The 144,179-nt window shown below is 44.2% G+C and overlaps 2 protein-coding genes and 1 non-coding gene across 6 annotated transcripts; 1 reads left to right on the top strand and 2 right to left on the bottom strand.

The window, feature by feature from the left end:
• The first annotated feature begins 10,478 nt into the window (after nt 1-10,478).
• LOC147642079 (feruloyl CoA ortho-hydroxylase 2-like) lies at nt 10,479-12,386 on the top strand. Its single transcript, XM_086802660.1, has 3 exons — nt 10,479-11,069; nt 11,180-11,510; nt 11,773-12,386. Exons 1-3 carry the CDS (start codon nt 10,537-10,539, stop codon nt 12,019-12,021), a joined length of 1,113 nt encoding a protein of 370 aa, XP_086658786.1. The 5' UTR covers nt 10,479-10,536; the 3' UTR covers nt 12,022-12,386.
• Nucleotides 12,387-31,395: 19,009 nt separating this feature from the next.
• TRNAE-UUC (transfer RNA glutamic acid (anticodon UUC)) lies at nt 31,396-31,468 on the bottom strand. The gene has a single exon. It is a non-coding gene; the product is annotated as a tRNA-Glu (tRNA).
• A 7,987-nt stretch (nt 31,469-39,455) lies between these two features.
• On the bottom strand, nt 39,456-116,764 carry LOC147642081 (transmembrane and coiled-coil domain-containing protein STS1-like). Of its 4 annotated transcripts, none has more exons than XM_086802701.1 (16): nt 116,670-116,764; nt 96,922-97,151; nt 96,665-96,746; nt 95,854-96,531; nt 95,595-95,763; nt 95,357-95,509; nt 93,138-93,235; nt 92,882-92,973; nt 92,046-92,116; nt 74,257-74,392; nt 54,689-54,748; nt 54,519-54,601; nt 41,117-41,193; nt 40,610-40,680; nt 40,425-40,482; nt 39,456-40,331 (listed from the first exon to the last, which is right to left on the bottom strand). In XM_086802701.1, the coding sequence occupies exons 2-16, from the start codon at nt 97,131-97,133 to the stop codon at nt 40,179-40,181; spliced, it is 2,193 nt and encodes a 730-aa protein (XP_086658827.1). In that variant the 5' UTR covers nt 97,134-97,151; nt 116,670-116,764; the 3' UTR covers nt 39,456-40,178. The 4 variants fall into 4 exon arrangements, with proteins under 4 accessions (XP_086658827.1, XP_086658811.1, XP_086658835.1 ...); XM_086802685.1 differs by having other exon boundaries at nt 96,665-96,760; nt 116,670-116,758; XM_086802709.1 differs by having other exon boundaries at nt 116,656-116,715.
• Nucleotides 116,765-144,179: the final 27,415 nt, after the last annotated feature.

Consider the following 144,179-nt stretch of genomic DNA (forward strand, 5'->3'; position numbering starts at 1 on the left):
AAGAAGAAGTTCGTGGCTCCAATGTGCTTAGACCCAATGAAAAATGTCTACTTGGATGTGGTCCATTGTGACGAACAAATGTAGTCCGTAGAGACACTTTTGCAAGCACAGTCTTGCCATAGTCATGACTTCTAAAATTGGTCAATGGCATTTAAGATAGCTGGGATTGAGGTCGCGTTTATCGATTACCTGCTAGTAGCCTTGATCACATGACCCCATTGGCAACGTACTCTCTAGACAAGACTAGTGTTAGACTCTGGGAACTAGCCTCGCCAGATTTCAATTTCCACTTTTGCGAGCGTCGTCTTGCTAAAGTTAAATTTTTGTTCGGACAAATTTGTGTTTGTTTTGTAGTGACAAAACAATAGTCTTGAGATGTAATGCTCAATGCCCTTATACAATTTGATCGAAGAGAACTGTTCTTAAACATACAAGCATGGTTTTCTCTTCTTTTTATTGCCATGCGTCGACATCCCACTGCTCGAGAGTTTGTGGTGATCTTTCGAGGGGGGAAAGAGCCTTTTTATATGTCACATCAATTGGTTTGGTGGTAATTTGATGGTATGGGACATCAATTCTCACGGAATCGATTGTAGTCTTGGTGGAATGGGACGCCAAGGCTTGTGCATGTAACTTGACTCTTTGGCAGGTCTGTATGTACACTTGTCCGTAGTGATAAAGTGTGCAAGATAAAATTTGAACTTTGAAAATTACAAATATAGCCATGAGTTGGGATAAAACCCAGTTACAGAGTTCGGAGAAGCTCTAGGTAGCAAGACCATGATGGTGTACTAGTGCTAACAGAGTGATTTAGTTCCGGAGTGATCTAAATCTAGAGGTTAGCAGTAAGACTAGCTTGGTTGGACAGTTTCATGCATGGGGGACGCCCTATAGCATTTTGCAAGCGTAGTCTTGCCTATGTTCAACATAAGTGTGCGATTGTGTGAGCACATTTTAGTTGCTACCATATGAATTTGGGAAATATATTACTTTCCTACATAAGCAATTGTAATATTGCATGACAGGCTATTTTGCTTACAAAGTTCATGTGCGTGTAAACCCTATGAGTCGTATGACCCCTAAGGAATGAGTGGAGCATTTCTAGGATTTAATAAGGTTTTACATGGCAATAGTGAGTAGTATCTCACTCCAGATGAGCCTGATTGTTGTTAGTATCGGATCCGACATTAAAGTGTACATAAACTCGGGCTGAGTTAGGATAGAAGGCTAAGCCGGAGAGCTTAGTGGTAAATCCTACTGTATCTGGTGAGTTTTGACTTAACCGGAGTGTTAAAAAGTAAACTCAAAGTCTGGGGCTGAACCGAAGTGTTCGGAGGCAGACATATCTTTTGTTAAATCGGAGAATTTAGCAAAAGAAGAGCTTGGGGTGACCATGGTACCCAGGAAAAAAGCTCTTCACACTAAAATAGTGCACAATGATTTTAGGGTGATAAATATCCATCGCAGGAATGTTTTACAACTTTCCATAGATGATAAATGGAGACCATGTACTTTACGGAGTTAAAGTACATAGGTGGTGACTTCGGCGCCACATTTTTTGTAGAAAGTCACCAGTGGTGTGGATAGGTCAGCCGAGACTCCACAAGACCTATGCACTAGTTTTTAAGTTGACCTCTATGATAAGGACGTCCAAAATTCGTGTTGTAATACCAGAAATTGTACTGCAATGTGCAATGGAGGAGTAATTTGTGTAGTCACTTCTTAGCAACAAGTGACTTAAGCATCTTGTTATAGATGGCTTTATATGGTACTCCCACTCGGGGGAGGTACGCCATTGGGTACGGAGTTACTCACAGACTAGTATGTAGCTACTAGTGTGATGATAGTGGGTACGTAGTTACTCACTAGTGTGATGATGGTGGGTACGTAGTTACTCACTACTAATACATTGCTGCTAATAAAATTAAGATCTTCGAGTGAAAGATACTCTAAATCAACATTTTAAATTACCGAACCACAATCCATGAGTATCGAGGTACTCATAAATATGTTGACGTTGCTCAAATCGCGAGGGACCGATTTGTTCGGTCGATGGTATGGAATAAGCAAGGGAGTGGAGTAACTTAAAAGTTACACATCACTAGTCCTAGTGAGTTGTCAAGGTCATCCGTAGTTTGATGATCCCCTCTACCTATCAGATAACATTCAATTTTACAAGCCCTGGCATTTAATCCGTAGTGATTATGAGTTTGGTGTGAGATATGCTTATGAAGTTCTTACAAAAGTACTCGTTTATTTGCTTGTCATTGGTTATAGCTTGGTAGAGATTGCCACCTGTGATGGGTAGGTAGCTTTGCCGCTATAATGAGGAGGCAGCAAATAATGTTCTCATATTTATACTTCATACCAACACCAAACAGGGATAGGATGAAATTCCTAAGTTCATCATCACGAAGTACTGTGATGTTTGCATTTATATTGAATGTACGATGGAATGGGACATTGGACTTGTGTAATTACCATCAATTATCTAGCAACCTATGGCTTCGCAGCAAGCTCAGTCATTATCTGTGGATTGATAATGTGGTTATTAGTAGTTTGTATTTTCTTGATAGATGGTACAACCCACCCAAATGATTCATAAGTGTGTAACCGCTTATGAAGGGTAATAATATGCAACAATGAAGCACTTTGTTACAAGTGTGAAACCACTGATCTGTTGCAAAGCAATTTATAAATAGTACCACCATATGTGCGTAGACACTATACCACATCTTCGTTCAAGATGTTTAAAAGTTTCTTGGAAGGACTCAAGAATAAAATATATTAAACATGGTCTAGATTTGTTCTTGGACCCATGACACTAGCGCGTAGTCCGCTTGAAAGTAAAGTTTTTGAGGATAAAAACCTTTCTTGAGGGAAAGGAGGGATATCCTCAAATATCACATAAACTCGAATAGTTTTGTGAGTCCAGACAATACTTGAAGGGATATGTCTGGTAATAGCAACAAAGAGTTGTAAGTGAATGGATGTAATTCCAGACACCCGTAGTGGTGTAAGAATCTTTATCAAACATCTCCACATACTATATGGTCTACTCGCATATATAGTATGGCATAAGAGATAGGAAGTTTGATTGTTACATTTGAATGGAAATTTTCAAAACTTACATTTACTCTGAGTCGGAGTGGAGTTTAACCGTCCATAGATTGATGGTAGTTAGAAACTCAACAAAATTCTAGAGCATATGCTTGTGCAAAGATGTTACTCTAAGAGAAAAGTATCTCTCAGCTTTGGAACTAATCCTTGTGATGCATGATTAGATTGGCTGTAGAGCTTTCCAACGAGAAATTTTAACAAGTTGGTAATACAACATGGTAGCGTAGTCTACAAATATCTAGTAGTATAGTCTAAGAACTTGCGCTACTAGAGTGCTCTCCAGTACATTAGCTTCTGTGCTAATGACATGATGCAAAATCAAGGCATGAAATTTGCCTTGGGGTTTTGGTTGAAATACCAAATCATGGCTTGTGTGAGCATGATCCTGTCTTTACAGAGGTCTGGCGCGCTGTACGCGTACGCACTTTGTCACAGCCGCGCCCACCTTCCTCGCCGGCACGTAATGCTAGTCCGGAGAGACTGGCCGTAGGTGCGGCGGGTAGCGAGGCGAGAGTTAGTCCGGAGAGGCTAGCCGAGTCTTCGGGGTATAGTTTTAATAGTCCAAGTGCGGGTCACCCTGGGATTCAGAAGACCTATGCACTAGTAAAAAGACAGTTTTATTGGCCTAGTTTGTTTAAGAACGTCCAGACTTATGTGCTGAAATGCAGTAAGTGCCAGGTCAATAAACATGAACGTCTTAAGGTTGGAGGACTACTCCATCTGTTGGAGATTCCTCAAGGGAAATGGGAAGCATTTCCATGGATTTCATTACCGGTTTACCCAAGACGAGTCGAAGGAATGACTCGGTGTGGGTGGTAGTGGACAGGTGAATTAAACTGGCAAAGTTTATTACCACGAGAAAATGCCAGAGTTAGCAAAACTCTTTATTGAACACCTCTACAAGCTATATGGCCTGCCCGCAGATATAGTGTCGGATAGAGATAGAAAGTTCAACAGTCATTTTTGGAGGGAAGTCTTCAAAAAGCTGGATACTACTCTGAGTATGAGTACGGCAGATCATCCGGAGTCTGATGGTCAAACTGAAAGAGTTAACCAAATTCTAGAGGATATGTTGCGTTCTTATGTTAGTAAGAAGCAATCTAATTGGGAAGAGTACTTACCCTTACTGGAGTTTGCCTATAACAACTACAAACTCTCAGCGACTGGATTTACACCATTCATGTTAATGTATGGATTCCAGCCGAGATCTCCGATGGCTGTAGGCCTGGAAAGGAGAAGATTCAATCTGTCAAGGAGTTCCTTGATAAATGAATGATATGCTCAAAGCTGCACGCGAGAGCATCCGTAGCGCACAGAAAGGCGCTAAAACATTTGCCTATAAAGGACGCAGACAAGTGACCTTTGCAGAAGGTGACTTTGTATTTTTAAAGGTTCCTGCGCAGTCAGCAACCATGAAAATGGGAAAGTGTGATAAACTTTCTCCTAGATATTGCGGTCCTTTCAAGGTCCTTAAGAAGATTGGGGACGTAGCCTACAAACTTGAGTTACCGGAGAGTTCTCAAGTTCATCCTGTCTTCCATGTCAGTAAACTGAAGAAATCAGTTCACGGGTTAGAGAACGCAGTTTCTCCAAAGATTTTGGTGGAATTGATCACTCCACTAAAGATACCACATGAACCGGAAAGGATTCTTGGGTATCGAGACAGACAAACCCGACATAAAGTGTACCAGGAGGTACTTGTTAAATGGACAGATAGGGATGAGGAGTAGCAACCTGGGAACGCCGTAGTGCAATTTCCAAAAGGTTTCCCCAGTTTGTTTTCGAGGACGAAAACTCTTCTTAAGGGGGGGGTAATGTCACGTAGGCTGTAATGCCTGTGACCGACGGCAGACCGGATGGCCATGTCCGGGGTTCAGTGGGAGAGGACGCCCATGCGGAGTCATGGGCGGCCAGGCTAGTGTGGACGGCAGGCCACACACTATATAGCCTGGGGGATGAGGGGCAATCCTCATTCTTCCTCTATGGCTGGGTGGTGAGCCAGAGGCCGTCCCCTCTTGTGGTAATGCCCGTAGCGGCGTTACGGGAATGTAACATATATTCTATATAAATAAATCTTTTATTTAAAACAAAACAATCCTAATCTTTATCAAACATTAATCAAAAGTCGTCAGTCTTTGACTTTTTAGGAACGTTTTGAATTGATGTTTATATTACGTTGAATCATTAATTTTAAAACAATTCATTACAACATGCATGTTCCCCATGTAGAGGACACATTGTTTGAACAACATGCATGTTCCCCATGTAGAGGACACATACTGTGCCAACTTTCATAAAGGAATCTGTTCTTGAAGGCGTGTATATCAATAATTCGAGCATAAGAGGTATGAGGGGCAATGCAATGCAGAAGGGATTTGGTCCCATGGGCTTCTCAGGTATCACAACAAAAACCAAGACAGTGATCGATCGTTTCCTTCTGCCATGGCGAAGGGGCTGCCGTTGGCCACACCGTTGACATCAAGCCGTTCATGTGAATAGCCTCCTCTCCCATCCATGAATGTTCAAGGTATAGATAAATATATATAATACATTTTGTTTGAAATCTTTAGGTAGTCCTCTATATATATATATATATTCTATATAAATAAATATTTTATTTAAAACAAAACAATCCAAATCTTTATCAAACATTAATCAAAAGTCATCAGTCTTTGACTTTTTAGGAAGGTTTTGAATTGATGTTTATATTAGGTTGAATCATTATTTATAAAACAATTCATTACAACACTCATGTATACAATTGCATCGAGTTCAAGGTAGCAGCGCAGTACCAGTTCTGGTTTACACTTGGAGGAGGCAAAGGCGGTCGAGGAGCTCGAGGAGGCGAAGGCACGACCACGTGGAGCTCAAAGGTAGCAAACTGAGGTGCCTGGCATACATAGAATAACCAAAATTTTTAAAAATTTGAAGACTAGCCAAAATGCAACCACTTTTTCTCAATCATTTTTTAATTAAAAAACCCAAATTATTCTACACACACACACACTCTCTCTCTCTCTATATATATATATATATGTGTGTGTGTGTGTGTGTGTGTGTGTGTAACAAAACACGTGGAGGGAGGGCCAGTCTCCCTTAAGCTTCTCAATGAAAATTTATCCTTAAGAAAATATATCATTTTAATATTTAAATATCCATTTTTAAGTTTTACATTCTTACTCTACAAAGAGGAAAAATATTTAATAGGCTATTCACTTCAAAAATGTAATCTAGAATATTAAAAATATTTAATAGACTATTCACTTATAAATGAAAAATTATGCTTAAGAAAATATATAATTTTAATATTTAAATATCCATTTTTAAGTTTTACATTCTTACTCTACAAAGAGGAAAAGTTTAGTAAAGTTCCACAACAACAAAAATGTCAAATCTTGGCTGGCTTATATATTAGAAACATTCTATCTTTATCAAACATTAATCAAAAGTCATCAGTCTTTGACTTTTTAGGAAGGTTTTGAATTGATGTTTATATTAGGTTGAATCATTAATTATAAAACAATTCATTACAACACTCATGTATACAATTGCATCGAGTTCAAGGTAGCAGCGCAGTACCAGTTCTGGTTTGCACTTGGAGGAGGCAAAGGCGGTCGAGGAGCTGGAGGAGGCGAAGGCACGACCACGTGGAGCTCAAAGCTAGCAAACTGAGGTGCCTGGCATACATAGAATAACCAAAATTTTTAAAAATTTGAAGGCTAGCCAAAATGCAACCACTTTTTCTCAATCATTCTACACTTTCTCTCTCTCTCTCTCTCTCTCTCTCTATATATATATATATATATATATATATATATGTGTGTGTGTGTGTGTGTGTGTGTGTGTGTGTGTGTGTATAACAAAACACGTGGAGGGAGGGCCAGTCTCCCTTAAGCTTCTAAATGAAAATTTATGCTTAAGAAAATATATAATTTTAATATTTAAATATCCATTTTTAAGTTTTACATTCTTACTCTACAAAGAGGAAAAATATTTAATAGACTATTCACTTCAAAAATGTAATCTAGAATATTAAAAATATTTAATAGACTATTCACTTATAAATGAAAAATTATGCTTAAGAAAATATATAATTTTAATATTTAAATATCCATTTTTAAGTTTTACATTCTTACTCTACAAAGGCGGTCGAGGAGCTCGAGGAGGCGAAGGCACAACCACGTGGAGCTCAAAGCTAGCAAACTGAGGTGCCTAGCATACATAGAATAACCAAAATTTTTAAAAATTTGAAGGCTAGCAAAAATGTAACCACTTTTTCTCAATCATTTTTTAATTAAAAAACCCAAATTATTCTACACTTTCTCTCTCTCTCTCTCTCTCTCTCTCTCTCTCTCTCTATATATATATATATATATATATATATATATATATATATATATATATATATATTTGTGTGTGTGTGTGTGTGTGTGTGTGTATAACAAAACACGTGGAGGGAGGGCCAGTCTCCCTTAAGCTTCTAAATGAAAATTTATGCTCAAGAAAATATATAATTTTAATATTTAAATATTCATTTTCAAGTTTTACATTCTTACTCTACAAAGAGGAAAAATATTTAATAGACTATTCACTTCAAAAATGTAATCTAGAATATTAAAAATATGTAATAGACTATTCACTTATAAATGAAAAATTATGCTTAAGAAAATATATAATTTTAATATTTAAATATCCATTTGTAAGTTTTACATTCTTACTCTACAAAGAGGAAAAGTTCAGTAAAGTTCCACAACAACAAAAATATCAAATCTGGCTGGCTTATATATTAGTAACATTCTATCGTACAATAAGTTTCTTCAAATTATTCGATTAAATTTTTACTGAAAACATACGATTCTTTCGAATAAAATGTATAATTCAAATCTCTCTCTCTCTCTCTCTCTCTATATATATATATATATAAGTTTCTAAATGTCCACCACCATGCATTGACGTAGAGGCGGCAGAGAGAGAGAGAGAGAGAGAGAGAGAGAGAGAGAGAGAGAGAGAGAGAGAGAGAGAGTAAAATGATTTTGGATTTTCAAAATAAAAAGTGATTTATTTTGTTGTGTATATATATATAATATATATATACAAACGGCTCCTTCTCTCTCTCTCTCCCTCTCTCTCTCTCTTTCTCGAGAGAGTAAAATGATTTTGGATTTTCAAAATAAAAAGTGATTTATTTTGTTGTATATATATTGACGTAGAGGCCGTAGAGAGAGAGAGAGAGAGAGAGAGAGAGAGAGAGAGATAAATCACTTTTTATTTTAAATCATTTTACTCTCTCTCTCTCTACCACGTCAACGCGTGGGGATTGACGTAGAGGCGGCAGAGAGAGAGAGAGAGAAAGAGAGAGAGATAAATCACTTTTTATTTTAAATCATTTTACTCTCTCTCTCTCTACCACGTCAATGCGTGGGGATGCATGCATGCATCATCTCCCCCCCCCTCTCTCTCTCTCTCTCTCTCTCTCTCTCTACCGCCTCTACGCCACGTGGAGAAACATGCCATGCATGCATCATCTCCCTGCCTCCCTCCCTCCCTCTCCCTCCCCCTCTCTCTCTCTCTTTCGCCTTTACGCAGAGGCTTGGAGTCGGCTTCTTGCACAGAGGCTTGGAGTCGGCTTCTTGCACGTAAACGCAGAGAGCTTCTCAGCGTTTCTGGGCAAAGCTCTCAGCGTTTCTGGGCTACGTCGAGGCTTGGAGGCGGCTTGCAGCTTCTCAGTGTTTCTGGGCGTGTTGGTGGAATCTACGTCCAGGCTGGCTGCAGGCTTGGAGTCGGTTTGCAGAGAGCTTCTCACTGTTTCTGGGCGCCGCGGTGGACATGCATGCATCATCTCCCTCCCTCTCTCTCTCTCTCTCTCTCTCTCTCTCTCTCTCTCTCTGTGCCGCCTCTACGTCCAGGCTTGAAGTCGGCTTGTGTTTCTGGTTTTGTGTTTTGTCTTTGAGGACTTGGTCTTTGAGTCAGTCCAGAAAGCTAGCTCTCAGCTCTCTGGACTCACTCAAAGACCAAGTCCTCATAGAGAATGTCTCTTTCAACCTTTTTCTCTTCTCTCCTCCATAGCAGCGCCCCTCCCTGCCTCCCTACCTGCCCTTCGTGCCTCCCCACTCTCATGTAAGCACCTTCACAATCACCACCTTCACAATCTGTTTGCATGCAACACAGAGGAGCTGTTGTTGCATGCAAACAGAGGAGTTGTTTTTGTTGTTGGAAGAGGCCATGGGGGCTGTGGGCGGCTCCGTCTTCCATCTCATCAACGCCATGAAGAACTCGCCCAGATGCGGGCTATGGACATGTGCTGCAACCCGACGCTGCACCATTACGACACCCTTACGACGTGGGCGACAGGCGTATCATCGATGGGGTCCAGGTAGAGCAAACACGACGCCAACATGCCAGTGTTTGCTCTCTTTCCTCTCTCTCTGTGTTGCATGTATATTCTAGGGCGTTTTTGACGCTATGAGGAATCCTCTTGCGTATTTTGACCTAATTGTGGCTTGCTGTCACTTGCAGATTGCCTAGTTGTTGCTGCAGGTTGCAGATTTTTGACGTAATTGTCCTTTTACCCATGCAGATTGCAGCTCAACATAGTTGTGCTTGGTAGATCTTGGTGTCTCTTTGCTCCTCCGGTTCCATCCCCTGTTTCAGTGGTGCAACATAGGAGTCAGCTGTCAAAAGCGTTCTCCATGGCCATGCGAGGAGGAGGGGGAGGTCCAAACCGACAGGGTGGAAGAGGCAGAGGCGGTGGCGGGAGAGGAGGCGGCCGAGGTGGTGAAGGAGGGAGAGGAGGTGGCCAACAGAGATGGTGGGATCCAGAATGGCGAGCAGAAAAGCTGAAACAAATTCGTGCAGATGTAGGTCATCTTGTTTTTTTATCAGTCCCTCTCATCTTTGTATTTTTGCCTTCCCTCATGTGCATACACTATACATATGAATGGCTATACTTGTCGATGGCCTTACACAGAACTGCATGTGACCTCTCCATCCTCACTAACACCACTTACGTTTCTCTGTATCGCAGTCCCGACATGAAAGACGTCTTGGAGTAAAAGCAGACAATGCACGTGGAGGGAACCTTAGAAACATACCTGCACCGTGTGGAGGTCGAGGCGAACAGTAGACGTGGAACAGCAGGCGACTGGAATTGATTGGACCCGGGTATTTTCAAATGCAAGCGTGACGTGAGTGGGTATTTTCAAATGCAAGCGTGAACGTCACAAGGAGGAGGGAGTATTTTGAAATAGGCCCCCCTCCTTTGCCCACGTGGAGGGAGAGCCACTCTCCCTTAATCCTGTATAGATAATTGAACATTTCTTTCTGTCGTTCAATAAATAAATATTATTCAACATTTCTCAGGCTCAATTATTGCTCATCCACATTCGAAGTACGAAGCACTGCAGTGCACAACACAGTATGGCGGTGGAAACGGAGTCTCTGGCGGCGTTCCTACAAGGCCACCTCTCCTTGAAGGATTTCGAGTGGGAGCCAAATTTAAGGCCCTGTGTGCCCTTTAATCGCTTCGACAACAGCGATCTAATCCCGGAAATCGATCTGCAATCCCTGATCTCCTCTCCTAATCATCACACAGCTGGTGATGATAATCTCAACAACGACCGTTTGGTCCATAGCCTCTCTCAAGCTGCTGCAAGTTGTGGCTTCTTCCAAGTCTTCAACCATGGCATCTCCCTCTCTGCTTTAGAAACTCTCTATTCATATGGTCGGAGGTTCTTCTCTCTCCCCTTAGAGCGTAAACTTGAAATGTCCAAGTCTTTGGGTTCATTAATGAGTGGGTTTAGCTTCTCCTCCGGCTACATGTGTGGAAGCCCTCGTGATAGCCCCAACAAATGCTGGTTTGAGGCTCTCAGAGTGGCCTCTAGTAGTAAGCTAAACATACAGGCCGTCGCCAATTGCTTGTGGGCTGAGGAGCAAGATCAACAAGATTTCAGGTGATCATTGTCTATGGGTTTATCAGGATATCATAGGTTAACAATCACTATTTAATGAGGTTTTCTCTATATCATTTTCCTGTAATTTGATGTGATTAGCCTGTGTTTAGTGATGCTTTGGAGGAGTGCTCAACTGGCTTCACTAAGCTAGCAGAACAGTTGACGGTATTTCTGCTGCAAGGCCTGGGCCTTCTTAATGTGGATGAGGTGCTGGAAGAGTATGTGAAGGGTGAGGATACTGCTGGGGTAAAGTTGAACCATTATCCCATGTGCCCCCAACCTAATATGACCCTTGGCCTTCCTCTTCATTCTGATGTGAGCTTGTTGACCCTGCTATGGCAAGATGAGGTTGGGGGTCTGCAGGTGAAACGAGATGGTACGTACATTGCAGTCAAGCCTAGACGTGATGCTCTCGTTGTCAACCTTGGTGACATTTTCCAGGTACTCCTAATGCTCTACTACTACTACTATTCATTAACCTAATCGGTAAGCTTAGTCTAAGCTGCAATTAGTTTTGAACATCATATGTATGTATGTATGTATGTGTAATAAATGATGTGTGCATATGTATGTATGTATGTATGTGTAATAAATGATGTGTGCAATTAGTTTTGAACATCATATGTATGTATGTATGTATGTATGTGTAATAAATGATGTGTGTGCATGTGCACCTGTGTGCATAATCATGTTTTGGTCTCAGGTTTGGAGCAATGACCGTTACCAAAGTGGGGTGCACTATGTTGTGCTTAATGAGACCCAGTCCCGCTACTCAATTGGCTACTTCTACAACCCAAGTAGGGATTCCATGTTGGCTCCCCTCCCACAGCTCTTAAAGATGACAAGGGAGCCTCCCAAGTTTAGGAGCTTGCTCACCTCTGAGTATCGACGCTACGCTTTTTCACACATCTTCAAAGGTGACTCGCAAGGTGTAGAATATCTCAGGTGTTGAAGGGCCCAAACTCCTTTGTAAGAGTTCTAAGTAGGTAAGTATATATTGTGGTGGAATGTCAGCTAGTCCATGTGGCTTTTTATTAGTTTAGTGGTGCCATTCTCTGTGCTATTACTTGTATTTTCCAGCTCTTTCAAGCCAACAACTCGTATTTACAAAATGTATTCAAGCACTATAGCACACTTGTACTATTTGCTTGGTCGTATAGACCCTTTGGGCCTTTTGTAGAGATTAATAAACCCTTGGAGTTGTTGGCTCCCATCTACAAAATGTATTCAAGCCCTACAACACACTTATACTATTGTGTGGTCTTATAGACCGTTGGTCTTATAGACCGTTTTGGTCTTTTGTAGATATTAATAAAATGTGTGTGTATGTCTCTCTCTCTCTCTCTCTCTCTCTCTCTCTCTCTCTCTCTCTCTTCTTGGGGAAGAGAGAGAGAGAGAGAGAGAGGGCTGGATGGAAGGTGATGGGAGGGATGACTTGGAGGAGAATAGAGGATGGCTAAGGAGGTGAGAGTGGGTGGGGAATGGTTGGTTGCCAATGTAAAATTCTCTCTTTCGGAAAAGAGCCTTCTATTAAGTATGAAAAAAATTTACAAGAAGGGAGATTTTAGATCAAGTAGGGGGGAAATCCCAACCGATTTGGTGCGTTGTGCTACCAGCTAGGTACCATATGAGAGGTAGTGAAAAAGATTACATGATCCTACTATCTCATGAACTAGCCACGTTTCCAGTTTGCAACCCTTGAGGATCCTTGAATTTTGGCCAAAGTGGCTATGAGCATGTTGGGTAATGTCACACCAAATCCTACAAATGCATAGTGTATCATAAACCAAAGTACCATCCATGGCCTAGGTGCATCTAAGCTTCTAAATGTGCTAGGTCGTGATGCTAGCAGTGGTCTCCCATGCGGTGTCCAATCTCTGTGTTAGTGATACATAGCTTGATTCTAGCATGTATTGAAGACGGCATTGCCGAACCATTGCCTGGGTAATCCTCGTGATCATATGTTTGTTGTTCCCTTCAAACCTGAGTGTGTTAACCAAGCAATAGCACCAAAACAAATGTAGGTATCCCTTCTCATCCTTGTGCTATTGCAATCCAAATCCTCTATGTAGCAATGGTAGACTATCTCTAAATCTCTTGCATATCTTGGATAAGTTTGGCTAGCACTAATGACTGATCTCCATTGGTTGGTGGCAAGACCACCATGTAGAGAAATCCAAACAAAAGAGGAAATCTTTGTTTCCTTGCTCAAGTGCCAGAAAGCTCCGTAGAAATTTCTTTGAATGTCAAGGGTGATCCCATAAGCCTCCCAATGAAGTCTAAAAGTAGGGACCCTTTGGATTTGTCGTAGAACCAAGTCTAGTGTTTCGCAGAGTGTAACTAAAGAAGGGCATTCTTTTCATGGGGTTAAAATATCCCTCCCTACTCACCATTCTCACCGGTTGGACCATTGGATCCTCAACGATATTATGCCTAAGACTTCTTTCCAAGAGCGATCTATCTTGAATGGAGTAAAAAACCAATACATCGTTCTCGCTCGAAGTGGAAAGGCACATGACCTAAAGAGGTACCCTTGTCCCTAAAATCACACCAAACCATAAGTGATGAGGCCTTTCTATGAAATTTTGTGTGATCCAATGGTTGGGTATGTTTACATTCATTCGCATAAACCTCTGACTAGTGCCTCTCAAGTGCTTTGTGCAAAGCATTCTCTCATCCCTCCAAGCCTCTTCAAATCCAACACCACTGAGGGGAGAAGAGTCGCCCAAGAAACCCACTAGATATGCTCAAGGTCTACCATATTCATTCAAAATCAAGTCATTCCACACAATGGGTCGCCTATTAGCCTCTTCAACTGACCTTGGAGGAATATGAATTAAGAAGCTCCTCGTGCAATCCTAGCCTCTCAGAAGAGATCTTACCAAGGACGAAGAAGGTGGTTGGTGCTTTGCATCTAAAAAGATACAACATGGGTTGTAAATCCAATCGCCTCCCCTAATCACAGTGCACCTTGTAATATGCTACAAAAGAAAGTCTTTCAAGGCTTAGTGCTAGGAAGAAATCCTTTAACAACCAGTTTACAAAGTAAGGCCTTACACTGCATCTCAAGGTCAATAATGTTCAATCCTCCCTCTTGCTTAGGCATAATGATGGTATCCCAAGCTACTCTTGCCTTGGTGTGTACAGTGCCATGTAATCCTAACCAAAGGAAGTTTCAAATAAGCTGACAAGTTAACCAATGCATCCCTTATGAAAAACTTAGCACGACGTGATAAACCAAGTAGTCGCCAACAACATTTGGTTAGCTACCTGTCCCATGCGAAAGCTCTAATGGATGCAGTCATGCGGAAGAGAGATGGAGAGGAGAGAGAGAAAAACGTAAAGTTTTCACCTAATCTACAATATTCTTATATTATCAAAAGTGTATGACTAGACAAATTTTGCGGCTTGAAGCACACCTAAAAGGAGTCCTAACTATGAAAAGTCCTATATCTATGCTAGTCTATGATGTATATGTCATGTGCAAGGCATGTGCATGCTCATTCCTAGGACTATTTCTTGAAGGGTAGCAGATAAAGAACCAATTTTGAAACTAGATTCTTGAGCTACAACAGCTAGGCACGGGCAGGAAGACTGTGGGAATACCCAGTAGGCTGTTGGCCAGCTTTCAAGAAGAGACATCTGTGTTGGTTGTAGCAAGTTGGGGGCTTTGTCTAGGGGACCTGGTTATAGCACGTCGGCCAGCCCACAAGTGTCTTCAAGGCCTAGCCAAGCCTATAAATAGGCTTGTCTAGGCTCCTTGACATTCATTCACTTCTCTAGGGAGTAGAATCACTAGACTAGGACTCTTTTGGGTCAGATAACCTTTTCATGATGGTAGCCAAAGTCTTGCCAAGACATTTACACCTTTTTGTACTATATGAATATACTAAAACTCAGCTAACTCTCTCTCTTCTCTCCATCTCTTTCTTGCGTTTTGCATCAGGTTGTTCCAGGATGGTGTTTAGGGCTGAAAGAAGACTCCCAGAGCTTTCGCATGTGACATTGGTATTAGAGCATCAACCTTAAACTCTGATTCAGTTGTAGATGAAGGTGCAGAGTCCAAGGAGAGTAACACAAGACATGGAAGAAGCTCCCACGTTGGTTGGTGGTGCTCCACAAGACCCAAGGGGAATGGCAGTCTTGTGAGTCGGATGTCACTTGGGCATACCAGAAAGGCTTTTGAATAGTTCCAAGGAAGGGTGATCCTCCAAGGGGTGGAGTGAGAGTGCCAGACTCAATACTCACGAAAAGAAGACGAGAGAAAGTGTTTAGCAACAAGGCGTGAAGGGAAAGGGACAAGATGGAATAGATGCATAGATCTTCATCAAATTTGGAGTGGATTTGGAGATCGGGCAAGGTTTTTAGTGAAAAGGTTGACAGGAAGGGAAGTATGGCAAGTTTGGGAATCCAGGAAGAGACGAAGGGATGATGATAGTCATCCAAGAAGAGAAGATGGACTCCTGCCATCAAGATTAGCAGAGGGAGATGTCATGTGCAAGACATCTGCATACTCATTCCAAGGGTTATTTCTTGAAGGGCAACAGACAAAGAACTAGTTTTGGAACTAGATTTTAGAGCTATAACAGCTAGGCATGGGCATGAAGACTAGGGGAATACCCTGGAGGCTATCGGTCAGCTTTCAAGAAGAGACATTTGTGTCTGTTGCAACAGCAAGTTGGGGGCTTTGGCTAGGGGACTTGGTTGGCTAGCCCCCACAAGTGTCTTTAAGGTCTATAAATAGGCTTGGCTAGGCTCCTTGTTGACATTCATTCACTCCTCTAGGGAGTAGAATCACTACACTAGGACTCTTTTGGGTCAGATAAACTTTTGATGATGGCAGCCAAAAGGCTTGCCAAGACATGTGCGCCTTTTTGTACTATATGAATATGCTAAAACTCAGCTATCTTTCTCTCTTCACTCCCATCTCTCTTGCTTACGTTTTGCATTAGGTTGTTCCGTGAAAGTGTTTAGGGCTGAAAGAAGACTCCTTGAGCTTCTGCATGTGACACTATCCCAAAAGGGAAACTAGATAGATAATACAACTCCATGCCTCACCCTAGAGCAGGTCGACTTACTGTCGTGGCCAGTTAAAAGACAATAAATAATCATTAACAAGCACTTACCACATGTGTGGCCTGTCCTCTTGGATGATTGTTGTCCAGCCCTTTAGACTTGCTCTTGTGCCCTCTTGAACCTGCAAAAGCCATAATAAATCTACTAATCAGCTGTGCCAAAGTCTAGGGTTAGTCATGTCCATGTGGCATGCACATGACATCCCCTCCTAGCACATGCTAAACTTGATGATGAGCTTCCAACTTCTAACCTTGAACCGTCATCATCCCTCGTCTCCTCATGGACTCCCATTGTCATCCTTCAAATCATGGAAACCTTCCTATATTGAAAACTTTGCAATCCTCTGATTCCACTCTACAATTTGGTGTAGATTTGTGCATCAACTCCATTTTGTCCCCTGTCCTTCATGCATGTCCCTGAACACTTCCATGATCTTCTGTCTTGAGATTGATCCTTGGAACTGTTACTTTGAAAGCCTTTCTTTGTATGCCCAAAGTGGATGATCATCAGCCCTTGGAACCATGGATGATCATCATCCCCTGGAACCATTACTCTTAAAGCCTTTCTTGGTATGACCAAGTGGCATCCGATTGGTGGCAGGTCTTCCATTCTTGTGGGTTATGCTATACAAATTGACCAACCTCATGGTTTTCTTCCATGTTGGTGTTACTTCCATTGGGCCACCTTGTTCCTCTGCACTTTCCTATACCTTGGATCCGTGCACCTTCATTCGGGACACTTTAGTACTTAGCATTGCTAAAACCTGCTCTGATACAATGTTGCCTGGTCACCACAACACCAAAAGATCAAGACACATGCTATGTTTTCATCCATGCATGAGGGAGGGAGGGAGTCAGGGACATGGAGAGCAACAATCTCTCAGAATCAGCTTGAAGCTTGATACCAATGTCACATGAGGAAGCTCGTCATGCAGAAGAGAGATGGAGAGAAGAGAGAGAAAAATGCAGAGTTTTGACCTAATCTATGATATCCATATGTTATTAAAAGTGTATGTATGACTGCACAAATATGGTGGCTTGAAGCACACCTAATAGGAGTCATGACTATTAAAAATCCCTTTTCTATGCTAGTTTATGATCTATCCCAAAAGGGGAACTTGATAAATAATACAACACCATGCTTTGCCTTATATATGCTCACTTGTCACCCTCAAGCAGGCTGCCAACCTATTGTGTCAAGATGAACAAAAAGAAGGGCAAACTGTTGTGGGGGGCGAGCTATCAATGCCAACCTAACAACCAAGGTATGTGGCACTGCATCCTCTCTCAATCCAAGTAAATCCCACATCAAAACCTATTGTGGGGGCGACTTGTCAATGCGGACCTAACAACCAAGGTATGCGGCATTGCATCCTCTCTCAATCCAAGTAAATCCCACATCAAAACCTCGATCTGTATGTGGAGAATTGCTAATCCAAAATCCCCCTATTTGTAATAGTTGATGGTGGTGCATATAGCCAAACAAAACATCTCCAAGGTAATGTGGAAAGCATAGAGTTATGCATGTGAGGCCTCCAAAAAAATAGCAGTAGCATCTTCCTCTATGCAAAGAGGCAGCCTAAGGCCTGAAACCCTTGGGGTAACCCTAAGAAACTTGCTCATAGCCCCTTCGCTACTATAAGCTAAAGTAGTGGAGCTAAGGGGTATACATGCCTCACAGAATGAGAGATTTGGAAGTGCTCACCACACCCCCCTCGCAAACCAAAACTGTGCTATGGGACTCCCTATACATGCAAGAGACCCCTCTGATCCACTCCTGGGAGAAACCCATCCGTGCCATTGTGCCTTCCAAGAAGTCCTAATCCACTTTGTCATATGCCTTTTCAAAGTCCAGCAAGAGAATGGAAAGGGGTTGTTGGCTAGATTTAGCCCACTCCATAGCTTCCCAGAATGAGAAGATATTATCGAAAATACTCCTTCCTTGGAGGAAACCATTATGTGTATCATGAATAACCCTCTAGGATAAAGCCTCATACTCACTTCCTTTGTTAAGAATTTGTAAGCAGATCCAAGTAAAGTGATGGGTCTCCACTGTCTAATATTGGTCTTGTCCCCACTCTGGGACAAGGTGGATAAGACCCTCCGTGAGAAAAGGAGGCATCATATCAGTACACTACATCTCCTGTAGAGTAGTAGTAACATCATCACCAATGTAATCCCAAAACTGCAAAAATAAGGATGGAGAGATACCATCATCCCTTGGGCATTTGCCTTTCAAGAGGGCCTTCAAAGCATGCCTCAACTCATGCTTCAAAAGGGGGCATCCAAAGAGGCTCACATATCATGTGTAATAAGCTTGGGCATGTGTTCCCAAACTTTATGTTGTGCAAACATCTCTATCCAAAGAAAGGGCTCTCTGTAGCGAGCAAGATTTTATAACAATCTGAGGCAATACTCCTCACCTTATCTAGATCAATGTGAAATTCTTGAAGGAATCCTGCAAGCATCTCAAACTATCCCTACTGTGCATAGGTCCATGCTTGAGAAAAGTGGTTTGTTGCATGTGCCACCCATCTATGTCCAAAATACCTGATTAGCATGAAATGCAAACTCAGCCCACCTATCCATGGCCACCTGTAACTTAGCTCAATAGTGAACAAGAGATCTGGGATCCAAGGGGACTTGGGAAGCTTCTCGTGTTCCCCTGTGAAGCGCATCCAACTTGTATCTGATAACTCGCTCCTTGTCCAAGGCCTCTTCTTTCTTGGTGGCCAAAGCAACAAAGTGGTAGTGTTGGCTAGTCCTCTCCAAGGCCAAGGCAAGTCTCTACCAGGGGTCAGGATCATCACAAAGCCCCCAAATCTCTCTAACCTTTAGTGAGGTCTTTGCATCCTGATAGAGAGATTCTAGGATACAAACACGTGTACATTGTGTCTTTGGGAGTGGCATAATCTTGTGCCCTAGCATTCCCATGTGGAGGGCAACCATGAGAGACGACCCGCCACTTCTGGCAAAAGACTGGCCGAGGTGGAGAACTAGGTTGTGTTGCTTGAGGAGCACGTTTGTGCTGCCTCACGACTCGTATCCCTAGGGCAATTTTGCTCAAAGTGGCCCATCTGGTGACAGACCTAATCCACAAAGGACTCACTACTATCACGAGCCAACACCATAACCTAGGAACAACATGAGGTAGTGACTACCCAGGCAACAGAAGTGGGAAAAGCAGGGACCAGCCCAAAGGCTGTCCTCTTGATTCTAGAGAGTTTCATCGCAAAAAATTCTTGCTTTTTGAGAAATCTCGAAGACTTAGCAAGTGCAAATTTTGTGGGTGTGTGGGACAATGTTCTCACAAATTCAGTTTCTCTCTTTGATTGGAAATCATATGTACTTGGAAAATTCTAGTACGACGCACCCGCATCATTTGTTTGGAAGATTACTTCATGACGAATAGAGAATTTCAATCGAAGGGGGGGATGGCCATTCTGGTCCCAGTGTGCTATGCATATGATTTTATTTTCCAGCATATGTGACTATGCTTAATGGTTGTGGCCAGTCTTTAAATGTTTAAGTTCATATTGAGGGTCATATAAAAGTGTGTCAAAGACCTTAGTCCCCCAGGTGCGGAATGATTTTGGTTACAAATCTAGCTCATGCAGGATCAAATGGTTATACTTTTGAGAGTGGTGATTGGTGGAGCAGCTCATGCGGGACCAATAGAAGTAGCTTCTTCATTCGCACCCGAGGCTTCTACGGGTGAGAAAAAGGAGAGGACCTCGGAGGTGGTTGACTCTTGGCTCAACCACTGGAATGTACCCTGAGTCTCACTCGTTCTTAGAAGCTCGGAAGATTCAAATGATTCGGGGTCTCCTGAAGGGGAAAGCCTTGACATGGTGGAGAGAACTCAGGAATAAACCGAGTACTTGGACATAGTTTGAGACAATGTTTCGTGATAAGTTCCTTTAGGTGTATGATGAGTTTGATATAGTAGACTTGGACATGAAGAACTTGTATTTTGATACATATTTGTAGAGATTTAGAGAGTTACATTCCCGAGCGGCACACATGCATGCCACAATGTTGTATAGGTTTTTTATCCATGGATTGACACATAAACACATGATTCAGGTAAAGAATAATCATAGTAAGACACTGGAGGATGCCATTCGGTATGCTAGGATTTATGAGGAGACGATGGCCAGCCAGACTCTGAAGAATGTCTCTGAAAAACCTTTAACCACAGAAACCTTTAAGCAGGCTTCCAGGCATAAATGAAAGTTAAGTCTTAGAAAGCTCCACAAGACCAAACCCAGTCTTCGAGTGAACCCAAACTGAAGAAGGATGGAAGCATTAACAAATTCTCCAGAACATTAGGGAGCACAAGTGTTTTTCTTATGGTCAGAAGGGCCATATGAAGGTAAGTTATTCAGAGGCCAAGGCCAAGGCATCTCATTTGATCAAAGTAACAGGTAACCCTTAAGTTCTTCTAGTTTTAGGTCAGAGTGCTTGCATGGAAAGTGTTTTCTGCATGGTAGTCTTTGATCCTAAATGACTTGATACATATGTATGAGTCGGTGTTAGGGACAATTGTGCACATCTTTTTTTTACCGTGGTAGCACTCACAACTTGCAAAATTTGTGCAGAAGCTGGGAGTGAAGATGCACTCGAGTGATCACGTGTATCGTGAAACTTGGTGTGACTCGAACAGATCTAGTACCGACATGTCTTAGTGACTAATATATATTCAGACTTATGCTCTGTAGATTGAAAAGGTCATGTTTTGTCCTTTGTAATAATGGAAGATGCTCCAATATTTTAAAGGGTGATTTTGTGGTCCCAACCTCTATTTTTATAACTCAGTAGGACTTCGTAATATAATTTATATTTGTTATGAAGTCTTTAAATGTGTTGTATCCTTTCATCTGATGTTAATTATGGTTTATAACTTAAGTTAGATAATTGGGGAACACTGGACTAGACATCAATGTGGAGTCTTGCAGATGTTTTCTCTGATGTGTTAGGATTGTGGTTTTCTTACTGGACGGTTGGTTGATCGCAGGATTGTTTGATCCCAAGGTTTGAGCCTTTGAGGATGAGCTAGCTAGGGGAGGAGGAGATTGCTTGACAATAACTTAGGATTGGGATAGAATGTATGGTATATTTTCGTGTGGGAGTTCCATTAGGGACGAGAGTTGTGTACGTGTGTGAATTATTTCACCATTATTCTAATGGATTATTTGTAGGGTGGACCATGACATGGGGTGGAGGTGTAGTGCACCAAGTCGTAGCTGGGAGGATCACCTTGACTCGGCTTTAAAAGTCTCAAGGAAACTTTATATGGTGTATATCCTAGTGGCATGGGATGCTAGGAACTACATGTAGAGTTTTTCAAGTCAATAGTAAGTTGGTGATTCTTCTTTTTACTTATTTTATGGTTTTTATAGCTTTAAATGGTTTTTATGCTTTATGTCTTTTCTAAAAATGTTATGCTTCATTACAAAAAAGCATTCACCTCTCTTCTCTAACAAAACCAACCATTCTCTATTCTAGGTGAATGGTTATTTGATTAATGTCAAGTTTTTATAATAATTATTTGTATGCATAAAAGATGAATATTTTATTATAAAAGTGTTACTTTTAGCATAATTGAATTTCATGCATAGAGGTATGCATAAAAGATGAATATTTTATTATAAAAGTATTACTTTTAGCATATTGAATTTCATAGAGGTATGAAAAAAATGATTATTTTATTATAAAACTATAAAGAAAAAAAATGATTATTTTATTATAAAAATGTTACTTTTATCATATTGAATTTCATGCATAGAGGTATGGAAAATTTTTTTATTATTTTATTATAAAAATGTTACAAAAAATGATTATTTTATTGTAAAAGTGTTACTTTTATCACATTTGAATTTCATGCATAGAGGTATGCATAAAAGATGATTATTATATTATAAAAATGTTACTTTTATCATAATTGGATTTCATGCATAGAGGTATGCATAAGAGAAATTCTTTTATTCTAAAAGTGTAATTCGTACTAAATTGAATTTATGCATAAGAAGATGCATTAATGATTGATTTAATTCAAAAGTGTCATTCTCATCTAAATTGAATTTATGCATAAGAAGACGCATAAAAGATTGAATTTTAATTCAAAGTGTCATTCTCATTTAAAATGAATTTATGCATAAGAAGATGCATAAAAGATTGATTTTTAATTCAAAAGTATCATTCTCATCTAAATTGAATTTATGCATAAGATGTATAAAAGATTGAATTTTAATTCAAAGTGTCATTCTCATTTAAAATGAATTTATGCATAAGAAGATGCATAAAAGATTGATTTTTAATTCAAAAGTATCATTCTCATCTAAATTGAATTTATGCATAGGAAGATGCATAAAAGATTGAATTTTAATTCAAAGTGTCATTCTCATTTAAAATGAATTTATGCATAGGAAGATACATAAAAGATTGATTTTTATTTCGGAAGTGTTAGTCTCCTTAAACGAAATTTATGCATAAATAGATGCGTAAAGAAATCTTATATCAAATATAAGAATTCTCTTGTATTCTATAAATAGATATGAAAAATGATAGGATATGATAAGATGCATATGAGATGTGATAGGATGTGATAAGATGTGTATGAGATGTGATAGGATGTGATAAGAGGTGTATGAGATGTGATAGGATGTGATAAGATGTGTATGAGATGTGATAGGATGTGATAAGAGGTGTATGAGATGCATATGAGATGTGATAGGATGTGATAAGATGTGTATAAGATGTGATAGGATGTGATAAGAGGTATATGAGTTGTGATAAGAGGTGATAAGATGCATATGAGATGTGATAGGATGTGATAAGAGGTGTATTTGATGTGATAAGATGTGATAAGATGCATATGAGATGAGTTAGGATGTGATAAGATGAGTTAAGATATGATAAGATGTGTATGGGATGAGGTAAGAAGTGTATGTGATGGGATAAGATGTATATGGGTTGTGATAAGGCGAGAATGGATGTGATGTAAAAGAATAGATGTAAAGGCGTATGTGATTATATGAATGGGAATGTGGAAATGAAAGTATAAATGTGAATGTGGATGTAGAGGTAGATGTATGGATGTGAATGAGAATGTGGATGCGGATGTATACATGTAGATGTAGAGAATCAGACTTTTAAATTCTCTCCATTGTGTATCTATTGCATTGTCTATTGTGCTTTGTCTTGCTATCTCTTTCCGTTGTGCCATATTCTTATGAACACTTGAAGTGGTAGGGTTCTAATAATTAGGCACTGGATTATGTGCTGGTTTAAGAAGAATTTGGTATGGGCAGCCGGGCCAGTGGTTTCTTTGGCATCGAGCATAGGTTGTGGTGCCGGGTTTTCCTACCAATATTACTAGCCTTAAGCAACTATGTACTTAAAAATAGTTCGACCTCTATTACTATTCTTAAACAAATATTTACTTAAAAATGATTTGATCTCTATTACTAGTCTTAAGCAACTACGTACGTAAAAATGATTTGATCTCTATTACTAGTCATAAGTAACTATGTACACTAAGTGCATAGAATTTTCCTATTTGACATTAATCTCATGGTAAGGCTTCTTTATATATTTTAGCGTCGTCTTACAAAAGTTAAGTGTTAGTTTATATGGGTAAGATAGAAAAACATCTTACGGTAGGTTGGGCAGATGTTAACGAACGGAGTGATTAACAATTCTAAATTTATAACTTTTATTTTTAAACATTGTTGTGTCGGTGCATGTGTGTGTTTAAAGTCATTTTTTTCAAAGGATTAGGAAAATTAAAGGTCTTGTGATAATTTTCAAACTAATAAATGAGGAAAAGAATAATCATTTAAAATGAAAATGATCAACCACCTGGAGATAAGAGTGTCCCATTTTGCACCATTTATTATTTTTAACAATAATTTGGAGAGAAATAAAGTCTTGTAAGTCAATCTTAGGGATAAGGTGATTACTTATGAAGTGATTGAAGGGAAAGCAAGGATTTTGGCATGGTTCCCACTCAAGATTCTTAAAGAAGTGGCCTTATAAGAAGATTTCCACGAAATCACTCTTTATTACATCTACATTGGTAATTTGAGAGCTCTTAAAAAGTTTACAAAGAAGTAAAACTTAACTATGGTGAATTTATTTATTTAGACTCACAAAATTAAAGCCCAAGCCTATTCCTAGGTGCTAGATATGAGAATTGTGATTGTTTCAAGGAGAGATTGTTTGGTTTTGGCATATTGCTACCTCCTTGAACAACTTATCATTACAAACATAAGGTGCATGGTGTTGCTATCTCGAACAACTTACTTGCGTATCATTCTAGTAAACGTAAAATTGAAAATTGAGTCCAAAGATCAATTTTGAATTCCATCATTACAAAGAAAGGTATCCACGTAAATACCATCATCTTCTCATAATATACTTTTGTAAAATACCAGTCCTTTAATAATTCTTTTTTTCTTACTATGTCTTTGAAGCAACAAATATAATCTCTTGAAGTTAAATTATTATTTTTGTCCACTCTAATGTCTTGTACAATACGAAAGATGAAAGTGGAGGTTAAAATGTCATAAAATAATTAGAGGGTACTTGGGTTTTTCTTTCAAATAAGAAGAGAAAGAGGAATAGTGGCAATGTATTTATTGACAGCAATTAGTATGTTAGAGTGCTTCAAGCTATGGCATACCAAATGAAGAGTGGTACAACTAAATATATTTGGTTTTATTTTTAAGCTGTTTATATATACATTTTAACTAGATATTTCTTTCTTGAGTTGGAGCTTGCACATTTAATATTTATGTTTTTGATGTGATCCATGGAAGAATTTGAAAGCTTTAATATGCTACATAATCTACATAATCACTAGGTTCCTCTTCCTCTTCGTCTTCATCTTCCTTTTCCACCATTTGGAGATAAATCTTGGCCATTTGGGAGATAAGGTTTCTGAAGGATTCGAACTAGGTTCCTCTTCCACCATTTGGAGATAAGTCTTGGCCATTGTTGGATAGCATAATTAAAAAAATGTTTTAGGCGGATAATGTTTATTGATATTCATAGTTGCATAATACCTAGAATTAGAGCTCAATAAGCAAGGCCTTCTTAGTTAGAATATGCCATTGTCAGTATTCATGTACTTCGTTGCAAGAGAAAATGTGATGCAAACTATATTTTTAATTATTTATAGTTCTATGTTAAAAAACATGCTTGACATTTTTTAAAGGATGGGATATTTAGTTTAGTGATTCTAAAAAGTGTAGGAATGAATGAAGTATATGTATTATATTTATACATCTTTGAAAAAAAGAGTTTATATATGGTTTTTAATTATATAAGATGTCATAAAGTGAATGTGAGATTTGTACCGATAGATCAAGATGTTAAAAAGAAAAATATTTTAAAGTAATGAATAGTAAGTTGTACTCTGTCACGTAGCTTGTAATAGCATGTGGAAGCTCGACCGGATACAGAGTCCGTATGCTGGAGTGCGGATGACGGGTGCATCTGGGGTCTTAGGGTGAGGGCGCCCAAGTGGGTGACCGGGAAGGCCTATGGGCGGGCAAGCCCCTATAAGTTCCCGGGAGTGTGGTGGTATCCACATTCTCTTCTATGGCTGGGTGGTGACTAGAGCTCCTTGCCCTCTTTGGGTATAGCAGTGGTTACGGTGTTGTAACATTGGTTTTAGAGCCAATGTAGTTCTGTCTTGATTATTTGAGTGTGCGAACAAGCTCCCAAAAAAAGATAAGATAATCTTTATTTTCTTTGCAATGGGTAAATTTAATGTTCTTGTTCTTGCTTTCCTTGTGCACAGTGTGTGAATAAGAAGCTGTGAAAGAGAAAATTGCATTTTCTTTGTCTTATCTCTGCATCAACATAAGGCCGACAAGACCAAAACAAAAAAAAGTGATGCGCTGGGCTGCGACCAGCGCTGCGCTGACGTGCAGCACATTCAACCACCTGCATTCAAAGTAGGATGCTGGCCAGCATTCTACTCACATGAGGCCCTCGAGACAGAGGTTGGAGAAAGGCAGTGCATCCATTTGGTGTCATGTTTCACACTCTTACCTCTCGTGTTCATGCGTACGGGCATCCGGGAGGATACAAGCAAGCTCGAGCTCGAGCTCGAGGACGATTCTGGCAAAGTTTGGAGTGCCATCTTCTTCGAGACAATGATGCAGGACGTCACCGGCTTCAAGCTTCCACCAACCGGGACATATCGGGGTATGAGGGAGCCTAATTTGACATTTTTGGCCACACATAATATTATCTATGAGAAGGATTCTCATAGAATTTTGAATGGCCGCAGTTGCCATAAAATTGGTGCCATCGTCGTCCAAAGCTATGACCAAACAAATGTGTATAGTTATGAAATGACTGTGCGAGAATGCACATCAGTCATTTTTCTGCTTGTACAATCCAATTGCCAAGTATATATGGATGATGCTCATGCTTGTAGATACATGTTTGCACATCACCTTGTGGGTAGCCGCAATGCTGCTAATAAACATATGTGCACATGCTCAGATTGGATTTATGGCCGTAGTTGCCATAAACCTTAGTGTCCATAGTGGTCTTGTGCTTGTTAGATATCTTATTTTGGTAGGCGTGAAGATTATGCTTAGTCTCCACACATGCAAGTGCTCGTGCAGAGATCAACTGTTCTAAGATTTGTGGTGATCTTAGAGTGAGGTCCATAGTGATCTTTCAATTCAGAGTTTATCGAAACATAGATGTTGATGTTGTTCATTGTCCAGTTGTTTGACGTGACTTGTAATAGAGTATGGAACTACTCTACCCACCTTTGGAGTATGTCATTGCTCCTTTTGTTTAATAGGATGGGAGTGTCCATGAGAGGTCTCTAAAAGTACCTTGTGACTAGTCTTTAGACCTTCCCTTGTTACTTCATAGACACGCTTGATCAGTAGTTTATATAGTGGGCCATTGGGACGTTGTCGGATTGTTCTCATAAATACTCTAGATTGAGTATCTGAGACTATGGAACTTGACATAGGTCCTTAAATTATAGCCATGTTAGACTTTGAAAAACTTGTGCACATATAAGATGTTGCATAGTTGGTCTAATTGCAAACACCCTTGGTTTGGATGCATAGTCATCCATATGCTAGAGATTTTGTAGCTATTTCTCAAGGAGAGGAAAAGAGTCCACTTGTGTGTCATAATGAGCTTCATGCTCACTTGATGGTATGGGATATAAAGGTCATTGTGGCCTTGGTGGTATGGGACACCAAGGCTCATACACAGAGGTTGACCCTTTGATTGTGGTGGTTGTATGCTTGTTCCGTAGTGATTAAGTGTAACTTTGGACAAGATTGAGTTTGAGACTCAGTTATAGCCTTTTGTTGGCAACGATAGAGTTCGGAGAAGCTTTGTGTAGCGTAGTCGTGAACCATTGGTGAATAGGACGACTAGTATAGTTAGATGGTTTTGATATGTGGGGAACGCCCTCAAGGAGTGTCATCTTGCCTATATCCAACACTGGTGTTCACTTTTTAGCACATGTTTGCTACTATTCAAATTATGGAAGTATGGAATTATTTTCATAAATTAAAAAAGTAAATTCTTAGTTTGCTTGGGCTATTTAGTGTTGCAAAGTTCATGTCCTTATAGAACCTACCACTTGCAAGGCACTGGAAAATGAGTGGATCATTACCAATATGTGATGGGGTTACTACTTGGTTAAAGTGAGAAGTACTTCATTCTAGACTGTAATTGGATCCAACATAGTTTTATAAACCATGACTGTGTCTTATTAGAAAGAATTCTAAGAGCTTAGCGGAGTATTCTAACATGTCTGGCAAGTTTAGGACTGAACATGGTGGTTTAGAAGGAAACTCAAGGATTGAAGCTAATCCGAAGAGATTAGAGGAAAACCACACTAGATCTAGCACGTTAATCCGGAGTGATTACACAAATCTTGATCTTGATGCTAGCACGGAGTGCTTAGCAATTATCTTGATCATTTGTTATACTTAGGCATGATGTTGTATGCGTTAATCTGGAGTGATAACACAAATCTTGATCTTGATAATAGCATGGAGTGCTTAGCAATTATCTTGAACATTTGTTATACTTAGGCATGATGTTGTTGTATGTGTACACAATTTCTAGCAATAATCACCTTCCTCGTAAAAGCAAGAATTGTAGGATGCAATACCCTCCCAGGAGTATGCAGAAATTCTAAGAGGCCTATAAAGACAGAGATGAGGCCAAATCACACGCAGAAGAGTATAAGGAAAAACTAGAGAAGAGCACAAAATTTGAAATGGATATAATCAGAGAACTGAACGCTCTAGAATTAGAAATGCAACAGTGTCTAGAAAACGAGGATCAGCTCAGAAGAGCTTTAAAGGCCCGAAGACTGGAAAGAATACAAGACAGGTCTGCCAATGGCGGAAAAGATACATCTGACCTAGAAAACAAGATTGCAGTGGAAACTAGAGTTGAGAGAAGAAAAAGAAAAAGTCACAAGGCTACAAGCTGAAATTACCAAGGTGAAAGCTGATGCAAAGATTGCCACAGAAAGCACAAAGATGCTGCCGGCCAGTGCACCATGAAAGGAGCGAGGGGAGCTACTAATTGAGGTCCGAAAACTGCAGGACGCCAACCAAGTCTTGAACAAAGAAAATGAGTGCCTGAAAGATAGCTTAGTCAACAGCTCAGCTGCTCCATGGGCCAGCACAGATAATCCATTTTTTGAAGCCTCTCATGTGATGTTCTCAAAGCTATCGAAGGCCAACATGGAGTAACCACAATATTTTCAAAATGCAAATAGAACCAGGTCCATATTGAGCAGGAAACCCCTTCCTCTAGAACATCCATGCTCTCAATTCTTGTTCTCTCAAACTCCGGAGGGGAGGAAGTTGTTTCCACTTTAATCCAATTCTAGGATTAAAAGGGCTACCGCCATTATCTTACATCAAGGAGTCATGGTAGATACACCAAAGGGTCATACATTCAAGATATAAAGCAATAGTGTCCAAAGCTACAACTTCGACGGGCACGCGTAATGGTGTGACGGAGTATTTATGCTTCAAGAGCATGTGGTAACAAGTTAGGATGAAGTCCTAAGTGATGTACTTCATGGATATATTATGAGAGTAGTCATTGTAATAGCATTAGGCCTCTTATGAGCCTAAAGTGCTCGGCCGGCACAGTTTAAGTGAGTGTGAACACTTATGGTCATGTATATAAGTGAATTTCTCTCATAATACAACACTCTCCCATTGTGTAATTGAGTCTTGCTCTTGCTAATCTCTTTCTCTAATGCATGCTAGTGAGTGTGTGAGTGAAGTGAGGTGAGAGAAGGGATAACGACCCGTAGTGCAACGCAGCGGTGTGACAACGCTTGCGGGAGACGCGGTGGAATTGCTTCTCAAGGAGTTGTAGAGCTTGGAGACCTCAAGAGTTACGAAATCGGCCATTGGAAAGATCCTCACAACAGTTGCGGTTCACCAAGTAAGCTCTTTTTGGATGTGTTTCAAGGAGGGCTAGGGTGAACCATAACACCCACCGAGGACGTAACCACCAAATAGCGCCTATGTTTGGAAGTGGAGCACTAGAGACCCAGATGCAAAAAAGTTGCAAAGCCCACCTCTAGAACATCCGACGAAATATGAAGAAGTTGCACGGGTCGAGAGGAGGCCTATACCAATGGAATAAAAGAAAATTTTAGGCAAGACCCCACTCCAACCCTTAGTGAGAGTTTTCGACTTGCAAACTTCGCAAACCGACAGCAACGGTCTTGGGTGTTCAGAAGAACAGGCAACAAAACTAAAGAGGTTTGAAAAGCTCGCCACATACTCTGATAATGTATACATTCTACACTACACTCCCCCAGAAATGTTTAAGAAGTTTAAGAAAAATTTGTGAAGGAAGTGGGTTTTGGAGCAGAAACTCTAGCACTGGGCATACCAAGTGTTGCGCCCAATAGCTCACTGGCGGTAGAGTGAGCAGTTTGATCCACGTTGTGAGCACTACCTGCACATGTGAAGATGGCGGGCTGTAACCACTAGAGTAGCCGTTTTGCCAAGATCAAGAAGATCGAGCCTAAAAGGATGGCACAAGGCAAGCAGAGAGAGAAGGCGCCAAAAACTGAAGATTGTAGAAGAGCATGTTTTTAGTCTTATGTCAATCAGTTGCTCAATTGTGAGTTTGTATTGGTTTTGGAAGTAATACAAGAACAATGTTGTTTCTCCCTTCATCTCTGTGTAATTGTTGCAATGTGTTGAATAGGAATGTTGTAATTCTGTCCTAAGAAATATGTTGTGTACTTGAGAGAGAGAGAGAGAGAGAGAGTGAGAGAGTTATGTGGTAAGCAAAGCGCGTGTGTGAAGTTCCAAGCTGAGCAGTGTTGTGTGTCCCCATGACCACACTAGAGTTTGGTGTTCAAATTTAGAAGCTCTGGCGGGTGGCTACATGTCTCCGATGGCATTGCCTGATTAGTCGGTTACTCGAGATTGCTCTCTTGCCATCTTGTTGAGAGTGAAAGTGTCACGTAGGCTGTAATGCCTGTGACCGACGGCAGACCGGATGGCTATATCCGGGGTTCAGTGGGAGAGGACGCCCATGCGGAGTCATGGGCGACCAGGCTAGTGTGGACGGCAGGCCACACACTATATAGCCTGGGGGATGAGGGGCAATCCTCATTCTTCCTCTATGGTTGGGTGGTGAGCCAGAGGCCGTCCCCTCTTGTGGTAATGCCCGTAGCGGCGTTACGGGAATGTAACATTGGTATCAGAGCGTGGTTCGATGGGATTGTCAGAGCCCGCGCGTGACCGGGGGACCGGAGCCCACTCGATGGTTTTCGACCATTTGTCTCCTTAATCCTTATCTCGAATGGAGGGTGTGGAGGGAGGCAGCCATGGAAGAATGGTGGGGAAGAACTCTCTCTCTCTCTCTCTCCCCGTCAAACACAGCAAACGAATCGCAGGTAAGCTATTTCGTTTTTTGTTTCCCTTTCGAAATTGATGTGTCTGCGCCATTTTAATCTCGATGTAGAGAAAAATTGTATGCTGTGTGTGGGAGTGGGGGGGGCGAGAGCCCACTACTCTGCGTGGGGGGGGGGCTGAACTAAATGGCCTGCGTAGCGTGGGTGGGCGAAGACCAGCCCACGAAAGACTGCGTTGTGAAGGGGGGCGATTTGCTGGATCAAGGCGGCCAGGCGTTGATTTTTGCTACGCTTGAGGACTTCTGAAACGCATGCTGTTTACGTTTAGAGATGAATCATGTACAAGCGCCGGCCATGGGGCTCGTACCCATGGCCACAAGGTTGAAAGCCTTCCGCTCTACCAACTGAGCTAGGCCGGCTGCCGAAAATGACGGCTGTGAAATGACTGTGCTGCGTAGCCAGCCAGGCCGGCCGGCCGGCCAGCCAACCAAGCGGCAGCGGCGGCGGCGGGCGGCCAGCCAACCAGGCGGCGACGGCGGGCGGCCAGCCAACCAGGCCAGCCACCAGCCCAGCAAAAGCCACGAGCAGAAAAAAAAAGAAAAAGAAAAAGAAAAGAGTTAAAAACCATTTTTTTCTTTGATTTATATTTTTATTATTCATTTTTATGCAATTAAAAATGAGAAAATTTCAAATGAATCCTCTCTCAGAAGGGGAGGAAAGTTAATCCCCGCAAGGGATAATCTCGGCAAGGCATAGCCTTTCAATAATTTTTTTATTTTTATTTTTTTTATGAAGACTCTGGGAGCGTAGCCTCACCAGATTTCAATTTCCACTTTTGCGAGCGTCGTCTTGCTAGAGTTGAAGTTTTGTTCGGACAAATTTGTGTTTGTTTTGTAGTGTCAAACAAATCTGAAGGGGTATAGTCTTGAGATGTAATGCTCAATGCCCTTATAGAAGTTGATCGAAGAGAACTGTTCTTAAACTTACTAAGCATGGTTTTCTCTTCTTTTTATTGCCATGCGTCGACATCCCACTGCTCGAGAGTTTGTGGTGATCTTTCGAGGGGGGAAAGAGCCTTTTGTTATGTCACATCAATTGGTTTGGCGGTAATTTGATGATATGGGACATCAAATTCTCACGGAATCGATTGTAGTCTTGGTGGAATGGGACGCCAAGGCTTGTGCATGTAACTTGACTCTTTGGCAGGTTGTATGTACACTTGTCCGTAGTGATAAAGTGTGCAAGATAAAATTTGAACTTTGACAATTACCAAATATAGCCATAAGTTGGGATAAAACCCAGTTTTACAGAGTTCGGAGAAGCTCTAGGTAGCAAGACCATGATGGTGTGCTAGTGCTAACAGAGTGATTTAGTTCCGGGAAGATCTAAATCTAGAGGTTAGCAGTAAGACTAGTTGGTTGGACAATTTCATGCATAGGGGATGCCCTATAGCATTTTGCAAGCGTAGTCTTGCCTATGTTCAACATAAGTGTGCGATTGTGAGCACATGTTAGTTGCTACCATATGAATTTGGGAAATATATTACTTTCCTACATAAGCAATTGTAATATTGCATGACCGGCTATTTTGCTTACAAAGTTCATGTGCGTGTAAACCCTAAGAGTCGTATGACCCCTGGGAAATGAGTGGAGCATTTCTAGGATTTAATAAGGTTTTACATGGCAATAGTGAGTAGTATCTCACTCCAGATGAGCCTGGTTGTTGTTAGTATCGGATCCGACATATGAAGTGTACATAAACTTGGGCTGAGTTAGGATAGAAGGCTAAGCCGGAGAGCTTAGTGGTAAATCCTATTGTATCTGGTGAGTTTTGACTTAACCGGAGTGTTAAGAAGTAAACTCAAAGTCTGGGGCTGAACCGGAGTGTTCGGAGGCAGACATATCTTTTGTTAAATCGGAGAATTTAGCAAAAGATGAGCTTGGGGTGAACCATGGTACCCAGGAAAAAAGCTCTTCACACTAAAATAGTGCACAATAATTTTAGGGTGATAAAAATCCATCGCAGGAATGTTGTACAACTTTCCATAGATGATAGATGAAGACCATGTACTTTACGGAGTTAAAGTACATAGGTGGTGACTTCGGCGCCACATTTTTTGTAGGAAGTCACCAGTGGTGTGGTTAGGTCGGCCGAGACTCCACAAGACCTATGCACTAGTTTTTAAGTTGACCTCTATGATAAGGACGTCCAAAAATTCGTGTTGTAATACCAGAAATTGTACTGCAATGTGCAATGGAGGGGTCAATTTGTGTAGTCACTTCTTAGCACAGGTGACTTCAGCATCTTGTTATAGATGGTTGTATATGGTACTCCCACTCGGGGGAGGTACGCCATTGGGTACGGAGTTACTCACAGACTAGTATGGAGTTACTAGTGTGATGATAGTGGGTACGTAGTTACTCACTACTAATACATAGCTGCTAATAAAAATTAAGATCCTTGAGTGAAAGATACTCTAGATCAACATTTTAAATTACCGAACCACAATCCATGAGTATCGAGGTACTCATAAATATGTTGACGTTGCTCAAATCGAGGGACTGATTTGTTCGATGGTATGGAATAAGCAAGGAGAGTGGTAACTTAAAAGTTACACATCACTAGTCCTAGTGAGTTGTCGAGGTCATCCGTAGTTTGATGATTCCCTCTACCTATCAGATAACATTTAATTTTGCAAGCCCTGGTATTTAATCCGTAGTGATTATGAGTTTGGTGCGAGATATGGTTATGAAGAACTTACAAGAGTACTCGTTTATTTGCTTGTCATTGGTTATAGCTTGGTAGAGATTGCCACCTGTGATGGGTTGGTAGCTTTGCCGCTATAATGAGGAGGCAGCAAATAATGTTCTCATAATTATACTTCATACCAACACCAAACAGGGATAGGATGAAATTCCTAAGTTCATCATCACGAAGTACTGTGATATTTGCATTTATATTGAATGTATGATGTAATGAGACATTGGGTTTGTGTAATTACCATCAATTATCTAGCAACCTATGGCTTCGCAGCAAGCTCAGTCAATATCTGTGGATTGATAATGTGGTTATTAGTAGTTTAAAATTTTTCTTGATAGATGGTACAACCCACCCAAATGATTCATAAGTGTGTAACCGCTTATGAAGGGTATTAATATGCAACAATAAAGCACTTTGTTACAAGTGTGAAACCACTGATCTGTTGCAAAACAGTTTATCAATAGTACCACCATATGTGCGTAGACACTATACCACATCTTCGTTGCAAAATGTTTTAAAATTTCTTGGAAGGACTCAAGAATATAACATATGATATTAAACATGGTCTAGATTTAATCTTGGACCTATGACACTAGCGCGTAGTCCGCTTGAGAGTAGAGTTTTTGAGGACAAAAACCTTTCTTGAGGGAAAGGAGGGATATCCTCAAATATCACATAAACTTGAATAGTTGTGTGAGTCCAGACAATACTTGAAGGGATATGTCTGGTAATAGCAACAAAGAGTTGTAAGTGAATGGATGTAATTCCAGACACCTGTAGTGGTGCAAGAATCTTTATCAAACATCTCCACATACTATATGATCTGCCTCCGCAGATATAGTATGGCATAAGAGATAGGAAGTTTGATTGTTATATTTGAAAGGAAATTTTCAAAAGTTACATTTACTCTGAGTTAGAGTAGAGTTTAACCATCCGTAGATTGATGGTAGTTAGAAACTCAACAAGATTCTAGAGCATATGCTTGTGCAAAGAGGTTACTCTAAGAGAGAAAGTATCTCTCCGCTTTGGAACTGATCCTTGTGATGCATAATTAGATTGGCTCTAGTTTATTTCTCCTATGGCCAAAAGCTTTCCAAGGAGAAGTTTTAACAAGTTGGTGAAGCAACATAGTAGCGTAGTCTACAAATATCTAGTAGCATATTCTAAGAACTTGCGATACTAGAGTGCTCTCCAGTACATTAGCTTCTGTGCTAATGACATGATGCAAAATCAAGGCATGAAATTTGCCTTAAGGTTTTGGTTGAAATACCAAATCATGGCTTGTGTGAGCATGATCCTGTCTTTACAGAGGTCTGGCGCGCTGTACGTGTACGCACTTTGTCACAGCTGCGCCCACCTTCCTCGCAGGCACATAATGCTAGTCCGGAGAGACTGGCCGTAGGTGCGACGGGTAGCGAGGCAAGGTTAATCCGGAGAGGCTAGCCGAGCCTTCGGGGTATAGTTTTAATAGTCCAAGTGCGGGTCATCCTGGGATTCAGAAGACCTATGCACTAGTAAAAAGACAATTTTATTGGCCTAGTTTGTTTGAGAACGTCCAAACTTATGTGCTGAAATGCAGTAAGTGCCAGGTCAATAAACATGAACGTCTTAAAGTTGGAGAACTACTCCATCCGCTGGAGATTCCTCAAGGGAAATGGGAAAGCATTTCCATGGATTTCATTACCGGTTTACCCAAGACGAGTCGAGGGAATGACTCGGTGTGGGTAGAGGTGGACAACTAAACTGGCAAAGTTTATTACCACGAAGAAAACTGTAAAAACGCCAGAGTTGGCAAAACTCTTTATTGAACATCTCTACAAGCTATATGGCCTGCCCGGCGCAGATATAGTGTCGGATAGAGATAGAAAGTTCAACAGTCATTTTTGGAGGGAAGTCTTCAAAAAATTGGATACTACTCTGAGTATGAGTATGGTAGATCATCTGGAGTCTGATGGTCAAACTGAAAAAGTTAACCAAATACTCGAGGATATGTTGCGTTCTTATGTAAGTAAGAAGCAATCAAATTGGGAAGAATATTTGCCCATATTGGAGTTTGCTTATAACAACTCCAAGCATTCAGCGACGACTGGATTTACACCATTCATGTTAATGTATGGATTCCAGCCGAGATCTCCGATGGTTGTAGGCCTAGAAAAGGAGAAGATTCAATCTGTCAAGGATTTCCTTGAAGATATGAATGATATGCTCAAAGCTGCACGCGAGAGCATTCGTAGCGCACAGGATCGCGCTAAAACATTTGCCTATAAAGGACGCAGACAAGTGACCTTTGCAGAAGGTGACTTTGTATTTTTAAAGGTTCCTGCGCAGTCAGCAACCATGAAAACGAGAAAGTGTGATAAACTTTCTCCTAGATATTGCGGTCCTTTCAAGGTCCTTAAGAAGATTGGGGACGTAGCATATAAACTTGAGTTACCGGAGAGTTCTCAAGTCCATCCTGTCTTCCATGTCAGTAAACTGAAGAAATCAGTTCACGGGTTAGAGAACGCAGTTTCTCCAGAGATTTTGGTGGACTTGATAGAGCCACCAAAGATACCACACGAACCGGAAAGGATTCTTGGGTATCGAGACAGACAAGCCCGACATAAAGTGTACCAGGAGGTATTTGTTAAATGGACAGATAGGGATGAGGAGGTGTCAACCTGGGAACGCCGTAGTGCAATTTCCAAAAGGTTTCCCCAGTTTGTTTTCGAGGACGAAAACTCTTCTTAAGGGGGGGTTAATGTCACGTAGGCTGTAATGCCTGTGACCGACGGCAGATCGGATGGCTATATCCGGGGTTCAGTGGGAGAGGACGCCCATGCGGAGTCATGGGCGACCAGGCTAGTGTGGACGGCAAGCCACACACTATATAGCCTGGGGGATGAGGGGCAATCCTCATTCTTCCTCTATGGCTGGGTGGTGAGCCAGAGGCCGTCCCCTCTTGTGGTAATGCCCGTAGCGGCGTTACGGGAATGTAACAGAAAGCAACGAGAAACAATGTCCAACAAGCACGAGCATGAGCACAAGGGTACATAGGTCCAACGAACAACAGAGGCACAATGAGTAGGATACCAAAGACCAACCCATCAATGCTAACAAAGACCACACAACCACGACCATGCTATGGACATCAAACTGAACCCCATGACCATCCATGGCATCCTCGTTGAGAGTGCTCTTCGCCATAGAGCATCTCAACAACTAGTAGTTCACCTGCTCCTCATTGCCGTCACCACGGACAATGATAGCAAAGACATTATCCATGGTCAATAAATCTCCATGGTCAATAAATCTGTAAGCTTGTCATAGTCAACTGCAAACATGGCACTAGGCATCATGTGATGTGGGTACACCATGCATTGGAGCTCAAGTATTATTACTCGCTCACTTCAAGGATCTGCCCATGTGAACATGACACACGCATCCTAGTCACCCTCTGTGCATGATTCACATAAGCATGAAAACAGTCATGTTTGGAGTGGAAACCCAAAGTGCCTGTAACTATCTGGCAGTCGAATGCCAACAAGCAATTGATAGCGTTGCCATAGAAACACCAAAAAAATTTCCTGACTATCCTCGTATCATGTGAGGGATAAGAAGAGGTCGCGCTACCATGCAAGTACCCTGTACACCACTCCACCACCTGCTCTGCATCTCTAAACCTCTCTATATCGTGTCAAAGTTGGTGATGGCATAAAGCACGCTTCACGCATGCACCAATATTGTCATGCTCCCTCTTCCCACGTCCAGTCTCAAAAAAGCTCCAAATGACCTGCCTGCCAGTCTCCGTATGCCACATTTAAAGCCAATAGAACCCTATTTTGAAGACTTGAACATTCGTTAGACCAAATCCATCGCTCATGCCGTGTGCCTCCACGATCCATCATAAATGCATCATGAAATAGTAGCACGAAACCCAACTCCCTTCATAATTTCAAGTACTAGGATGGTCGTAGTCCTAGTAAGGAAGAACCAAAAGACTATCGTGATGGTATTGAAGAAAAAAGAGAAGACAAAGAAAATGATGTGCTTAGTAACAAACGCAACCCAATCTCCTTGGATAATAATGATGAAGAAGCTTCTCACCTCCACTACTCCAACAAATCTTCTTCTGTGTGGAAGAAAATCCACCTTACAAAGCCTATTGTCAAGTCTCACATTTTTGTATTTCCCGTCTAGATGAAAAAGCAATGAGGTGCTTTTTATATAAAATGTCTCGAAATATAATGTTATTTGTCATCTTACCATACTTTTTGGGCTTCGGTGTAAGCACATCTTTACATAATACATAAGGTTTCCCATGTTTATCTCCAAAAACTCTTACCATACTTTTTGGGCTTTGGTGTAAGCACATCTTTACATAATACATAAGGTTTCCCATGTTTATCTCCAAAAACTCTCTTTATTTAATCTTCAATTTTAGAAATTATTTTTTAGTAATTCCAAATTTATTTTTTTAAGTTTGGTAAGTTTTTTAAAATTTTAATTTCAAAAACGATTTTTTTTAATTGTCTAAAAATTTCAAAACTTGTTTCATTTTAAATTCCAAATGTGATTTTTTTAAAATAATTACATATAAATCTTAGCAATAAAACCTTAAGACATTATTTGGAACCTTAGGAGACCCTCAGAAAAATTAATTATTTCAAAAGAGTGAATAGGAAACCCTCACAATAGAATAGACAGCCACACAATTGCATAGGCTAAGTTAAATAACTAGTTTACATTTACGCTAACTTGTAGCTAATCACATCAAAGTAATCATAACTTCAATCATCACTCCAAACCCAGCTGGCCTGCACACAGGCCGCCTCCCCAAACCCACTGCATAAACTCTGCATCTTCCTCCTCGCTGCCCCCCTTTCTCCTTTTCTTACCTCCAAGCTTTACCTCTTCTGCAATTTTCCCTTGCCCTTCATCACCCCCCCACATATGGTAGCGTTAGTTGTGGCCCAGGATATCCCTTCCCTCCGGGCGCTTCTCCCCTCATAGAGAACCTCCCTCGACGCTTGGTGATTCCTGGATTGGATGGCTCCTCCTTTCTTCAGCGACTATGCTAATTGTAGTCATGTCAGGGTAAGGATAATGAGGCTGCGTCACGGGGTGCGGGAGGCCGATGAGCGGGGTGTGAGTGTCGGCGGGAGCAAGAGCGGGGTCAAGTGCCCCATTTGGCAGCATATGAACTGCTGCTATTAGCAATCATGGCCATATCACTCCCCACCCTCCTCCACACGTGCCTCCACCAGCCGAGGACTAGGACCAGATGTGTGAGACACAGGGCAATGGCAGAAGGTCCTCTCTTCAGATGGATGCTAGCCCCTGTTTGGAGGCTGGTAGGCATGTGTCAACACTAAAAGTGTGGCTTTATATCTTTGTATTAGCAATATAGCCTTACTTTGAGAGCGCGACCAGCCATGGAGGAAGCGCCCCTCTATGTAGCCTTTCTTTTACCGCAGTAGCGATGGTTGAACTCAGCTTTCTAGGCAGGTTCTTTAGAAGGAACTCTTTTTTCGAGGGAAAAAAAACAGTCGAGAGAACTTTGTAGGCTGTCTTGCGTTCTTTGCAGCCTGTGGCTCCTAAGAGTGAAGAAAAATACACGATATTTATCTCGAAGGGGGAATTAGCATACCATTAGACCCAATCTTGTGTCATAAGCAATTTTCACTTAGACCTAACCTCTTAATGTTTGCTGAGTATTATCATTTGCAATAGTTAGTGTTGAATTTGTAAATACATCTTCGTCTTCAATGGCCAGCCAATGAGAACTCTAAAATAAATGTTAGGGCCATCTCCCAGCACAACTTGGTACAATTGTGACAAATAGCCTACGAGTAGGCAAATGAAAACCTGGCTTCTTGGCTACTGGAACAAATGAAAGGAGAAAGCTTGGCACAGATTGCACCTTGGTGCAAACTTTAAAGACATCAATGCACGCGGGATAATAAAAGTAGCACCATGCTTTTGTGGGGTGTTCTTGTGGGCATCAGTTTATAATATACAACCATCACAACAGCTTCAGCTCGGATAGAAGGCAAGCCTCTAAGGCAAATTTCTGTGATGCAATTTGAAAATTTTGTTTTGGGCACTAGAAAATACTTCCATAATTGGTATGCCAGAACCCTCAATTTCTTGGATGTCCCAAGGTCAAAGGTGTCCCCCGAAGTGTCAGTGGGCACTAGCCCAAGCACTAGCAACTAGGCACCAAAGGCAGGTCCCGGGTTCATATCTTGGCACTGTAGATCAGCAAGAAAAATCTCACCAAAATGGAAGTATGTCTCCAAAGCGCCCTCACTTTTCTATGTATTCTGGCTTTCCCAACTGCAATGAAATGTTTTGTTGACTCTTTGTCTAGGCTCTTTAACGAAAGAATCACGAGCTCTCTGAACAATCGGCGGTGGTACCACTATACATTATTTTGGATGGATGAATGGGAAAGTAGCTATCAATGTTCAAGGCTTCTAAAATCTCCCCAACATTTGACAAGTAGGATGAGTGACCCTTTATTATGTCAGTTACGTCAACCTGTTGCACCACAAAACAGCCAGTTACTCAATGTGTAAACATTTGAAACTGTGAGCTAATTATCTGGCCTTACATGTCCTGAGGGGGCCTTACATTCTCAATGCCAGACACATTCACGCTTTGTATTCCAGCCAATCCCTGAGACATCAAGCTGCAATTGCAAAATGAAAAAGGTCACAATTAGATATAATTAAGCATAAACATACAAGTAGAATTGATGGGTCATCATGCGTGCTTCCAAACCCTTCGCAAAACCACATGAATGGAAGATCGGATACCTGGCACGATATACGACTGCAAGCAGCCAGTCATTGGTTGAGTATGCATTGACAAATCGTCCTGCTACAACCTGAGGATAAAACTGGAAACATCTTAGATGCCCACTACAGCTATGAGACGATTAGCATTCACCTAATCTACAAGACACTCCTTGCTGTCCACTTAGATTAATGAATCCCTATTCAAACTGCTGCATGAGCATGGAATCATCCAGTGGCATCTTATTGCGATGCCAACGTTCTATACAAGCATCCCATATGAAAATTTGCCAGATTTCAACCCAGCGCCCCATCATGTCTGAAGACAAAGTGCACAATTGGAAACGGATTTGTTTTTCACCAAGGAGGAAGAGCATCCTCCTGGGAGCCAACAACAAGAACTAGCAGCACAATCATTGAAATTGCTTAAGGTAAACTCTGGCCTTGGAATGTCAAAAGACACAATTTCTGTATGAAGTAACTGACCCGGGCCTAACAAAATGTTTTAACCTGCAAATACATGCTTACCTTACGGACGGTTTCCCATCTTTGGGTTTCTATTGAAAGTGGGGCACCAAGTAGCACAACTCGTTCTACGATCCTACCTGGTGGTGAAAAAGCCAGAAAAATTTGCTTGAGAGATTATTTGAATTGCAGCCAAAGAAAAAAGATCATTGTGTTGAGCTATTAGACCTATACATGAATCTGCAAAAAAGTATATTGGGCTTTCTGGACCAGGGGCAGTTAGGAGCTTTGCAACGCCGCCTTCTGGTTGTCGTCCTCCGCTGCCTACTGCTTTGCAACGCGGGCTCCTGTCATCCCTCACTGAGCCTACAGCGCTGGTTGCCCTCCTCTCACTTGCTCTCTGCAACATCGTATGTTACTGCCTCCTCCCGCCAATTGTCGTCTCTGCTGCGTTGTGTGTCCTACTTCCTCCCGCCAGTTGTTGTCTTTGCAGTTCTTGCGTGCCTACCGTTTGTCACCTGCTCCCTCTCTTGCTGCTCGTTTTTGTCATCTTCTTGGGTGCGCACGTGTGTGTGTGTGTGTGTTTTTGTGTGGGTGTGTGTGAGTGTGTGTGTGTGAGAGAGAGGGAGAGAGAGTCGTATTTCAATCATGGCTTCAGGTTTGGATTTTTGTACATATGCTCGAAAAGAAAGACCTGCAGATGCTAAGCGCCGCCTATCAGAGCCTGCATCACAAGATGATGAACTTACTATGGAAGCTCAGTACGTCTTTGACACCCTTAAGGATGACTTTCAGCAGTCACGACAGGAATGGGGCAAACCGGTTCCAAAGGTCACGTACAAATTGAAATTGCCGTCCCTCGTGAATCCTCTCAAGAAGTTGTCTCAAACTGCAGTTATAACTTTCTTTCCAGGAAGAATCCCAACGGCCAATGATGTCGCGCAGTGGATTAAGTCCATCCTTGGAGGATGCTTTGTAGAGGGAGTGTATTTTGCTTCCAGAGGCTTTTATGAGGTGCATTTATCAGATGCTTCGTGCAAGTAGAGGCTTCTTGAATTCTCTCCCCTGTTTTACGGGAAGCAGATGGTACATGCTATGCCCTGGTCCCCAAACAAGGATTATCAAAGTCTTATACGACATCATTGTCCTGTATGGGTTGAGGTTGTTAACTTCCCGGACTATATGCGTGAAGAGTTGCCTGGCCTGGCTGCTTCTTTGGGACAGGTCATTTGTCCTCCACGCCCCATGGGAAACCGTAACAGGTTCTACATTCTCTGGGACACTGATACACCTACCCCTCCTTCTATTGCAGTGGAAGTTGAGGGAGTGCAATTGGGAAAAAAGTATTTTGAATTGAAGTGGGGTGTGTTTGCAGGAGCTTGTTTTACGTGCCACAAGTTTGGGCATCTAGCTTTTGAATGCCCAATGGTTCTGCATCAGCCCCCTCCCAATGCCTTGCCGCCCCAGACACGAGAAAAGAATGAGAATGTGCAAGCTAAGACAGCAAATAGAAATGGAGCAAAGAATGCCAAAACAATTAATCAGGTGCAGTCACTTGCTGGAAAAGGAAAAGATAAAGGAAAAGAGAAGATGAAGGAATCTGCGGGGATTGATCAGGATGGTTTTCAACAACCTAAGAAGGTGGTTGTATTGAAGCAACGCCCCCTTCAATCTCGTCAATGGGATGCTTCTTCTCCCTTACCAAGACAGGCTTCTACTTCAGCTCCTGTCCTTCAAAATTGGGTGGGGGTTTTGAAGAAGGGCATCCCCATATGTGATTCAGAAGAAGGGGATAATGCTATGTCTTTCATGGGTCATGATGGAATGCAGCCCATGCAGGCAGAGGCTTTGCCTCTCTGATGTCTTGTTTTTATATCTGATACTTTGCTGTATATACCTCTTTCATGCCTCAAACACTTAAGTGCTTTACCTACAATGTACAGAGCCTCTGCAATGTCTCAAAGTGGAGGCTTTTATGGAATTATGTACATAAAATGCAGCCAGATATTGTTTGTTTACAAGAGCATAATCAACACTCCATGGTTGGTCATCATGTTTATTTTGGCGGTTATGATATATATTATGCTGGTACCACTACCTACTCAGGTGTATGCATACTGGTTAGACATGAGCTGGAGCCTCAGTTAGCCTTCAATGACAACAGTGGCAGATGGATGGTCATACAATGTAATGTCAATGGTGATATTCTTGAGTTTGCATCAGTCTATGCTTCCCAGACCTCTGCCATGAGGGCTTCATTATGGGATTCTTTATGCAGATATCCATGGAGATCCAATGCATTCATCTGTAGAGATTTTAATAATTCCCCTCTGCCAAGAGATAACACCACTTCAAGATCTCATATGCTATCATTGGAAAGGCAGAAATGGGACAGCATGCTTCTTTCTGTGCAGGCTGAAGATTTATGGGTGCTTCTCCAAGGGTCAGTGCCTGGATATACTTTTCATCATAATGCACTTACTACATACTGGGCAAGGCTTGACAGATGGTATTTGTTTTATCCTCAACAATTTGCAGATTTTAGCCCTCATCTCCTTATAGATTTCTCATTGGGCTTGTCAAATCATGCCCCATTGTGGATGAATTTGCAGCTTGGCATGCCTCTGGATGATTTGCCACCCCTCTCCAGTAGATTATTGCATGTTAATCAGGCTTATTTCCGTCATCACTATTTCCAGCAAATGATCATACTTGCAATTCATCCCTTGCCTCTGCATGCCCAGGAGGACATGAATTATGCTTGGGACAGCTTTGTCTCTCGTATGCAGAATGTCATTAGGGAGTATGGCAACTGGCATATGACTAAATGGAGGAATGAGGTTAAATGGGCAAAAAGGACAGCACAACAATTGACTGAATTTTCTCAGTTAAGGCCTCTCTCTAATTCAGAAAAGGATTCCCTTTCACATGCTCAGTTTAAATTGACTGTTAATGATCAGAGGAAATTGCACAAATGGCAGATTAGGGCAAGAATGAAGCCCCTCATGGATAAGGGCTGCTCATCAAAAGCCTTTTTTCAGGACTTGCATGCTACTCGAAAGAAAAACTCATGCCTAAGGGTAAGGAAGCTAGATGGCTCTTGGACGCACTCTTTCTCTGATCTCCAAGATGAATGCCAGAATTATTTCTAGAAATTATTCTCCGCTCCTAGTTCCCCATCAAATCAAACGACTGAGGCTAGGACTGAATTTCTCCAGTATGTTTCTGGAATAGTGGAAATGGATGAAGCTCTTACCTTGGAGAGACCTTTTACTGACACAAAAGTTGATAATGCATTGTTCCACCTCAGCAAATACAAGTCCCCTGGCTGGGATGGCCTTACGGTGGAATTTTATATTTCTTTTTGGGATGATTTGAAAGAAGTCCTCTTGCAAATGATCAATGTTGCCTGGCAAGAAAATCAGTTGCCGCACTCTTGGAAGCATGGCATAGTCAAACTTGTGCCCAAAAAACATTTGTGTGACCATATGTCAGACTGGAGGCCTATTACTTTGATGCCTGTAGTTTACAAACTCATTACCAAAATGATTGTGCATAGGCTTCACAGGATGCTGGATGCGGGACTTCATCCTCATCAGTATGGGTTTGTGCCGCGAAGACAAATCCATGACAATATATCCAATGCCTTGACTGCAATTGAATATGCTAAGTATTCACATCAAGATGTGCTTATATTGCAGGTGGATATTGCTAAGGCATTTGACACTGTTCAATGGGATTTTATCTCTCAAATCATGACCAAGTTGGGCTTTGGTCCCAACATGGCAAATGCAGTTTACTGGCTTTATTCTCGCTCTACTTCTCAGTGCATTCTTGGGGGTCATCTGTCTCGGTCTCATGGACATTGGGTCGATCAGTTAGACAGGGCTGTCCTCTTAGTACTCTCTTATATGCCATTGCGACCCATCCCCTTTTAATGTATATTGATCATCTTACAAACACAGGACAGATGACTGGTCTTAAAATCCCTGGAGCTGCATCTTTTTTGGCACAAGCATATGCTGATGATTCCTTCTTTATGCCACAGAATTCTTCCCGGGAAGTTCAAATGCTTATGACCACTCTTTCATTGTATGGCTTGGCAGCGGGATTGCATGTCAATTTTGACAAATCTAAATTACTTCCCCTGAAACAATGTGACTGGCATTCTATTCTTTGGCCGGGTCAGGTGGTGCATTCCAAAGATGTAGTCAGGCATTTGGGATATCCCATAGGATGGCATATCACCAGGAAGCAACAGCTAAAATGGATCTTCCAAAGACTTCAACATAAACTGGAATACTGGAAGATTTCTACTTGGCCTCTTCATGTCAGGCTCAGAATAGTACAGTCCATTGTAATGTCCTATGTCCAGTTCTTTTTGCCTTTGCTGCATTGGTCCTCCAGGGATATTTCAGCCTTTATGTCTCAAGCTATGGAGATGTTATGGAGGACAAAAACTCCTGTAAAAGCATTGAGACTGATGAAGATGGAAATGGTGTGCTCTCCTAGGATGCATGGTGGACTTAATGTCCTCGATATAAGATATCATGTACTTGCAAGGAAGGCGACCATGCTGCATACTTTTTTCCGCCAACAACAGCCATGATAAAAGTAACACTTTTATAATAAAATAATCATCTTTTATGCATACCCCTATGCATGAATTTCAAATATGATAAAGTCAACCAAGTAGCGGCACCCCACGTATACATGCCCTCTCGAGAGAGGGGGGCCAAAATGCGCAGCATCCTCAGCCAAATCTGTTGCGCCTGTGGACAGTCCCATAGGCAGTGTCTCTGTGTCTCCAATGGGTGGCCGCATCGGACGCAGGCGGAAGACCACTGTAGACAAGCCAGGTGCCAACTGCAAAGCCCCTGTGGGCAACCAGCCATTGGAAAGTCGAGATCCTGCGTGCCTGTCGGCTAGCCCAGAGCCTGGTCCAAAAATCCGCGAGGAACTCCTGTGAGAGTCCCTGTAGCCGCCAATGCTCCGATGCAGCTGGAGAGACCATCCTCCTCGCAGTCAAAATATGCCTCCCCAACCGAACAGTGTACTGGAAAAAGGTGATCTCTGTGGCCTCAGGGGACGCATAAGGATCATGCCACTTGTACTCGCCGGGGTCCCACTAGAGCCGGGCCAAGGGGCGCGCAACATATGCCCATATGCGCCAATCAGAGTCCACATCTGCAGGGTCTGGATCAATATGCCACTTTCGGGAAGCGGCGGCCACTACCCGTATCCTCTGAAAGATGCACTCTGCAACCAAAGGGGACTCCGCCTCCACTCTCTGAAGTCTGCCCTCATCCTGGATCTCATAGTAGAGGCATCTACCATCCTCAGTGCAAGCTCTGACAGCAATCAGGATCTCCAACTGTGTAAAGGCTCCCATCCACCGTAGGGCCGCTGGCTCGAAAGGCGTGAACCACTCCTCAGTGAGTGCCTCCTGAATGTCATCCCTCATAATCAGCCCCCCTCTGAAGTGACTCAGCCTCTCCACCTGGATCTCCTCTGGGAGACTGCAGAAGGCCTGCCAGTCTCCAAAACTGCGTGCTGGGCCTGCCGCCAATGGTCCCCAAGCTAGACGAGGCCGAGAACCCAGCATATGACCCAGCGCTGTGCGTACCGCGAGGCTCCAGATGAGCGGTTGTCTGGCCCGCTCCTCATCACAAGTAGGAGGTCTCTGAGAAAGCCCCGGTCTCAGCAGCTCCCAGCTCGCAGGATGCTCAAGGCAAATCTGTCCTCCCATCCTCTACTAAGGCATGTCCTCCTCATCTCTATGAAGATCCATCGTATCTCTGGTGCCCAAGTGCCCCCTGCTAGGGGAGCCCTAGCCTGCAGTCGCTAAAAAAGAAGCTCCTTCCAAGGCTCAGCGCCTGGAAGCAGCCCCCGAACAATAAGCTTCCCCAATAAAGCTCTACTTTGATCAACTGGATCTATAATGCCCAAGCCCCCCTGGGCCAGCGGAAGAGTAATAACTGCCCAAGCAACCTTAGCCCGGGCCGGCTGACCATCCCGCCCAGACCAAAGAAAGTTCCTGATCAGCCTCTGTACCTGGCTGATGCAAGAGCTCGAGAAGATCCAGCAAGACGTGATGTACCACATAGTCGCTAAAAGCACCTGATTTGTCACCACCACCCTCCCAGCCAAGGATAGCCGAGCTGTACTCCAATACAAAAGCTTCTTCCGAATGCTTAGAAGAAGCGGCGCGATCTGCTGCTCAGGTGACAAATCAAGTCCAATCTGGCATTCCAAATACCGCACTGCTGTGCAAGGAGGAATCCATCTAAAACCCGGGTCTGCGCTCCATGCCGGAGCGGGAGCGCTACTGATCCAAAAGGCCACTGTCTTGCGCCAATTGATTGCGCCAATTGATCAATGCTCCCGAAGCTGCACCAAAAACCTGTAGTTAGCGACTGCTCTGCCCTCTGAAGATTGGCCTCCTGGCCATGCAAAAATAGTCCCGTGTCATCAGCAAACTCAGAATCGAGCAGGTCCTTACCCCGGACTCGGAGCTGGAGTCCTCTCAAACCAACCTCCTCTGCTGTCAGATACATGCTCATAGCCTCAGCAAAGAAGAGAAAAAGAAACGGGGCGAGAGGGCACCCCTGACGGATTGATCTGGTCAACTCAAAACTCGGCCCCCGTCCTCCTGCCATCAGCACCTGGCAACGAGTTGTGGAATATAGAGCCGCCACTCCTCGAATCCAGACTGGCTCAAAACCCAGGCGAAGCATAGTGCCCTCTAAGAAACCCCAATCGACTCTATCGTATGCCTTCTCAAAATCGAGAAGCATCACGACCAGGTCCTCACCGAGAAATCTAGCTCGGGCCGTCACCTCCCAGAAGGTGAAAATGTTGTCAAGGATACTGCGCTCCTTGACGAATCCTGTCTGGGTAGCATGAATCAGCTCCCCAAGGAAGGGCTGGATCCTCAAACTCAAGGCCTTTGCCACGACCTTGTAGACAGTATTGAGGATCGTAATAGGTCTCCAATGCCGAATATCATCTGACACTCCCTCCCCCTTGGGGATAAGAAAGATCAAGCCCTCTGAAAAGTTATGTGGCATCACCCTAGTGTCCAAAACATACTGAAAGCCCCTGCGGAGGCCTGGCCCCAAAAGGTCCCAATACCGCATAAAAAAGGCAGGCGTCAATCCATCCTCCCCAGGGCAACTATGGCGCGGAAGGACCCTCAAAGCCTCAACAAGCTCATCCTTTGAAAGAGGCTCACCCAAAACTGTGCGCATACGATCTGTGACCCTCCTCTGCACATGGGCCCACACAGTCTGTCTGCAAGCATCACGTGCCTCTGTGGCTGGCTCCGCTGAAAGCAGGTCTCTATAGAACTCAGTGGCAATGGCTCTAATCTCCCCGGGCTCAGTGGCTAACTGGCGCATGGTCTGAAAAAGAGGTGCCAGCGAGAATGCCAACGGAGCCCCCACGCTCCCCAAACCTGTCGCCCACAGATCAATCCGTGATAGATTAGTCCCTCCCTGCCGGCGATCCGACCGAGAAAAACTAAGACTGTCCTGAGAGCGGGAGAAAGCCTCATGCTGCCATGCATCAGTGATCCGCAGTGTCATGCAAAATCGCTCCCAAGCTGCAAGCTCCGTGCCGTGCACTGTAACATGACTGCCTCCCACCCTATCGGCCGGGTCCTCAAGCATGTTGAAGTCTCCCTCGACACACCAATGTGCGGCCTCGGGCAATGCATCTGTAACAAGGGTCCAGAAATCTGCTCTGGCACTAGCATGGTTGGGCGCATAGACATTGAGCACGCCAAAGAGCTCATCGTGCATCCTCAGAATAGCAAGCAACCACGATAACGTACATAGTGTGCGCCGCCAAGGCCCTGTACATTCCATGAGATGATCCTCATGGATGACCTGCTGAGATGGAAGCTGTCTCAGCCATACAGCAGGCCTTCGCAAGCGGGTTGGATGGAGAATAGTCCCCATCCGAGCGGCTACGAATCTGCCCACCCGGTGTGCTGCAAGAATCTCGGATCAGGCGCCAGTGGCTGTGTCCCATGGCGATTGCCTCCCGCTCAGAGAGAGCAACCTCGTGTATGCATACATAACCAGGGTCGCGTGCTAGGGCTGCCACTATGCGAACCACCAAATGTCGAATCCCGGAGGCATCCGCACTCCCGGTATCAAAGAAATGAGCCAGCTCCCAGAGTCGGCCTATCACGTCTGTCATCTCCAGATCGCTCACATGATGAGAAAACTCAACTGCCTGAGTCTTCAAAATGCTAAGAGCGAGATCCAGAGTCCACTCCCGGTTGCTAGTGCCACATAGAGGGAAGGAGAAGGCCACCGCTGAATCAAGTGCCTCTCCTCTCCTCGGGCCGAAGGTATCACCACATGAACTCTGATGGGTGCTGGCTCATGGGGGCCCTCCGCTCCAAAAAGCCGTGTGAAGGAGTAGTCAAAAGCCTCCAAGCGCTGTCTAGTGTCGAGACTACTCAGCCGCCTGCGGATAGAGGATATCCGTGAAGCCCGAATCGGCATGGTAGGTCTCCTCTGCGGTGCTCGAGCAAGGTCGGTGCTCAATGCCCGCCGGACTGCAGGTGAGTGCCAGGGTACTCCCAGGGCCTCCCGGGGAGCTGAGGCGTGCGAAGGGGGAGGAGGGGGGGGGGGGGGAGATGGGGGTGGGGAAGGAGCTGCTGACAAAACGGGAGCGGGAACGGGAGGAGGCGAAGGTGGAAGCGAGGCGGGAGGGAGGGACGAGGGAGGGGGGGGTGGGGGCGAAGGAGGGGGTGCTGGCATCTCCTTGTTGGGTTTTATGCTGTGTATGCACTCAGGGGAGTGCTAGTGATCATCAGTAGGTTACTGGGGCACTTTTTACTTCAGTTAGTGGAGGTTTTTTCCCCCAGTTTAGCTTAGTTGCACTTATAGTGGTTTATAAGTGGTTTGGTCCACCTGGCACAGTTTATGACCGGACCATGTGAACACACTTTAGGTCACATCTTTTATATGTGGCTATTGTACTCCTTTTTATCATTCTCAATATATGAGCAAACGTGTTCCTCTCTCTCTCTCTCACGCTTCCTGTTGGTGTGCCTTCCAAAACCCTAACCCTAACAACTCTTTCCTACACTTTGGTATCAGAGCAAGGTTCGCCTGCCCTATCCGTACAGCTCGCCATCAGCTGCCCGTACAGGCCCTCGCCATCAGCTCTGCAGCCACTCATCTGTGGTATAGTCCTGCACAGATAGCCGTACAGTCCACGTACAGTTCTGCACAAACAACCGTACAGTCCATACAGGCCTGCTGTCTCTCCATACAGGCGCCAGCTGTTCCGTACAGCAGACAACAGACGACCAGCACCTGCCGCGTATACCTGCAGCAATACAGTCGCCGCTTCTCCTCCGTACACTGCTCCGGACAGCTGTTCCGTACAGCCTACAGCCGACCAGTACCTGCAAAATCACATGGGTAAAATTTAAATCTTTACATGTTTTCAAATTTGGGCGTTTTTTCTGTGAAAGCTTTTCTGGCAGATACACGGAGGTTTTCTTGCAAATAAACCTCTCCAGGCTTTTGCAAGGCTTTGGGTGCAGAAATTTTGGGCATTTTTGGGCATTTTGGCACTGTGTGAGCCACTTTTGTTGCTCTACTCAGTCAGTGGTGCACATTCAGAGGATTGAGAGTGCAAGCATATTTGGGTTAGTTGTACTCAGTGGAGTAAAGTTGCTTTCAAGGTTGTTGTTTTTGGGTTTTTTCATACACAGGTACAACATTGTGCACTGGCATAATGGCAAATCAACAGCAGAGTGATGTGTTCACGTACTTGTCTAAGGAAGACAAGCTGGATGGCATGAATTACTCCTTGTGGAGTTTCATGCTGAGAAATGTGCTCGTGGCAAAAGGTCTTTGGAATTTTGTTAGTGGCGATGAACCACGTCCAGGTCCATTGGCTCCAGAGACTCCTCCTCAAGGGGGTGCTCGTGGAAGAGGACAACAGGCACAGGCACCGGTTCAACCACAGCCTGTTCAAAGAACAAATGCCCAGAAGACATGGGATGCCAAAGATACACAAGCCTTATCACTTATTGCATTGTCAGTACAGAGGTCTATTATACCTCATATTCGTTCAGCTGGCTCTTCACGGAATGCATGGGTGACTTTGGAGCAGATGTATGCTGCTCGTAATGAGGCACGGATCTCATTTTGAAAAGAGAGCTGGAAAACCAGAAGATGCATGAAGGAGATGATATGTCTAGCCATTTGAACAAGCTGCAGGATTTGAGAGAGCAACTCATCAATGTGGATGAGATTATTCCTGAGACACAGCTTGTATCCACCATCTTTAACTCTTTGCCAAGATCCTACTTGGCTTTTCATACCTCTTTGAACCTTAGCATGAGGAATGCTATTGAGCCCCTAAAGTATCAGGAACTTGTTGCTCTCTTGTTCGAGGAAGAGCAAATCAGGAAGAACATGAACATGAACACAAGTGCTAAACAAGCATTTGTGACAGGTCAAAAAGGGAAAGGCAAGTTTCAGCCAAAGAGTTCAAATCAGAATTCAGGTGATGGTGGTTTATCTCAGGATACCAAGAAAGGTGATGGACAGCCCAAGAAGAAGGGCAAATGCCATTACTGTAAGAAGCCAGGTCACTACATCACAGAGTGTAGGAAGAGGATTGCCAAAGAGAAGGAGGAGGAGTCTGGGATGTCTATGAACGATGCCTCTAAAGCTCCTCCGGAGACTGCTTCCTTTGTTGTAGACAGGGATTACTGTTTCTACACATGCAGTTATGATGCCTCTTGGTCTTCACAGGCACTCGGTGTGACTGAGCATACATGTACTTGGTATTTTGATAGTGGTGCTTCAAAGCATATTACATCTCGCAGGGATTTGTTTTGTAATGTATGCCTTGCCCCCGTTGGCAAGTCCGTTCAATGTGCCAATAATGCTTCATATCCAGTTCGTGGCATTGGGGAGATTCAGCTCACAACCATTGATGGCTCTATTCTTCGCCTTACAGATGCCTTATATGTACCAAGGATAAAGAAGAATATGTTGTCCATTTCTTCTTTAGCACAGTGTGGTATGCAAGTCAACTTTGATGATGACAAATGCATGGTCAGAGACAAAGCTAATGACGGCAGATGGTGGAGTGTGCCTGGAGGCGTTCCACCTCTGCGGCGGCGAGGCTCGCTTCCTCTTCTGGCGAAAGAGAAAGCCTGATGGGGGTATCCTCAGGGGCGGGCGAGGGGGCTGCAGAAGAGTCCCTCTGAGGTGGGGCGGGAGGAACCTCCATCAGTGTCTGAAGCTTAGTCGAAGGCGAAGCGAAAACGGAGTGTCCTGCAAGAACCGGGAGGGGCGGAGGAGGAAAGGCGGAAGACAGAGGGGAGGCGGAAGACAGAGGGGAAGGGGCTGAAAACAAAGGGGGGCGGAAGACAGAGGCGGCGAAAGGCAGGGGGGGCGGAGGAAACGCGAAAAGGGGGGGGGGAGAGAGGGCGGAGGAAGGCGGAGGGGGCGGGTCGCGGAGGAAGGGGAGAGAGCAGGGGGGCGCGAAGGAGGCGGGGCAGGCGGGCAAGGGGCGGCAGGCGCGAAAGAGAAGGGGCGGGGGGCGTGAGAAAACCCGGACGAGTGAGAGCCCCAGGAGGTACATCACAGGAGATTTCCAGTACCATTGGGGTGAAACAGGGCTGCCCTCTATCACCCACTCTTTTCGGCCTCTACATTGAGGAGATCTCAAGCTTCATTGATGGATTAGGCGGGGCTGGTCCCACACTGGCAAGCATATTGATCCCCATACTACTTTATGCAGATGACATCGTCCTCCTCCCAGACTCAGCAGAAGGGCTTCAGAGATAGTTGGATGCCTTACATGACTTTTGCACTCAGCGGGACCTCTCTGTTAACCTTGGTAAAACCAAGGTAATGGTCTTCAATACCTCTCGCCCTGTCACATCCAGATTGAGCTTCACATATAGAGGGGATCCTGTGGAGATTGTCTCATCCTATGTCTACCTTGGTGCCACTTTCAGTGGCCCACACTTTACCATGCTTCCCGCAGCACATGCTAGAGTGATGCGGGGATATGCAACCTTGAGCTTACTTGAGCAGCAGTGCTTCCAGGCACATTTCAAGGAGCCCAAGACGAAGGGTTGGCTTTTTGACACCCTCGTCACACCAGCCTTGATGTATGGAGCAGCTTTCTAGGGGCCGGATTTATCCGATGAGGATTGGCAGCGAGACGAGAGGCCCCAGGTCATGATGTTCTCCCGTATGATCAGCAGCAAACCATCAGTCCCACACCAAATTATCCAGGCAGAGTTTGTTGCAGCCCCGATGGTAGTGGAGGCACTCTTCCAGACAGTCACGTACCTTCATCGCATCAGTCACATGGATCCCCACAGGTACCCGAGGCTTGCCCTGGAGTCCTCCAGACAGCTAGCACTTGAGGGGTACTCTGGAGTATGGTATGCACTAGATTCCACTTGGTTCTCAGTATATGGGCTCTGCATGGAAGTGTGGCCATCCCCAAGGGTCCCAGTGTCATTGTCTTTGGGATTTCCCAACAGCTCAACAGGTTTGGTGGCAGCAGATCCTACACATCTTCCCTATGGACCGGGCCCCTTGTCACATTGTTACATGGGGCATTGTTGCTTGGGCCACTGAGGCCGCGACCATCATGTCATATGAGGAGGATGGGGACTAGCCTTTCAGGTCTCTCACCTTTGTATTTCTGCAATGCCAGTTCCAGCTCTACCTACAAGTCACTAGACTCTAGGTTCTAGCCAAAAATGGGAGATTTGCAACAGTATTGTCGTGTGGCACATCTGGACAGCTCGATGTAGCAAAGCCATCGAAGGCACCCTCACCCCGCCAACGGAGTCCATCCAAAGCATCTGACTCAATATCATTCATACCCTCCGTGGTCAGTGGGGGAAGCTTCAGGGTGGCTCAGACCGCATGCGGAAGCACCGGGAGGCCTTCCTGAGGATCAAGTGTCAAAGTCCCTTTCTCACTCACACTCATGGCCAGCCCACTTGGCACTATAGACCATCTATGTCGTTTCCCCCTCCCCCCATTGCATGAGATAGCCTTCTCCTCCTAGAGCAGCCAGCCGGGGGAGAAGAGCAACCCCCCCCCCCCCTTTTTATGCTTCTTGACTCCCGCTCCCCATGTGGAGATGAGTTTGTACTTAGCCATCATGGCTGTTTTTCTTGGTAACTAATAGAAGGATCTTTTTCCCAGAAAAAAAAATATATCTCCCTTTGTCTCAAGAGGTTTTTTGGGTGCCATGGTTCTTGTATTGGATAAACCCCCATTCCCAAAGCTTGCACATTCATATCTTTTGGGTGTCCACTTATTAAAAATAGGGAAATGTTGACATACCTATCTATATATCTATGATGAAACACCTATCAATGCCATTCACATGTTCTAAAACAAGAAATGGGAGACTAATTATGGGCTATAGTATTGTTGCATATACATACCATTTTCTCCTTTTTTGGCTAGCTTCTCTAGACATTTGAAAATAACTCGGGCTCCCAAAGAAAATCCCATCAAAGTCACTGGCCTGCCACATGCATTCATATTACAAGGTGCTTCTAATATCACAACTCAATACATTTGATGTATGCTTAACATAAAACAAACAAATTACCGATTTCCCTGCAATCCTTTGAGCAGTACATTAGCAAGAAGCTTACCCGCCTTGTCTGATCTGGCAAATCCCATGCAGCAAAAATTCCATGGTTAAGATCTCAAGAAAAGTGTTCTCTCTCTCTCTCTCTCTCTCTCTCTCTCTCTCTCTCTTTGATCACGAGCTTGACCTTGTTTACTCCAACCACATCTACCGCCAACTCCAGGATGTGGAACCTACTGTCCCCCTATCCACCCTCACAACACAACTCACCACCATACTCCACACATCCGCCACAGCTTCTTTCATCTGCACGCGGCAGTCTACCGCCAAGCCACCTTGCGGTTCCATGCCCCAGAACGGTTGGTATGATGACGAATGTCGGGCCACATGCTCCCGTCTTAAGCATGAGGTACAGATTGGGAAAATCACGAAGCGCCAAGCGCAACGGATTTCTCAACGGCTCACCCAATGCAAGAAACGAGAGTTCTAAGCTCGGAAAGAGGAGTTATACCGACTTTTCTTAGGGCCGAACTGCAAAGAGGCATGGAGGAAAATCCGAGAACATCGCCCTCCCACACCTAGCACCTGCCCGGACACATGGCACTCCTATGCATGCTCCCTCTATCATATCCCCCATCAACCACCCCTACCCCCACCACCAGATCCCCGCCCCACCACCTCCACCTTCTTCACAAAGGGCATGGTCCTCAAGGCCATTCGTAGACTATGCAATGGGCGAGCCCAAGATCATGAGGGACTCACTGCCGAGTATATCTCGCATGCCCATGATACCCTAGCGCCCCTACTAGCCTACATGTTCAATACAGCCCTCTGTGAAGGATTTCCACCCTCTTGGTCCACCAACACCATCACCCCCATCCTCAAAGCCGGAGATCCACTTGATCCTAATAACTACAGGACATCATGATTGGCCACACATTGGCCAAACTCTATGGATCAGTGCTAGAAGCGGAGCTCAGTTCATTTGCAAAGAGCCAGGGATGCAGAGCCTCAGGACAGGCTGGCTTTCGGAGGAGCTACTCTACCCTTGACCACATCTTCACCCCCCATGCCATCATCGAGGAGGGTAGAGCACGACACCAGAGGATTTATTGCTGCTTTGTGGATTTCCGCAAAGCTTTTGATATTGTACCCCGAGCCCGCCTCTTACACCGTCTACAGGAGATCGGAGTCCCATCTGACATGGTTTGGAGCATCATCACCCTCTATGAGTCCGTCACCGGATGAGTGAGAGCCCCACGAGCTACATCATAGAAGATTTCCAACACTATTGGGGTGAAACAGGGCTGCCCTCTATCACCCACTCTTTTCGGCCTCTACATTGATGAGATCTCGAGCTTCATTGATGGATTAGGTGGGGCTGGTCCCACACTGGCAGGCATATTGATCCCCATACTAATTTATGCAGATGACATCGTCCTCCTCTCAGACTGAAGAGGAGAAAAGAAGGAAGATTAGGGCATTGAATGTGAGAGAGGTGGGATGGAAGGAAAGAGCCTCGCCGAAAGAGGACGCCATAGCACTATGCAGAAAGCTGGAAATCCCTGATACCCCTTTCGTCGACGTATGGAGGGTGGGCAAAGACACCACCAAGGAATGCGCACTCATCCTCAAGTTTGCGGGGTTAGAGGCGAGGCAAGCATTCCTTACCAAAAGGCGGGCACTAAAAGGAGAAAAGACTTACCTCTCGAAGACGATCTCACACTAGCACAGGTGGCACGTAGGAGGGAATGCATGCCACACATCTTGGATGCACGGAAGGCAGGGAAATGGGCAGTGTACAGAGCTGGGAGGGTGATCATCACCGAGCGACGTGCCCAATGACGGTGCAAGACCTATGAGACCAAGCTAGAGATTGCGGTTTGGAACTGCAATGGCGCCTTGAGGACAGATGCAGGTCTGTTCAAGGAGACATTTAGAGGGAGAGACTTGGTCTTATACACAGAGACTCATCAGTGCCAGGTGAGAGGATACAGATGGGAGTCTGTTCACCGCCCACACCCATGCACAGTAGGGGGTACCCGGGGGCGGGAGGGGTGGCTTTATTATACACGGAGAAGCTTCAAAATGTGATATAGGTGGTCGGACGGGATGAGGCCGCACGGTTTTTGTGGGTGAGGATCCAGACAGAGAGGGCCCGAGACATCTACCTTGCAGTGTGTTACTTTGCACCCTCCAATTCTAAATATGCTACCCATGGAGAGTCCCCGTACCTGCCCCTTTATGGTGACATTATGAAGTTTTCCAGTCTAGGGGACATCCTCCTGGCTAGAGACTTCAATGCCCGCACCGCAGGTGCACAGGTACCCTTCTTTGAGACAGATGATCCCATGTACTAGGAGATTGACACGATGGGTACAGATCTGGAGCGGACATCACAGGATACAGCAGCCCGCACAGACTATGGAGAGTATCTCTTAGCCCTCGGCGGGACTCATAGGCTAGCCATTTATAATGGCCTGGCTAGATGGCCTAGATCCAACTCCTTCACCTCCTACCCCTTCGGACATGGAGCTAGTACAGTGGACTACCTAATGGGATCCCTCTCTTTGATCCCACTCATTTCGGAGTTTACCATCTCTCCTCGCCCCATCGGTGTTGCAGCCGACCATGCATACTTGGCCTTCTCACTCACATGCCGATACACCATGCAACCACCTGCTTTGCGCCATCACCGTCCAAGATACCACTTCACCAGAGAGACCTCTTCCATCTATTCTGATCACGTCTACTGCATCCTCTCCAACCTCGACCCCCACATCCCACTTGATGAGCTTACTACACACCTCTCAGCCACCCTCCATACGTCCGTTGTTGCAGCCGCCTTCCCACACTCCAGAGCCACCCCTACATCACCAGGAGGGACTGTCCCACAGAATAGCTCGTACGACGAAGAATGTCGTGATACCCGAGCCCGTCTACATCGGGAGATGGCACTAGGATCCACCACTCACCAGCAGGCACGAGTGATCTTTCGACGTCTCACACGGAGAAAGAAGAGAGCCTACTTAGCAAGGCTTGAGCAGGAGCTATACTAGCTATTTCTTGGAAGGGACTGTAAGGAGGCCCGGAGGATCTTCCAAGATCATCACCTTCCAACTCCGATTACTTCACCCAGCACCTGGCACACCTATGCCACATCTCTCTACCATGTCCCCGAGCAGCCACCTCTCCCCCATCCAGCCGAACCTCGTCCCCCACACTCTTCCTTCTTTCACCTCAGCATGGTGAGAGATGCTATTGACATGATGCAGACTGGGAGAGCACAAGATCATGATGGACTCCTCACCGAGCATTTCTCCCATGCTAGAGACACGCTAGCCCCTTTACTGGTTCACATGTTTAACAGGGCTTTATGTGAAGGCTTCCCCGTCAGCTGGTCATCGAATACTATTGTACCTATCTTGAAAGCAAGTGACCCCATGGACCCCAACAACTATAGGACTATCATGATTGGTCACACCTTGGCCAAGATTTATGGTTCGATTTTGGAGCATGAGCTTAGTAGATGGTCCGAGGAGCAGAGACTCAGAGCACCGGGAGGCAGGCAGGCTTTAGGAGAGGGCACTCCACACTAGATCATATCTTTACACTACGGGGGATCATTGAGGAGGGGAGAGCTCACGGGCAATGGATATACTGCTGCTTTGTGGATTTCCGCAAAGCTTTTGATACTGTCCCACAGGCCAGATTGATGAGGAGACTGCAGGATATGGGAGTGCCAGCAGAGATGCTATGGGGGATCATTACACTCTATGAGTCAGTTACAGGTAGAGTACACGCTCCAGGAGGTGACTCAGAGATCATACACAGCACTATCGGGGTGAAGCAGGGCTGCCCCTTGTCTCCTACTCTATTTGGTCTATACATTGACGAGATCTCGGATTACATAGACAGACAGGGAGGACCAAGAGCACATTTGGCAAGAGTCCTGATACCGATCCTCTTGTATATGCAGATGATATTGTTCTTATTTCTGATTCACCGAAGGGGCTGCAGAGGCATTTGGATGCATTACATGCCTTTTGCGAGGACCGGGACCTTACTATGAACCTTGGAAAGACTAAGGTCATGATCTTTAACACCTCCTCACAGTGGATAAGTAGATCTGCAGTACAATTTACATACAGTGGAGAGCCTGTGGAGTATGTTACCTCGTATGTATACCCTGGGATCACTTTTGCTAGACCTCGGTTCTCGATGCGGAAGGCGGCCGACGCTAGATTGATGAGGGGATATGCAGCCCTTGGCTCGCTAGAGAGGCAATGCTCACAGATACAGTTTCAGGAGCCGAGGACGAAGCTTTGGCTATTTGATACTCTAGTTACACCTGCACTACTGTATGGTGCCCCCATCTGGGGTCCTAGCTTATATCATAGGAGGAGACAGAGGGAGAGCCGGCCGAGACAAATACAGAGGAGGTATATGATGGGTGGAAGCCGATGGAGAGGCCCCTAGTGGCGATGATCTCACGCATGATTAGGAGTAAACCATCAGTGCCACATGAGGTTGTGCGGGCAGAAATGGGGGCTGCACCGATAGTGACATAGGCTCTATTCCAGACAGTGACATACTGGCATAGGCTATGGGACCTTCCACTTGATAGATACCCCCGGCTAGCCCTCGAGTCCTCGAGACAGTTGACACTTGAGGGAGATACAGAGTGCTGGTATGCACAGGTAAGCACTTGGTTTGGCATGCATGGTATGCAGATGGAGGCACTCCCCCCCTTCCAGTACAGCATAGAGGCCCCGTCATTTTCTCTCAGCCGCACAGAGCGGAACAGGGTTATCAGGAAGGACATTGTCAGACTGGATACTCAGAGGACATGGAGTTCACCTAGTCGTCCACTGGGGACAAAGATGGCCTTCTTCAGAGATCACCTCCTATGCCTGACAGAGGATGGGTTCATCATCCGTCCACGCTACATGGACACACACCTATGCTTTGGGGTGAGATGTGCGATCGGCAAGATCCGCACCTCGTCCCACCAGCTGAGAGTGGAGACTGCCAGATATGGGCCTAGGGCGGCCGCACGAGAGGACAGGATATGCCAGCTCTGTCACACAGAGCCCGAGACAGAGGACCATTACATATGTCGATGCCCCGTGTACTATGAGATTCGGGGGAGGTTCCACTGCCTCTTCCGAGCTAGGTTCGGACCACTTTCCAGGATCATGGACTTCCCGGATCAGAGATGCCTGGGACTTTTTCTTCTGGAGCTCCGTAGACACAAGGAGTCCTTAGTGAGATCCAGATCAGCTGTACTTGCTCGAGGACCAGCACAGAGAGCTCTCACTGACTTCTTCCATACCAGCACTCCGAGGGCCGATCCACCCATCATACCCAGACCACAGGCTAGTGTAGGAGCTCATCCGAGAGGTGTGTGACTCGACAGAGCCACTGAGTTACGCAGAGCTCGACGCCCCAGACCCCATGGCCCTCGCCCACGGCCACGCCACCACACGAAGATCCAGGCCATCATCTCCCATCATCGCAGGACCTTCTCGTGCCAGCTCAGTTTTACCACCTTGAACACCATGTCACAGCAGCCCATGAGGGATGTATTAGGGTGATATGAGAGCTCTCTGCTCATGTACCTAGATCAGATTTTAAAGTTCTAGATTTTTGTTATCTTTCTTTATTACTATTTTGTACTCGGGATTATGTACCTCATGTATATGATGTAACCTTTTGGTCTCATAGGTCATTTTGGCCTTTTGAAGACGTTAATACAACTCTCTCTCTCTCTCTCTCTCTCTCAGGTCATATGTCTACTTGGGAGTTACTTTCATAGGACCACGTTTCTCCCTGAAGGAGGCAGCAGCAGCTAGATTAGCTCGAGGGCATGTAGCCTTGGGGGCACTTGAGAGGCAGTGTGCACACATTCAGTTTCAAGAGCCATGCACCAAATTGTGGCTATTTGATACACTTGTCACACTGACCCTCCTATACGGAGCTCCAATTTGGGGGGCCAGCATACATCATAGATCTCAAAGAGGGACAGATGAGGGATGGAAGCAAATGGAGAGACCACTGATTATGATGATTGCCCGCATGATTCAAAGTAAATCATCGGTACCACATGAGATTGTTCGGGCTGAGCTGGGTGCCACACCAATAGTGACCGAGGCCCTATTCCAGGCAGTTACCTTTTTATAGCGGCTATGGGAGCTCCCTCAGCAGAGGTCCTCCCGATTGGCATTGACCTCATCCATACAGTTGGCAGAGGATGGAGATACTCATTGCTGGTATGCTCAGATGAGATCATGGTTTGACCTACATGGTTTGCCGATAGAGGCACTACCACCCTTTCAGCATAGCCTAGATTGTCCATTTTTGGATCTCACCCGCTCAGAGCAGAACCGCGTGATTAGGATGGATATCGTCAGAGTGGACACAGAGAGGACATGGACTAGTCCCCTTGAGCCCTTAGGCACGAAAATGGCTCATTACAAGAGCCATTTTCTACACCTCTCACCAAATGATTTTATCACCCGCTCGGCGTACATGGATGTACACCTATCACATGGGATACGTTGTGCCATTGAACACATCCAGACCTCATCACACCAGCTCTGCAGATTGAGACAGGGCGATATGTGCATCAGATCTCGGATGACTGCATTTGTTAGCTATGCTACTAGAAGGCAGAGACAGAGGAGCACTACATTTGCCGATGTACAGTATATTATGAGACCCAAGGGAGATATCACTGCCTCTTCCGAGAGGGTTTTGGACCGTTACGCAAGATCATGGAGTTTGAGGATCAGAGATGCCTGGGATTGTTCCTACTTGAGCTTAGGAGACACAAAGAGACCCTCTTGGCAGACAGGAGACCGAGCCATGATGTACCTAGACAGAGGATCCTGACAGATTTCTTCGGCACCAGCACCGGCACCGGCACCCCCACCCCAACCCACACACCTCCTGATACCTCCTCCATCGGGCCATCAAGGCACCAACCACGCTCCCAAGGAGTCACCACTGATACAGCAATCGTCTTACATCGTGTTTGTCAACCACGCCCACCAGGATCTTGACCACGGCATCCTCACCATCACCAGATCATCAGAGCCATTATTGCTCGGCATCGGAGGCACCTACCTCACTTCTACGACCTCTTCATTCTAGATAGCCCCATGGCGGAGATATTTGATCTAAGGAGAGGGCAGCACTTCAACTGATCAGCATACATGGATCTACTTGATATACATTTCCCAGTATTTTCTACTCAGTATCATCTAGGAGTCTTTACTTACAATTCTTATAACTGTAAGACAGTCAGTTTATTGTACTTTTCAATTTCATTTGGTTGTTCTCTTTGATAAGACACCAACTTCAGATGTACTCTCAGTTTTGGTCTCATAGGCCATTATGGCCTCTTAGAGACGTTAATATATCATTTCATTTCTCATAGGGCATTATGGCCTCTTACTTACAATTCTTGTAACTGTCAGACAATCAGTTTATTGTACTTTTCAGTTTCATTTAGTTGTTCTCTTTGATGAGACACCAACTTCACTCTCAGTTTTGGTCTCATAGGCCATTATGGCCTCTTTAGTGACGTTAATATATCATTTCATTTCTCATGATGACGTATCGTTCTCGTTCCCGTTCCGAGTCCAAACGTCCCCATTCCCCGTTCCGAAATCGGGCCTCGTTCCTGCTCCCGGTCCACATTCCATGTGACTATGTCCGCAACAAACCATCAGTCCCACACCAGATTATCCAGTGGATGCACTCTTCCAGACAGTCACATACCTCCATCGCATCAGGCAGATGGATCCCCACAGGTACCCGAGGCTTGCCTTGGAGTCCTCGAGACAGCTAGCACTCAAGGACCATTCTGGAGTATGGTATGCCTTAGTTTCCACTTGGTTCTCAATATATGGGCTCCACATGGACTGCAGTATGCCTACCACCCCTTCAGTACAGTCTAGACTCCTCTCAATGGAGACAAGTAGAGCTGAGCGCGTTTTCAGATCCGGGAGCTCATACAAAGACCTAGAGAGGAAAGGATCTGCCGATTATGCCACACAGAGGTTGAGACAAAGGAACATTACATATGCCACTACCCAGTATACTATGAGATCCGCGGGAGGTTTCTCTATCTGTTTCTTCAGGGATTTGGTCCACTCTCCAGGATTATTGACTTCCCAAACCAGCGTTGCCTAGGCCTCTTCCATAGACACAGGGACACTTTCTTAGAGAGGTTCGGCCTCAACCACCTCGACCACTCCCTCGCCAGTTGACCATCACCAATTTCTTCCAGGACTAAGAGGCGGAGGACACCCATACAGTGAATCTTGTGGACCTACCTCAAGCTGCTCCAGACCCACCTCCGAGAGGAGTTACCACGGACCGGGCCTCCGTATTGCAGCGTGCCCGATGCCCCCGGGCCCCCATACGACGGCCACGATCCCCTCATCAGCTCCAGATCCAAGACATGTGCCACCGCCATCAAGCTACCTTTCCACCATAGTTGTCAGGTACGATAGCGTACAGGAAAATACGGTCCGATATAAATTTTTTTCTTATCGTACGATAAAATACGGTGTTTTAAAAAAATACTTATAAACTTCGGTATTTTCAAGTCCAGATATGGAGTTTTTTTTTTTTTTCAGAAAGAAACTTCTATTAAGTATGAGAAAAACATACAACAATCACAGCTATAAGCCGGAAGAGAATAGAATCACCCCAATATGAAGGGTGATTTCAACCACTGAGGAGCATCATGATGCCATGTAAGACCTGTGGTACTAGAGGAAAAGAAGATGCCATGGTCCCATTCCCGCATAAATATCACACGCTTCGCCTGCGCAGAACGAGAGGGCCCCTGAATGCGAGCCCAAGTAGCCATAAGAGTGTGGATGATATCACCCAATATAGTACTAATGCATTGAGACCCAAAAATCTGGACACTCTCAATAGCCTCCGTGCATCTAGCTCTCCAGATCTGCCATGCTGTAATACTGGCAATAATCTCCCAACTGGTGTCAATCCTCTATCTAGGGGGTGTATAATCAAAGTGAGGAACATCCTGCAATAAACCATGCTGGGCAATACCTCTACGAATGAAAAAAACAGAATCTGTACCACTGCCCTCATAAAGAAGTTCCGGACCGGACTGGGAGAGCCAAGCAACTGCCCCCCAAGTCACATGCATGGCTCGGCCACTCAATTTGCCCATAAGTTGGGCTACAGGACCCCAAATCTGCTGTGCAATGCTGGACCCCCATAGACAATGTTGTACGGACTCAGAATGTGCCGCACATCTAGGACAGGAAGGTGCTACACCGAAAACTGATCTCCACTGATTGGTGGGGAGACCACCATGTAAGAATAACCAAAAGAAATGAGAGATCTGGCTCCTTCTGTATGAGTGCCAAAGTCTATGCCAATATCTGCGCTGTATCACTGGAGAAATATCATAGCTCTCCCAATGAGGCTTGAGAGTAGGGATCCTATGCATCTGTCGAGTGAGGAGAAGCATGGCATTCCGAACAGTGAAACTGAAAAAAGGAAGGCTTTTCAAAGGATCGAAGGCATCAATCCACTCCCACTCTCCTGGATCCCACTGAAGATATCTGATAGGACTGCCACCATATAGCCACAAACACCAAGAGCCATAAGTCACTATCTGAGGAGAAGGGTCAATGAACCAGTGCTTCCCCGAGCGACCAACAATCCTCACTGGACTAAGCCTAGTGTTTGGTATGATCTCCTCCATACTACATCTCCTCAATCTCCCACCAGGCATGATAGAATACATGAGGAAATCTGTATCCTCCTGGCCTGGCAAAGCAATGACCTGCAGAGGTATGCCTATCCTCGAAAAAACTCCCAGCCAACTCGGATGATAGTCTCCGTGAAAGGTCCCAAAAAGCCACTCATGTGGAATAGCTACATCAATCTGATCAATACGAATGCGAGAGCCCCTAAGATGCTGAGTGGATGCAACTCTCCGATCCAAGGCTCAGTGCCTGGTAGGAAACCTCTGACCACAAGTTTACAAAGCAACGCCCTGCATTGAACATCCGGATCGATAATATTCAAGCCCCCCTCTCTTTTGGGCTAAATAACTGTGAGCCAAGCTACCCTGGCACGAGTGTTTGAGGTGCCATCCAAGCCCGACCAGAGAAAATTGCGGATCAATCTCCGCAATTGGCCAATGCACGCACGAGAGAAGCACCAACAAGAGGCAATAAACCAAGCTGAGGCAAGCAAAACCTGATTAGCCACCAAAGCTCTGGAGGCTAAATCTAATCTCCTGGAGCTCCAATGGAGGAGCTTCTTCCGGATACTCATAAGTACCGGAGCAATACTGTGTAGGAGAAATATCAATCCCAACTTGGCATCCCAAATATCTAGCAGTACATCCTCTGCTGATCCGAGTAAAACCAAGCTCTGCATCCCAATCAACTCTCGGTGAATCACTAACCCAAAAACCAACAGATTTGTGCCAATTAATGAGTGCCCCTGGTGCCAAACAGAACTCCTCTAGTGCTACCCGGAAGGAACATAAGCATATATGTGAAGCCTCCGAAACAGGGCTGTGTCATCAGCTAACTCACAGTCAACCAACTCCTCATGACTACGAAGAGGCAACCTCAATCCTGAAATACCAGCAGTGGAGCGGAGAAAGATGCTCATGGCCTCTGCAACTATGATATATAATAAAGGGGCTAATGGGCAGCCCTGTCGTACTGAGCGAAAAATCTGAAACCGCTCTCCTCTATCACCGCAAGCAAGAACTCTACTGTGGGCATCACGATACATGCATGAAACTCCCTTGATCCATCTCTGAGAGAAGCCCATATGAAACTCCCTTGATCCATCTCTGAGAGAAGCCCATATGACTAAGAGTACCCTCAAGAAAGTCCCAATCCACTCTATCATAGGCCTTCTCAAAATCCAAGAGTAGAATGGCTAAGGGCTGATTGCTCGCTTTAGCCCATTCAACGGCCTCCCAAAACGAGAAAATGTTATCAAAGATGCTCCTGCCGTGTAAGAATCCATTCTGGGTATCATGAATAACATCCGGCAAAATTGGCTGCAATCTGATGCTCACTGCCTTAGCAAGAATCTTATAGGCAGTCCCAAGTAAGGTGATAGGTCTCCACTGGCCAATCAATGTCTTATCCCCGCTCTTAGGAATAAGATAAATAAGCCCCCAGTGAGAGAAGAAGGCATAGAACCTGTGTCCCACATCTCCTGCAAAGCCGATGTTATCTCAGCCCCAATCTCATCCCAAAAAGTAGTGAAAAAAACAGGGGAGAGGCCATCCTCCCCTGGTGGACACTTACCATGAGGTAAGGCATGAAGAGCATGACTGAACTCCTGCATAGAAAAAGGGGCATCCAGAGCGGCACACATCTCCTCGGTGATCAAATGTGGCAATGCATTCCAAACCTTCCTCTGTGCCCGGTGTCTCAGATCAGAATGCGGCTCAGCACTAAGAAGCTGGCAATAGAAATCGGTGGCAATCTGTCTAACAATGAGAGGATCTGAGTGAAGAGTGCCATGTGAATCCTACAACTGCCTGACACTATCTCTGGCATGAGATGGGCCGTGAGAAGCAAAGAAATGTTTGTTACATCTGCCACCCATCTGTGTCCAAAAGGATTCTTGGGCATGGAAACAATACTCTGCGCGCTGCTCAAGAGAGTGATGAAGTTCTGCTTTAAAAGTACATAAAGAATATGCAACCCATTGAGCATGAGGATGTTTCTCGTGCTCTTTCTGCAAGGCAGCCAATCTACGTCTAATAGCCCTTTCTAAGTCCAAGGCCTCTTGCCTCTTAGATAGGGCACGTGTGATAAAAGTCACTAATATCACAGAGAGCAGAGGCCAGGCTTTGAGAGGCCTGTAAGAAGTCATGAGATCTCCAAATATCAAGCATACGACGCGATAGTTCTACATCCAAAAACAAATGATCAGGGATGCGTACATGGGGTGCTGATCCATGGCAATTCGGATCTCTAATACATAAAACCACTAGGCAATGATCCAATTTGGAGGTGCCTATAGCAATCAAAGTATGTCCACCTCTGTCAAGCACCCAATCATCCACATAAAATCTGTCTAACTGTGCATAGATACATCCTACATCTCTTCTCCTGTTAGACTATGAATAAAGAAGAGTGGATGGACTCCTCAAAATGCCATCCTCATGCCAACAATCTCTACCATGAATGGAGAGTATAAACCTCTCCCAAGACGCTCTTTCAAGAGGATGCACCAAGCCCTCATGTCCACCTCTTTTATCCGTTGGCATCTCAACCATGTTAAAATCCCCACCAGTAATCCAATGGTCGGCAAGAGGCATCAATGTAGTGAGAGATTTCCAAAAGGCAATCCTCTCACCTCTATGGTTAGGAGCATAGAGGTTGAGAATACCAATGCGCGTAGTACCCTGCATAAGAAGGATCCACTGCGCTCTCGCACGCAAAATGACACCATGTCCAATGATGCAAAGCAAGATCAAAGCTAAAACAGAGATACAAACACCACCCTTGGTACCAATAGCCGGTGACCAAAAGGTGTGTCCCGAGAGAAGCTTGCCTAATCTCCCACACTGACTAGCATCCAGTTTATGCTCTTGCAAGAGCAATATATCCATAGGTCCACCTGTGACTGCACAATGACTGGGTTTTTACAATTTGTTTCCGTCGACGCGGAAAAAAACCCCCATGACCCTTAATGTTCCAAGAGACAATCCTCATAAAGACTCAGAGTAGGAACGACCGGATCTCGTGGTCAACGAAGGACCCCCTTTAGAGGCGGAAGTACGTCTCGCATAGGTAAGGGAGGGGAAATCTGACGATGTAAACTTTACCTCTCTCTCCCACTCCGGGGAAAAGCGAGGGCTAGTCCTCAGAACTGGAGAGGTACCATGACAATGCGAATGTGCCCCCCTTCCTCTGCTCCCGTTTTCCCATCAGCTATTTTATCTGGATTCAAGTCGGCCGCCCACTTTTCTTGATTGTTCTTATGGCTTTTTCTGCCGCAACCAATCTCTCATCACCCCCTCTGGCCGGGAGAATCATCAATTTTTCACAAGATGAGCTCACCTCTCTTCAGCACGACATTGACCTTGAGGTCCAGACTACCCTTGTTGCGAGAGTTTATGGTTCCCACCCTTCTCGTTCACAGGCTCGTGAATGGCTTCTAGCAGCTCTCCCTTCGGAGCTGATTGTGCACTTTCAAGATACTCATTTACCTGGTTGAGGCTTCTTCCAGGTGGACTTTCATTCTTTAGAAGCTACTTCTCAGGCTTTGGCTAGCAGCCCCTTTCCTCTTGGTCCTAGGAAGATTTTCTTCTTTCAGTACCAGGTGGGCTTTGATCCAGTGGTGGAGGATCAGCGCCTTACCCCGGTCTCACTACGGTTCCTTGCTCTTCCTCGGTCCTATTGGAAGCTTTTAGCTTCCATAGGGGCATCCTTTGGCCAGGTTCTAGAGGTACCAATCCTCCCGAGCTCTCCCGCCTCAGCTTCCGCGGGTACCCCGGGTCCTTGTGCTTGTTCCTGATCCATCGATTATTGATGATCATGTTATGCTTCAGAGACCTGACGGATCTCATTTCCGCCAGAGGATGGAGATTGCAGGCAGACCTGACCAATGTCGGATTTGTCGTCGACAGGGTCACATTGCTAGAGATTGTGTCACCAGCGTGGACATTTCCCAGTCTGAAAGGGGTCGGGTGGACTCCAGGATGTTTAAATATTTGGAAAGTACAAGCTTTGGGAATGGGGGATTATCCTAGAATACAAAGGACCACACTCCTAAAATTTAGGAGAGTTTCTGTTCGCGTCATTACATCTGGAATTGAGCAAATACCAAGAGTTGGCAAAGTGCCTATGACAGAATGTCTACCAGTTGGGATATTTTTAGAGGTAAAGATTATGGAAGGACCCATCTCTTAGATTGGGACATGTGGCAAGAAAGTGGACCAAAGTGAGACAAGTGGCCTGACACTTGTTAGAAAAAGGATCAAAGTGAGACAAGTGGCCTCACACTTGTCACTTCAGCTATTGTGTGGCTCTCCACTTGTCATTGTAGCCTTCTCTTGCCATTTTAGCTCATGGGAGGCCCAAATCTATAAATTGGAGCCCCCTCTCTTCATTAATGGAGGCTCTCTTGCTGCACACTAGCCTCTACCACCGTTGAAGGCTTCCCTAATGATGGCTACTCTCTTTCTCTCTCACTTGAAGGCTGCCCATGAAGAATACCGACTGTTGGGGACTGTTTTGGAGGCTTCCATCGCGAAGAAATACTGAAGGCAAGGGTATTCAATCATTTATTATGATTTCTAGCCATTGTATGTGTTGTACCAGCATTTGTACTTGCTGTACCTGCTGTACCAGCCACCGTACCGGCTGTACCAGCCACTGTACTTGCTGTACCAGCTTCTGTACTTGCTGTACCTGCTGTACCAGCCACCGTACCGGCTGTACCAGCCACTGTACTTGCTGTACCAGCTTCTGTACTTGCTGTACCTGCTGTACCAGCCACCGTACTGGTTGTACCAGCCATTGTACCTGCTGTACCGGCTGAATGGAGAGTTGTACTTGTTGTACTAGCTCTATTGCATGAAGACCCGTGGTTTTTGGGGAAGAATCAGTACCCACACAGAGGTATATGGATTATATTGTTGGCTCGGCATTTCTACAGCCTATGTTCCGGCTTGGTTGCCTCGTGTTGGGCTGTGTTATGGCATTTGTATATGGATAATCCGGCATCTCCCGTGGGGAGAGTAAGGCCCTCAAAGCTTGTACATGATATTATTCTCCTTGGGTAATAAAATACTCCAAGGGGGGGGTCGGCCCATTCCGGCCTCTATGCAGTGTCACTCGTGCAAGCTCCATTTGCAGCATTTGTGGATGTTTTGTCCAGCTTTATGTTTTATGCAAAGTGATGATGGATATGTGTTAAGGCTGTGGCCATATTTAAATGTTTTAATATGCATTGATGGTATCAACAAGTGTGTCAAAGGCCCTAGTCCCCCGGGCACCCGCCGCCGCGAGTTTCAGATTGTCCTAGATCGAGGGGCCATGCTAGGAGGCGGCGTGGTCCTGCCCATCAGAGGCCTTCTGCAGATGCCGAGACTCCAGCTGCTCCTTCGCCACAGCAGACCACACAGCGTTGGGTTGTGGTTAGGGATGGCAGGCACCCTCGGACCCCCGTACCTGCCCCTTCACCCACACTCCCTGTGGAGCACCCTAACCCCTATGCAGCTCTTGCCTCACAGGATGTTGATCCTTTTTTGGAGGATGAGGCCTTGCAGGCACATGATGTGGATCCCTCACAGGAGGATGCTGCATTACAGTTACAGGATGATTGCACCCTTGAGGATGAGCAGCTGGGGAAGCAAGGGCAAAGGGGCAGGCGGGGGCAGCAGAGGGGCAGGCGGGGACTGAAGAAGGCAGGGGGCGGGCAGCAAAGGGGGAGGCAGGGCAGCAAAAGGGGGGCTGGTGGGGGCAGCAAAAGGGAGCAAGCGGGGGGCAGCAGAGGGGCTGACGGGGGCTGACGGGGGCAGCAGAGGGGCTGACAGGGGCAGCTGAAGGGCAGGCGGGGCAACAAAAGGGGGGCTAGTAGGGGCAGCAAAAGGGGCAGGCTAAGGCAGGCGGTGGGCAGCAGAGGGGCTAGCGGGGGTCGCTGAAGGGCAGGCGGGGACTGAAAGGCTAGCGAAGGGCAGAAGTTGGGCAGACGAAGGGGGGTGCGAAGGCAGCAGATGGGCGGGCAAAGGCAGCAGAGGCACGTGGGAGCAGCAAAGAAACAGGCGGAGGCAACTGAGGGCAGGCGGAGGCAGCAGCGCAGGTTCACGTCACTTCAGCAGCGCAGCTCACAGTATTCCATCCTCAGGTCTATGGAGTATTTTAGAAAGGAGGGAAGCATCATAGTACAAAGGAAGCTCAAACAGCCATAGATAAGCAAAAAAAAAGACCATTACCTCCCAAAAACAAAAAAAAAAAACAAAAAAATGGGAAAAAAAGAAATATTTTTGAAAAATAAAATTTCGAGGAAAAAAAAATATTTTTTTCTGAAAAAATCATACGAATCCGTACGAGTACGTACGGTATCGTACCGTACGGTATTCCGTACGATAAGGTGGCATACGCCGTACGGAAACAACCCTGCTTTCCACGTGATGTAGCTAAGGGAGATCTCTCGGGCATACTTATTAGCCCCATGCTTGATATTTTGGAGAGCGATATACCATCTATTGGGGGCTGATGCTCCTCTCATGTTCCATGTACTTGGTATTCCTTGATGAGTTTCCATGGACAGTTTTGTATCACCCCAGTGAGATAGCTATGTTTTGTTTCTATTTTATTTTCCATTCCATGATGAGATAGGCCCATTGGGTCTTTAGTAGACGCTTAATATATCTTTCTTTCTTTCTTTCTCTCCTCTTTGTTCGAGATCATGACTCGCTCCAGGACCTCTCAAAACAAAGAAATACTCTATCACCTTGTCCCTCACCTAGGTCCAAAAGAATGTGCGGCATTGTAGTGGTACTCCACTCTCTGCACCTCTATGCATCCTAGAGCCGCGAGCGGTATGAGCAGTCTCCATCTACCCACCCACCCATGTGTTGTCGGGCGTCTTCTCCTGGATGTGCTTGAGTGAGGCTAAGCTGTGGTGCAAGTTCCTCTCCTGCTCGTGAAAGGCCTCAAGGCGATCCTGGGAGGTCACCTGAAGAAAAGTGTCTCCTGAAGAGCGTTACCCAAAACAGAAGATGCTGCTCTAAGGCGGAAAGAGGACTTCCAAATCTCCTGGACACAGTTGCATACCTTGGAATCTCCTACAAGGAATCAGAGATCATGGCAGACTATTGGCAATCCTGCCGCCACATGCAACCAAGGTGACGCACAACTTGGACATGGTCGGAAAAGTGATGCCAGAGAGAATGGCCACTGGGCCACCAAGTACTGCCAGGAATTAAGAGCCACAAGTGATCAGGGGCTGCAGTCAAGGTCCGTTGTGAAGGAGCCGGAGCCGAGGGAGCAAGAAGGGAAGGGCGGAAGGGGGCACCTGAGGAGAGGGAGTCAAGGGAAGTGGTTGGTGGTGGGGGTGGGGAAGGGGGGGCACCTAAGGAGAGGGAGTCGAGGAAGAGGCTGGGAGTGAGAGTAGCAGCCTGGGGAACAGCTGCCGATGGTCCTTCCACGTCAGCAGGTTGATCCTGCTCAAGGAGATCCTCTGACAAATTCCCATCCAGGTCTGCAGATAAATGCTAATAACAGTTCGTGTCAGAAATGTCATATCCATAGGGGTGTGGTTCCGACCACATCCACCACGGCAACAGTGAGGGTGCCTACTGGGGTCTGACACTCTTGCCCATCGGCTCCTGTGGGGCTTCACTGGGATCTCCACACGCCAAGGGCAGCTCCTGAGGAGAGGCTGCAGCGCATGGGGAGAGGGATAAGGCTGTCGGGGGGGGGGGGGGGGTGCGGACAGCCCTGCTGAGCAATGGGGTTCCCACCGTCTGATGCTCTTGGTGGCTGGCCAATGCTCGAGCGCTGATGTGGACAAGCCTGCACAAGTGGCCCATCTGGCAACAATAAAACACCGCCCAGCCTAAAAAATCTACCCACTGCAAAAAAATGGAAACTGTCAAGATGCAGGATCGCAACCTGGCAAGGGAGGTTCCCTTGGGAGGTGACGAGTACTCAAAATGGTCGGAATACTAGTAACCCTCCCAACAGCAACTACCATGGTTTTGGTGGGGGGGAGGGACTCTAGAACGTGACCCAAGGAGCAACCAATCACTGAAAGGAGTGCATGGAGACCGGGAAAGTGAACAAGACCAGAAAACCTGAGATGCCAACAATGGGTCGACACCAGGGACTTTGCACCCAAGCAGGGCAAGTCAAACTCGAGCCGAATGTAACCGTTGCTGAGGAAAAAGGATGTCAACCATGCACCCTTGCTCGCGGACAGGGTGGCTTGCAAGAGCTCTCAGTGGATCTGTTCCCGGGCTGGCCTGCTGCCAACAAACTTGCATATCACAAGGTAGTGAGAGGCCATTGAAGAGTCAAGGAGCTGGAGGTCCACTTCAGATAGGTGACAGCCAATGGCGGCCTCGGAGGGGATAGGCGGAGCAGCCACCATGGAGTCCTAAAGAGGAGAAGCCAAAGGGCACCACCTGACGTCAAACGAGCGCGGGCGACTGTGAAAACAGTATAAGGTACGGGCGAAAGCAACGGAGGAGGCAGACACCCGAGGCTGCACGGTGACAGGCTGAAAGGATGAAGAAACAGAGGGGAGGCAACCACTGAAAGCGCTGATGATGACAAGCGGAACGGAGTGGAGGGCCTGCAGGGAGCAATGCAGCAAACAAGGGGCAGGGAAAACACAGGAGGCGGAGATGGTGTGGCAGGAGGATGATGAGGAGAGGCAGAGATGGAGCGCAGGTTGTGACAGGAGGATGGAGGGGCAGCCAGCTTCCGAGAGGCAAAGCAGCGGGGGGGGGGGGGGGGGGGGGGGGGGTGGGGGAAGGTTAGGGCTGTTCACGAGCAGGGAGCTCCAGCTCTCTAACTTGGGAATAAATGGAACTAAACCATACATCACTCCTATGCATAACAAAGTTTAGTAAAATCTGTCGTGGTCCAGTGGAAGTGCATAAAGGACCGTCACAGCAAGGTCCCAACCCTGTTGACAAGCAGGTACATGTCAACATTCTGTGCAGACGCTGAGAGACAGACAGAAGGTTTAATGATGATGGTGAAAGGCAGGTGCAGTTTTTTGCAGGCAGATTTCACGATGGAGATCTCCCTCTGCCGACCCACAACTGTGACGGATAGATCAATGAAGTTTAAGGTTGACAAATCCTAAACCAGTAATGTCATTGCACATAACTCGAAACCAGTCCTGATCCAGCAATGCAATTTCACATCCTCAAAACAAACCCTAATCCAGTACTGTGATTGCACATACTTGAAACAAGCCCACCAGGGGGGGGGGGGCGCGGAGGTAGCGCTGTTCACGAGCAGGGAGCTCCAGCTCTCTAACTTGGGAATAAATGGAACTAAACCATACATCACTCCTATGCATAACAAAGTTTAGCAATATCTGTGGTGGTCCAGTGGTAGTGCATAAAGGACCATCACAGCAAGGTCCCAACCCTGTTGACAAGCAGGTACATGTCAACATTCTGTGCAGACGCTGAGAGACAGACAGAAGGTTAATGATGATGGTGAAAGGCAGGTGCAGTTTTTTTGCTGGCAGATTTCACGGTGGAGATCTCCCCTCTGCCGACCCACAACTGTGACGGATAGATCGATGAAGTTTAAGGTTGACAAATCCTAAACCAGTAATGTCATTGCACATAACTCGAAACCAGTCCTGATCCAGCAATGCAATTTCACATCCTCAAAACAAACCCTAATCCAGTACTGTGATTGCACATACTTGAAACAAGCCCTGGTCCAGTAATGCCATTTCACGTACTTTTAAAAAATGCTAATTCAGTAATGTCACATAGTAATGTCATTGCACATAGTCTTCAAAACACTGCATCTGATATAAATTCTTCGTAGACATGTACATGAGGCCCTTACCTATCAACTGCAACAGCCCACTTGCTGTCTATAAAGTCAGTAAGAGCAAGCAGAGCAGATGGCCAAGCTAGTGCACTTAGCAGCGTGCTAAGAACAGTCAGCATGGCTCCTTGTTTCATCAATTCCTTGGAAATACCTGCATATGCAACAATTATCAAATCAAAAAAGAAACTCTTGCTCAGTGCAGGCATTGCACACTCTTAGATTGGTTAATTTCAAGCCAGACAGCCTTTCTTCCATTTTTGCTTTCCTTCTTCCAATAAGTTCAACACAAAGTACAAGAGTCACAAAATAATCCTAGTAGGAAAAAGTGGTAGCGAAGGGATGTCGGTCATTAAGACCATCAAAAATGGATTCTAGCATCACACCTGAATTCAACATCTCCTAAAAAGCTCCTGAGATATCCATCCCGAAGTGTAAGGAAACACAGCAGGAAGTAGAATCTTCACAATACAAAGCACCAAGTTGTAAAAAGAAGTGAAGAGTAAACAATATTACTGCTTGCAAACTTTGATTACAAACCACATGGTTGTCCGCGAACCCATGCACAGAGCTTTGGTGGCAATCTAGACAGACTCTAGACGAAGGATGTCTTACTTACAAGAGCGCTTGAACACAATGAACTCGATGATAAACAAAGGCTTCCAAACTAGTCTATATATAGTGCCCAAGGTCTGCATGGACATAGGTCAGCCATGTCGGCCAGACCACTTCACATGAAGCAAAGCATGCTGCCTTGTACTCAGCCTATATATAGAAAAAAAAGCCACTGTAGGCTGCTTCTTGTTGTTCCAAGATGTAATTCCAAACCCAATCAAAAAATAGTAACCAGAAACAATTTTTTGGTATCACAATCTCCTGCCCAATCTAAGTCACAAAATTAAGTCAAGGTATTGCCTGATGTGTGAGTGATACCATACCCAATGGTATTTTTGATGTACTTTAACACCAACATCCCTGCCTTCTAGTGGTTCTCACGGAGTCGAGCTCGAGGGGGAGTGTTGAGATATCGAGCTCAATTGGTGATGCGGACGTTGATGGCCCACCTAGGTGTGTGAGCTTCCGCACTTATGCCATTGGCACTATTGGTGAGATTATGGTTGATAGTGGATGATAGGTTATGTGACAACAGCTTTGCAGTACTAGAGTTATGGCATAGTTATAGCGCTAGCTCGTGTAATCAGGTTTACACTATGGACTGCCATTGTATGTTATAGTAGGAGAGTACTTTCTCTCTTCTCTCTTTATGGGACCTCCTCAGTTTTTTACAAAGCTTTTCCTCTTTTGGTTGGGCTTTTTGCCTCCTGGACTTTTTGTTTTACGGAATGTGGAGAGGATTGATTGGATGAGAACCTGAGTTTATGAATAATTGCACTTACCGGCTCGATGGGACCTGTTTTTGACAGCATTAATAACCTTTGGATCTCACTAGAGATTTGTAACCACTAACTTGCACTCATCCATACCAAATGTCTTCAAAATTTCTCTTGCATACTTTTATTGAGAAATGAAGATTCCATCTAACTCTTACCATACCTCAATCCCCAAACAAAAATGCATAAGCCAAAGGTCTATCATTTCAAACTCTGAACTCAACATCTCCTTTGTCTGTTGGATCTTTTCTTCATGGTTCCCTGTCATAATGTGGTCGTCTACATATAGGACAATGATCTTGTACGTGCCTCAAAGAAAATATACAAATTTGCATCTGACAAACTTTAAGAAAGACCAATACTTAGAAAGCACAAGAGGCCTGTTTCAGCCCATGCAATGCCTTCCAAAGTCTGCACACTTTGTTTTCTGAAACGGATATGTCACACCCAAATGGCTGCCCCACATAAACCTCCTCCGAGATGGTCATTCAGATATTTTTTTACAAGCATATGGGGCACATCAAGGGTTCTCTTCCAGGGGAGGCTTTCTTGTTTTGAGTGCACATAGTTTGCTTTGAGAAATCCACCATTGTGAGAAGAGATGGCACAGAAAGAAAGAAAGAAAGAAAGAAAGAAAGTTATATTAACATCTACAAAAGGCCAAAATGACCTATTAGACCAAAACATCATGATCATGGAATACATCACCATGGGTACTAAAAATAAAAGAAAGGAACAAGAGCTGAAATGCCAAAGCTGATCCCTAAAATATCCCGCATAGGGCGCTGCATCATAGTAACCAATGTAGTAAAGCTGAGCCAATGGGAGAAAGTCCTACGGTAGTGGGAAATGATGACTCTGATCCTCCTGTGGTGACGCAAGCATAAGCAGGGACCACGGTGTCGGGGGCGTCGGGCTCTGCATAGCTCGATGGCTCTATCTAGTCTCGGGCTCCTGCATCAACCTGGAGATCGAGTGTAGTGGGTGGATTTGCTCTTGGAGCTCTAGTCTGGAAGAAGCCAGTGTCAGCTTTCTGTGCTAGTCCTGAAGTGGGTACGTCTGGTCTGGGCCACAATAAGGACTCCCTGTGTCTGTCGAGCTCCAAAAGAAAGAGCCCAAGGCATCTCTAGTCTGGGAAATCCATGATCCTCAAAAGTGGTCCAAATCCGTCTCTGAAGAGGCAGTGGAACCTCCCCTTCATCTCATAGTGATAGTATACCGAGCATTGATATTTTTAGATATATGGCCATTGAGGATAGAATTGACAGATCTTATTATTCACAGTGGAGCTTTATGATGAAAAGCTTATTAATAGCCAAGGGGTTATGGAAGATTGTCACTGGGGATGAACCCCGTCCTTCCTCGGCAGTAGTATCCACAACAGGCGGGACCAGTACAATTGCTCGGGTGGTTGCTCAAATTCCAGAGGGTCCTCCTCCTCCTACTAAAGAACGACGTAAGTGGGATTCTCATGATGCCCAAGCAATGTCCATGATCACTCTCTCAATCAAGCAGTCCATCATACCTCACATCCGATCCTGCATCTCTACAAGGGTTGCTATTTTCACATCCATTTGCATTACCGGCCACTTACCATGAGCAGCTAAGGCTAGTATTGTAGGAATAGTGATCAATTGAGTCGTGGGAGCAACTGTCTCCTTAAAGTCAAACCGTTCAACTTGTGCAAACCCTTTGCCACACACGAGCCTTGCCTTGTACTTATTCAATGTACCATCAGAATTATACTTAGCCTTCCAAACCTTCTGTTTTGCTGGACAATCCATAAGATCCCAAGTGTTATTTCTCAGGATTGAGTCTGCTCTCTAACTGCATGGCTCCCCTCGAATTCAGATCTTCTTATGCTTCCTCCAGACTAGCTAGCTCCTGCACTTCCATTATCTCAACCATCAAGGCCATATTGACAATGTGAGTGGAGGCCCTCTTATGCTCCTCTATTCTCTTGGATCTATGAACAACTATTGGCTCTTCCGTGATTGCGGCAAAGCTTTCCCATCCAAAAGCTACTTCACCCATTTAGGATATGGCCCCTTCTGTGGTGTTGCAGGCTTCTCTTCCTCATCATCTAATAAATCCACCTCTTGTGGAGTTGGTACTGTCACTAGTGGTTGTGTCTGCGGGGCTACTGCTTCGTTGAAAGATAGTGTGGATGGAGCCTTCTCCTCCACCTAATGAGGTTGTTCCACAAACACCACAAAACGACTCATAGTTATCTACTTTGCCTCTTGTCGCCTTAGTCTTGCTCTTGGCAGCCTTGCTCTGGTTGCTGTCCAGGCTGCCCATGGCCTGGCTGCCTATACTGCATAAAGAAGGATGGAGAGATAACATCATCCCCAAGGCATTTGCCTTTCGAGAGGGCCTGCAAAGCATGTCTCAGCTCATCCTTCAAAAAGGGGGCATCAAAAGAGGCACACATATCATCTGTAATATGCTTGGCCATGCGCTCCCAGACCTTCTGTTGTGCAACATCTCTATCCAAAGAGTGGGCCTCACGGAGAGCAAAGTCTGATAAAAATATGAAGCAATACTCCTCACCTTATTTAGATGAGTGTGAAATTATCCCTGAGAATCCTGCAAGCATCTCAAACTATCCCTACTATGCATAGGTCCATGCGCTCAGAAAAACGGTTTGTTGCATCTACCACCCATCTGTGTCCAAAATCCCTGAGTAGCATGAAATGCAAACTCAGTCAGCCTATTCATGGTCATCTGTAACTCAGCTCTAACAATGGACAAGAGATCTGGGATCCAAAGGGACTTAGGATACTACTCCTATTCCCTCTGAAGCACAGCCAACATGTGTCTGATTATTGATAGCTCAGTCCTTGTCCAGAGCCTCTTCTTTCTTGGCCAAAGCAACATAGCGAGAGTGTGCTGGATAGTCCTCTCCAAGGCCAAGGTAATCCCAGAGGTCAAGATCATCACAAAGCCTCCAAATCTCTCTACCCTCCATTGCATCCTGATAGAAAGAGTTTGCAATGCGAACACAAGGTACACCCTTCTATCTCCCAAGTTCAGTTATATGATTTGGTAGTACCGGGCAAGATGGCAATAGAACCTCCTATATTCACGCCCCAATCATCCACATAAAATCTATCCAACCATGCAAAGATGCATCCATCCCCGCTTCTACAGTTATGCAAGAGGGCCTCCTCTGGAAATCATCCTCTGTATAACAATCCCTGCCATAGAAGAAGAGTATGAATCTCTCCCAAGAGGCTCTCTCTAAAGGGTGTGTTCTACCCTCACGGCCACCCTTTTTGTTAGAGGGTTGCTCAACCACGTTGAAGTCTCCTCCAACAATTCAATGATCAACCTGGGGCAACAGTTCTATGATGGTGCCCCAATGGGCCACCCTCGCTCCTCACACATTAGGTGCATAGATATTCAAGATACCCAGCTTCTGTCCCTCCTGCATAACCATAATCCACTGTACTCTAGCAAGCCTCCTGCATAACCATAATCCATTGTACTCTAGCAAGTGTGATCATGGCTAATAACATGAGGAAAAAGTGATGCTCACACTAAGATGCATACCCCACCTTTGGTGCCCTGTGCATAGGACCAAAAAAGTGTGTCCAGAAAGGATCTTCCAAGTTTTACCACACTGAAGCATATCCAATTTGTGCTTCTACACGAGCAACACATCCATAGATCCACCTGTAATGGCAGGGTGCAGCTGATCCTTAACAAGGCGCGTCCTACTGTGGGTGGGAAGCCTCCCTAAACCTTGCACATTCCATGAGATAATCCTCATGGTAAAGAAGTGGTTTTGATTCCGGACCTAAGCAACCGCTTGGCCGGAGTCTAAACCCACCTCCAATAATGCTGGAGGAGGGGGATGATCCTTGGAGCAAAGTCCAATGTCAACATGTTCACTTTCTCCTGGACTCTGCACGTCTCTGAATACATGCGCAATGCATAGGCACCTTGCAAGGCATCGTGGCATATATCCTGTTCTACATCTTGCAAGGCCACATAAGATGGCAGCATGCCATGTGCATCCATACCAAGTACAGCCTGCATATTATCCATCTAAAGCAAGGAGGACTCAACATAGTCATTCTGCTCTAATGCAACATCCTTCGGTGAGGATGACTTTTGCAAACTCATCACTCTGACCCAATATATCATCGTGTACATAGTCTTTGGGAGAGACGCAGCCCCCCCCCCCTTCTTTTCTTCCTGGTTCCCCACCTCCCTCCTCTGTGCATGCTTTCCCTTTTCTCCTCTCCTCCCTCTTCTCGCAAGAGTTCATTCAAGATTCGGGGCATTTTCATTCGGCAAGCTTCGGCATTTTCTAGTCTTTTCCCTCGGGAGGACTCCATGGCAGCCGCTCTGTCAACCCCGATTGAGGCCGCCGTTGCTTGCTTATCTTTTTCCGAAGCGGACCTTCAGATCCTCACCACGACTGTTGCAGTATTAGAGGCCTCCACCCTGGTTTGCAAAATTGTTGGTAGCCGCCTTGCGTGCGGACAACTCAGAGATCTCTTACAGGCAAGCCTCATTGGTGAGCCTGCAAAGATCACAAACATTCACCCTCTGGGGTGTGGCTACTACCAAGTGGAGTTCGACTCGCCAGCGGCATTAGACCGAGTCATGCAGCTGAGCCCCTTGCATTGCGTACAGCACAGGCCTTCTTTGCAAGGTGGCAGCACGGTTTCAACCCCGCATCTGATCCACTTGCTGGCATGTTCGGATTCCCAGTGACAGTTTGCTTCCAGGCCTTAAGGAAGAAATACCTTCCTCCTCTCCCGGTGATTGGTGGTGCCATCAAGAGAGTGATGGAATCCCCCCCCCCATTGCTACATCAGCCCTCGCGCGAGCAGTTGGGATTCCATCCCTCCGCATCTTTGTTGCCTCGCCGGATTCAATGCCACATGTTATATCTATCCCATGCCTCCGGGGAGACCCCATCCTTCAGTGAGTGGAGTATTCAGGCCTTCCAAGCCAATGTTTCGTTTGCAGGCAAATGGGCCATCTAGCCAGAGCTTGTCCTCGGCATCAATCCAGGAGACCACCTCCAGTGGTTCCCCCCCTTGTATCCCGTCCAAATCCTCACCAGGGGGTAAAGAGAGAGGCTGGTTCTCAGGCAACGGAGCACCACGTCCCGATCGCGGACGACACAGCTACCGGAGAGTGGCGGACGGTTGGCCCACGCTCGAGCCGTCAACCGACCACCAAGGAAAAGCGTCATCACCGTGCGCGCCAAGCTGGCAAAGCCCACGAGGATTCGATTCTGTCAAAGAACCGTTATGAGCATTTATCGCAACACCCACCCGTTGGCGACGGGCGCCCTCCAATCGCTGAGCGGGCCCCTCTGGCCCCTTTGTTTTGGCAGTCGATTCCCCATCGAGATCCCTCCCCACATTCTCAGTGCCCAGTGAGGCCGGTAGACACCAGTGTGCCCCCAATGAGCCTCTCCTAGCAACCTTCCTCCCCGATGGATCCCTCCCAGTAGCACCACTCTCCGGCCTCTCAACCCCCCCCCTCCTCCATCCTCGCCCTCGTCTTTACCCGAAACATTTCCTTCAGCCCCATCCTCCGCATCAGAGCAGCGCCCCCCCCCCTCTTCCGCCTCTCCAAAGCACTCCTATCGACCCCCAGCAACCCTCAACCCGGAGCGGAGGTAGCCGGCAAGTTTTGTCCGCTACTTGATTCACCGCTTCCCTGAGCCGGTGGAGATGACCATTACCGCCTCTCCGGCAGGGGCTCTCCCACCAGAGTCCCCAGGTGGGCCCCCTAGGATCTTGGGGCAACCTGTGGATTATAGTTTCTTCCAATGTCTTTGGGCGGAAGCGACAAATATGTTTGGGGAGACAGTAGCACCTATTCGGGTATGTGTGGTTTTTCACCACTCCAGACCCTCTACACCAGAGAATGGCGCAATGATCTTCTCTTTCCCTTTGAGTGCAGCCCCGAGGACGGAGTGGGATTCACAGTCGGCTACTGCCGCCATCCAGGGTCAGGTGGATGAACTCTCCCATCCAGGGTCAGGTGGATGAACTCTCCCATCATCTTCACGACCTTCGCATCACTGATGTACTCACCCATCTTTGGCCATTGGCTAGGATGGAGCTTGGAGGCTTAGGCCACATAGACCAAGATGGGGAGATGGTGGCCTCCAGCCTGGAGGTGCTGCTTTTTGTGTTCATGCATACTTATGTCACAATACCTCTCCCCCCTTCTTACAGGTACCTCCATTGTGATCGATGGAGTCTAGAGTACGCGCACTCTCACGCTTGGACAGAGTGGCGTTACATGGAGGGCATGATCCGCGCCACTTGGCGTGCCTTCGCCCCAGGATGGATTGTGATTATTCCCCGTCTAAACCCTCGCCCAAGACTCTTCGAGTGGAGGGGAATTCCACCTCGCACAGAGATTGATATGCAGATAGTCTTGTGGAACATACAGGGTTTAGGGGGGCCTCAATGCTTTCAGAGAGACAAGGTGTCCTCAAAGGAGAGCTTCAGAGAGCCATAGTGGGGGGACCTATCATCAACATTCTTTTCCTCCAAGAGCATCACCTCTCTGAGGGGCACACCCACCGATGCAGGAAGATTTTACCAGGCAAGAGCCATACTTTCTGGTCTTCATCCTTCGGCCCTTCGAGGACACAAGGAGGAGTTTGTATTTTTTTCAATGAGCAGCTTTTGCCGACAATGAAACACACTCGGGAGTAATAGTCCCAAGGTGAGCACAGTGGGTTACCATTTTGATTGGAGAGGATAGCGTTGGCTTCCTCAATGTTTATGCCCCGAACGCCAGTGCAAGTAGAGCCCTCTTTTGGAGCACAGTCCAGCAGGCCCTTCCCCAAGCTGACTTTTTGGTGCATGGGTGGTGACTTCAACATGATAGAGGCAGTAGAGGACAGACTTGGAGAAGGCACGGCCTAGGAGGAGATGATACTGGTACTTAGGGGACAAGACCCTTGGCATCTTCCAGAGTTTGGGTGCAGCCTCGCGAAACTTAGCTTCTCGCGATCGGATAGGAGGAGAACCGGCCCCAACCTCTCTAGACTTGACAGGTTTTACGTTGATGAGTGGGCTTGCAGTCGTGGGGGCATGATTGGTATCTTGGCAGGCACTACTTTTTCAAATCACGCCCCGGTTATTCTATCCCTAGAGGACCCTAGAGGCATGACAGGCATGCGAGCTCTAGGATTCCGGACAGCCTCATTCGGACCCCGAGATCCGCAGCAAGATAGAGCAGATTTGGGCGGAACTGGACTTTACCGCAGGCTCTGCTGCGTGCACATTGGATGCTGGCCTAGGGGACATCAGCGGTTTCTTGCAAGAGGCAGCCCAAAGCATATTGGAGGGCTTTAGGGAGTAGGAGTGGAGTCTGAGGAGGAGTCTAGCCTCTTTACAGCGGCTTCAGGAGCATTCCCCAGATAGCCTATGGATCGAGAGACAACAAGCTGCTGCCCGTACGGAGATTAGATCCATTGAGGAGAGGAGGGTGGAGTACAAATACCACGCCAGAGCTTCATTCTGGACTCGATCCGGTGACAGAGTCACAGGGGATTTCTTTGAGATAGCCGGCCCCCACAAGAGGAGAGATGGTATTCGCAGAGGCTCCGTGGTCAGGATGGAGCTATTGATTCATGACACTCAGACCGGCTTTGTTCAGGATTGGAGCATTCTGGACAACATTTTCACCTTCTGGGAGGTGACGGCTTCGGCTAGGATGCAGTAGCAGGACCTTAGAGTGCTATTCCTAGACTTTGAGAAGGCTTATGATAGGGTGGATTGGAGCTTTCTAGAGGGCACGATGAAACGATGGTATTCCCCCCCGTGGAGTGAATTCGTGGAGTCTCAGGACTTTATTCAACCTCGCACAGCCAGGTTCTCATTCAAGGAGCCCATGGTGACAGGTTTCCCCTTTCCCGCTCGGTTCGGCAGGGCTGTCCTTTGGCACCTTACCTCTTCTTATTCGTCATTGAGGCCATGAGCAAATTTCTTTCAGCCCAGGAGACCGGACTTCAAGGATTGTGTCTCCCCCTTCGCACACACAAGGAGCTTCTTGACTCAAAGTTTGCAGATGACACAACAGCTTTCCTTTCCGGAGATGTGGGGAATCTCCATACATTCGCATAGGCGATCGAGGTTTTTTGTCGCGCATCAGGAGCACAGATTAATTGGCACAAGTCGTGTGGTTTTTGGGTAGGCTCTGCACCCTCCCTGACTTGGCGCCCCGTTGAGGCTTTACAATGGATCCCGAGGGGCACTCCAACTCGCTATCTTCGTTGCCAGGTTGGCATTGACATCTCTCTTGAGCAGCAGCTCGCCCCTCTTCTTACGAGTATTCGGAAGAAACTTTTATACTAGAGTTCTATAAGGCTCTCCCTAGCAGGTAGAGTGGTGGTGGCGAACCACGTTCTTCTTGCTACCATGTGGTAGATCACTTTGTGCTAGGCCTTCTCTCGGGCATGTATTGGCCAGGTACAACAGCTTCCAATAGACCGGCACTAATGGGAGGCCAACCAGGGCCAAGGTGGCATGGAGAGTGATCATTCAGCCACATAATAGGAGGGACTAGGCCTCATTGACCCCGCTATTCAGAGCCGTGCCCTGTTGGACAAGCTGATCGTTAGAGGACTCTTCCCAATGGTGAGACCTGGAAGGATTTTCTCTTGGCCCAAATTTCAGCCCGCACCCCGAGTCTAGGGGGCCCCTGGCCGCAGAGTACTAGCTAGATTTTCACAGAGATGCAGGCCCATGGTTTTAGCCCAGCTTTTGAAGACATATTTGCAGCCAGCTTACTTCAACCTTGGCAGATAGCTCCGGCAGCCTTAGAGGAGCAGCTTCGGTAGCCTTTGGTCTGGAACCCGCTGATCCGTTTACCCAGTGGCAACATGTTAGGGGCCCGACCTCATGTATCATGGGGTGCCTTGAGCATAGGACCAGCCGGGTCCCTTGGAGATTAGATCCCACATAGGAAGTTACCCCCTGGCAAGGGTCCGGGGTAGACCTAGGCTCAGCATTGACATCGACTCAACTATCCCTCAAGAGTGGCTGACCCCTATCCCTGACCCGACTCCCCCAGTGTGGCTAGGTGTGTTTACCAAACCTGACATTCTCGTGGCGGTCCATGGAGCAGATGAGGGTAGTGGTCTGCTCACTTTTTCTATTGGATCCCATGGCAGACTAGAGAGATCCAAGCTTCCCTTAGGGGATTTCAATGGCTACACCTTGCAGAGGGTGAGGGTGATCGGTTTTCGGGCACGCAAGTGGCACATAGACCCACCACCGACCAAGGTGGCCAGGGAGATATTTTGGCAGCTATGGATATGGGAGTGCTGACCTCTCACGCGCCAACAATGGGACCCAAGAGAGTGGACTTGGCATGACCTCACGGATCGGGAGGAGACTCTAGATGCCCCCTTCCTTGCATACACAACGCAGCTAGGCCGCAGGATCTAGATGCCACAGATTAATGGCACCCCGACAACTGCAGCACATTGGCAATCACAAGGCCTCTCATAGGGTTTCCTTTCAAATTTCTGGAAGAGGCTTTGGGACAGTTTTTGGCCTAGAAAGATCACCCTCTTTCTTTGGTTGACCGCATACAATGTTAGCACATTCATCCCCAGATTCTGCTCTTTTATGGTGCCCATTTGGTCCCCTTTTGCATGGCCCTTGCTTGTGAGCTGGCCACCCCTTTTTTACTATTTTTCTGGGATCTTTCCCAACTTTTCTGGCATTTACCAGTCGGCCATGTCCATTAGCTCCAGTCGGCCTGTTTATCAGCTCCAGTCGGCCAACATTCCCTTACTACAAATAGTGGGTGCTGGCCTCTCTTTTCTCATTCAGTCTTGTACATATTTTGCTCCCTCACTTATGAGACTATCTGTGTCTCTTGCTTGGGACTCTTTTGCTTCAGTATATTCAGCATAGTTTTCTCCATATCTCTCTCTCTCTCTTGCACTCTGTTCAGCACATTCTACTGCCACTCTGCTTCCGCTCTCTGCACTCTTTCATGGTATCATCGCTCCCGGTTTAGCAACCTCTTTGCTGCCCCAGATTCAGCCCTGTTTTCAGCACCTTCTCCTTTTCGTTTTTTCTTCTAGATCCATAGCCTTTGCTGCTGCGTTTTCTGGACAGCACCCTGCTGGTCGCTTTTCCTTCAGATTGGCTTCATCAATTCAGCCATCACGTACTTGTTGACCAGTGTTTTCTTTCCCACTTGGAGATTGGACAATAGGCGGCCTGTTTTCTACAGGACAGCAGCCTTTCTTTCCTGCGTTTTCCTCTCCAGTGGCCCTTTCCCTTTGCAGAGGGGGCTTGTGGTGTTGCAGGCTTTGGTGGCACTCTTGGTACCTGTGGAGGACACTTCTTCTTCAGAGTTTTGTGCATTTTTTGAGATTGAGCCCAAGCTTTTGTGATGGCTGCACCGACTTCTCTTCATATGTTTGCTGAGTCTGCCAAGTTTCCAACTACACCCTATGGAAGGTGAAGGTGAAATCGGCCTTGCGTGGCGTGGATCTCTGGGATTGGCTTGTAACACCAACCAATTCCACCCCTCCCACCCTTGCTTCCGGTGGTGCGACTCAAGCACAGATTGATATTTGGCAGTCGAATGATCGACGCGTTTTCTCCTTCGTGATGTTGAACTGTCAAGATGTTGTTCTCTCTCATGTGCGTACAGCAGATGCTGCACATGAAGTTTGGAAGGCTTTCTCCGGGTCGGATTTTGGCGTTGGAAAAGCAACTTATGAACTTATCAGTTTCCGTGTTTCCATCTTTATCTGCTTTCATCTCGAAGATGAAAGATCTCCGGGACGAGCTTGCTGTTTGTGGCAAGGACATCTCCACAGAGGATATGGCTATTCGGCTGCTCTCCAAACTTCCAGAGAGGTTTGATGCATACTTTCAATCTCTGGTTTCTTCTCCTCGTCCTGTTCCAGTTACTTGGAAGGAAGTTCTCCCCTCCGTTCTGCAGATTGAGTCTCGCTTTGAGGAGCGGACTGGCACCTCCGGTGGCCCTGATGGAGCTTTGGCAGCACAAGATAAAGGGAAGACTCAACAAAAGAAAGGAAAAGGGGGTTCTGACAAGAACTCCAAGGATTCCGACAAGGATAAAGACAACAAATCTTCAAAGAATAAGGACATTGAATGTCATTATTGTGGCAAGAAGGGTCACAAGTCACCCCAATGTCACAAGAAGAAGCGTGATGAAGCAGCAAAGAACTCTTCCTCAACGGCGGTGTCTCAACCCAAGAAGGATGATGGCATTCTTCTCTTAGCAGATACTCAGCGTATACTTGCTCTTGTGACTTCTCAATCACGGTCTTGGATTGTTGATAGCGGTGCTACTGCTCATATGACACCCCATCGAGATTGGTTCGAGGACTTCACTGCCAGATCAGGCGAGATCACTCTAGGTGATTCTTCTTCTGTGCCAGTGCATGGTCATGGCACTATTCCCATCTTCCATTTTGACGAGGACAAGAGGTACTTCTCTGACGTTCTGTATATTCCAGATTTGGCTTTTAACCTTTTTTCAGTGAGTGCTCTTACAGCTGAGGGTGCGGAGGTAATCTTTTCTCGTTATGAGATTACCATTCGTGATAAGGCGACTGGTAGCATCTTGGCTCTGGGAGTCCAAGATAGTGGTCTCTACAAGTTGACCGCTTTGCTTTCTTCTGGTGCTTCTTCTGCTCTTTGGCATGCTCGGTTTGGCCATTTGAGCTATCAGCTTCTGCAGCGAGCCTCGAAGGATGGGTTGGTTCAAGGATTACCGACCATCAAGGCTCCGTCTTCTGCTTGTTCCTCTTGCTTACAAGGAAAGCAACACCGAGTTGCCTTTCCGAAGGAGGCGACACACAGATCTTCGACATCACTTGCTCTCATTCATGCAAGACTTATGTGGTCCTGAGTACCGTTGTACATGCTCGTGATGGTGGATGATTTTACCAGATATATTTGGGTTTTCTTTCTGAAGACAAAGGATGAGACTTTTCATCACTTCTGTGATTGGAAAGCTAAGGTGGAAAAAGAGACCGGCCACTCGATCAAGGCTCTCAAGACCGATGGAGGGGGTGAGTTCACATCCCAGGAGTTTCAACAATATTGCAAGACACATGGCATTCGGAGACAGCTTACTACATCATATACTCCATCACAAAATGGAGTTGCCGAGAGGAAGAACAGGACCATTATGGAGATGACCCGTGCTATGCTTGAGCATTCTTCATTACCTTGACGTTTCTGGGCTGAAGCGGCTTCCACTGCTGTCTACATTCAGAATCGGTCTCCTACTGCTGCTCTTCCCGACAAAACTCCATATGAGGCTTTCCATGGTGAGAAGCCCTCCGTTGTTCATTCCCGGATATTTGGGTGTACGGCATATGTTCATGTGCCTAAGGAGCACCGCTCCAAGTTGGACTCGAAGTCTCAACGCATGACTTTTCTCGGATACAGCACTGTGTCCAAGGCATATCGTCTTTATGATCCTCAGGCCGGTAAAGTTGTTGTGAGCCGTGATGTGGTGTTCGACGAGACTCCTACATCTTCAGAGGGGAGTGGTGAGATTCTTCTTCCTGCACCTCCTCCTCCTCCTCCTCCTCTTGCTCCCGCTATTTCTGTAACACCTCCAGCTGAGGATACTCAGTCAGATGATGATGACCCTGCTCCTCCTCCGACGAGTTCGAGCAGATCTGTACCTGATTGGTATTATCAGACAGTTTGGGACTCTGGGTTACATGAGCTTCCTTCTGCTCCTCCGCTTGGTTCTCTTCGGCGTTCTTCCATAGTTACAGGGAAACAAATTCATGAGGGTAACATGTTTGTTAATTATGCTCTTATGTCTACAATTATTAATGGTCCTTCTGATCCCACGTCTGTAGACGAGGCTCTTTCACATGAGCCTTGGCATCATGCTATGCAGGCAAAGCTGGATGCTATCGAACAGAATGGCACTTGGATTTTGGTGCCTTGGCCTCTGCAACGAAAGGTGATTGGTGTGCGTTGGATTTTCAAATCAAAGTTCCGAGCTGATGGCAGCTTGGACAAGCGCAAGACGAGGTTGATTGCCAAGGGTTATGCTCAGCGCCCTGGTGTCGACTTCGATGAGACCTTCGCTCCGATGGCCCGGATGACTACCATTCGCACCATTCTTGCACTTGCAGGACATCATAGATGGCCCGTTTTCCAGATGGAATCAAGTCGGCTTTCCTGAATGGAGAGCTAACACAGGAGGTTTATATTGATCAGCCGCCAGGATCATGTGTACCGGCTGAAGAAGGCTTTATATGGTCTAAAGCAGGCTCCGCGGGCTTGGTACCAACGGATTGATGAGTTCTTTCAGAAGCTCGGCCTGCGCCATTCTCATGCAGATTCGAATTTATATCCTCCTTGAGAGGGGGTTGATTGTTATCATTGTGGTCTATGTTGATGACCTCATCTTTACAGGTTCTTATTCTGTGCGGATCCGTTCTGTTATGGATGCTTTGGAGACAGAGTTTGAGATGACGGATCTTGGCCTCTTGCATTATTTTCTTGGCTTTAAGATTTGGCAAACCTCAAAGGGCATTTTCTTCTCTCAGCAGAAGTACACTCGGGAGATTCTCGACAGATTTCAGATGACTAGGTGCAAACCAGTATCTTCTCCTATGGATATTGGTGAGAAACTTTCTTCACTTGATGCTTCTCCACGGACTGATCATGGACAGTATCGGGTTCTCGTCAGTTGTTTGGTATGGTTGACCTACTCCCAATTGGACATATGCTTCGCAGTCAGTTTATTGAGTTCCTTCTCATCCAAACCCCGTCAGCAGCATCGGCGGTGTGCTCTCAGAGTTCTTCGGTACTTGCGTGGCACTCTGGATTTTGGCATCTTTTATGGCCAAGGACGCACTCTTGTTGGATGGTCTGACTCTGACTGGGCTGGAGATCCAGATACACGGTGTTCGACCACTGGTTGTGTTTTTTCACTTGGGTCTGGAGCCATTTCTTGGAGCAGTAAAAAGCAGCCTACTGTGGCGCTTTCCTCTACCCAGGCGGAGTACCGTGCAGTTTGTTATGCTGCATGTGAGGCGATATGCTTGCGGAGATTATTGGAGGAGCTCAGCTGTCCTCCTGACGGATCTACTCTTCTTTGGTGTGACAATCAGAGTTGCATCGCCATCGCCAAGAACCCTGTGTTTCATGCTCTGGGTGCTGGCCTTCTTTTCTCATTCAGTCTTGTGCATATTTTGCTCCCTCACTTATGAGACTATCTGTGTCTCTTGCTTGGGACTGTTTTGCTTCAGTATATTCGGCATAGTTTTCTCCATATCTCTCTCTCTCTTGCACTCTCTGTTCAGCACATTCTAGTGCCACTCCGCTTCCGCTCTGTGCACTGTTTCATACAAGAGCTTGGCGGTCGCTACTTGGGTAGCAGTTGGAGATCGACCAACAGTTTGCCCGCGATGTGGCACTCGGGGCCTCGCCCACGAATGTCCGAGCACGAGACTAGGCTGGTGGTCACTCCGAAAACCAAAACCGAGAAAATTTTCCATGCCCGGAAAGCAGAGACGATTCCACCTTTTTGATTTTTCTTAACGAATTTTTCTAACGAGATCAATTTTAAACTATCCTTCACCTGAATAAATTAGATAGAAGGAAACTATCACTGATATAATTTGATCATCTGAGTGATTTCAATGCTTTTTTCCTAATCAAGATCAGGCACAGCCGTTGATCCACTCAATTGAGAAATTTATCAGGGAATTAACTAGCTACTCGAATCCTAGCGTAATTCTAAGATTTTTCAGTTTGATTATTAAAACTCCACTGATTCCAGCCTAACCCCATCCGGCCCATGGGTTAGCCACCACCCTGCCACTGGAATCGGTAGATCCAAACAAGTACTCACCCACCCATAATTGAAATGCCTTTCTTAACTTTAGCTTTAGAAAACAGATACGCACACAGTCCTCTTTAAAAGACAAGGCCGCGACCCGGATCATTACATGGGCCACTATCGCTTGGGCCACGAACGCTGAAGTGGTTAGGGCTTCTAAGGAGGATGGGGGAGGGCTAGCCCTTCAGGTCTCTCTCCATCGTATTTCCGCAGTACCAGTCACAGCCCCACCTACTGACCAGTGGCGACCAGGCTCATGCCAGAGATGGGAGATTTGCAGTAGCATCGTAGCCTGGCACATTTAGCGCGCTAGATGCAGCGAGGCCATGAAGGGTACCAATACTCCGCCTATTGAGTCCATCGGGAGCATTTGGCTCGACATCATCCACACCTCTGCAATCAGTGGGGGAAGCTACAGGGAGGTTTTGACCGCATGCGGAAGCGGCAATACCGCAAGCGGCAAGAAGCTTTCTTGAGGCTCTAGAGGCCTAGCCCATTCCTCACAGATAGAGGTGGCAACCCCACTTGGCATCACCACCCACCCGTGTGGTTGTTTCCCCCCCTTTCCCCTGTATGAGACAGCCTTCTCCTCACAAAGCGGCCAGCCAGAGAAGAAGTGTCTCCTCTTGTGATTCCTGCCCTTATATGAGGCGAGTTTGTATCTAGCCCTTCGTAGTTGTATCTGGCCATCTAAGACCGTATGGACCCTCAAACGAGTCTTGCAACCCAAGAACAGTGTCCTCGATTTGTTGTCCAACCCTCACAACTACGGTCACATAGCTCACACAAGCATGCATCCTACTTAACAGAGTGCCAAGTCTACATGAGCCGTCTCCTAACCATCTAGCCACATTTGCCACCATCCAATGTCTAAACTGGGAACTATCGGGTGCCCAGGTGCTCATCACAATGGCTACTCCTCATGTAGAGGGCCTTACAAAATAGAGCACATACGTCACCCTCAGTGACAACACGAGCATGAAGCATTGAGCAAATGCTTTTCCAACAATGAGCTCCAACACTCCAACACAAGCTAGGCTTACCGGCTCTATGGTTTGGGAATAAGTAAGTTTCCATGCTAAGACTTGATGTGAGACTTCGTTTCTTGATACTCATATCTTAACAGGCCAAGCTGTTGAATAAATATGAATAAATACTGTTAATTTTGTAAAGCCACCACTGCAGCTCCCGTGTTGTTTCTCCACCTCAAGGAATGTTATTGCCTCACAATCAATTGTTTGGCAAATATTTGGTGTCAAACATTCAGTCTCTTCTGGTTATCATGTGCTTTTGTGACCTCATAGTTCTGAACAGGAAAAAGACACTTATGAAGCCTTACTTGAAAAGAAAACTTCAAAGATTGACACTAAAGCTGCATCACATTGATGTGTAACTATCTCACCTAAAGAAAGCTTGGTGGTTCAGTGATGGGCTTACAATCATGCTAATACACAAATCCAAGATCTGACTGCTTAGGTTCAAAAGCTCAATTTTGATCACTTCTCACACACAACCAGGTTCCGTATATCACAAACTGGTCAAGACACTTACTTGAAGTGAGCCAGTCTTGTATGGCAGTGCTGATGGCAATCAGGTTTTTTGTTTCCCATCTAAGTGCATACCTGATACAAGAACATCAAACTTAATCAATGGTCATCTCAAAAACGCATCTCACTTTTGAGCAGACTGTACATTTCAAATATTCAACGGAAACTTGTGATGAAGAGCATTCCTTCCATGAGGATGCAAAGAATTTGGATAACCTACAAAGTATAGGTAAAGATAAGGTAAAGGCGACAATTATTTTCAGTAGGTAACAAGGCCTGTACAACTATCAATAACCATGCCACCGTTGCTGCACCTTGCACGTGCTAGACATGGCAGCCAAGCAAGCAACTCATGATGCCAATTCTCCAACTAAATGGCCAAGGACACTGCCTTCAAACAAATCTCATATAAATAAATTCTTAATTTTAGAGGTAAGGTGAAATGGAGATTTCCCCTAAAAGAGGGCTCTTCTTAGCCTTGGTTAAACAGCAGGCAATGAAGGGGAAAGGTCGCAACATAGGCAACAGGATGGCACAAGAACAAAAGGCAGCCGAGAAAAGACTCGGAGAGGCCACAAATTGAGTTGCAGACTGTCCAGGCAGTGAGGAACAGAGGCATACACTTACAGTAACGGAAGAGATTGCATAGGGATACCTTGGCAAATATATAATCCTTTCAGCCACAGTTCTGTATGTAAACTTTTTCAGCACAAGAGTACCACCCATACCATGACAAGCAGGCAGCATGACCAGCCATCATGTAACAAATCCAATTCCTTTGCATGAGAGATGAGGAAGGATTAAGGTGGCATGCATTTTTCTGATATAAAGCATACTTACATCTCCAAGTCACTGCCGTATCCTTTCCATGGTTTTGTGAAATCTTCTGGATCATTTAAAAAGCCCGAGACTACAATTCCAACTGCCAAACGCTGCAAAATAGAGTTGCTCACACAGAGATGCTCCAACCTTCACTCTCTCACATACACTTAAAAAAATCTTATAGAGAATTCAAGCTGCAAAGGTAAGAATGAAAGCTCAACTTAGACTCAATAGACACTTTTACCTAATAGCAACTGGTAATAAATATGCTTACCCCTTGTTGATGATTTTCTCCAAGACCTTCAAATCCAAATTCCTCAACACCCCCTGTTCTTCTGGCCATTTTAGAGCCTGTGAGACCCGCACCAGCAGCTGCAAAGGAAGTAAAATCTCATTGCTTTGGATGATGACTGCCCCAAAAAGAAAATGTATATACCTTCCAAAAGCTGGAAGATACACAAACCTAGCAAATGAAAATATATTTTTATTTAACTAAACAGCAATCTTTGTAAGCAAAACAAATGCCACGCCGCCGCTCCCCCCCCCGCCCGCCTATCCACTTTCATTACGACCTAAATCCTATGTATAAGACTCATCTAAATTTCCTGACATTCAACCTTGATCTCTCATCACCCTTACTTCGCAGCTCGTCTCCATCCTTCATGGGTCTGTACCCGCTAGCTGCCTATCCACTGTCTATGGTTGGCGCATAACCTTAGAATGGCTAATATGATAGAGTGCAAAGCGATGCAGCTTCATTTCCTACGAAAAGGTGTGATCAAGTCTCTGTACATGAGATGCAAAAATCCTTCAGGCGCTTTACTCATAGTAAAAAGCATGCATCCTTGGCTCAGCGCAAGGACGAATCATACCAGGGTTTTTAAGTGCAAATAGCTCCGACACTTGATATACTCTTGACGAAAAGAAGCCACTTACACCCATCATCAATGACCCCACTAGGTGGGAAGCATATGCCCACAAGCTATATAATATCCCAGATCAGCCCCTGCCTGACATCTCGCATATCCCACACCATGAAATTACCACCTTTCACCACCTCTACTGTCACAAAAGCCCTATTGAAGCTGCATAATTGTAGAGCTAACAATCATGAGGAACTCAACATGGATGTCCTAGCTCACATCTTTAATAGGGCTCATTGTGAGGGCATTCCCCCATCTTGGACACACATACCATCATCCCCATCCATAAGCCAGGAGACCCCTTGGATCCAAAGAACCATCAAACTATCATGAGTGATCATACAATGGCCAAAGCAGGGTGAGCACCACAGGTCCGGTAGAATTCAGGAGGAATTAATCCATCTTAGACCACATCTTCACCCTCCAAGTGATCATCGAGGAGGCCATATCATCCCACAGATACTCTTGACATCTACCTACATTCTGTTATCTCCATCTATATCCTGGTTATGTACAGTCCAATGGCTCTCTCTCACCATATTGGAAATCAACTAAGAACTAGATGTTCATTCTTTGTTGGGTAGGTGATTTGACTCCACATGAACCATAAAAAGCATCTTATCAACCAATGGTGAGCTATCTTCCCTTGATGTCATCAATATGACCACCACTGTGATTCAATCAGACGTTCCAGATTGGGAGTCTCACTAGTGTACCTCTGCAATGAAACAAAGATCCTACCTGACACTGCCACCCCTTTACCAAAATAAGAATGTGCAACCCAAGATGTGTAATCAAGAACTCAGACTTATGTGTCCGAAGGATCTTTCCTTGAAATCTATATGTGCCAATAAAAGAACGGAAAAATGGTTCTTTTTTATTTCATCCAATGCTAGTAGGCACCTACTCGGAAAGAGGTTGACGCTCTACCTGCAAAAATAAGTCTTGGTGAGGGTTAATGGAGCAAATGCCATGAAATTGGATCTATGGGGCAACTTCTAGAAGATATCTACAAGGTACCAATGCCCCTATCTCGTGTGGCCTGACAGTCATTAAGATGATCAGCCCCCCCTTCTTCAGAGTCCATTTACCTAGAATTCTCAGCCAGTCTTTCATGAGAAGCCCATAACAAGGCCCTCCGACCAGCCCTTCCTGCTGCTTTTCTCCTATCATCCTATAACTTCTCTTTCCTTGCTGCTGATGTACCAAGAGCTCCTTGCCAATATGATCCTACTGATACAGTGTGTTACAGCTGAGGAGCTTCTAGTTTGTTTCTTCCACGTCTCTCTAGGCCCCTGATCAGGATAGGGCCAACCAGCAAGATTAATGGGATGCACATGGCCACTAAAAATGATCAGCTTACTTGGAGGAAGTAAAAATAATTTCATCATGAATCAGCTTTTTTATCTATCATATGCTCATATTATGCTAAACTGCCAAAAAAAAAAAAAATGAGAATGATGGTCAATACAAAAAAAGATTTCATTTCAGACCTTCTGGAAAGCCAGGTCTTTCTTGATCTTGGCCCCTTATTTTGACAAACAAAGCATACAAAAAAAAAAGGTGGTACCTCCAAAAGAAGCAGCAACTGCAACAGAACCTACAGTGGAGCCAGCGGCAGCTGCAGCAGCAGCAAACCCAGTAGATCCAATGACTGGTATGATGGTGCCAAGTGTTGGTGCTAATGCAGATAAACCAGCAGCAATAGCTGGCGCAGCAAGGCCTGAAAATGAAAGACAATGATACCCTTTTATTTTATAAAGGAAGTGGCAACAAGACCAAGCAGCATATGGAAAAGGCAGCTCAACCTCCGGTGAGGGCCAGGAGTGCTCCCCCAGTCACAGCAGCAACACCAATAAGACCACCTCGTTTCCATTTGGCCCAGCTTTTTGTTCCACCTGCCTTATCATCCTTGTTTTCTTCTTTATCTTCCTGAGCTGCCATGGCAGCATATGCAACCAAAATCTCCATTGCTGTCTGCACACATCCCCAAACCAAATGTAGCAAAATTACTATAAACTAAATCTCCAAATGCACAGAAATGGCATGTTGCAAAAGCATGCATACCAGTTTAGTCCACTTTACATCAAACCATGTTGCCAAGAGTCGAAGAGCTACACGCTGGCGAGCATCATAACCCCGTCTCATCCTCGATTCATCTTCACCTTCCTCTGGAAGAGTATCAGCCACGGCTGCAGAAAGAAGCTCATACAGCACTGCTACCTTTCTCTGTTGTGTCAATAATCTACCCTCAGATATCGACTGTCCTTCTATAGAGAAATTTTCTGAAGCATGATCACCTTCAAGTTTAAGTGTTTGGGTCTCCCTTAATCTCTTCAACTCAAGACCTTCCCATGTAGCTGCTTCATGTTCCTTTTCGTTTCTAGATGGATCTGAGATGTTTCGACTATTCTTACCAGGAGAGGAAGCGAAATAATCTTCCCTTAACAATGGCAACTCTCGTGTCGCATTTGTTTGTGCAAAGTTATTACTGAGTGCTTGGGGGTTCCCATCACAACCAGAAGCTGACGAAAACGCCGATGACGAGGCCTCTTGTAAAGTTGTCAGGCGCTCATTTGTGTCTGACAACTCCAATGATTTGGTGGGGTGCTCTTTGTCATTGGCAACTGAGGAAGAGGACCCCTCAAAGTTAAGGGCAACAGTTTCCACAGCTTCAGCCAATTTCACCTCTGCATTGTTGCATGTAGAGGCATTATCTTCCTCCTCTGAGAGAATTCTCAAAAACTGCAGTAAAATCAGAACCCACTTGGAAAAATGAACCACCTTTATCAAACCATACGGTACAATTCTCAAGACCAAACCCCAAACTACATATGCTTCCAACATAGTTTATGAGAAGATGTAAGAATGAACGTACGGCTCCTATGTGAGACTTTGTGTCTGTAGATAATGCCGTTTGTTCTAATCCAACCCATGCTTTGGGATCTATTTTCAAATACCTGCCAAGTGGCACCTGTTGATGGTTTATCCAGGAAGCCCTTTTCAATGGATTTCAAGTGTAAATTAAAAAATAAAGCTTGAAAGGAGGGAAAAACAGCCCAGGATAAGCCCATTAAGATTTAGGCCGCCTATATTCAATAGCATCACGTGAGGTGAAAGAGTGCAAAAATGTACCTGAAGATTGGGCGGAGCAAACCAGACTGTTGGTTGGTCCATAAAGAATTGATTTCTTCTTCGTTTTCTGTGTCTATTGAACCATGTTGTGATTCCGTTACACAACCATCTGAAGGAAATGGCAAGGAACGTTGGTGAATCTGAGCTTGGTGAAGAGCTAGAGTCAATAATGCACCAGCTGCATAGCGTTGCACTGATTGCAAGTCCACCATTGCTTACCCTTTCAGCCTCTGCACAGAAGCATACATTTACACATGAATCGCAACAGCAAAAAAGCCGTTGATTGTCAAGCCTGACAACTTTATATACCTTACTTGCACTTAGCACCAAATTAAAAACCTAACCTATTCTTAACAACTTGAAACATATTGTAATAGTCTCAAGTCCAAGAAACAAAAACTGTATCACAGTTTATCCCACCAGAAATTGCGCCTCCATCAATCACATACGCTTATATACCTTACTTGAAACAGCACCAAATTAAAAACCCAACCTATTCTTAACAACTTGAAACATATTGTAATAGTCTCAAGTCCAAGAAACAAAAACAGTATCACAGTTTATCCCACCAGAATTGTGCCTCCATCACTCACATGCATACACCTATATATCGCATCCTTGTTTGCTGATCTCCTGGTAGGTTAACTTCTCTTCTATGACGACCCCAGACAGCAACACTTGAAGGCTTTTATGCATGGGCATAGGCTATGGAGCCTGGGGAAGTAGGCTTGGCACGGTTTGGCGCGATAGGCACTAATAGCACTCATACACACCCTTCTTCAACTACATGGTGCCACCCAGCAAGGCCCAGATGGAACTTGTAATCCCCCCCTTGTGCTCCCCTCGCACATTGTTCCCTCCATTCTCCCACACACCTCCTTCCCACCCTGGACCCCCTAACCTTCTCCCTCCTGTGAATCTCTTCCCCCTGCCCTGCTGCCCACCACCGCACCCCTGCCCCCTGAAGTCCTTCCCCCATCCACTGCCTTTCCCACCATACCCTCCTCCCCAGCCCTCCTCCCCCCAGTGGTGTTTTTTTCTCACCCTCAGCTCCTGCTTCACACTTCTCATCAGCAGGTTTGCGGGCAGCAGACCCGACAGATCTGGAGTTCTTGCAAGCTGCAAGGATTGGCGAGCACAGCCAGATTTCCGAGATTCAGTTCCTCAGCAATGGCTACGTTTGGGTTGAGTTTGACTTGGCCACTTTCACGGACAGAGTTTTGCACCTGAGCCCCATCACAGTTTGCAGCCCACATGCCTACTTTCTTAGATGGCACCATGACTTCACGCCTCCAATATGCTTCCCAAGCCTCTCAAACATGTACCACAAGCTTCTCCTAGTATCAGACGGAACCTTTGTTAGGTGATTGAGTCCCCCCCAAACAACAGCAGTTGCAGCTGTCAGCGTCCCATCCATCCATTTGATCATAACCTCACCAGAGGACTCCCTCAGTTACCTCTCGATCTCCCACCTAGATGGCTCTCAGATAGGGTTCTCAAGGCTCCCAGACCAATGCTTTGCTGGTTGCCCAATGGGACAGAGTCTGTTCTAGGCCCCATCAGCCATCCCCCCGGTATAGGGCCTACCCAAATTTATATTCACGTTCATTACTGCAATAATTAACTTGCAAAATTAAGTCCGGAATAGATACTTGATAAGAATTGCACTTTTAAAGAAAGAACCACAACAAGGCTAGCTGAGGCTTCAGAAATGAAAAAGTTGCATGCATGCTCATCTGAGAATTTGGACTATGTTTCTGGATGAACCAGTTTTAGAGTGATTACACTGGTGATGAAGAAAAAAAGGAAACCTTTGCAACCATGCTTTGGCGAGTCATGTTAGAATAGACTCTTGTATCTCAAGAGCTGGATTTCCTCCGCCTCACGACCTGCAAGCAGCGCACCCCCTCCCCCCTTCCTTTTTTATAAGTGCTCCTTCCTGTTCCCCCTGCCATGCTGCCCACTGCACCCCTGCCCACCGGCCCCCCCCCACCCCACCCCACCCCTGGCTTTCCTGCCCCACCCCAACACAATCCCCCCAGCATCATGTTTTCTTTCCCCCTCTCAACTCCTGCCTCACGTGCATGCTCACTCCAGCTGTATTTTTTCTGGGGGAGAATGTAAACCACCTCCAAGTACAGACCAACACCAAGCAAAATGCTCAAGTGGGCAGCCCGAGGCTTATGTAATCAGCAGCATGGGCTCAAATTCTCAATGTGGGCAGCCCACAGGGCAGGTTTTTACTAGTTTTGGGCACCCTATCATGTGCAGAACAACGAGACCAAGGGGCCAAGAGTTGTAACATGCAGAAGCTCGGTAGAAGAATTAGTAACTTCAATGCTCAGAATTCAGCAATCATTCGCGACGAAGATAACGCACAATAGAGAGATATGTGCAGAAATAGAGAGAGAGAGAGAGAGAGAGAGAGAGAGAGAGAGGGAGGGAAGGGAGGGAGGGAGAAGAGGACAAAGTATTGGGTCCCGAGTACCCTCGGCAGGGCCCCCACCACGAATGGTGTATTTGCTTTATTAGAATGATGTAAATCTGAAATAAAGACTGATTCTTGACCTGCACTTCTTCACCTTGGCTGAGCGCTTCCCTTGGAACGCAGCAACCCTTCTTGAATAATGGGATGAATCGACTGAATTCTGGTCTGGATATTTAAACCCCTAATTGCTGCTGATCGGTTGCCTCTACAGGGGTCGGCCTCTTGTTGACAACCTCACGACTTGGTCAAAAAGCAATAAATTGCTTTTTATGCATCTTTTCACACTAGCTAAAGGCTGGCCACCCTGTGCAATGTCCTGGCTACTAGGAGACTATCATGCTTGGCTGGTTAGCTGGGCAAGGCCCCGGAAGATGAAGTTCTGGGAAATAGCGACTGGAATGGTCTTCCAAATGCCACTTCATATGGAGTCTTGCCAATAGCTGAAGAAAATGAATCATTCAAAACTGTTTGAACTAACGGCAAATTCGATTCCCACTTACCTTGCTGATATATGGTCTTCCAAATGCCACTTCATATGGAGTCTTGCCAATAGCTGAAGAAAATGAATCATTCAAAACTGTTTGAACTAACGGCAAATTCGATTCCCACTTACCCTGTGCAATGTCCTGGCTACTGGGCAGCCCTGTGCAGACTATCATGCTTGGCCGGTTAGCTGGGCAAGGCCCCTGAAGATGAGGTTCTGGGAAATAGCGACTCGAATGGTCTTCCAAATGCCACTTCATATGGAGTCTTGCCAATAGCTGAAGAAAATGAATCATTCAAAACTGTTTGAACTAACGGTAAATTCGATTCCCACTTCCCTTGGAACGCAGCAACCCTTCCTGAATAATGGGATGAATCGACCGAATTCTCGTCTGGATATTTAAACCCCTAATTGTTGCTGATCGGTTGCCTCTACAGGGGTCGGCCTCTTGTTGACAACCTCACGACTTGGTCAAAAAGCAATAAACTGCTTTTTATGCATCTTTTCACACTAGCTAAAGGCTGGCCACCCGTCCTGGCTACTGGGCAGCCCTGTGCAGACTATCATGCTTGGCCGGTTAGCTGGGCAAGGCCCTTGAAGATGAGGTTCTGGGAAATAGCGACTCGAATGGTCTTCCAAATGCCACTTCATATGGAGTCTTGCCAATAGTTGAAGAAAATGAATCATTCAAAACTGTTTGAACTAACGGCAAATTCGAATTCCCACTTACCTTGCTGATAGTGGACATCAAACACTTCAGCACATCAAAGACCAATTGGTTGTAATTTTGTCTGGCCATCAGTCTGTGGGTGAAATGCACTAGAAAATTCAGTTTAGTACCAAAATTGTCAAACAATGCCCTCCAAAAATGAGGGGTGAACTTGGCGTCTCAAGCTAACACTATGGTCCTAGGGATTTTGCCAATCGAGTACCAATGCCGAATGAACAAATGGGCAACATCTTCGGCGGTCACATTGACCCTGCATGGAATAAGCATAACAACCTTGCTAAATCTATCAACAATAGTTAAGCACTGCGTATTACGCTTACCCGGACTAAGAGGCAGGAGCTTTCACTTTCTGACAAACGTCACAATGTTGCACATGAGTGAACACATCACATCTCATTCGTTGGCCAGTAATATTATCTTTCTAACTTCTCCAGAGTCGAATTCATGCCCCGGTGACCACCAGTGATGACATCATGGAGAAGAGCTGTCCTGAACGACTTCATGACATAAAGTCGGCCTTTGTAGAAAAGCCAACCATCTCACATCAAAAAGTGGCATGGTCTTGTGGCATCCAATGCCTGCTCCTACAGAATTCCTTGGAATCCGCATGCATGTGCTTCATGTCATCTAGTCCCGTATCAACAAGCATGGTTAGTTAGTACGAAAGGTACGATACGGTACCGTACGATAAAATACGGTACTAATTGGTGCCTTCAAATTTTTTGAGGTACGGTACGATATTAGTACGTTTTTAAAAAAAAAATACTTCCTAAACTTAAAAATTGTAGACAAGAAGTTACAAAATAGTAGAACCATGAACATAATGTCATCATGCCATTAGAGTACAAAATTGCTACAAAAGGATAGGCCAAAAACTCATGGCATGGGCGACCGCCAACATGCGTACATACATGATACTACAGACTACAATACATCATCGATGGGCTAGAAGGAGACAGATGCCCAATGCCTAGAGAGCTATAACATATCAAAAGTCTACATCATCTACATGATCATCAACATGATCACTACTAGAGTGTCCATCAAGAGAGTTCTCTGAAGAGGACTCTTCGAAGGTGGACGAGACACTCTGGGGATCATTCTCGCTAAGTAGGTTGCCATCATCATCAAACAAGGGCTCTCTAGGCAGTGGGGTATCATCATGAGAGGGCAATGGAATATCATCATGAAGGCGGGGATTGGAGCTCGAGGATCCCCTAATATGGCAATGGCAAGTGCACACGCTCTTGACAAACAGCTCCCTATAGGCTGCAAAGGGCGATGAATGGCTCTCTAGAAGACTGAAATTGCTCCACGCAACAACAACAACAACAACAACCCCCCCCCCCAAAAAAAACCAAAAAAAAAACTCATTTCGTACGGTATCGTACGAATCCGTACCGTACCATACGGCAGGTACGTACGGTTTCAGCCGTACGACGTACGGAATCAACCCTGTCAACAAGGTCGAGTCTACTGGTCTGAATCAATGTCATTGTTTCCTTCCTACTCAAAGCATTGGCCATTGGGTTGGCCTTTCTTGGAAGATACTCGATCATACTACCAAATTGTTGGAAGATTTGGCTCCAACAGTGCTGCACTGTGCACTTGTAGAAAAGCCAACCATCCCGTATCAAAAAGTGGCATGGTCCTATGGCATCCAATGCTTGCTATCATTGTGTACCGAATTCCTTGGAATCTGCGTACATATGCTTCATGTCATCTAGTCCCGTACCAACAAGGTCAAGTCTACTGGTCTAAATCAATGTCACTATTCCCTTCCTGTTCAAAGCATTGGCCATTGGGTTGGCCTTTCCTGGAAGGTACTCAATCATACTACCAAATTATTGGAAGATTTGGCTCCAACGGTGCTGCACTGTGCACTTGGCATTGTTTGAATCTAGCGTAATGCCTGATGGTCAATGCAAACCTCAAATTCACGGCCATAAAGGAAATGCTTCCAATGTTTCAATGCCTAAATAACTGCTAGGAGTTTTCGATCGTAGACCAAGTAATTCTTTTCTACGGGTAGTAACTTACGAGACATGTAAGCTATTGGATGGCCATTCTTTTGTAACACATCTCCAATTGCAATGTTACTCGCATCGTGATTACTTGGAACGGCTTGTCCCATGAGACAAGCGCTAGACAAGGCGCTTCTGACAAAGCCACCTTAAGATTCTTGAATGCCTCCAACGCTTGTAGAGTCATTCGGATCCGTTGCCTTCTAGTCACGACACCCTTTAGTAGCAGATCTGGGAGATCCACCGAGAGGTCAGAGAATCTGTTTATGTGGGTGGAGTATGCCTGCCATCTACCCACAGACACCCTTTAGCAGATTTGGGAGATCCACCGAGAGGTCAGAGAATCTGTCTATGTGGGTGGAGTATGCATGCCATATACCCACAAAGAATCTAATGTCATATGCAATCTGTGGTATTTCCCAATTGACAATCTCGACCACCTTGGCCGGATCAAGTCGGATACCCTCAGCACTAATTATGTATCCAAGGTTTGGAGGGCATCTCATTGACGTAGAGCTCGTTGCTTATATCATGCTACTCAACTGTAGTTGAAAATACAAGTATATCATCCAAAAATATGAACACACTGTGTCCAATCAAGTCCCTAAAAACCCGCATCATCATGAGGTTAAACGTGGTTGGGACATTCGTCAAGCCAAAAGGCATGACCACAAATTCATAGTGAGCCTGTTCTGTGCAGAAGGCTACCTTGGTGATGTCCCCCTCAACAATCCTCACCTCGTGGTACCCACACTTCAAGTCGAGTTTAAAGAACACCTTGACTCTATCCGAGGCATTGGGAACTTACTCTTGATAATAGTTTATTGAGTGCACAATAATCAACACACAATCGAGAAGAATCATCTTTCTTCTTGACAAACAAGATCAATGCAGCAAATGGCGACACACTGGGACGTATGAAGCCAGATTGCAACAGTTCTTGGAGTTGGCAACCCAACTACGATTCCATCACCTTGGACAAGCGGTCTGGTCTGGAGTAAACTTGGGCACATTAGTCGAGTTCTTGGACGTAGAGGCTCTCGTGCTCTCTCCTAGGGAAGACCCCGTCTAGTTTTGGCCTTTTCCCTCCGAGGCGGTTGCCTTGGGAGTGGAAGGTTGCGCCATAGTCACAAGAAACGACAGAAACGGGCCTTGGAAATGTGGAAACGCGTTTCCTAGCCCTACATATTGTGGAAACGGACTGAAACGGGTGGAAACGGACACACACAATCAAAAAATTCTAAAAATAAAATAAAATTTGTACGGTTTCTTCATAAACGTTTGTTTATAAGCATTGAGAAAAAACGTTAACGTTTCTGCATAAACGTTTGTTTATAAACGTTGAAAAAAAAAACGTTTTTTCATAAACATTTCTTATAAACTTTTTTTTATTAATGTTTCTTCATAAACTTTTGTAATTTATAAACGTTGAAACAAAAACGTTTTTTTAATAAACGTTTTTTCATAAATGTTTGATTATAAACATTCAAAAAAATTGTTTATGTATGTGTGTCGTTTCTTACCCGTTTCCATTTCCCACCAGTTTCCGTTTCCGTTTTCCGAGAGTGCCATTTCCATTCCCGTTTTTGGTGACTATGGGCTAGGCAGTCTTGGGCTTTTCGCCATTTGTACTTCATTTCAACACTTTGCGCAAGCGCAGAGTGCATCTTCAAAGGTGGTTGGCCGAAACATATGCACCTCCCACTCAATTTGCGTATCAAGGCCATAAAGGAACTATCCTTTCTTGTCCTTGTCAAATATGCCCAATTGCAAACATAAGTTCGAAATCTTTTTGGCAAACTGTAGGACTGGTTGTGCGTTTTGACACGCCTCCCTAAACTCGTCTTTGAGTCACTCAAGGTAATGGGATAGTAGAAACCGCCGCTTAAGATCGAGGACAAACTCATCCCAAACATAAGCCGCCATACCTAATCTGGCGTGGGCATGAGCCCACTAGGTCCACCAAGAAATGGCCTGACCTTCCAAATACCAACTAGCCAAGATCACTCTGTCAGTATCATTTTTTCTAACTGTAGCAAAATAAGCTTCAAATTGATGCAACCAAGAATAAAGAGTTGTGGGGTCAAGTTTACTTCATCCTCTTCAGAGGATGACTGGAGGAAGTCGTTGGTGTCGCTCTTGCATCTAAAGCCACAAGATATCTTTCGTGTTCCACGCATCACCTTGTGTCATCTTGAGAGCAACACGAGATACTGCCATACGGTCTTCTATCAATTGAATCTCCATTGTGTGCATCTACAACTCGAGCATCGAACTCCATTGCGGTTATAACCCTTCAAAAGGGTCATTCAATAGAGGATCGTTTGATAGGATCTGGGAAATAGAAGGAGAGAGAGGAGAAGAAAGAGAAAAAGGGATTGGAAAACGGATGCGCTCTTCCAGGGCCAAGTCTGCTCTTCCAATTTGGTGCTCTGTTCTGCAATTGCTCGCATCATCTGCTCGAGCATATCATGCACTCATGTATGCCGCCCTCATGAGTGCATGCCGCCCTCAGAGGACTGCCTAGTGATCTTTGTTCCGAAGTTCGTCGTTCTCTCTCTTCATCGAAGCTTGCCATAGCAAGAAAATGCACTTCCTTTCTGAACCGCAATTTGACTATCCACACTGTGTGTGGGAGACTTTCCGGAGGCTTCTAGAGGCTAAAAACCAACCGCCCTTCTAGGGACAGGAGTCGCACTAAAAGGGATGGTCCACCGGAAACTAAAACCAACCACACGAGAGAAAAAAAAAATCCTTTCTTTTTTACTAGTTTTGTAGTTGAATCTTCACACTTGAAGAAGGCTCTGATAGCAATGTAACATGTAGAAGCTCGGTGGAAGAATTGGTAACTTCGATGCTCAGAATTCAGCAATCGTTCGCGACAAAGACAACGCACAATAGAGAGATATATGCAGAAATAGAGAGAAAGAAAGAAAGAAAGAAAGTTGTATTAACGTCTACTAGAGGCCGAACTCGACCTATGAGACAAATCAATGTACAACTATCAATGTCTTCTGGATGTCCACAGTATCGGGAGGGAGGGAGGGGGGAGAGAGAGAGAGAGAGAGAGAGAGAGAGAGGGAGGGAGGGAGGGAGGGAGGGAGGGAGGGAGAAGAGGACATAGTATCGGGTCCCGAATATCCTCTGTACTGAAATAAAGATTGGTTCTTTACTTGCACTTCTTCACCATGGGTGAGCACTTCCTCTTGGCTGTCCTAGCCCTTGGAACGCAGCAACCCTTTGTGAATAATGAGGTGAATCGACTGAATTCTGGTCTAGGTATATATACCCCTAATTGCTATTGGTTGGTTGTCTCCACAAGGGTCGGCCTATTTTGCTGACAGCCTCACGACTTGGTCAAAAGCAATAAACGGCTTTTTATGCATCGTTTTCACATTGGCTAAAGGTTGGCCACCCTACGCAATTTCCTGGCTGCTGGGCAGTCCCCATGCTTGGCCGGCTGGCTGGGCAAAGCCCTTGGGGCCTATCAGCTGCCTAGCCAGGCCCCTTGGTTGGCCGACAACCTGCCCAGCCCCTCCAATGGCTGGGGGGCAAGGCCTAGGGCCCCTCTTGGGTGGCCTAAGCCTACCCAAAGCCCCTGTCTAGAGATATGTCATCTCCTTCCTGAGGTAGCCCTAAGGGTTGGCCCCATCAACATGCAATCCTAGATGCTTCCTACAGATGCCTGGTGTCCACTCGCAAACCCAACACGCAAATCATCTAACATCATTCCAGAGGGAGACTCACAGTATAGACTGGCACTACTTCATGTGCAGGACAATGCACACCTGACCTCAAACACGTAGAGTGGAACCTTGGGCTGACTCGTCCCGGACTGGGCTCACATAAGACCAATTTCCACTCCAGGTCCTGCACCTCCTTGTTCGGATATGTCTACGTGGCATCCAAGTGCGGGATGCACGTGACAAGCGTTGGGCACCTTTTTAGCCCAGTTTGAACATGTTAAGGGACTTCATGAAACTTTTGTAGGGCTTGCAAAAGGCTGGCCAAGTTGTGTTAGTTGGACCTAAAAATAAATGACCTCATCAATCATCCAATGATCTACATCTCAAGGCCTCAAGAAGACCTGCCATACAATGTCTGCATCAGGACAACAGCACCATATGCAACTTGGGCTGAGATCTAGCATGGAATTAATCATATTTGTACATTGTTGTCACGACCCTGTGAATTTGTGCAGCGAACATGTGGGCATGGTGGTCAGTATGCAAGACACAAGTGTGTAGACATTTATTGAATGTTCACACTTGGGGTCAAGAGGTGAAACTAGGAACTATTAATTAAGTTTCCCCTTTTATATCTCCATGTGGGGGCAGGACAAAGGTTTGGAGGGGACAAAGGTTTAAAACCTTTAAAAATAAAAGAATACCCTTTTTAGAGCATCGTGGCCCATTGGGGGAGGCCTACGCTATTATTGGGGCTTCTTTGGAGCAAGTCGACTGCGGCTGCATATACGTGTGCTTTTTCTCTCACCCTTTTGGAAGGCTGGCCGGGAGTTTTGGTGGGCGCACAGAACTGCACACTGAATTCTCTCTCACGCTCTTGTGAAGGGTGCGGCAGGGGAGACAGAGGCACACAGGCGACTGGCTGATCCTCTCCTTGGGCGCACAATCGGGCTGCAGCATACGTGGGTCGTTTTTCTTTGAAAAAGCTGGTCGGCTGGGCACACAGGACAGAAACGATCTTCTCTCTCTCTATGGCGACAGGTCTGGACTGCACGTGGTAAGGCTTTTTGGTGTGAGAAGGCTGGCGGGCAGGAGCTGAACAGGAGACTTTTCCACCTCTCTCTCTCTCTTGACGACTGGCTGGCTGCATAAAAGCATAGGGCGGGCAGCCTGCAGGGCAAACAGCTCTCCCTTTGTGAGAAGGCTGGCGGCCAGGACTGCAGGACAGCAGGTTTCTCTCTCTCATCTTCCCTCTTTCTGTTCGTGAGTTGCTTGACTGCAAGGGCAGCGCTCGAAGTTACACTCAGGTTGCAGGCGGAGGTGTGGGCTGAAGCCTTTCTTCTCTCTTTCGATCGGTCTTGGTGAAAATGGAGATTGAGGCAAGGATGATGGCTGCTCTGATCGTGTACACGCATGCGAGCCTAAGGAGTGCATACCTTCTCTTTCTTCCAGTCAGAGAGCTGTTCGGGGGTTCTTCTCTCGGTTTCCTTGTGAGAGGAGGGATTTGCAGCCCAAGAGGGCAGAAACAGGAGCAACAATTGAATGTTTGAAGAAGGGTTCATGGGCTGTTTCATGGCTGTGTTTTTGGCTACGTGCATGGGCCAATTGACTATGTTTACATGGCCTTGTGGATGTATTTTCTTGGCAGATTAGAGGTGAATAACAGTGTGGTGTTTTGGGCACAGGGTTGTGTGAAACCTCTATGCTAAGAGGACAAGAGGACTGACAGTTTGGACATGCATATGTATAAGCCATGTATGGCTATGATGTATTCAATTGAACTCTTCAATTGAATGTGAATAAAGAAATACCAAAAGGGGTGCCAAGCTTTGAGGCCAACAGGTGTCGTCTTTGTGTAGGAGCACTCTAGCTCCCCTTTTGTCTGTCCTATTTACTGAATTACAGCTGTGTTTGGGTGACTGCTAGTCTACCGCACTTTGGTTTCTACTGAAGGCCGGTTTCAAGGTTCCATTGCCGGGATCATCACCAACTTTCCCAAGGGGGTGAGCTCGTGGTTGTCTCGAGGAAAGTCGTCGCTAAAAATTTCAGCAAGATGTCTGACTATGAGGATGACTATGACTATGATGATGAAGAAGAGCAGGAGACCACTCCTGAGAGGACTAAATCTGAGGATGTACTTGCAAGAGAACAAGCTGCAGCAGATGCACGTTATGAGAATGTAACACAGCCAGAAGATATGCCAAGTAAAGAAAAAGAGGATGCCCAATTTAAAGCCCGATTGGCAGGGGCAGTGGATGTGCTCATGCGGCTCACGCAAAGTGAGAAGTTTGCTGAATTTATGAGGGCCCCTTCTTAGCCTAAGAAGAAGAAGAAGAAGGTGCGTTCTAGGAACCCACCTCAAGGCAACAGTAGTGCTATCCCATAGGATCCTGCTTTTGGACAGTTTTCTAACATGCATAACACTTATGGTGCAAACCCACAAAGTTCCTTTTTCAGGCAGCCACCTATTCCACAACCATCTTTGCATCCAGGCTATTTTGGCAGTGGTTCCGTGTTCCAATCCATGACTGGGGGTTATCCTCAAGGAGGCATGGGAATACAAGGGAATTTTGGAGCTAGTTTTCAGCCTGGAATACAAGGCAACATGTATGGTGGTATGCAGCCCGGAATGCAAGGGAATATGTATGGGGGCATGCAGCTAGGAATGCAAGGAAACATGTATGGGAGCATGCAGCCCGGTATGCATAGTGGCATATTTGGAAACATGAGAGGATCAACAGGACTACATGGTATGCAAGGTGTAGGAACTAGCAATGTTGACCCTAGTATGGATATGAACAAAGGGGGTAGCAATCTTGTGAAGCCACTTCCTTACGATAATCTAACGCCTATGGGTAAGGCAAAGGATTATAAGGAAGGGGGAGCTGCAGTGAAATTTGACACATTCAATGCAAGCAAAGACATACTCAAGGCTCTTACATTTTTACGACAGTTTGATGCTGCTTTCTCTGGTGGAAATTACACGGAGTCCTCGAAAGTGAGAAAAGCCGCGACTTTTCTCAACGGCAATGCATTGCAGTGGTGGTCCACTCTTCTTTTGCAAGGCATAGCACCATCTACTTGGGTACGATTTAAACTGGTGTGCTCTTCCGTGTGGCTCACATCTACGCTTGAGGTGGATGTAATGACAGCGTGGCATAAGTTGGATGCATCGAAATGTGAGAATCTTGAGGATTATAACAAGAAGTTTTGGGAAGCTCTACTCTCAGTTACTTCTTATCGTACAGTGCCACTGTCTGAGCAGGTTGAGAAGTATTGTTGTGGGTTGCCCAAGGAAGTGCATGACTATTGCATTAAGACCCAAGTAGCAAATATGTCATAGATGATAGAGAATGCTACGACGGCAAATGCGTTACTCACGGGGGTTTCAACTGGATTTAAGGGCAGCAAAAGCACTGGTAACAAAACTGAGAAGTCAAGGCATGCATCTCGGGATGCAACAGTGGTTGCCGAGAAGCGGCGTAAGATGTTACCAATGCCTAAGAGAACTCCAGAGGAGAAGCAGGCTTTGTTGGATGCCAAGAAATGCTTTTGCTGTACCGAAGAGGGACATATGTCTTTCAATTGTCCCAAGCGTAAGTCCAACAAGGACTCTGACACTAAAGGGGAGCCCAAGACTAAGAAAGCAAAGCCTACTGCAAAGTTAGTTCCAACAAGGACTTTGACACTAAAGCCTACTACAGGGTTAGTTCCTGATCTTGTTGGGGAACAACCAGGTGGAGAGGAAACAGAGTTGTGCAAGGCATGAGGCAAGGTCAAAGATCAGAATGCTTTGATCTTCTTTGACACAGGTGCTAGAGCCAACTTTATCTCACCAGATTTGGTTGGTACATTGGGGATCCGTGCAAAGGAGATGGGGCCTATCTATGAGGCTAATATGGCTTGTCTTGGATATGTAGAACTCGTTACCCCTATCATTAGAAAGCTGAGGCTTCATGTGCAGAGTTATGTGGACAGTCAGGAGTTTTATATCACGCCACTTGATGGGTGTGATGTTTTGTTAGGTATGCCATGGTACCATAGGGTACATGCGGTGGTGGATACGTACAAGAAAATTACTTTGACTCATAGAGGGAAAGAGCATATTTTGGATGTAAAGCTTAAAGGGGAATCTGTTCCTATTGTATCGGCTTCGGCCATTTCATTAGGAATGAAAACGCATCTTTTCGTGTACTTGGTTTTTGTTAAGGATGCAAAAGATGATGAATCTCAATCTAATTTGTCTATGTTAGATAAAGACAAGACCGATTTCCTACGTTAAGTACCAAGATTTCTTTCCGAGTAATTGCCAAGAGAGCTTCCTCCGAAAAGGCCAAAAGATCATGCTATTGATCTTATTATGGGGAGTACCCCACCAAATAGACCGCTATACCGTGTTAGTGCAACCCAACAAGAGGAAATCATAAGCCAGGTACAAGAGTTGTTGAAAAAGGGGCTAATTCAGCCAAGCTCATCACCCTTTTGCTCACTCGTGCTCTTAGTGCAAAAGAAAGATGGTTCTTAGCGCATGTGCATAGATTATAGGGCGCTAAACAAGAACACCATCAAGAATCGATTCCCTATTCTAAGGATCAATGACATTTTGGACCGCTTACAGGGCTCCACAGTCTTTAGTCGGATAGACTTGAAAAGCGGGTATCACCAGATACGCATTAGACCCGAGGATGTGCATAAGACAAAATTCGGACCACCTTTGGGCTATATGAGTTCTTGGTCATGCCCTTTGGCTTGACAAATGCTCCCGCCACCTTTAACAGGATAATGGACAGGATTTTCCGGCCTCATCGAGCGTTTGTGGCACATTCTTTGATGACATGATCGTGCATTCACGCTCAGAGGAGGAGCATAGGGAGCATTTGGCCACCGTGTTTGAAGAACTCCGGAAGCATAGGTTGGTCATAAATGGCAAGAAGAGTGAGTTCTTCTTGGAAGAAATACACTTCTTGGGGCACACCGTGTCTAAAGATAGAATTTGTATGGATCCTTCGAAGATAGAAGCAATTCTCAATTGGCCAAATTTGAGGACCGTGCATGATGTACACAGCTTTTTGGGATTGTGTTCCTATTACAGGCGGTACATACAGTATTTTGCTGAGATTCCTTTGCCCCTTTCATGCTTTGACAAAAAAGGGAACTGCGTTTCAATGGGCTGATTGGGAAATTGCAGCCTTTAAGAAGCTTAAAGAAAAGCTTACTTCGGATCCCGTATTGGTACTACCGGATCTCCGAAAGGCTTTTGTTGTCCAGTGTGATGCATGTGGGAACAGCATTGGGGCAGTTCTCATGTAAGAAGGACATGTGATAGCCTATGAGAGTCGTACATTGCAAAATATCAAGGAGCATTTACAAGTCTATGAGAAAGAGATGTTGGCTATAATTCATGCTCTTTCTACATGGAAACGCTATTTGCTTGGGGCTGATTTCACTGTGCAGACAGATCATCAGACTTTGCGATATTTCCTCACGCAACTAAGCTTTTTGAGAAGCATATGAGATGGGCCAACTTTTTGTCTATGTTCCACTTTCAGATTATGCATGTGGAAGGCAAAAAGAATGTTATGGCAGATGCTTTGTCACGCAAGCCACAAGTCTTAGTAGTTTCACTTGCTTATCATCATGAGCTTGATGAGATGCAAGAGCAGTATGCGCAAGATGAGGATTTTGGCAAGATCTATGAGCAGATGTCTGAGGGTCAGCGGCATGATCATTATACTCTCAAGGATGGCTTTTTGTTGATGCATGGTAGACTGTGTGTTACCACACAGTTACGGCTCAAGGTTATGATTGAAAGTCATGCTCCACCGTATGTAGGTCATAGGGGCATTGAGGCCACAATAAAGGCAGTTAAGGCTTTCTTTCTTTTATTGGCAGACCTTGAGAATGGATGTTGATGCTTTTGTTAGAGCATGCATCGTATGTCAGAAGGTGAAGTTTGACCGTCAAAAGACACCAGGGTTCCTTCAGCCTTTACCTATTCCAGATAGACCATGAGAGAGCATTGCCATGTATTTTATATTTGATCTTCCAAGGACACAAACGGGGAATAATGGCATTTAGACTATCATATGCAGGTTCAGTAAGCAAGCTCATTTCATTCTCGTGCGTAAGAAGATCAAAGTTGATCACAAGGTGAAGTTGTTCATGGCGAACATCTTCAAGTATCATGGCATGCCTTCATCTATCATCAGTGACCATGATCCATGGATGACGAGTTTATTTTGGAGAGGGTTGTTTGACAACATGGGTACAACTCTCAAGTTTTCATCATCGTTTCATCCACAGACAGATGGGTAGTCGGAAGAGGCTAATTCCACAGTGTTAGATCTTCTCACGTGCTATGTGTCAAAGCACAAGCAACAATGGGAAAAGTATCTTCCTTTGGTGGAGTTCGCTTATAACAACACCGTCCATACCTCGACGGGCAAAGCGCCTTTTGAGATTGTGGAAGGAGGGAAGAAGGTACCACCCATTTTGCACACAAAGGATAAGATCTTTCAAGCTGACCAAAATGTGGAAAACATTGATGAAGCTTACAAGAGAGTTAAGTTGGCACTCTAAAGAACTCAACAAAAACAAAAGAAGACAGCAGGCCATCATAGGCGTGCATTAGAGTTTGCATTGGGTGACTGGGTCCTTTTGCGTTTTGAGAAAGCCAGGCTCAAGAAGAGGAACTTGATGAGGTTCTTATTCCCAAGCAGAGACTGGCACATAAGGCAAGAAAGGTACGAGGTAAAGTTTCTCGTCGCTATCTTGTGAAGTTCAAGAACTATTCACCGATGGATGCGAAGTGGATAGAGGAGAGTGACTTAGGAGATTCACCTCAAGTATTGTAGCTTTATCTTGATGCCTTTGAGTTGGAGCCGACTCTTGCTACGGCTCATTCAGGTTCAACCGAGCATACGTCTGGAGAATTGCCTGATGCTCAAGAGGGGGGTAGCACCTCCGCTCCCTTGATACAGATAGGCTCAAATGTCGCTTGGTGCAACTTTTGTCTCACCCAAAGGTACTGTAGGCTGACAGTACATCTGCTTATGGGACTTCTATGATATATGTGTTCTAGTCACATTGGATGTTGTGGTTATGTATGGTTCACAGTGGTATACAACCTGGACTATTACTACACCATTGATTTGCAGTGAATGTTGCTACATATGTATGGCAGAGAGAGATTGGGACGCTGATCTTGCCATATTGTACTTTTCACTTTCAATTGGATCACATGGCTGATATCTTGTTGTATGGGCAGCTTTCGTTATTAGTGTGGTTCCGCTTTGGATGTCTTGCTGTATCACCAAGATGCAATCGAGGACACTTGCCATTTTTCAAGAGGGGGGTATGTCACAACCCTGTGAATTTGTGCAGCGAACATGTGGGCATGGTGGTCAGTATGCAGGACACAAGTATGTAGACATTTATTGAATGTTCACACTTGGGGTCAAGAGGTGACACTAGGAACTATTAATTAAGTTTCCCCTTTTATATCCCCATGTGGGGGGAGGACAAAGGTTTGGAGGGGACAAAGGTTTAAAACCTTTAAAAATAAAAGATTTTAGAGCATCGTGGCCCATTTGGGAGAGGCCTACGCTATTATTGGGGCTTCTTTTGGAGCAAGTCAATTGCAGCTACATATACGTGTGCTTTTTCTCTCACGTTTTTGGAAGGCTGGCGGGGAGTTTTGCTGGGTGCACAGAACTGCACATTGAATTCTCTCACGCTCTTGTGAAGGGCAGGGCAGGAGACACAGAGGCACACAGGCAACTGGTTGATCCTCTCCTTGGGCACACATTCAGGCTGCAGCATACATGGGTGGTTTTTCTTTGAGAAAGCTGGTCGGCTGGGCACACAGGACAGAAACGATCTTCTCTCTCTCTTTGCGACAGGTCTGGACTGCACGTGGTAAGGCTTTTTGGTGTGAGAAGGCTGGCGGGCAGGAGCTGAATAGGAGACTTTTCCGCCTCTCTCTCTCTTGACGACTGGCTGGCTGTATAAAAGCATAGGCGAACAGCTCTCCCTTTGTGAGAAGGCCGGCAGCCAGGACTGCAGGACAGCAGGTTTCTCTCTCTCATCTTATCTCTTTCTCTTCGTGAGTTGCTAGACTGCAAGGGCAGCGCTCTAAGTTACACTCAGGTTGCAGGCGGAGGTGTGGGCTGAAGCCTTTCTTCTCTCTTTCGATTGGTCTTGGTGAAAATGGAGATTGAGGCAAGGATAATGGCTACTCTGATCACACGCATGCCAGCCTAAGGAGTACATAGCTTCCCTTTCTTCCAGTCAGAGGGCTGTTCGGGGGTTCTTCTCTTGGTTTCCTTGTGAGAGGAGGGATTTGCAGCCCAAGAGTGCGGAAACAAGAGCAACAATTGAATGTTTCAAGAAGGGTTCATGGGCTGTTTCATGGCTGTGTTTTTGGCTACGTGCATGGGCTGTGTTTTTGGCTACGTGCATGGGCCAATTGACTGTGTTTACAGGGCCTTGTGGATGTATCTTCTTGGCAGATTAGAGGTGAATAACAGTGTGATGTTTTGGGCACAGGGTTGTGTGAAACCTCTATGGTAAGAGGACAAGAGGACTGACAGTTTGGACATGCATATGTATAAGCCATGTATGGCTATGATGTATTCAGTTGAACTCTTCCATTGAATGTGAATAAAGAAATACCGAAAGGGGCGCCAAGCTTTGGGACCAACAGGTGTCGTTGTCTTTGTGTAGGAGCACTCTAGCTCCCCTTTTGTATGTCTTATTTGCTGAATTACAGCTGTGTTTGGGTGACTACTAGTCTACCACCCTTTGGTTTCTACTAAAGGCCGGTTTCAATTGCACAATCATTTGTGAAGATTTTATGTACATAATACAAGGGTTAGATTAGGATTACTTGTGTGTGATTGTGTTTGCAAGTCTTTAGCTGCACATCTCTCTTTGACTAGCACTTTCACAACACTAGTAGTCTTACAACGCACTCCTTCCTGACACTAGTAGTCTTACAAAGCACTCCTTCCTGACATGTGATGATAGATTGTGCTCTTAAGATCCTCTAGTCATATGTATTTCCCTCCCTCTCATCTTCTAGCCAAGCTTCTCTCCCAAAACTATATCACACGGAGCAGAGGCACAAAGGAATAAGAGTTGGGCCACTCTAACTTGAAAGTTTGTTGTTGAACTTCCAACCAAGAGTTCCTACATGATGACCATGGATTAGTAGCAAACCAAGATGACATGTAAAAAGCTCCCCACCCCTTCAAGCTTCCTTGGAAGCTTCCCTAAGCTTATGCATGGCCACAAGGCAAAGATTCTCGTGACACTTCTCATAGAGCAGGCTATTCATGACGCTTCTCATAGAGCAGGCTGTAATGATGGATGCACCCATTTGCTTGGCATCAAAACTGAAATCTGGCTTTCAAGTTAAAGCTTGCTATGCCTCATTTCCATTAGAAAAAAAAAGAACCCCGGAATTCATGCTCAAGTTTGAGAGCTGGACCAATTTGAAACAAATGCATGATACTGAGATGGCCCATTTTTTTCCTCAATCCTGACAATGTTGCATAACATGCATTGCCTACATGTCATGGTCTCTTGCCCCATTTTGGCTATTTCGCAGGCCTTAATACATCTCCCTTTATTTCTTTACTTCGTCCATCCTCTTCAATATAACCTCATCATGATCATCCCAATGGTTACAACTCTTTGAAGGTGTCCCACTCAAAGGCATGAATTCTAAACTGGGCATCTCGTATATAATATATTGCTCTCAAAAAAAAAAAACCCTTAGAAGGTCCCAAGACCAATCATGCAATTGTAAATTTATCATTAACACTGCTCACCAAAGTTGATCCATGAAATGCATCACTTCACCATATGCAAGTTGCCTTTCCAAAAGAAAAATTTGAGTTATATGTCATATGAGTTTGAGCTTGTGCCCCCTTCTGGCCAGCATGGTACCATGCCGCCCACCCCCCCCCCCCCCAAAAAAAAAAAAGGAGGCCATTTTTACACCAAGAACTCTTGTAGTCTATTTATTGATTCGAGATGATCTTAGAAAAGGAAAAATAGGTCACCCAAAGAGTAGAAAAATTGCAGAGAAGCATTAAGTTTTAAACTAGCAATCTATATTAAAATCATGAAACAAGATTAACAAGAGGCATTGAAAAGAGAGCAGCTACCCAAAATTTGTCGATTTTTTTTTTTAAAAAAAGAAATTTGCTGAAAAAAAAAAAGCCATGAATCGTTTGCAAAAATCGATTTAACCATGATAAATAAAAACTGGTATTAGTTTTTTTCAAGTGAGGTCAAGCTAGGATGCGAGGGGTGACCTGATGAAACGCACCTTGCCACACACGAGCTTGCACTCGAGAGCTGCCGTCTTGTTTGAAAAAGCGAGGCTGCATTTGCCACCTCCTTTTATGTCCAATAATATAAGCAAATGTTTTAAATGTCTTTTTTATCGTTTTGTGTAATAAATATTTATTATTAATGTGTGTTATCTCACATTTATGATACAATTAATTGATATTATTGTTTTATTATAAAATTGAAAAGATAAATTTTATTACTAAGAGCACAAATATAATAGGGTCATTCAATTTCTTCTTCTTCTTCTTCTTCTTCTTTTGAGGAAGGCTTGAAATTAACAGGAAATGGATATTCACAGTCATTCAATTTCATTGTTGTGTATAAGTGTTGTTGTTTATGATATTATGATATTATGATATTATATTTACATTATACTTATGGATGTTACAACTTACATCATAATATATTATATTTTTATATATCAAAAAATTTCATGGAGGTAGCTCTCTTTCTCCAACTCCAAGGATCATATGCTCTCCCCCCCCCCCCCAAAAAGGATCATATGTTGATTACATGTCCATACATTAGTGTTAAATGTTTTCTTTTTACTTTTTCTTTCAATTTTCCATGGCTTTGTATATCCATGGTACCATTGTATCACTTTTGGTCTCATAGACCCTTAGTAGATCTCTCTCTCTCTCTCTCTCTCTCTCTCTCTCTCTCTCTCTCTCTCTCTCTCTCTCTCTCTCTCTCTCTCTCTCTCTCTCTCTCTCTCTCTCACACACACACACACACACACATTAGGAGTCGAGACCCCATGGGAGACACCCACCCGGCCCCAAGCGACCATCACTTAGTTTTTTTGACCACGAGAGGATGCCCCACTAGCTATAGATGGCATACCAAGAGCCTCATCGAGCCACACATTCGTGAGTGCCCGACCCCCCGCCAAACCCCACTTTGGTGTGACTCTAGATCGGGCCACGACACTACAGCGAACCCAACACCCCAGACTCCCTGGACCTTGCCAACAACACAGGCATCAGCCCCAACTTGAGGAGATCTTAGAGAGGCACAGAGCCACCTTCCCATGTCCAGCAGATATGCAGAGCCTTCTACAGGCTAACCCATGCTCAATATCCTTGACAACCCCCTCCCCCTACCAGGGGGTTAGCTCCATAGGTTGTATGATGATGGTCCCACTTTGTATCATATGGCTCGGATTTAGCATTCTCAAGTCATAGCTCTAGTCTTTGTTTTCTTTTGTACCATGATGAGCTTACATGGACACTATTGTATCACTTTTCGATCTAGCCAAAGAACTCATTGAAGTAGATTAATCTATGATTAGTTGAATGCTTCTTTCTTTCTCTTTGTTTATGCTCCATGCTTGTATCTTGTTTGTTGAGATAGATTTTTAAACCTGAAGGGAATGCCTTATGAGCTAAAAACTATTAACTCAACATAATCCTGAATCAGATTATATACTAGGATGTAGATCTCAAAATCCAGCTTAATTCACAGTTTGAGATTAGCACAGTATAACCTATCTAACTCGTCCCCATCAAACAGTAGTAGCTACATCTTTAAAGTTCAAATCCTGATTATATATTCATTAACTCATTGCCCCATGTGTCAAAATGCTAGACAACCATCCAAAGCCCTCAACAGAGGTTACCCGATCATTAAAATTGTGATTTTTTGTTATCTAATCTCTATGTGTGGATGCCGTATCTAAAAAAGTTAAGAGCTGAATTGGGTATGTCAATCAGTCTGCAGAATTTAGTCATAAGACATACCATGTGTCTAGACCAAAATACCCAAATATGGTGTATGCCTTGAGATCATTCCACGTCTGGGTGTTCTCATCCAAGTGCTTTGTCATCTTGCAGTGGTTCCTCCACGCTACTGTGGCTGTCTCTACGATCTTCAGCCTGGCAAGAGCCCCCTTACTTTTGTTTCCAAATATACAGGACAAAATTCCAGATTTTAGAACAGAAAGACACACACAGTAAGTCCAAGCAAATTGCAGAAATATATGTCTTCAGAATACCATAAAGTTCCATTAATAGCAAATGTTAAAAATCCTTTGCATGACATGCATGTGCATTATAAGGGCTAACAGTCGCAATATTCAGAGAAGCAAGAACTTAATCTATTACCAAAGTCTATATGGGGCATGTAACAGCAAGATGTGTATGCCCTAGAATAACAGACCGTCAATACCCGATAATCCTTCAGATCGGATTCAAAGAATCATTATCCCATGAAATGAGAAACCACCGTCGGTAGCTAAGAGAGTGCAACAAACCCATAGCATAGTTGTGAGTACCTGAGAGGATGAGCTCCTAACTGAAGCAAGCACGATTGACATCAACGAAAAGACCTACGATACACTACACAGGCTAAGTGAGTTTGTGTAACATACTCTATGATGTTCTTTTTTATAATTGAGGCCGAGCAAAGGATGCGAGCTATCGCTGCCATGAGCCTTCATGAAGAATTTGCAAGATTTTGTGCAGAGCGACCTTTCACATGCAGCCAGAGGTAACTAGTGCGATTATGCCCATTTATGGTGATAAAGCCAAAATTTATAAGGCCTAATTTAAAGCCATCACTTATCCCCAAAAAAAAACGCTGAGGCGCTTATATTAAATAGACTACATGAGTGCGCGTGCATGTGTGTGTGTGTGTGTGCCCACCCATACCTAGGCACCATACTCACAAATACTGAGGCAATAGGCCCCATGAGTATGGGCCTAATGCCTCAATAAATTGATAAGTAGAGATGGGTTGAATTTAACCCTAGGCCATTTGTTGCAAGCCAAACTATCAACAACAATCTAAGAACCTCAACTTTTATACTTATTGATCAATTTAGAAACATCCTCAAAGGCAATAAAAGGGTTAGCCAAAGAGTACATTACCAGGTGAAAAGGTCCCAAAATGGTGTTTAAGGCCTAATTAAAGGGACGATTACTTTTTCTCTTTACAAACTCTAAAGGTATAACCGGTAATTTTTCCCGTTTCCAAGTGTATCGTGTAACAAATTCACCAATGAAAGGGCTTATAGGAGAAAATTCAATAGTCAGATAGTTAGTCTTGGTGACAAAAAGGTTTCCTCAATGTTTAGCCCATTTATCTAGGTAGGTTCGATTGAAATAAGGCCAATTGGGTAAATTTCTTAGAGGAATGAAGCAAACTCATGACAATTAAGATTAAGGATATCATCCATATATCTAAAAGAGTGTTTAATACTTTCTAGCATTGTTTTATAAGTGCTATCTGCATGAGAAGCAAAAAAACAATATTCAAAATAAGCAAAATAGATATTACACATAAGTGGGGAGCTGGAAAATCCCATGGGAATACCCTTCATTTGTTTAAACACTTTAGTGTCCAGTTGAACGAAATTGTGATTAAAAAGCCAAAAAAGAAAATGTTGAATATCTCCTCCATCTATTATCAGTGGAAATCCAGCTGGTGGTTTTTTAACCCATCGCACATTACCATGACTTAAAGAAAATTTAGAGAATCCATCCAACTTCCTTTTTTCAAACACCATATTACATACCTTGTAAAGTATGTTCATAAGGCTGGCTTCCCCAATCAATGGGATATTTTCATAACACTGTGTGATGTCTGCAATGAATATGTGAAAGATAGACTCTGAAAGATTTAGAATTACCTCAGTTGAGTTTCTTGTGATCTAAAAAGGGTTAGAATGGATATCTAAAAAAATTCAAGCTCCTGCTACTTCATCCCACAGATCATATGAAAGTCACAAAGAACCAAGTTAAGAACATTAGTGATGATTGAAGTAGTAAGTAGCATTAGAAATCCATCTGAATATGTTCTTATGAATTTTGAGTGGATTTTAAAAGTAGGGACAAGAACCAGTAATCTAGTATTAAGAAATTCAATATTCATTCTCCCAAGTTCTTCTTATATACCATTGGCAATCTCGAAAGGATTATCTGAAAGCCCATAGAATTCTTCTTCTAATAACCGTTTCCTCCCTGCCTCATAAGCAAGATGTTTACAAATGATGGACACATTATTAGGTGCTTTATCAAGTCCTATCACTCACTGTGAATTTTTCTAGTAGTTGTGATGAAGAATGCATAAAGTGAGGGTTAACCCAAGAGTTCTCATTTGAGAGCCATTTTTTTGGGAACCCCTTTGATTTTTTCCATAAATATGTGGGGGACTGCCACAGCAAAATCGCATTAAATTGTGAAGACTCCAGTTGGAGTTTACTGTCAATGTTTGCTAGACAATCTAATAAGGCACTGATTTCTAGATGTGGATTTAGAGGTTCTACCGAGATGTGATTTAGCCCCATTGCAAGTAAATTTCTAATAGTCAGATCTGAAATTATATTCAGATCCCCCCGTGCATACATGTGAACCAAAATCAGTAATTTTTTAGCAAAAGTCTTAAAATCAGAACAAAAATAGGGAGGAGTCTTTTCTTCTTGTAAAAAATCATGCCTGCAAAATAATTTCTTTAAGTAATGTACTTCCATCCGATTTTGACATTTTGTAAAACATCATGATTTCCTAAGACCAAATCAAAGGCTACTAGTAATACCTCCTTAGGTGAAGCATATTCCAAAAGTTTATTAATAAATAGGTAGTGAAAGAAATTGTCTTTTTGCACTTCATCATTGGTACAAAGAGTCTGTCTCCAAGTGGGACTTTTTAAAATCTATTAACATAAAATTAAGAATTATAAGTCATGTAAGTTATGGACGGGGAAACCACGCCCACGCCCCTTTGAAGTAAAGGATTTAGATTTATTTTTAGCAGAACTATAGTCAAAGGAGGGGGAGATAAAAGAAGTAAAAGGGCTGGGAGTGCCAAAGGATATGTTGGGTTTCTTTCTCGGGGAGGAGGAAGAGGATTCAATATCTATGCAAGGGTTCAACAGATAATTTATAAGCTTAATGCCTTTAAATTATCCGTAGCTAGTAAGTATGGTACCTGGCTCTGTACCTTTGAGTTCAATGAGAACATCCAGCATAATTTGTCAAAACTGTAAAAAGGAAATTTGTGCCAAATCCAAGTTCCTAGCTTGTCCACCAAGCCAAGAACATAGAAGCGAAAGATGGAAGACCACTAGCTTATCTAGAAATAAATCCTCCAAGTGATTTAAAACAAACCATATGGCATGGTCAAACCATATGATATTGGAGTCACAAGGGGCATTAGGATCAAGAAAGTTGCAGGCACACTTTAGATAGGGTCTGTAAATATTCAAGATAGTTTCTGATTAATAATCTACATTTGCTTTAGTAAAGGTCATAGTACCTTTTGTTCTGCCATAGGTGCCAATTGGCGGATGAGCATTTAGAAGGGTCCAAGAAGCTCATAGAGAAAGGTGATTTTAACATATCTCCCCTTTCCATATATTGAACTCCTTTGATCACGTGGTTTGTGCATTCTTGGAGAGTGGACACCGCTAGATTAGCAAGGTAAATCTAAGTTTCTACTTGGATAGGTGCAAGAAACCCCTTATTTGATAGAGTCCAAAGACGATGTGAAACCCTAGTCGCTTCTACCTCCACCTGACGACGAATAGGTAGGAATGGATAGGCTTTAGACACCTTCGGTACTAGTTCTAGCAACCGAGAATCAGAAATGGTGCACATGTTAACTTGATTGCCTCCAAAGCAGCGGGATCCCTACTTAAAATGTTACTTGTTGAGGGAACATTTGGTGTGGAGGGAGCTTCTAGAAAGGAAGGCTCCAAACTACATTGCTTTTTGAGAAAATTAGAAATGTCAGCACCAACCGCGCCATAGCAGCAAAAGATGTGAGATCTGAGTGGTAGGCCTTTGTAAGCATAGGAATCAGCAAAAGTAAGTTTTTAATGGTCTGATTGCCTTCCTCCTTATTCTTGTCTAAAGTTGCTAAAACCCAAACCTAGTCATTGAACGAAAGAAACTACAGGATGGAACCTAAAGGGAAAGCCTCAGAATTGATGAAGGACATAATTTTGTTTTGAGATTCTTCATCCTTTATGCAAGCCAGAACATGTTGGTATGCTTTTGAAGGAGTATGTTCCATTTCAACCCCTCTGAGAAGTAATAGTATCTATAACAAAAAAAAACCCATCAGTGTTTGAAATGGAAATGGAATGAGATTAAGAGTTCCTTCAACCAGCAAAAGCAAATCATTATTGCTATGATCCATAATCTCAACCTAGATGTTAAGCCACCTACTTAAAAACTATCGGGCCTAGAGCATTATTATAATATATTGAGGGAAGCTAAACTCCGAGGCCAAAAACTCTCAAGCCAGGGGTCATGTATATCCTTTTTGTGAAAAAAAGGTATACACTGTAGCTAGTGTGTGTGTTTTATATCTACATTTAATAACATATCCACAGCCGAACAAAAAGTTAGAGAACCCAAACAATTTTAATAAATGAAGTATTTAACATGATAACACAATAACAATATTGTTTACAATAATCATATCATGAATTAAAGGAGACTGTCTCAAACAGTGAAACATGTGTCATAAAGCTTAAACTGCAAGATATTTGAGAGGGTACATCCTGTTACCTACATCCATCCAAACAGACAAACAGATTGCTAGCCTGTATGTGTATTATAGGTGTCCTAAGACCTACCACATGTTATAGATGTCACTCAAAGAACCCCAGATTTAAGCTATAGTTAGGTCAATTAATCTATTTTCAATTTTTAGGTGCCAGTCCCTATGTGTTTGTCAATTTCCAAATTGATAACCAATTTTTTATCATAACTAGTAAAGATAACCCAACCAATATATATGTAGTGATGTATTTCAACCAATCATGTATCTTGTAAACATCCTCTAATCAGAGAATGTAAAAACAAATAGATTGCAGAATAATGGACATTAATGTAGACATTCTGAAGAGATAGATGCCCATTCAGTACCATAGTGGACCTTAGTAATAGACCCAGCCTTTATGTACCATGTCTAATATGCTTGTCAATGGCACCTCATGATCATCTAGCCAAAGAACTCATTACAATATTCCCTAGCCCACATAGTCAGCAAATCATTGAAAGCAAATGTGTAAACCCTCGACCACCACATAAATGGGTTCAGCAATTAGAGAGAATTATCCAAGTGCTAGGACAAAATCAATAGAGCTATTGAGTTTTGTCAACAAATTGTCAAAGGTGGATACAAAGAAACACCCTCATGGTGGGGAAGTCAAAATCTTTAATACAAAGTTCAGATTCTTTATTATTAGAGAGAGATTTAAAACCTGAAGGGAATGTCTTGTAAGCTGAAAACTATTAACTCAGCGTAACTCTAAATCAGATTATATACCAGGATGTATATATCAAAAGCCAGCTTAATTCATAATTTGAGATTAGCAGAGTACAACCTATCCTACTCGTCCCCATCAGACAGTAGTAGCTAGATCTTTAAAGTTCAAATGTTGATTTTATATTCATCAACTCATTGCCCCATGTGCCAAAACGCAACCATCCAAAGCCCTCAGTAGAGGTTACCCAGTCATCAAAATTGTGATTTTTTATTATCTAATCTCTATGTGTGGATGTCGTATCCAAAAAAGATAAGAGCTGAATTGGGTATGCCAATCAATCTGAAAGTATCTAGTCATAAGACAAACCATGTGTCTAGACCAAAATACCCAAATATGGTGTGAAGTTTCAAATAAACGGGACAAAAATCTAGATTTTGAAACAGAAAGACACACATAGTAAGTCCAAGCAAATTGCAAAAATATGTCTTTAGAATACCGTAAAGATCCGTTAATAGAAGATGTTAAAAATCCTTTGCATGACATGCATGTGCGGTATAAGGGCTAACAGTCGCAATATTCAAAGAAGCAAGAGCTTAATCTATTACTAAAGTCTATATGGGGCATGTAACGGCAAGATGTGTATGCCCTAGAATAACAGAGCATCAGTACTCGATAATCCTTCAGATGGGATTCAAAGAATCTTTATCCCATGAAATAAGAAACCACCATCGGTAGCTAAGAGAGTGCAACAAACCCATGGCATAGTTGTGAGACGATGACCTCCTAGTGGAAGCAAGCACGATTGACATTGCTGAAAGGACCTATGATACACTACAAGGGCTAAGTGAGTTTGTGTAACTCACCCGTATGATGTCCTTTTTTATAATTGAGGTCAAGCAGAGAATGCCAGCTATCTCGCTGCCATGAGCCTTCATGAAGAATCTGTGTGAGATTTTGTACAAAGCAACCTTCTACATGCAACCAGAGGTAACTAGTGTGATTATGCCCATTTATGGTGATCAAGCCAAAAGCCATTGATAACAGTTATCCCCAAAAAAATGTTGAGTCAGTTATGTTAAATAGACTACATGAGCGCACGTGCATGTGTGTGTGTGTGTGTGTGTGTGTGTGTGTGTGTGTGTGTGTGTGTGAGAGAGAGAGAGAGAGAGAGAGAGAGAGAGAGAGAGAGAGAGAGAGAGAGAGAGAGAGAGAGAGAGAGAGAGAGAGAGAGAGCGCTTTAACTTCCCTTTTATTCTTTTTTAAAAGTCATTTTGTGATTTCCCTTTTATTCTTTTTAAGAAGTGTTTTTCTAATTCCCCTTTTATTCTTTTTTATAAGCGTTTTTCTCCATTTTTGAATACTTATTTGATTTGTTCTCTCTAATCGAGTATTAAATGATCTCTTATTTCCACCTTTTATAAAGGTAAGCCAAAAAATAGTTTATCAGCCTCCAACTTCTTTATTTGTTCTTTATTTTTTGATACGTGAAGAGATCAAAAATAAGGGAAGAGAAGAGGGCAACGGAAATGGTGATGCATGCTCACATTTGTAGAATGGGAAGATTTTTGTCCTTACCACTTTTAACAAAGAAATACTTTATCACTGGAAGGAAATCACTAGCCCTTCGACTCTCGGTATGTTTGTTAAAGTATGCACAAGACCCGTTATTGATTGGGTCTCATAGGTCACATGGAACTCTCCCTCCCTCCCTCTCTCTCTCTCTCTCTCTCTCTCTCTCTCTCTCTCTCTCTCTCTCTCTCAAAGTAATTGAAGCTACACCAATAATTAACATATGCTACATTCACAAATGTATAGTGAGGAGGCAGCTATGTGCGTACTTAAGCAAGGCAAGGGGTCACCCATTGGTGGAGCACCAAGGAGATTTTTTAAACGCAATATCTTTTTCAAAAACGACCGGGCTTTGGTTTTTAATGATCCTCGCAAATTTTGGGTGGTCTAGTGCTAAACCCATTCCTTTTCTCCCAATCACATTGCTTCCTTGCTGTTATTTTTACATGGTGTTAAGAGTTGGCCACTAAGTCCTTATCATGTGAACACTATGTTGGTTTTGGTTGGTAACTCATGGACTAGGGTGAATATGCCATATGCAGTTATAACCTTTCCATCTAAGGAGGAAGCTATTACAATCCTTAGGTAATCAAAGCCATTAAAGGACACTAACCCAAGAGCACTTACACCATCTCAACTTAAGTAAAAAGAATCATAATTGGCCACAATTCGAGCAATATGACTCAAAGGGAAACGTATAGTGTTCAAGGAGGGATTATCACTCTTGCGTGATTTTTGAGCCTCTAAAAACCTAGTATTTCAGTTACACTTGTGATAGTTTCAAAGGTAGAGTTCATCAAGAGCTTGGGACACACATAGACACACAAACACACTTGTCACCACATGCCATGCAAATAGTGATCCTCAAGGTATCCTCTCACTATCTTATAGTGGAGACTAGTAGAGCTAAGCACATCTCACGGGAGGATTGGATATGAAAAGTATGCACTACAGGAAGGATGAGGAGCACCAAACCAAAAATAATGTTGGCGCCTAGGTAGGAGTTCACACATTCAGTGTTGCCCACCATCATCATCCTCATATTCATAGCCTATATTCATATAATCCATAATGTTTGGTCATAATTAAATTAGAATCACTCAAAAAATAATACTAACATGTGGTAGTAAATCAATTGGACTCACTCACAAAAACCAATTACTGTCATGTGAATATGGAGTCGTTTGGACTCGCTCAACAAATCAACTCTCACATGCTGTCATGTGAATACAGAATTATTTAGACTCGCTCATAAATCAATCCTCACATGTATCGTGCAAGAATAAACATAATAACCTAAATCCATGCAAGCATATATTTATTAAATAGAATTACCCACGATATTGAGCTAAATAAATGACAAACTAGGCATCCCCAATGTAATATATATAGAGAGAGAGAGAGAGTACATGTCACATGTAACATTCCCTCTTTCTTGGATTGCAAGAGGGAAATAGAATGACCCACAGTGTTGAGGTAAATAAATGACAAACTAGGCATCCCCAGTGTATTAGAGAGAGAGAGAGAGAGAGAGAGAGAGAGAGAGAGAGAGAGAGAGAGAGAGAGAGAGAATACATGTCACATGCAACATTCCCTCTTGCTTAGATTGTGCATTTGCTAATATGAGCGGATAAAATATGGATATTGATGGAAAAATTGTTTGGACATTCACGTGGAATCTTTAATTGGATGGTGATACTTCTACTGACTCTGGATGGTAATTATTTAAATGGTCTTGTTGAATATCTAAATGCTCTTGGTGAAATAAATTGATGAGAACTATGGTCAAGTGTTGAATTATTCCATATGAATATCATGATTGTTACTATCAAGTGTCAAGTTGGTCCATATAAATATCATGATTGTTATTGTCAATAACATATACATCATCCATAGCAGTATGACATCAAGGATAAAGACAACAAACGAAATTTAAAATTCCAAAAGTTCCTTTCAATGTGAAGGGACAATAAGTAGCATATACTCATTAGTGGCCAACAGTGTGAGATGTGTATCATTGTCTAATCACACTTAAAAAATTCAGGTGTCTTGGGTCTTGATAGCAAAAATTCATGTGTCTTAAAAATTCAAGTGCCTTGATAGCAAATGATGTTCCAACATGTATCTTCTTCCACGTCTAGAAGATACACACCAGACATCCATGAATAAAGACATTGAACTACCATGACTGTATCAAACTACTATTGAAAATAAGGTTACATGAATTCACACACACATAATGGAGAAGCTCAAGGGAGCACACAATGAGATGATAGATAGATAATGAATCTATGGTGTACAAAGATGATAAGTATACCCCAATATGGGTGTATATACTAGCATGGGGAAAAAACCTCCTAAACAAGGAAAAAGTGGCCTGACTGTTCCTCCTGTGTGCACATACATCACTACCAAATATAGCCACAAATCTCCCCAAGGAGTGATGATGTGAACAAGGGTTTACCTGGCACTAAAAGTACAGAGATGTGGGCTCGTTAGATTGTGAGTGGAAGCCCAAACATTTCCCCAAAGGGAAGTAAGTTCAGAGCTTTGCGAAAAGCTTCAAATTTCTCTCATGAGAGAGCCTTTGGGAGTAAATCTTCCATGTTGTCCTGTGTTGGCACATAAGCCAAGTTGATTTCCCCTGCGTAGTGTCCCTTCCTAACATAACAATAATGCACCTTAATGTGCTTTGTGCGAGCGCTTTAACTGGCAGTAAAGATGGTAGTGGCTAAGGACTCACCAATACCCAAATCAGTAGGCGTCTAAGCCAAACACACTCAATTGTAGCTATAAACAATGCCTTGTACTCAACTTCATGGCCAGAAGTGGCCAAAGTGGGTTGCTTCTTGTTGAGCCATGATATACATGAATCTCCAAGGCGAAAGCGAAAACCACCACTTGTGTGTCATAACATCTAGCCCAGTCTGAGTATGTAAATGCATGGAGCTCTGATCTACCCCCTTGGGAATAAAGCAACCCAAAGTGCTTGGTGCCCTTTAGGTGTAACGGAACACCCGTTTGACATACTGCCAATGCTTTATGCCTGGGCTATGCATTAATATGCTTAATAATGAGACTCCATATTGAATGCCGAGTCTAGCATTACATAAGAAGATAAGGCATCCAACAGCTTCTTGATATAGGCCAACATTAAAAGGGTCACTTGCATCTTTAAGACTCGCAAACTAGGTTCCATAGGTATAGTATAACAGGTTTGTAGTCTCCAAGATTGAACCTCTTCAACAATGCCTCTATATATTGTGTCTGCAGCATAATAAGGCCATGATTACGCTGTCAAAACTCCATGCCCAAATAATAGTGCAACGGGCCAAGATTTGATATTTCAAAATACCTTTATAAATCAACTATAAAAGCTAAAATATGATTATCATCAGGGCTTGTGAGCAGCATGTCATCAACTCATAGCGCGATGACCAAAAAATTATCTTTAGTCCTCTTAATGCAGAGGGTACTACTAGTAGGACTGTTGCAAAAACCTTGTGTAGCCAAATATGCATGTATCTTCTCATACTATGCCTGCTTAAGACCATATGAAGCTTTTTTCAATTTGCATACTTTTGATTCCTAACCTTTTTGAATAAAACCATGAGGCTGAGGTACATAGAGCTCCTAATGCAAATATCCATTCAAAAAATAAGTTTTGATGTCCAATTGATATACATTCCAACCTTTATGTGCTATTAATGCAATGATATTCCGCATGGTAGTCATACGATATGTGGGTGCAAAGGTCTCACCATATTCAATGCCTTTTTCCTAGGCATAACCTTTTGCAACAAGCCTTACTTTGCATCGCTTGGCACTACCGTCAGCTTTACGTTTAAGCTTGTAAACCCATTTTCTGCCAATGGCCTTCTCACCCATGAGGCAAATTAGACAACTCCCAAGTACCAATTTTGAGTAAAACATCATATTCAAATTGCATACCAGTCATCCATTGTTCTGATTTCTTCGCTTTATCAAAGGAGACAGGTTCCTCTTCATTACATAAACTGACAATAAGAGCATAACCTGTGTCAACATGAGATGCATGATAAGAATGATGGGACATAAGGTCAACTTATCTTATTATCTCAAGGATGGTCTTGACTATAGGTTTGTAAAATTGACTATCTAGTTTACTAATCATATACACAGTAATACATTAATGATCAAACATAAACAATAATAATCTAAAGTTAATGGTCCTTGTGTGTGATTGTAGATTTTCTCTAGAATGTAATCAACGTAAGAAAGTAAAGGAAAAGGAAAGAGAAAAAGCTTATTTAGCTCTTGATTTTGTTTGGTGATTGTTGCCAAAATTTGGTTAGCTTTAGTTTGATACCATACTCTTGGCATCCATTCATTGAAGCTCATTGAGGCACCTTCATAACACAATCTCCCATTTTCACTATGACCTGTAGGTTCAAAGCGCCTTGTCACCATTACCTTCTTCTTCTCGTACTAGAAAGTTGGTTGATTTTCCATTTCCATGATAGGGACTCCCGTTTGAGTAGAAACTGTCCTCAGTCAAAAAAGAGTTTTGTAGGAAGAAAACTTTTTTTTTTTGAACATGAGAGGATACACCATTACCATTGATAAATTTTAAATGAGATTAACAAATTAATTCTTCTAGTAAAAAATTTCCCCAAAAACCATTAAACATAAAATGATTGAAACTAGAATTAAGTATAACTAAAATTATAAAAATGTGTAGTAAAATATTTATCATGTATCAGTGTAACTATTCAGAAAGCTTACTTGAGTTGCTCAATTGAAAAGATATTAACGGAGTAATTACATAAAAATTTAAAAAATTATACAATATTAATTTTGACTAATTTTCAAGAGTTTCTAGAGGCAAGGATACGATAAAGAATAGTTATCTTTTCTAGGGGATAGTCTAAATTTTAGATATTCCAAACATGCATGAAATTCCCCATTATAATATGTTGGAGGATTATCAATATTACAACCTTGCATAATTTCAGTGTTTCATAAAATGATAGAATCAAATATTTGGTCTAAATACTCGATGATTGACGATAGGAACCATGACAAAAATTACTTTGTGGTCTCTCTACCATAACTTTGACCATTCGTTGGGATAATTGCTGTCGAAAATCTAGAGTAGCACTTGGTAGAGAAAAGTGTTTCTTTCATAGATACTTTCCAAGCATATGCACTTTGCCCATAACTTCTAGAAGCTTTGAGGTTTGAGCAAATTGATATGGATTCGTTTGAGCTATCAATATTTTTTTTTTGCTTTGTTAGCTCTTTCTTCCCTTTTCTCCTTCTGTTCAATTTTATTACAATAATTGATTTCGAAGCCACCTCTTTTTTGAAATTTTGAGGGATAGACTGGTTTTCCCAATATTTTCAAACCCTTCTTTGGTGCCGATTTTCAAGAAAAATTGGAATTGTTTATGGAGGATTTGTTCATGCTTTTTGGGCATTTGAAGAGGGTTTGGTATGCCTTTGTTTAAGGCTTTAAGAACCTTTAAATAGAGGGTTTAGTAAGCCTTTATTTAAGGCTTTAAGAACCTTAGAAGAGGGTTTGGTAAGCCTTTGTTAAAGGATTTAAGAACCTTAGAAGAGGGTTTGGTAAGCCTTTGTTAAAGGATTTAAGAACCTTATGAAGGCTTTTTAATAAGCCTTTTAATCTTAAGGCTTTAAGCCTTAACACTTTAATCTTATAAGCGATGGAGAAAAGCAAAAATGCCACTGCCAATAGTAAAGATGGAGCCGTCTGTGGGAATGGAATTTGGTTTTAATGTCTTGCTTCCTTTTGAGAGTAGAGCCTAATTATTATCATTATCAAAATTGGAGTTTCTAAGTGGATTAAAAATGTGCACTTCAACTAATTTTATCCCCTTTCACAAATAGTTTTAATCTTTTGTTTAACTAAGACCATAGGTTATTTAAGACATTGAATTTAGCCCAAGAAAAGTTTAAATTGGATGGATTTAGAAGATCATGTGGGGTCAAATGCTCTAATTGTGCACCATGTAAAATGTACATAAGATGGCTGTTAATTTCCATTCTAAAGTCTTTTACCCTAGTTGTGAAGTGATAATTTTAGCTTAGAAGAAACTTTAAATCTAGCCTTAGAATTCGTGGAAATTTTTAAAATAAAGAAGAGGCTAAGCCTAGAAAGATGAGGTTGAAGCATGCCTAAAAAGGTGTAAGTCAAATACACAATTGTGCATGTGAACTCATACCCTAAAGTTTGCTCATAGAAATCTTTAGAAGAGTTAGTAAAATAATGGGATTATCCCACATTAGAATCCCTAACAAATTATGTAAAGAAGCCATGTGAATGACCCTAAAATCGATAAAGGCCTAGTCCTTTTAGAGAGAGAATTCTCCTACTAATGGAATTTACGTCCATAAAATTGAATTAAAGATAAGTTGATGACTAAGGGTGGAAATGTCTATGAAGGAACCAAATTTAGAAAAGAATGGAGTAAAGGAAAAAATTAAATGTTCGACAGGAACCTTGAGAGAGATAAAGAAGCTAGAAAGACATAGTGAAACCTTAGAGTTAGAAAATCAGGGATTGATAGAATTAAGGCTAATGAAGGTTCTAGTTTAGTTGAATCAAATGAATTAAGACCCTTGGAAAAAGAATAGGGACTAAAAAAAAAGGTCCAATAAGGTTTTAGAGAGAGAGAGAGAGAGAGAGAGAGAGAGAGAGAGAGAGAGAGAGAGAGAGAGTGCTAGAATACCTTATGAAGCATTTATAGAAATTGTCTCAAGTAATGTAGAATGCTAGATTACTTAGAAGAATGAGTAGAGTTCTATTAAAGGTTTAGACGGACTTTCCAGCAGGGATAAAGAAAGACCTTAGGTAAGGGAACACCTCAGGGAGAGAAAAAAGACTTTAAAGAGTGGAATTGATCCGGGTAAAAATTGTGAACATCAAGCTTGAATAGTTAGAGGTTTTATCATCAAGAAGCAACGGTGACCCTGAGTTTAAGACCTTAGTATGAGGTTAGAAAAGTTACTTAAAGTTTAGGTAATTTTGGAAAAATAGTGCAATACGATACCTCTAGAAAGACTTATGACCATAAAATATTTTTAGAAGGGATTAGGAACTTTTGACCTTTAGGAGTCTAGTGCTTGGAAATTAAAAATTACCTTGGCATTAGGAAAAGTTAGAGCAAATGACCCTTAGAGACCTTATGCTAAGGAAATAATAAAATTGGAAAATCCAACTGTTGTTAACAAGGACTAAGAAGACTTGGACATAAATTATTGGATTAGGAAATGCACTCGGAGATTCAATGGAGGACTGGGACTGACTCATTGGATGCTTGCAATGGTTTACCTTGTTTTGTGATGTATGCGTGTGATGCATCGTTGTTGCGGGGATGGTCATCGACGAGGGAGCTTGGTGGAGGGAGCTTTTCTTGGCTGCCCTCTCTCTCTACTTGAACAATCTCTCTCTAACTATTACCACCACCATCTCCGCCCACCACCACCGCCTAGCCAGCTCAGCCCAGCCCACACCACCCTCCCTCTCCTTCTCCCACCCTCTTCCCTCCCCCTCTCTCTCATCCCTCCCTTTCCCTCTCCCACCCTCCCTCTCTTTCCTTCTCCCACCCTCGCTCTCTCTCCTCTCTCTCCCTACCTTTCACTCTCCCACCCCCCCTCTCTCTCCTCTCTCTCCCTCCCTTTCACTCTCCCACCCTCCCTCTCTCTCATCTCCACCCTCTTCCCTCTCTCTATCTCCTTGCCCACCACCGCCTAGCCCAGCCCACCCTCTCTCTCCTTCTCCCAGCCTCTTCCCTCCTCCTCTCTCTCTTCCCTCCCTTTCCTTCTCCCATCGTCACTCTTCTATTACCCTTTCCCTCTCCCACCCTCCCTCTCTCACTCCTTGTCTCTCTTTGCTAACACTCTCTCTCTCTTCTATTACCACCATCCATTTCTCTCCCTCTGTTTCACTCTCCCACCCTCCCTCTCTATCCTCCTCCTATCCTCCTATCCTCCTTCCCTCTCTTACTCTTTATATCCTCGTCTCCCTCTCTTACTCTTTATATCCTCGTCTCCCTCTCTATCCTTCTCTTACCTCTTATGCCCCTTCCGTCTCTCGCGCTCTGTATCCTCCTCCTCCTCTCTCTGTATCCATCTCTCCGCTCACTCTCTCTATCCCTCTTTACTCTCTCTCTCTCTCTCTCTCTCTCTCTCTCTCTCTCCTTCTCTTTGCTAACTCTTGCTCTATCCTTATCTTGGCTATCCTTCTCTCTCTCTCTCTCTCTCTCTCTCTCTCTCTCTCTCTTTGCTCACTCTTTAGTCCTTCTCTTTGCTCACTCCTATTGCTCACTCCTACCTCCCTCTCTCTCTCTCTACCCTTCTCTTTGCTCTCGCTCCCTCTCTCCCTCTCTCTTTCACTCTTTCAGACCTTTTTTTTGCTCACTCTATCTTCCCTCCCTCTCTCCCTCTCTACCCTTCTTTCTCTCTCACCCTTCTCTTTGCTCACTCTCTTTATCCTCCCTCTCTCTCTTCCCTTCTCTTTGCTCTCGCTCCCTCTCTCTCTTTCTCTCTCACTCACTCTTTATGTCCTTCTCTTTACTCACTCTCTTTATATTTCTTTCTCATTTCTCAACAAAGCTTACTCAACTTTTTTTTCCCCGTACAGATCCTCAAGTGTACAAATGCTTTACTACCTTATTCTTTCACAAAAAACAGAAACTGTCGATTCTTTATTAGTTTGTACAACATGTTGTATATATAAATATAGTTGCACAGGGGAATGATGTCTTATTTCAAAACCCCAACATGCGTTGCTCTTGCCATATTTCTCTCTTTTTTAATATGAATAAGATCATGACACAATCATAAGTAATTGCTACAAATAAGATCATGACCCAGTCACTTGAATATTCACAAATAAATATGTTTACTGCACTACAATGAAATCTTCATCAAGATACCCTCCACTACATCCTCTTCGGGATCAATACAAACAATATTCATGCCTAATTTACATGCTACCATAGCACAATCTCCACATCCAGCATAAAGCTCTACTAACACTTGCCCTTGCTTTACATGACGCCTCAACAAGCTATCCCAAAAGTCATATCCACGCTGAGATCCACCTGCAAAGAAAACATCTCTCTTTATTCCACAAAAAATGTAAGGCTCTTATTTTGGAGCACATGAAGAGTTAACTCCTTACCTCGCCATGCTGTCCCATTTGGGCGTCTGCCCCCCAATGCATCATGTTGCAAGGATCAATGATATAATCAGGTGAGAAAGGTTGTGTATGGTTTTGGCTAAGGCAGCTCGTGAAGGCAAAAAATGATGCTCAATGGAAACCTCTATGGTTAGTGTTGCTCACCTCTTGTCCAAAGGCCCTTCTAATCTGCGTTGTACAACATCGCTTCTTAACTAGGTGTCCAAGGAGAAGCTAGAATTCTCGCTATGAGCTATAATGGTTGCCACTTGATACACAGTACCGGATGACAATAATAGAGCCAATGTCATCTAAGATGGTCTCGCAAATCTAAAGCAATGCATACTCCTCTCCATCTATGTGGCATTAATTAGAATGACATATATAAAAAATGTAAGCATGACATACACATACGCAACATTTGCACAAAAACACACAAGGTCTTAATGAAGGGAAAATAATCTCATCACTCACATGTGTAGAGATTCCATGGTGGGACAATGTCATTGGGGAAACCATAAATAAAACCTCATGTGGGCAACCTCACTATAATACAATCACACGCTGTGTTTGTATTGACACCTTTAACAGTAGATGTCATGTCTCCCACGTTGGCCTTTAGTAGCATATCAAAGACATGTTCTAGCTCCGGTGGGACACTGCTGGTTCAGAAGTGCACGGCCTATCTTCAAAGGATCCCCAACACATGCCATCATCTTTGTAGAATGATGTCTTGCCACACCATGTTCAGTAGAGTTATAAATCAATTGTTATTACAGGATATAAAAGACACACCATTACAATCATTTCACATGTGTGGTCATAATTGATTATTACACCTGTTAACGCTGAGGCTTCTATAGAGCGGGGTGCCGACCATACAGTGCTCGGGCTCTGGGTCACGGAAGATACCCACACGTACGTCGTGGAAGATATTGGAACAAGGAGTAAGAGTTGTTTTCTGAATTCGGGCATGGATCTGCTTGATTGACCTTGCTAGTCCTGAACAGATGAGTCCATGGCTCTTTTATATGGATCTGTTGGTTGATCTTGCTGATCTTCAACGGAGATTCCATTTTGATTTTTATAAGTGAAAATATTGCCAGGTACTATGAGCCAGGAACTATCGAAAAGGCCCCTGAGTGGACAGGTGGTGAGCGTTCTGGTTGCTAATGATGCCATAGGTACACCGATGAAGGAAAAATTAGAAATTAGGATTCAACCGGATATTTTGGAGGATTATGATCAGTGATACTATAGGTTCATTAAATGATTGTTTTAAAGACAGTTGAACCTGTGAAAAAGGTAATTTCATATTGGGTGTGTAAGTGGTGTGACTAGTTTTAAGTTTGTATGAATATCCGGCTAGGGGGCCTTGGAACTCTTTTCTCTGGTACCTGGGACAAAAGCTAACCAATTTCTTAAATGGATCCCATCACTACAGTGGTTGGGCGGTTGGCTAACCCACGGGAATGGATGGGGTTAGGCTGGACTGATGGATCCCTAAAATGAGACTCAATTCTGTTATGGTACGATAGATGAAGTAAATCCCAGATAAAAATTGTTCTATGGAAAAGAATCAACGGCTGTGCCTCTCAATGAGAAAAAAAGCGTTGGTCTCTATGATCCAAGTGCAATCTTTCCTTGATCTGACTATGGGACTTACGGGTTTGGTGGTCAGATCAGTTCAGTTAGTTAATTCTTTTGACTACGTTAGAGTAAAATTATCCTGGAAGAATCGCCCGTGCTTTCCGGGCGAGGGAAATTTTTTCGGGTTCGGTTTTGGAAGAACCAAGGGATTAGTCTCTTGTCCGGATATCCGTGGGCGAGGCCCCGAGTGAGGGATCCTGCCTTGCGCAAGAAGTGCTACTTTCGCTGCTAGCACCCCTGAATCCGTTGCGCGGTGAGGACAGAGATCTCTCAATAGGGTTTTGTTTAGGAAAAGTATGGAAAGCGTTATAGAAGGAGGGAGAGAATGCTTTGTTTTTTAGGGGAAGGATTGTTTTTTGGGAGAAGGAAGAGGGCGTTTTAAATTTGGGGAGAGAGAGAGAGAGAGAGAGAGAGAGAGAGAGAGAGAGAGAGAGAGAGAGAGAGAGAGAGAGAGAGAGAGAGAGAGAGATGTTGTAGGACATATTATACCTATCTAGTCAGCTAGACCCGCTGGAGAGGAACCATGTTATATCTTTGATAAAGATATAACAATAGAATACCTTGTTATTCCAATAATAGGAGAGTCAAGCAACACTACAGAGCAAGCACCCCAAAAGAAGTGATTATTGACCTTACAATAGGAGATTCTCCCACAGGTACACCACTTCAGAAGAGTGTGGTCAAATACTTATTGTGTGAGGAATCTCATGCTAGTGTTCTTCGTAGATTGTTATTAGCAAGCACACATATTGAGAAAGTAGAAGAGATTCCTCAAATCTATAATGGTAATGTGGCTTTTGAGTTACCAAATGTACATGATCCTTCAGCCTCTCCAATGCAAGGAATGCAACAAGCACATGATGGCCATTGTTGGGTGAAGCCTGTAGAGAGTCATGTGAAGTTTCTTGGGGTTGTACAAAAGAGTTCTTGTGGAGGCTTATTTGAGTGCACTTATGCCTTGTGTGGAAGCAGAACTATGAACGACACACCGAATACAACATTATGGATTGGTAAGCGTATCGTCTTGGCTTAATTTCAGTGAACTTTGATTTATAAGAGTATTTATTAGAACTTTGTAATTTTTCACATAATAGGAAAGCTCACACAGAAACTTTCCCCTTTGGGCTTTGTAATTTTTCACATAATAGGAAAGCTCACACAGAAACTTCCCCTTTGGGCTTAACAACGGATGGATATGGATCACTAGCTTGTTTCTACTATAAGAACAAACTTGTATATAGAAGAATGTGTAGTGCTACGGTGTACTATTGTATGCCTGCTGATCCACATATGTCGAGATTGATGATACATCAAGGGGAACATTTGCATGAGGTGCAAAGGGGCACATCAAGGCAGGCATTGCAAAAGATAAGAGAACATGTGCAAGAGGCATTTTTAGAGGTTGCTACAAGTGGTCCAAGGAAGGTACAAAAGGATATCACCAAACAACTCGTATTGGATGCAGTTGTCAGGAAGCATACGAAGAATGAATCAAATATTAGCAACATGGAGTTGTCACTATTATTAGAACACATGCATCCCCTAATTAAATGTCAAAGGTAATGTTCTTTCCATATTGATTTTAATTGTTTGGTAATTCTTGTGAATGAATATTTATATAGTTTGTTAATTGGTCCAATTCTCTTGTAGATTCAGGAGGATGGTGCGTGCTTCTAGGATCAACAGTTCAATGGTGCAAGGAGCAGAGTCAAGTATTCTAGAATTGAAGAGACAATGTGCTTTTGAGTTCTTCCATGGTAGTCATTTTCCTGGGCAAGCTTGATCGGTGTTGTGTGTTTAAAATGTCAACCACAGGGCCTGCATTGGGTTTAGATCTGGTGAACCGTATGCGCTAAACAGGAGATGGGGATTTGAGGAAGGCTTGGGTTTGTTTTGATCACGTTAGGCATGTGCAAGGATGGACAACAATGGCTGTACATGTATATGATCCAAGCTAGAGTTTGGTCTTGTTAAGTTCTTGAAAAAATTTGATTTTGATTTTAGTACTTTTCCAATTGTCGTATGATGGCATGTAGCTGCGAGAGCTCATGACACTTGCAACTTGTGAAATGAAAGAGGAGGACACAACGGCACAAGTGCTTTTCTGGGAGATCATTAACAATGTTGTGGTCCAAAAAGACTTCTCCAAGCCATATTTTTTTGGCTTCATGCTAATGAGGTTGGAGCCAACTTGAGGGCAGTTAGGACTGTTTATAATAATGGACCAGAGAATATATTGGCAGGTCGTGAGCATTTGTGTCTTTTTCATTAGGAACAAAGCTTGAACATCCATACAGTACAATATGTAGTTATGAATTTTCAGGAAGAGCACAAGCGACTATGTCGTCAGTGGTGTTATGCATTGAGTGAGGAAGAGGCACTTTTGAAATACAGACACATTAGATCTTGGTGGATGAACGGTAAAGTTGCTGATGCAAACTTACTAGCCATGGATTACTAGCTTAGTTGGTGGCATACTAGATATCCCCATTGGAGGAAACATCTTGTAGGGGTAAGTATTGTTTTCTTGGTTCTTTAAAAGAATAGCGTGTATTTTGAATCTAAATTTTCAACTTAACTATCTGGTTATAGAATGTGGCTAGATGATGTAATTAACCTAATTTCCTGTTGTAGGATGTCGATGATGCTTGTGTGTCACACATGCCGACCACTAATCTAGCAGAAACAAAGCATGCAAGTTGGTTAGTAGGAGAGGGTTTCAAGGGAACCATCTCTTTATATGATGCAACTATTTCAGACCTTGCCAATGCCCTCTTGCAATCCACAAAGAAGCATGCATTCATGCAAGGCAAATATCACAGAGGAGTCTCTACAATAACAAAGTTGATGGAGAAGGCCAAAACATCAAAAGCTCCAAGTCTGTCAAGCACTAGCAGATTGGTGGGGGGAACCAGTGAGTGGCACACCAATGCACATGCAACCAAACTTTTTTGGTGATAACATTACTGTTAGTAGCCGGTGTCGAAAACCCACAGTTATAAATCTTGAGGAAGATAACTCATCACTTCATCCAAAGTATGTCACAGAAAACTAGCCATACGTAAGAAACAGGGTAGGAGATTAAGCTTTCTACCCCCTATTCCTTTAACTATAGGTGGTCAAAAAAATGTAGAGGGAGAGACAAGTGAAGTAGAGCTGTAGGAAATTGTGGAGAGTGACATATACGATTCAATGTGGGCTATACGTCGAACATCTCTACAGCAAGGGTGTGAATCTCTCTCTCTCTCTCTCTCTCTCTCTTATGGAGTTCTTAGAGTGGTTTAATCCACCTTAATTACGTTGCTTAATCTATGTCCTTCACCATGATCAATCCCATTTTTGGATTGTTAACATGGTATCAGAGCTTGGATGGGCTCTTAGTCATGGGTGAATATTTATATATAGTTTTTCTTGGTTATGAGTTCTTTGATTACGCATTATTTTCAGTTATTATGAAAAAAATTTATGCACACTCATATTATCATTTGGATTTGCATTTCTGAGGATTTGAGAGAGATTTGGAGATGTCACTCTTAAGTTTGAGAGGAGATTTGAAATAAGGAGGTTGCATATAGAAGCTGCCCAAGAGAGTTGCAAATGGGAGTTTTGCAACATGGAAAGCATGCTCATCATCATGGAAGCTGAAAATGGAGATTTCAGCAAAGTATGAAGGCTATGGAGTCTTCGGTGTCAACAAGGAAGCTGCCAAGGAGACAAAGGTGTCTCAAGAAGGTATTTTGTGATTTTGCCTCAAATTGTTTGGTGTTTTGGGCATAGAGTATGCTCAATGTATTAAGGTTTTCTATGGTGATGGGATTTGGGAATCCTATGTCTCTTGCATATGGCAATGAGAACAAGAAGGTGCATGGTTGCTTGGTTCCAAACAAGTGAGTTTATCGGCTCATTTAGGAGTCCATGTGTGCATCAAGGGAGGATGCAAATGAAGCAAAGAGGCAAGCATGTGGAGCTTGTCATAGAAGTTATGCAAAGGCAGCAACAAAGCTTACCGTTAAAGCTCATTTGGGAGCTTGTGAGCTAGAATGGTGATGCTTATTGGGACCTCAATATGGAGGTCTTGCAGAGGCAATTTACAGCAAGAAGCTTGAAGGTATGAGCAAGCAAGAGAAGTATCACAAAATGGCAGTAGAAGAGAAGGTTGGTCGAAGAAGACAGGCACTACAGTGGCCAGTAGATGCAAGCAAAGCTTGCAACCTTGCAGTGGGCATTAAGAGGTTGCAACCGTGATGGTTGCCTAGAAATTCTTTTTTAAAGCTATAAAAAAAGAGCATCGTGTGTGGCTTGTAGTGTTTTGCAAGGAAATGAGGCGTTGATCATACGTCTCAGAGAAAGAAGAACATAACTAGACATAGTATGGTGCAGATGCAGTTGCGGGCGACGACCTATGGAGCAGCTCGAATACAAATGAGTAAAGCAGCGTAGGTGGTTGGCTACAAATGGGTAAAGCAGCATAGGTGGTTGGCTACAAATGGACTGCTACAACACAAAAATAGAGAGCAGGTAGAAAGACTTGACTACAGAGAGCAAGAGGCATAGAAAGACTTCAATGAACTCAAAAGTGCAGTGTTAATAGCTCACGAGACAAAGAATGGGGGAGGATCTCTCGATGACACACCCTACAAAATGGGAAACTCGTGTGAGAGCACAAAAAGACTGCAAGTGAGACGAAGCATGGAAGGAAGGAAAATCAGAGAGAAAGCGCAGCAAGGTCGCCATGGAAGCTGCAGTCCACAGTGCAACTACATAGATTAAAGTGGAGAAGAAGATGACTTTGAGGGACCCAATTTCAACAGAGCTGCACTCCGTAGTAGCAGGTGTGGGTCCATAGGAGAAGAAAAATAGGACAAAACAATGGCAGGTGCAGCTGGCATAACTCCAAAATTAATTTTGAAGTAAATTTTATAAAAAAAAAGTCTACCCCTTGGTCATTTAAAGGGTTCCTTTACATAGCAAGTGCTTTATCTTAAGGCTTGCTCATATGGTGTTGAACAGTAAATGTGATTTTTTCTTAAGGAGATAAAATCCACCATCGAGGGTCCCCTGCCTGATTGTGGCCAAAATGGATTGTATTTTCTCTCACCCATGGTATAAGGGTCGCCTTGCCCGAGCTCACCAATAAGCTCAAAATGGTTGTTGTGATGTGTGCATGAGCGATGCACGTGTGAGGTGCATGCGCATGGGTTGGTTCATACTTGAACTTCTACGTTCAAATTGGACTCAGTGGTTCCACTGTGAGCAAGTGGGCTCAAAATGGACTTTGTGTCTAGGTTGGCTAGACACATGCACACACACTTGTTGAACACTCTAATTTGCATTGAGGGGGAGTGTTGAGATTGGTAATGCCAAATTGGTTGGAGGTGAGAGGTGAGTGATAAAATTGATTGGAGAGATTTTATGCACACACCAAGTTTACATTGAGAAGGGGTGTTGAAATGTGCAATGTAAAATGAATGGGTTATTTGGTTGAGTGTGTGAAAGCACCCTAGAGGTGCAAGATATTGTGGTAAGATGAGAATGCCACATGTAATATTGAATGGTGTGTGAGTGTTGACCAAAAGAGTGGAAAAGGAGTTGCCACATGGATGATGACATGTAAAGTGGGATAAGGCTAGCAAGCCTATATCATTGTATGGTTCATTTGTGATATGCAAAAAAAGAATTGAGTGTTGAGTGTGCAATCTCTGTCTCTCTCTCTCTCTGTGGTTTAATCCACCTTAATTATGTTGCTTAATCTATGTCCTTCACCATGATCAATCCCATTTTTGGATTGTTAACATTTGAGCAGTTGGTCATTAAAGTTGGGCAGATGGAAGTTTTTGTAATTGAGACTCAGGAATCACTAGTACACAATGAAAAATATCGGGTGACTATGGGAAATAACCCATCATGCACATGTCTCGATTTTCAAATCAGGGTAGACCATATTATGCATGCAGGCACCTTTACTTTGTATATTTGCATATCTTTGGGTTAGATGCAAACCATAATACGTTTATACATCAACCCACTCTAAAAAAAGAGGATCTAATGAGAATGTTCATCATCAGGAGAATAATATGAAAAGGACCTAGTACTATTCATGATATCGTGCTGTAGTTTTGAAAAGATTCTTCATGTTGCAATAATGTTTGACTATTTACTTTTCATTTTTTTAAATGTTTCAGGTTATATGTCAATGCCTTGAATATGTTCATTTCATTCATCTACTTTTTTAAAAAAATTGGATAGATATGCATCTACTTTTCTAAATTTAAGGAAAAGCTATGCATGTACTTTTTAAAATTTAGGGAAAAGCTAAGCATCTGCTTTTCTAAATTTAGTGGGTAGCTATGTAAAGTGGCTTTTTGCTTTGTGCATCTATAAATTTGACCCCTACCTCTTACTATAATCGTCACTTCCAAATCTTATTGCCTTTCTCTCCCTCTTGTTGCCTCCCTCGCCCTCTCATTGTATTTCTCTCCCTCTCTAGAGTTCTCTTCCTTACAACCCTCAAGACCATCAAGTACCTTTGTTCATCTCCAATGGCTTCTTCTAATGGCCCTAGATATACTTTGAAGGAAACCCTGGAAAGGGTTTGCAAATATTTATATAACAAAACGGGCGGAGATGCAAGAGAACATCTTAGAATCACGATAGAGGCCCGTAATCTTTGGACAAAGATGGCAGATGAGCCTATTGATTCTAGAGAGTTGTTTGTGTGGAACATGAAGATTGGAAGCGCCATCGATGCTTGGTGAAGTTTCGAATATATTGCAGAAGAGGCGGAGGAGCCCTTACGGGAGGAGTTGAAGAATAAAGTAGCCCAAAAGAGTGTATAAGGGTAGGATTCGTAGGTAGTTATAGTATGTTTTTTATTTTAAATAATGTTAGATTGCAGCAGCCCATGTAATAACCTTTTTTTGGAATAAAGTAGCTTCAACCCTAGATTGACATGTCTTTTGTATTAATTGTGGATTTGTTGTTGTTATGGTTAATTATATCAGATTTTAGGTTTATTGTATGTTTTGATATGTTTTGAATAGCAGCATCATGTTCTTATCTCTCTCTCTCACTCACTCTCTCTCTCACTCCCTCTTCCTCTCAAATAATTAGGCCATGATCTCTGTCAATAATTGAAAAATTATTGATCTTAATAAATTTACATTCTTCATTGCTTCTTACGCAAGGCATTGTAGATAGCTTGTATATAATAATCTTGAAATTATTCACCTTGTTAATTGTACACATCACCTTGTTAATTGTACTCACATGCAAAGATATGCCATCACATGCAAGGCTTCAAATGCTACGAAGTCACGTGCAAAGGGCATGGAGTACCATGCAATCACATGCACATATAATAACATCCAGATGCAATAATATCCACATGTAATAATATTTGGATGAAGAGATTATGTATAGGGAGGGTGGGACAAGGAGAGAGAGAGAGAGAGAGAGAGAGAGAGAGAGAGAGAGAGAGAGAGAGAGAGAGAGAGAGAGAGAGAGAGAGAGAGAGAGGGAGGGAAGAGGATGGGAGAAAGAGAGAGATGGTAGTGTGGGACAAGGAGAGATAGAGAGGGAAGAGGGTGGGAGAAGGAGAGAAGGGAGAGCAAAAGGGAGGGTGGGAGAGATGAGAGAGAGGGAGGGTGGGAGAGAGAGGGAGAGGAGAGGGAGGGAGGGTGGGAGAAGGAAAGAGAGGGAGGGAGGGAGAGAGAGCAAGAGGAGAGAGGGGGAGGGTGGGAGAGTGAAAGGGAGGGAAGAGAATGGGAGAAGGAGAGGGAGGGTAGTGTGGGACAAGGAGAGAGGGAAGAGGGTGGGAGAAGGAGAGAAGGGAGGGCTGTTAACCCATGACGGACATTGAGACGTACT

Source organism: Cibotium barometz, chromosome 1 (genome assembly GCF_041138505.1).
Source record: "Cibotium barometz isolate CiBa-2024 chromosome 1, ASM4113850v1, whole genome shotgun sequence".
NCBI classification, from domain to species: Eukaryota; Viridiplantae; Streptophyta; class Polypodiopsida; order Cyatheales; family Cibotiaceae; genus Cibotium; species Cibotium barometz.

What these genes read in the sequence shown, in the direction of transcription:
- LOC147642081 (XM_086802685.1), bottom strand. Translation starts at nt 116,730, where the DNA reads ATGCAGCCTCGCTTTTTCAAACAAGACGGCAGCTCTCGAGTGCAAGCT. An exon ending in TACGGCAGTGACTTGGAGAT is followed by an intron (nt 92,117 to 92,881) that starts GTAAGTATGCTT and finishes TTCTTGTATCAG; the next exon opens with GTATGCACTTAGATGGGAAA. An exon ending in GCAGTCGTATATCGTGCCAG is followed by an intron (nt 40,483 to 40,609) that starts GTATCCGATCTT and finishes TTGCAATTGCAG; the next exon opens with CTTGATGTCTCAGGGATTGG.
- LOC147642079 (XM_086802660.1), top strand. Translation starts at nt 10,537, where the DNA reads ATGGCGGTGGAAACGGAGTCTCTGGCGGCGTTCCTACAAGGCCACCTC. An exon ending in CAAGATCAACAAGATTTCAG is followed by an intron (nt 11,070 to 11,179) that starts GTGATCATTGTC and finishes GCCTGTGTTTAG; the next exon opens with TGATGCTTTGGAGGAGTGCT. An exon ending in ACCTTGGTGACATTTTCCAG is followed by an intron (nt 11,511 to 11,772) that starts GTACTCCTAATG and finishes TTTTGGTCTCAG; the next exon opens with GTTTGGAGCAATGACCGTTA.